This window comes from Pinus tabuliformis, chromosome X (assembly GCF_031772625.1).
Source record: "Pinus tabuliformis cultivar Carrire ecotype Pingquan chromosome X, CPIR1, whole genome shotgun sequence".
Lineage (NCBI taxonomy): Eukaryota > Viridiplantae > Streptophyta > Pinopsida > Pinales > Pinaceae > Pinus > Pinus tabuliformis.
In genome coordinates, this window is record NC_142308.1 from 897,934,814 (window position 1) to 898,078,992 (window position 144,179).

Below are 144,179 nucleotides of genomic sequence, written 5' to 3' on the forward strand. Positions count from 1 at the left end.
TCAAACCCTCTAATGATTGTCTCCGTCGGTACAGCATTCGTAGCTGCCACAAAACACAACGTAACCCGGATGAGTAAACAGATTGTAGATTTGCAAAACAGGTTATATGCATCCGAGTAAAGGGCCAGTGTTGCAGAACAAGGGAAGAGGAACTTGGAGGAGGAAATCACGACACTCCGCTTGTTACATACAGGATCAGCTGATTTCCAAACGGTGGTCACATCAGAAACAGAGATCCTGGGGGAGACTATGGCAATAGTTTATGAAGAAATGGCAAAACTACACCACGCTATAGCTCCCATAGTGGCTATTCAAACTCACTCAAAGGAAAGGGCTTCCATGCTCAAGGAGGCCATGACTGCCTTAGATAAAATACATGAGTGGTCTGAAAAGTACCCCGAAGCCCCGGAAGTAGTCCCCAGGAAAGATTGGATTGCTATGCAGAATACCAGGGTCCAGCTTCGTATCAAAGTGTAGTCCAGAGAAAAATTGGCTAAAGATGCAGAGAGGGTGTTGGCTTCCTACAAGAAATTGTTCAGCAGTCTAGAATCAGTGATCCAACTGCATGGGTCCCCTTCTATAGGAGAAATTGGACAGGTCAGAAATCAGGAGGAGATCAACAATGAGGTGCAAGAATTCGTGGAAACATATAGACAAGTTGCCCACACAGGAGGTATGCCGGTCTCAACAGAAAATATCAAGCGTTACATCGTAGAACCAGTGAGGCTCTACACCAAGTTGGGTACCTTGAACAATCATATACGTGCCAAGCGAAATACCCTTATCCCAGACGCACTGGAATGCTTACACCGACATGATGAAAGCCATCCACCAATCTCTCCCGTCGCAGCAGAATACAACATATGGCACACTTACCTGACGGAAATGCTCGGGCTCAACATTCTGGAACTCACCATCTGCAGCTTGTTCAACTAGGATAATAGTCATTTCTCTTTTGTATACGATGATAGCACGGAATACTCTATGAACATGAAAGGTCACATAGAATTCCAAGAGTCATTTGGTTGGTGAAATGTCACTATGAATTCCAAGAGTCAAGAGTAGACCAAAGGCCTCTCCCATCCTATAAATGTAACCTCATGTCTCATTTGTAAGGGCTTTTTGTTGAGGACGTTTTAAAGAGTTATAGACATATTTCTTAAGAGAATTGTGGTTCTTCTAGTCAACACAAGAGTTAATTGTACGTTTTCACTATTGAATGCTTAAAATATCTATGTGTTGGTGCCATGAGTATTTCTTCACTTGACGAATCAAATGTTCCCGAAAGCTTTTTGATGTGTGGTCTCTCCACATGTTGTTTTGTACCCCAAATCTGGTTTTGCTACGTATGAATGGTATTTGGTTTACTCACTCTATACACATGCCAATGAACTATTTCTTTAGGTATTAGTATAATCTTTCTTTCGACTGCACGGTTATGTACGCTGATAAATGATTGATTATTGTAAACTGATTTTGCAATCATTAAGCAATATTTATTTAGTTTGCACAAGTCCTATCTAAAGTCCTGCTAACAGTAACTTTATGTGAGACTGTGTGGTTTATCTTTTGCTATTCATGGTATATATATGGTACAAGATATTTGTCAATTATTCTCTTGTGTTTCTTAAAGCTCATACATTCTACTAATTTTATATCACACCTCCGTCCAAAGCTAGCTCCACAAAACTGAACGGCAGCCAAGCCTACATACCGGAAGGGATCTCCAACACACTCGGTGCAGGCTCTCGTTGGGAACCTACACCGGAGAGATCCCCTTTACTGTGGTGATAAATTCCAGCCCATCAACAGGACCTTACACTATCATCAAGTTTGTGGGTGATAACACCTTTGAGCTCAGTATCCCCCCATTCCTTAGCCTTCACCCATTGTTCAATGTGAACCGCCTTCAACCATACTTTCCACCATTGTTGGACACATCATAAATTGGAGATCAGATGAAACCAACAAAGCTCAACCCATACTTCATTGAAAAATACAAAACAAATCATATCATGGACGCATAGATTGAGAACACACACCAAAAGATGATCCGACTATATAGGGTTGTCAAAGCAATCTAGCTCCTGCACCAAGGCAGGTGGCTCAACAGGGACCAAGTTAAGCATAAGTTTCCTCATCTCATGTAGACACTTAATGAAATGGACACCATTGCTTCTTAAGAGGGGAGGACTAATCTAGGTGGATATTGGTGGCCATCCACTTGTTCCTCTAGCTCACAACATGATTTTCCTATTTTTTCAATTTTCAGGTCCTAAACTTCTGAAGTTGTTTTGGGGCCCTAAATGACAATTTTTGGTGAAACATGCAAACTAGCATGTTTGTGTTCGCAGTCAAAAAAATTCTCTTCGGATATACCTTTCTAATGGGATATCGTGTGGGAAAAATTGAGATTGCATGCCAAAGTTATGACCCTAGGAAGTTGACATTCCAACTTACCCCATTGGGGCCTATAAGCCTTTGGTGCTTCATCTCCTTGGGTTAGGGCTTTAGATGTTTATGGTTTCTCATTGTTTATTCATGATAAAAATGCATGTTTGAGCCTCATTTTAACATAGTTCAGGAAGGTGAGTAGCCATCCATAAAAAGCAAAACACCTTCTAGCGAAGGTTGTAACAAAGGTTTTTAGTGTTATAAAATTGGCAAAAATTGTCAAAAAAACCTCCACTGCAACATTCATTTGTGGTAGTAGATGTTTTAGTGGAGTTGATAACGGAACTTCATCACAACTAAAAAAATCTAGGTGACATGATCTAAAAGCCCCAACCAAGCCAACGACCATCACTTGTCCATATAGATATGTCCTCAAGAGAGTGTTTGTCATGGGTTGCTAGCTAGTCCTAAAGAGAGAGAAGAGACTCGTTGTTATCCAAAGGAGGGAATCCCATGGTTACACAGGTCCAAAGATCAATATGCCTGCCATTACATGGGATCTAAGTAAGATGTTCCTTAATGAGGGAAGAAGTTGTTTTCAATAGCTCCAATATAGGAGAACCACCACTCACACAAGTTGGGAAATCCAGGCAACTTAGTCATTCTCCTATGATGTATTTGAGCCTAATTAAATTTTTCCACCAATCATCTTATTGAGAGATCAAATGCCACACCAAATGCGCACCAATGGAAAGATTCATTAAAGATGGATATCTTATTCCCAATCTGCCATGAATTTCTAGGGTGCAAATAATAGCCCACTCGACTAGATGCAATTTTTTAGTTACCTTTTCATCCTTGCCACAAAAATTTCGAATTTATTTTTCCATCTACACATGAATCCATGAAGGAGCTAGTAATGATGAGAATTGTTATATAGGAAGAGAAGATAAGACAACTTTTATAAGGATGACTCTACTAGCTAGGTTCAGCCAATGCACACCCCATTGGTCAAATTTCAATTTCAATTTATATAGTTGATTGGAATTCCCGACTATTTAAATTCCTTCTAGAATTTTGTAGAAGAGAATCCCAAAGTACTCATCAATTATCCCTGAATTATTTTTTTGGCATTCCAAGTGTAAATATGGCATTTTCTTTATTTATAACTAGTCAAGAGGCCTAAAAAATTATTTCTAGTACAATTTGGAATATCACTGCAATAATTTAACTAGAACCTCCCAAGAGCAGAGTATCATCATCAAATTGCGAGTTATTTTTATATTTGGTTCCTCTCACAAATCTTATTCCTCGAAGCAAGTATCTTCTTCATTCGAATTTTAATCTTCTACTAAGATAATTTTCCTTTAAAATGTAAAGAATGGGAGATAACAGGAAGCCATGTCTTAAATATATAGAATATTTGAAGAACCTAGTTGATCTCCCATTAACCAATGGAGAAATCCATGGGTTGGAGATACAAGAGGAGATCCAATGAATCATTTTTCCTCAAACTCATAATTTCGCATCACCTCAAATAAAAACATGTGGTAGACTTTGTCAAAGGCATTTTCCATGTCTAATTCAATGAGTATTCATCTCTCCCCTCTTTCTTTACTAGAGTGAATCGATTCTTGGACAAGAATGATGTTATCTGCAATCTACCTCTAACTCACCAACCCACCTTTGTTTTCATGAATTAATTTAGGGAGCAATATTTTTATTCTAAGGGAAATAATTTTGGATAACAATTTGTAAGACATATTATAGAGAGAGATTGGTCTGAATCTAGCCAAGGATGAAGGATTCACTTCTTTTGGCACTAATTCTAAAACATAGGAATTAATCCCACCGCCAGTATTATTGTGTTTAAAAGTGTAATTAATGATTTTGCATAGATAAAATTTGATGACATCCTAGCATTGTTGATAGAAATGTTCCAAAAAACCATCCAAATCAAGGCTTTGTCTCGATTGAAGGAATTTAACACCTTCCAAATTTCATCCTCTAAGATGGGGTGAAGAATAGAATCATTATATTCCAAAGTTACCAAATGAGGGATGTTCTTCAACATGTATTGTGTTGCTTTGTCATCATAATTACTCGGGTCTTTGTAAAGATCATTGAAATGTTGGAGTGCCTTATCTTTGATTTGAGATAATTTTGAAATGGTTTCCCCATTATCTAATATAGTTTGATGTTATTTTCCCATGGCCACATTTTGGCTTAGATATGAAAAACTTGGTGCCACCTAGAGCCACAAGCTACGTGACTTTATCCTCCATACTTCCTCTTCCTCTCACAAAGCCTATAGATCAAATTCTTGTTTTTCTTCCTTTATAATCTATGTTAAAAATTTCTTTTGTTCCATCTTATTTTGTATTGCCTCCAAATGGTTTTTGTGTTAAATAATGGATTGTTTCACATCATGTTGATTTTCTTTGGCCCATTTCTCTAATGCCATCTTTAACTCTCTCTTTTTTTCTCCCAAAAAAATTTGGGGATCAAAAGACCCATTTCCCCAATGCTTGATACACTACTTCCATAAAGCCGTAATTTTGCAACCATTGTGGATTAAAGAATAAAGGTAATAGGCCATAATCCACTTTAGGGTGAATATCTGGCAATTGGATGATGATCTGATCCATTCCGGGGCAAGATCTGAGATGAGATGAGAAAATGTTGAGCTAAGAAGGAGTTGACTACTAAGAATTTGTTTGACCTGGCTACAATATTCCTAGGATCCACTCACTTATTACTCCCATTATATTTACTAGAAACCAAGTTGATGTCAAGAAAATCCAAGTTGGAAATAAGATCTTTCAAATTATCCTAAAATGGATCTTTGATGGGGGGTGCTCCTTTTTTTCCCAATGATATAGAGTGGCACTGAAGTCTCCACCAAAAATACAATGAGTCCCCTAAAGAAAGAAGGGTTGACCAACAAAGTTTGTCCTAATAAATAACTAGCATATAGAAATTTATAATATAACATACATGTTGCTTCAAAATGTGGAGCATAGTGATCCAATGAAGATAGCTTTGATGAGGAAGAAGTTGAAAACTGAAGAGGACCACACAATACATAAACCTCCTGAGGTGTCATGAAAGTTGAATGATTTTTCTTCACCACAAATTCACACACTTTTAGATCTTGATCCCCTAATTTCATCTGTTGGAGAATAACGATTAGGGGATTTTCTTTTTTTATTATAATTTTAACTTCAAACATTCTTATTTCTTATTCTAATACTTTGTAATTCTAGGAGAGAATTTCCATCATTTATTAATTGATTTGGATCCCCCTTGCATAGTGCTCAGAGCACATCCTTTCCTTGTTATTCTTAGGACTTTCTGAAAACGACCTCAATGGATCATGGAGTGCCCATTTTTTCATCCTTATCTATCTATTCATTCCTCACATCCCTATCAGTCTTTCTTACTGCCCTTCTATGAGATTTTTCTTGATCCTTTTCTTTTTCTCCTTCATATTTTTCATTTGAAAACCCAAAGGACATGATCTCTTGGTGATTTCACAAAATTTTGGGTGAGATAAATACCTCATAATCATCCAAATTTGATTCTTCATCAATCTTTTCCACCATTCAGACATCTTCAAGTTGTAGCAAGTCCACATTTCGACCTTCCATGCTGGTGAGTGAAGGATCCTCAAGAGGGTTCTCTTGGGTTTGTTACACATCAAATTTTCCCTTTTGATCTAATTGTTACAACACTTCAAATTTATTTCCTTGAATATTAGATCCTTTATTTTTGTTGGAAGAGGTTTGAACCCTCCATGGCACTGTAGCTAGGCTTTTTTATGGGAGGAATGAGCATTGGACCAAATCCATTGGCTTCCAAATTTTTGGTTACTACATTTTTAAAAGGAGGACCCATTCTGTGCTTTGGATACTTCCATTAATCTCCATTTTTAGCCTGCTTTTACACTTCTTTCAATTTCTTACAATTCCTAAAAAAGTGCCCATACTCATGACATGATTTGCACTTAAAATGAAGTTAATCATAATCAACTTATTGAATAAAGTTCTAGTTGTCCAAGGTTAGATTTATTTATGCAAGTAGAGTCCCCTTGTTCATATACAACTCTACATAAATTCAAGCACAAACTAACATCCCTTCTCATGACTCGACACAATCGTTATAGCATCCCAAAGCAGTGTCGATATTTCAAAATGTCTCTTTGTTCCAACAATGAAGGGGAACAAAAACAGGGACTATAGAGGGGACATCATTATTTGGATTAAAATTTTGGCTCCATTGATCCAAATAGATGCCTTAATCCCCCATGAAGTATAAACCACTTCACAAAATAAGATCTTAATCAACCTTATATTCAAACAAGAAAGTAAAAAATCCTTGTCTACAAAAGGAAATAGAAAGTTGTCCCTTGATGAGGGATTTCCAATCCTTTTCTATCTAGAGACTTAGAAACCCATGGGAGGGCCAAATTCTTGTAAATTTCACTATTAAACTATGATTTGCTACTCATAGGAACCTTTCCCAAGGCTAATTGGAAAGCATTGCAATCTTAGGGATTTCATCAATCAATTTAAAAAAACAAGTAGGCTTGGCTCACTAAATGCAAGAGCCACTTGTAACCAAAGGATTGAAGGCACAGACGGTGGAGGCATAGGCCCTCCAAAGCCTGAATCCATTAGAACGTAGGGGCATGACAAAGGTGTGGGTAGTTTTTTTTAGCATAGCTACTACTCTCTCCAAACAATTCTCTCATGGATATTTCATTATGTGTTTTTTATTATGAAAAATGGGTTATGTTTTCATTTTTGGGGTTGTTTTCCAGTTTATTTATTTTTAATGAAATTTATTGAAAAATTATTTGATTAATAAATAAATTTTTGAGCAACATCACTTTTAAATTTAGGAGTCATTTTTAAATTATTTATTCGCAATGTTATCATACATCAAGGCCATGGTTTCAATCAAGTCACAATTTTAACCCCAAAAATAGAATTGATGCTACTTGTAGCATGACTTTTTGAATTAAGGATCGATTTTAAGGTCTTGTCCATAATGGTATTGGTTGTCAAGGTCATGAATCCAAACAAGTTGCAATTTTCACCACCCCTAAAAAAGGGCTCTACCGGTAGCACCATGTTTTTTATTTTGTGGTTTATTTTGGTGTTTTTTACCCAAAAATATGCGTTTTTTCAGAGTTCTTATTTTGAGGTCACAATTCTCATTAAGTTTCTAAATACGTTTGAATTGAAAGTTTTTGGTTTGAGAACATGGAATGGTCACCCCTACTCAAATTGAGTGCCAAATTTTGAAGATGCATTTTGCTTCCAAGACTGCCAACTATTACTTCATTTTCACTAAAAAGCCCATGATTTATGCTACCTTGGTTGTAATTTGATGTTATACTTCATGACTCTTTTAAGTAACAATGAAAAATGAAGACCCATTTCAATGAATGTGTTCATATTGGATCCTGAGAACTCTACAAATATTTTTAATTCTTGAAATCCCATCTATTACTCACTATAACCAATAATTATTGTTAGTGTAGAATGATTTACATTGTATGCACTACCTTTCTCACACCACATCTCCTACTTTCTAAGTATATTCCTCTATCCCAAATTTAAAAACTAGAAAAACTTTCATCTGCTCAGATTAATGTATTGTAGAATCACAAGAGGCATGAATTGAAAGGGAAATTTGAATCTAAAACCAATGTCAACTTAAAACCACTTATTGCCTTGTTACTAATAAATCACCAAGAAGGAGATTCTTGTTATAGCTTCCAATCAAACAACAAAATCCCAAATAACAACCAAAGGGTGGGGAAATTTTTTACTTGGAAAGAAAGATTGTCATGTCCCCTACACCTTTCTAATGGCAATGTCATTATTTCATAGCGAGTTGGAGACATAAGGAACCAATAGAGATAACCATGCAAATTCAAGGCATGGAGCATGCACAGGAGGGACTCTCATTTCTTCTTGCCACCGTTCAAATGCTTGTTAAAAATACCAAAGTTGTGAACCATTTGATAGTGTAAGTGCCCATTATAACTTGTCATGTAACTATTTAATAGGTCTAAATGTGTCTTTGTACTAAGCATTTATTAGAGTATGGTTTATTGATTTAATATGCCATTAGCCATTAACTCCCATTCTCTTAGAGTTGATCCAAAATTTTCCCACTTATTTGCTTCACAATTATTCTCTCACGGGACATGATAGCATTTTATGTTAGTAAAGGAGCTTGCCTCTTACTGCTTCATTCAAGAATTAACACTAAGGGGTTGCCTCACAACTCTAAATGATAAACTAAGTAGTTTATGATAGTGACCTTGGAGTCTCCTATCACAGTGAACAATTACACACCAATGCCTTTTGTTATTTGGGCTCTTTCCATAACATGTATGCTTTGGTTATATTATTGGATATAATACAAAGTCCCCGAGCAAAGTAGGCTTCCATTGTCCCACTAGGGTCCAAGACGAACCCCTATCCCCCCTCATAACACATGCCAACCCTAACTATCCTATTATAAGTCACTTATATGAACATGAATTTATTACATTAGATTAACCTCGTATACTAACACTAAAACAACCAAAGACTACTTGAAATTGCATGATGACATCAAGGAAGGAGAAAGATAAAAGGAAACCCACAAAAACCCAAAACACCACTAAATCTAAACCAACTAGCACAAAATCCATGGCTATGCTCAAACATAACATCGCCCACCACTAGAGAAGCCCCAAGAAACAACAAAGCCCTAAAATTGTCATATTTCCAGCAAAGAAATGCCCAAGTTGGCCTCCAATGGGCCACAAGTTGACTACAAACTTTGTTCATTGAAAATGTAGCAAGAGAAGCTCGAGATATCAACAACAAATAAACATTGATAGGAAAGCAAAAGTATTAGAATGAATGGACACATAAAGGGACACATAGACCCGAGGAGCATAGCAACTAAGAAATCCTAGCCACCTGCCCTCTCCATCCTTCTCAAAACGGTTATGCATAATCTCATGTATCTTTTTCATATTGTTGTTGATTTCTTTTTCGATATTATATGGGCTAATCTATGGTGACATCATGTTACTCACGTTACACATCTACCTTATATTGGCTTCTAGAATGCATATATTAACACAATAAATAATTGATGTCCATAATCTAATCCCCAAAATTCCCCTTTGTGTTTTGTCCTTCATGCTTTATACGCAAAGTAGGATATCATAGTTTTCGATATGATTATGTAAAAAAGTTTGAAATATGAAAAATTGGCATCCTCTTGCAATTATAAGATTATAACACATACCAATTATAAAATTGTGATACATACAAAGTGGATTATGGAAATATAAAGTGAATTAAGAAAATAAGTATCTATAAATAATGCATGAAAACAAACATATTAGAAAACTAAACCAAATATTAGGATATGTGATCATTTCTTTATCATGACCCTTTAAATGATATAACCTTAATTTCTTTAACATTTTAAATTAATATTAATTAATAGAAACATTTGGTATATAGCTAATATAGGATTAGGAAATGGGGATTATTGCTATTGATTTTTGTATGAATTTGTTAAACAATATGAATATCAATTTATTTTTTTGTAAGCTTGGTAAGACCTTTTCATTCATTTTCTTTCAAAAAAAAGGCAAGTTGCAACCAAAAATCAGATGGTTATGTTGCCTCTACATTCCCATAGGGAAACTAGATATGTTGGCCACCTAACTGCATGATATGCCAAAAAAAAAAAAATTAAGCTTGTCAAGCAATGCTAAATATGTCACAGTATCTGTATACTTCCTATACTCTAAATAACTTAAAATAGAAAATAAAGTAGGTAGCTTCTTCATATATCAAAAGTCAAAAACAGAGATGAAACCATCATGCAATGTGAATATCATTTTAAATTTAATCATTCAAAATTATTTTTGTAAGACATTTTAGACATACTTTAATTTTAAATCACAACATTATTTAGTTTTCTTTTCCAAATTTATTAATAAAATACTTTTACAATAATTACTTATTATCAAATCTCTTTCTTCTTTAAGTTACATAGTCAATCAATCAAATGCATTATCAAATGTAAAGGTGACATGTTTTTTATCCACGTCATCTTTCATAACATGCTATGGCAAACATAATTTTAGTTTTTATAATTATAATTTTATTAAAATATCTTTCTTTCTTTCTGTTTTTTGTAAGCTTGGCAGTACATTTCTATTCCATTTTCATAAAAAACAATAGGTGAGTTTTACATCCATATCCATCAGGATCAAATGACCTCAACTAGCCCATTGGGAAACCAGGTTTGTTAGCCATCTAACTGCATTATAAGTTGTCCAACACATAAAAAGTCTGAGACTATCTAGCATCACTATATACGTTTGATTGTCTTTATTTTTCCTATTAGCTATGTAACTAAACATCAAAATTTGTAAAGCCATCACATTAACATCTCAAAATTAAAAAAATAACCATGTTGATTATCAAATTACTCATCAAATGAGTCTATGGGCGTCGGATCTTTAGCACTCGATCCCGGCAATTCGATCTGAGGGAGGTAGGGGATATACTTCTATATGTGAATGAGGCGAGCATTTTGTTGTTGGATCTGATGTTGGATGGGTAGAAATTCCCTATGTATTTCTTGCAAGTCTATTTCAGCCTTAGATGAGCCGTCATAGGAAGCCATCATTTCTTTTGCCACAATATTTTTCATTATCCAATACAAATATATTATCTATTGAAACTGGGTATACCGACCTTTAGAATGGCATGGGTCCTTGACTAGGGTCTGCTAATCATCCATGTCCAAATCAATATTCTCTACTTGTTGTTTTAAGTTTGACTCCCACCCAAAGATCAATTGTCAGACCTGTGGAGGAATGTTGCCCTGTTAAGCCTAAGCGACCTCTCGGATCAAGCCTGAAATATTGTGATGCCCTCTACCCCTAGTATGTCGTGGTTGGGACTGTCGACCCTATTGTCTTGCTCCATTGTTCTAGCTCCAGCCTTGGCCCCCCGGCCTGTGTTCCCACTGTGTGAGGAGGTTCATGCCATGGTACTAAACAACAATCCACACAAGTGCCCTTGAACCCGATACCTAAGTATCACCAACACTGTCGCCCAGGATTCCATCTGAACTAGAGACCAGCTCGCAAAGAGACGACTTGGCGTGGTAGGCTTATGAAACAGGGAGGAGAGCAACCCTGTAACAGTAAGATAACATAATATAAAAGGGTAATAAGCAAAAAAAACCCATGCAACCAAGTTTTTCTCACTGAGTTGACCTAATCTCGACGTAGCAAGCCACCAACAGTCGCCCTTTGTTCACAGAGTCTCCTTGAGACAGGGGTTATGATCAAACCGAGGGAATTCCTCTTCAAATTACCCCATGATAGCCTAGGCATATTGTTTAATACAGAGAGAACAACTTGAGGAAAAACCTTTCCATGAGAAACGCAAACCAAAACCCCATGTACATTTTGAGTATGCATAGACATTAACGACAGCATAATGCCATAAGAAACAGACAAACTATAGAGCTAGACCATCCAATTGCCAAAACAATACATACTTACCCCCCAAATTTCCAGGTAGTCTTCATGACTATCTCGTATCTCCATCTTAGAAACAACTATTTGAAGAATTAAGAAGCAGTTGAACACAATGATAAGGGAGTGTTTAGGATGAACGAAAAGAACATACCCGCAACCATCGCTTGCAAACCGAGGAGCGTAGGCGGACTAGAGCAAACCGTTCGCGAACGTCCTTGAGATTTCAGAGAGGTGGCTTCCAACAACACCAAACCCGACTGGATTCTTTGAACCATACCTGGGAGGCGTTCCTTCTATTCGAAACCTACGCCATATCTCAATTCCATTCTTATTCCTCGCCACCTTGTGCATGCACTGGGGTAAATGAGGGTCACCATATGGCCACCCTCCATTATGATTTACAATACCCCACGAATCCCACCACTGCCAGTTCACTAACACTCACCCCAATCAGGGGTAGAATATCTATTTTTTATCATTATAGTTTTTCTACATTATTGTTCATTTTATTTATATATATATATATTGAAATGAATAATATTAATTATAATAATATGATTTATTAATTAATTTTTTTATATAAGTCAAAGATCTTAGCTTCTATACAATTTGTTTCCCCAACTATGTTGGTTCAAGTCTTAGGAGACATGTTTTAGTGTAATAGTGGCACCCAATCTTGGAATTGCAAGTTTAAGTTGTGTAGTGTACACAAGCTCAAGGAGATTCTAGTGGCACTAAATCAATTTATGCACCCAATTTAAATCTATTAAGTTTCATCTTGACCCTCAATCTATTAAACCTCTAGAAGATTCAAATCTTTTAAGGTGCAAACTTTTTTTTCTAATTTTGCACTCTAAATGGGGTTGCCTTGAAGAGATTCGATTTTCACACTTATAAATCTGGAATTAAAATGGATCTATAATAATTATAATTGCCAAATTTTTAACTTAATAAAATTATGGAGATTTTGAAATATTTTTTTTAATTTTCTGCAATACAAAAATAAATAATGATAATTAATCTCTTATCTTTTTAAAATTAAATATATCATATTAATTTTAATATAATTATCATTATAATAAAAAAAATTAATTCATTATTATAAAGGTTCAGTGTTGCCTTTGACTGGGTATTAGTTTGTCTTTGACCAAAAATTTATGACGCTTATCCATAGTATAACATTAAAATTCAATTTTTATTATTTTTATTATTATTTAAATTTATTTATTTGTAAAGTGATTGGTTGAAATCTTCTTATGGACTTAACTTTCATTTCTAGTAGTCATTATTTTTTTGTTTTTTGTTTTATTTCTTTTTTATTGAACTTTTTTATTTTTGATATTATTTCTATTTTCATGAATCGTTTAGGTCCGATAGACCAATGTTTGGTCTCAGTGGACGTTAACCACCATCATCATCATCATCATCATTATATTAAAAATATATTTTAATGAATTTAACTATAAACAATTATATATATTAATAAAAATAAAAAATAAACATATATGTATTAATATTAACAATATTAGTTAATTATATTTCTTAATTATTGGTGATAACATTCAATAATATATTAATTTTTTTATTTTTACGATGAAATTTTTGTTTTTATGATTTTTTTATTTAATTAAATTATATTTAAACGAAGTACTAATTATTATATCACCTTTATTTTTATTAAATTTAAATATAAATACACAATTTAAATATGTTAATTATTATTTATTATTTAATAATCATAGTTTTCATAACCGATATAGGTTTGGAAGATAATTTTATTTTTAAAAATTCTTGAATGATAAAGTTTCTCATAAATAGGAAAAATTAGGAGACACGTTTTGTTTCCCCAATAATTTAACGTTAATTTGTTTCCCCAATAATTTTGGTATTATTCATTTTACATATTTAAAATATCAATGGTATAGAAAAGATAATAATAATTTATCCGCTTGAATAATCTTAAATTTAATGTTAATTTGTTTCTTGATGATTTTTGATATCACTCATTTTATATTTTTAAAATAGCGAGGTATAAAAAGAATAATAATAAAAATTTTAAAATTAATAAATTGATTATATATATAATTTGATAATATTTGTTATATAAAAAAATTATATTTTTTATTTTTATTTTAATTAATTTTATTTATATTAAAAATATTATAATTTTTTATTTTTATTTTAATTAATTTTATTTATATTAAAAATATTATAATATTTAATAGTTATAGTTAATGGAATTAATTCTAAAATTATTTTATTATTGATTTCAATATTTATGTAGATGAGTGCGTTTATTTTAAAATAAATTTTTAAAATTTTAATTTAGTTATCAATATTAAGAAGTGGATGATTGTGATTTAACATATATAAAATGATAATAATTATTAGGTAGATGATAACAATTTATTGAGATATTTAAAAATTAAAGATTAAGATTTATCTCGAAGTTAATTATATATTTTTTCTTAATTTATATCATACTAATTAATTAAACAAAATGTCATAACGCACGTAATATTAAGCATGTGGTATTGATAAGCTATAGTATTGATCCATAGTATTATAAAAAGAACTATTTACAAATTAAGAATTTCAATAATAAAATAAAGTGAATATCAATATTGTTATATGTTTTTTAAAATGTATGTGTAACTATTATATTAATTCTTTTAATAATACTAATAATAATTTAAAATAAAAATATTTAATTAATTATTATTATTTTATTAAGAAATGTGAAATATATAATAAAGTGTTTTAATACTTATCTTATTTTGAACTCTTGTCTACACTACTATTAATTTGATATATTTATATAAATATATTTATGTAATAGTGATAAAATAAATACCATTATGTAAGAGTGATAAAATAAATACCATTTAACTTCTAAAATTGTCTCCAAAATTCTTTTTTTTTCTCATTTGGTTATTTTAAATTTTTAACCTTTTTTTTCACAAATTATCACAAATTTTTGGGGTGTAATTTTTTTTAATCTAAGAAATTATTGGGGTGTAATTTTTTTGATCTAAGAAATTATTAGGGTGTTATTTTTCTTAATCTAAGAAATATAAAATGTATAATAAAATTAGTGTTTTGATATGAATTGATTTTTATACTGTCAACATTTAATTTATATAACTATAAATTATTGGGGTGCAAATTTTTTTAATCTAAGAAATTATTGAGGTGTAATTTTTTTTAATCTAAGAAATTATTGGGGTGCTATTTTTCTTAATGTAGGAAATATAAAATGTATAATAAAATTAGTGTTTTGATATGAATTGATTTTTATACTGTCAACATTTAATTTATATAACTATACTGGTTATATTTATATATTTATAGAATCCTAAAAACTTCTCGGTTTACATAGTTATATTTTTCTCCCTCCAGTTATTCTAACTCCTCGCTTCACAAATTAGCGCGGTGTTGTCACCGAGCTGCGCAATTTGAACGGGAACGCAACGAATACAAGCAGTGGCATGAATGACAGCAACTGTTAAGGAAAGCAAAAGACAATGAGAAGTTCTCAATCTTGAGAAAAATGGTATGATTTTATATCTTACATTTTCTCTGGAAAATTTCCCCAATTAAATAATGTTTGTGTTGTTATTCATATAATCTTTCTTCAATTGCAAGGCATATCATTTTCATCACGTACAGAGTTCATCAAAAATCACTTTGATATAATGGTCATCTGTATCGCAATTAGTATCACCATCTCAAACTGATTTCTCCAGGATTTTACCCGTATTCATCATCATTAATTAATAAAAAAGAAATGAGCTTCCTGCCTCGATAGGAGATCTATGCATGTATCAAGTACACGAATGTCATTTCTTGTAGACAATCAATATTTAACTAGACGAGTATTAACAAAATTTTATCTTTTACCACATGGAAAATGCAGTACAACTGACAAGACTCCAAGTTAGTTTTACAATCTGATGTTCAATAAGGAAGTCATACCAGGCTGTCTCATGATTACAGAAGGTAAGCACAAATGCATGACACCACCTTGTAATATACATAATCATGATGCATTTTGAAAGATCTAGTTCATTCAGCCATTTTTGCTCAAAGAGTTCTACGAATTGCTTGAACATACCCTTACAGGACACCCGAGTGAGAAAATTTGTCAACATACCTTACAGGACAATTGAGTGAGAAAATTTGCCCGTACTTCAAAACTCTAATATGTAAAATCAGTGGTGTGGAGGTGCATTGTTCACCCCACAATTCCACAATAGAAGACATCTCAGTCATCATACTATTATCCCTTGAATGAGAAACTGTAAAACTTACAAACTACCGACCATCAATAATGCAAGCCTAGTGAGAGGCTTGTAGAGATGAGCAAGACAGCTAATGTTTCAATGGTGTCGTTCAATTTGTGCACAAAAAAATTCTGTGTAGAAGTTACAATACCGTCCCCATGAGGAGGCTGGAAGAGATAGCCTTCACCGCCTTTTCTTTGTCATCGTCGAAAAAGGAAACACAATTCAACATCAAGAATTGAGCAAATTACATGTTCCATCTGAACTTCAAGCACTTGGTACATTTTGTTTGTTGGCACCTTAGCTCACCGTTTTCTGTGTTGTTTCCTACCTCTAGATTTTCCATCGCTTTGATAAATCTGCGCATATGTTGGATATACTCGGGATAGAGCTCCAAATTGCAGTGGCCACCCCCTTTAATCCATAGAGGCTCATATTTTTCTTTGCTTAGCTCCCATAATCTTTTTCCATGGGACCAATCAACAACATCATCAGCTGTTCCCTGTGACAGAACTACAACGCTGTTAAAAGCTTCAATAATCAAGAAAAATCTGATATGTTGTCACTAAGCAATCTTCTCTCCCTCTCCACAAACAATGGAAATACCACAGTAAAAGTTGCTAAAAAATGCATTAAAACAAAATTTATTGGTTGCAAATAAGTCTAACACAAATAACAGAGGGCAGCAAGTCCATTACTCGTCTGAGAATAAGCTTTATTTTAGACATGAATTCAGTTCAGAATACACATTACAAGCATGCAATCATTGATCATTCTTAAACAGGCAAAACAAAACACCATAATCAAGCCATCATGGTAAACAAAGGCATTTCGATAAGGTCTCTATGAGCAACAGGGTCTTGAATGTATTATATTTGTCAATCCATAAGTAATTAAAATGATTCATACATCATCAAACCTTGACTAGTCATCTCACTGAACTTAAAGCAAGATTCAAAAAACCATTTAGCCATGAGCATTCAAGTTTTATTTACATAAACGAGTTGGGCCAGCAACACCAATCAAGGAAATTGAAATCATTCAGCAACACCAATCGCATCAAAATTTTCAATCACAAAGAATAGTAAAATACAATCTATTAGACTTAAACTTGGAGAGCCTTAAGACCTTGAGTCCGGGGTCCATTAAGGGCATCAACAAGACCTTTGTAAACCTTTGTGAGTCTGAGATTCTTCATAAATCACTCACCCCAAAAGAGCAATTCATTATTAGAGTAACCACACTAATGGATATGGGGTTAAAATCTACACAACAGTTTTCCATGTTCAAGTGGAAGGAAGCTTACTCCATTTACATTTATAATGAACTCCATTCTATGCCCTTAGAGCAAACCATAATCTATTCTAGAAATTCCATCATATATCAAAGCTAAAGCATACCATATTCTAAATATTTCATCAGCTAAAACATACATAAAATTTGTAAAAATATTTCATCGCATGTTAAAAGAAAACATATGATATCCTAAAAAAATCATCCCATTTTGGCAAATACTAAATTAAGCAAACTACCCTTAACGTTACCAATGGAGAACAAAATGAATAAATATCTATGTACTCTAAGGATGGTATAATGATTGCGTATTTTATAGTGTTGGTTGGAAACTTGGATTATTTTATTAAGCTTTATCACTTGGCTGAATAGAAATAAGACTATAACAGAAAGGGTTAGATAAAGGCAAAACTATTTTTTGGAAAAAATGCAATATAACAATTACAGAAGACATCAAAGCCAAAATTTGACAATCAACATTGAAAATTAGGATAATTAAAAGAAAATGAATTGTAAATATGAATCTTACAAAGTAGGTTACTGAATATCATATGGAATTCTGAACTATAACTTAAAAACCCTCAATATTAGCAATGTGCATATTGTATAAACAAGATATGCACTCATATATTTGATGAAGTGGCAAGGGAAACCCAAGCCAAGCTCAACCAAGAGGAGTATTGTACCAAAAAAGGATAAATATATAAGTATAAAAAAACCAGAATAGGAATTATAAAAGTTTAAATAAAAATCAAAACTAGAGAATCACTAACCAAGCACATAACATTGCAATGGCGTTGCGGCTCCAAAGTCCCTACAATTCAAATTTTGTTGGAATTATTGGCATTGTTGGGAATCTGCAGGGATTTTGAAAAGTTGTATATAAGGAAATGAACAAAGATGTAGATCTCATCGCCAATGAAGGAGCCCACCTCAAGATGACAAATTGAATACTAAAAAACCCCTTTCCTATCTGCATCCTTTATTCTTTCCAATCATTTATTAATCCGTCATTTGGTGGGTTTGGATATCATTTCACATCACAAAACAAGATAATCCTCCTAGCATGTATTTTAGCATGCAAATCCTATAATAACCAATGCATAAGACAACAAAGAGACCAAAAAGAAATTTTTAAATCCACACCTCTAACTAGATATTCTAATCCAAATTATATATGAAAAAATAAAAGTGTTTACTCGTAGAAATTCCACAATGGCTTCTCTTATCTAGTCAAAAGGGAAAAGGGCATACATTCCTTCAAGGAAGTAAAAAGAAATGAGGAGTAATCAAAGTTCAGACCAAGATTGCCAATTAGAGATTGAAACTTTGGCAGCCTCACTATTTTGATGGACAGGATGGCATTTGAAACTAGTATTATCAAACTTGTTCAAGTCTAGGCAACTTTCAAACAAGACCAATCAAAACAACACTAAATTAACCTGACTTAGTCAATGTTGAAAATGACAACAAGAAAATCCTGATTTAATTTTCCCTTCAATTAAATTAGGAGAAAATTGTAATTCCACATTAGACAACAAGAATGAGTTAACTAAGTTAATTTCACTTAGTTGGCCCAATTAATCAAGTTGAGGGCCTAACTTGAGTCATGTAGAGTGGTTCCTAAATTTTAGGAGCATAGGTTGAACTTAATTTGAGTTGTAATAATGTAATTCAGTTAAACTGAGTTAATGTCAGTTAAACTAGTTCCAACTATTGGAGGAATTAGTAGGAGGTCTAGCAGTGGGGTGCAGTTTCAGTGTTCAACCAATTAACTAATAAATCAGCCATAATTAACTCATGCATGCATGAAATTAGAGTTACCCAGTTGAGATTGGAGTTCAAGGGCAGTGTACTATCAGTTGTATAATTTTCCGACTTGTACAGGTGGTGCATGCAGTCAGAGAAGGACATGTAGGGATTGTGCAATACTAATTGGGAATTTCCCTAATTAATAGAGAGCTAATTCTCAAGGAAACAGTGCAAGGAAATACGAGCTTGGCAGGCAGCATAATTGGTTAAGTATTGGTCAGCGTCAACTTGTGAGGCAGTGAGATAGATTATACTAGTGTAGAGGTTCCTAAGAGCTTGAGCAAGCATTGCATTTCTTCTCTATTATTTTACTAATGTAATACAGATAGGAAGGGGTTTTGAGCAGCAAGCTTTCCCCTTAGATAAATCTTTGAGCATGTGTGATTGAATCTTGTTTCATGCTTATGTTGTGATTTCTCGATCGTTTAATTGTTTCCACTGATGAGTAGAGTAGATTCAAGTCTTTTGTTTTAGCAAATTACATAAGCAGTTTGAATCTACAAGGAATTTCTACATGGTATCAGAGCTAGAATCACAGTAGAGAAGAGAATTTGAAGTTTGTGCAGGAGGTTCGAATTTCAAGATCAATGTTGCAAGCTTTCTCCAAGACTGAGAAGATGACTTCCACTAGACTCAGGCTCGAGTATGCTCTGGAAGGAACCACAAATTTTGTGGCATGGAAGATCCGTATGGAGGCGGTATTAGATGATAACAGGCTACTAGATTACATCAAGACAGATGTAGTAAAACCCCCAACATCTGATGCCTAGGATCTCGCTCAATGGAAGAAGGATGTGGCTAAAGCGAGGAGAATCATATTGGAGGGAGTTCGAGATCATATTGTCTCGAATCTCCACGGGAAAGAAACTCCATTCGTTATGTGGAAAACACTGACCAACTTGTTTGAGAACAACAGTGACCACAGGAAGCTAGCACTGAAGGACAAGCTTCGTAGCATCAAGATGCAAAAGAATGACACAATTTCGTAGTACTTGAGCAAGTTTACACAGTGTCGTGATGAACTTGGCAGGGTCGGTGTGACTGTCCCTGAAGAAGATTTGGTAGCTCTAGCTTTGTTGGGTCTTCCCAAGAGCTGGCATAGTTATCAGGATTCCATGAATGGTAGAGACAAACTATCGAGTTGGGAGTGGTTATGGTCCGATCTAGTGCAAGAAGAAATAAGGCGGGACAATCGAGATGGGACCTCATCCAAAGAAGAGGAAGAGGACCTTGCATTAGTCAGCAAAGGAAAGAAAGCCAAGGGAAAGAAGTCCCAAGGCGAGGAGGGCAAGAAGAAAGACTTGTCCAACATCAAGTGCTTTCACTGTCATGAATTCGGGCACTATGCCACGAAATGTCCACAGAAGAAGGCAAGCAAGAAGGAGCCTGCAGTAGCAACAGCAGGTGAAGCTCTAGCTTCACAATTCAAGCTTGATTTTACTCTCATTGCATGCATGGCAAGCACTGTAATGGGAAGCATGTGGTATCTCGACAATAGTGCCTCGTTCCATATGACAAGGAATAGAGATCTCTTCAGTGACTTGGAGGAGAAAGACCTCAAGCAGAACATTGAGTTTGGAGACAACAGGAGGTATAACACGACCGGTATCGGTACAGTTACTTTTTAGAGGGAGTCTGGCTCCCCTCTCAGACTCAAGGATGTGATGTTTGTTCCAAGTCTAAAGAAGAATCTTGTTTTCATCACAGTATTGGAAGACCATGGCTACATTGTGATATTTAGCAAAGGAAAAGTTTTCCTTAGACACATCGCCATGGGACAGGTGAAGCAAATTGATGCATGCACTTGAGGTAGAAGATGCATGCAAAGCCTTGAGGAACAAGGCAAAGGTTAGAGACTTGGTGGTTGAGAGGGAGCATAATTTACCTCTCAAAATGGAGCCTTAGAAGCAGCCTCAGCAAGTTGTGGAGTAGCCACAATTGGAGAAGTAGAGAGGAGACAGAGTGGAAACATCCACTCAAACAGAGACCTCCAGTAGGGGGAATTTTGAGCTAAGTGAGCAGAGAGAGCACATGCAACCATACCTCTAGATGTGAGGTGGAGCGATGTGAAGCAATAATCCCAAGAGTTGCAGAAATTTGGGCAAGGTCCATTGAGGTGTTTTTGTCTCATGGATCATTACTTAGCTACAAGGGGCCACAATATTTAGTAGCAGGAAGATCAATGTTAGTCAAATACTAAGGAGTGCAAAGTAGTGTTGACAGCAGAGCAGGAGGCTTAGTAACAGAGTTAGCAGCAACATTTTTTTCCCAATAGACAGTTGCAGATTGATTCAATGATAATTTTTATTTATTTTTTATTTTATTCTCAGTTGCAGATGTTGCAATAGCAACAGCAATAGTGAGAGGTGTTGCATACAATACATTCAAAAGGTGTTGGATCAGGGTAGATGTGAATCCCTTTCTTGTTGAGAGGGAGTGTTGAAAATGGCAATAAGAAAATCCTGATTTAATTTTCCCTTGAATTAAATTAAAAAATTGTAATTCCACATCACAAGACAACAAGAATGAGTTAACTAAGTTAATTTCACTTAGTTGGCTCAGTTAATTCGAGTTGAGGGCCTAACTTGAGTCATGTAGAGTGGTTCCTAAATTTTAGGAGCCTAGGTTGAGTTTAATTTGAGTTGTAATAATTTAATTCAGTTAAACTGAGTTAATGTCAGTTAAACTAGTTCCAACTGTTGGAGGAACTAGTAGGAGGTCTAGCAGTGGGGTGCAGCTTCAATGTTCAACCAGTTAACTGATAAATCAGCGATAACTAACTCATGCATGCATGAAGTTCGATTTATCTAGTTGAAATTGGACTTCAAGGGCAGTGTACTATCAATTGTATAATTTTTCAAGTTGTACAAGTGGTGCATGGAGTTAGAGAAGGGCCTACAAGAATTGCGCAATTCTAATTGGGAATTTCCCTCATTAATAGGGGGCTAATTCCCAAGGAAAAAGTGCAAGGAAATAAGAGCTTAGAAGGTATCAAAATTGGTTAAGTACTGGCCAGAGTCAGCTTGTGAGGCAGTGAGATAGATTATACTAGTGCAAAGGTTGCGAGGAGCTTGAGCAAGCATTACATTTCTTCTCTATTTTCTAACTAATGCAATACAGAAGGGGTTTTGAGCAACAAGCTTTCCCCTTAGATAAATCTCTAAGCATATGTAATTGAATCTTGTCTCATGTTTATGTTGTGATTTTTTGATCATTTAACTATTTCCATTGATGAGCAGAGTAGATTCAAGTCTTTTGTTTTAGCAAATAACATAAGTAATTTGAATCTACAAGGAATTTCTACAGTCAAGCCAACCTTTGTCTCTGTTGAGTAAAACCAAAACTAGCCATTTAATGGAGTAAAGGATGATTTGACCAAGCTTTGGCACTGTTGACTAAGCCAGCTACTTGCAAGCCTAGTGAAACTAAAAATGATCATCTCATGTTGGTTGAAGTCTTGGGAATTAAAAAAATTTGGCACTTATTTAGAAGTATGCCTTGTCAAATTCAAGTATTTGTTGTTCAAAAAAAGGCCTTTTGGAAACTTGGGAACAACTCGAGTCAATTTTCCAAAATCAGGCTTTCCAAACACTAACTTCTTGAACTCCCACCTTTTTTGAACCGTGTATAGATGCCATTGGAAGCAAATTAGTTCAAAATCCAAAGCAGACATTGTTTTTTCTTTTCTGAACCTAAGCCTCTCAAAGAAATCAATAGAATCCATCAAAGAGTATTTGGAAATCTTTCTAGCACAGTCAAAATTAGCCAGTTGGCAAACAACATGGAAACCCTTGGCTTTCCACCTTCATAACCACTCCTTTGTAATTGCATTCATTGTAATTAATTCATGTAACTGAATCTTGTGCATGGCATGTATATACTATAAATACTTTGATTTAATAGAAGGGCAAGGATTTTTTGTTGGCTAAGATTTTGGATTCCATTATTGTTAGAATACTTTGTTGGTTTTGCTTTCTTGCTTTTCAACATATACATAGAAAGATATGTTGTTAGCACATTTTTATTGATATACAGTACTTCTAGCATAACAATTGGAATCATAGTATTTGTGCTATAGTCCATGTATCCTCCTAGGCATACAGTTCAAAGAAATAGAAAAAAAAAAAGAACTAGCCACCCCGACCAACCCACCAAGCAAAAACTGTAATCTCATCCTCATAAACACACCTCCTCCCTTTCTTGGCTCCCACACTTCTCATTGTGATCAATTGGATCTAAAGCAGTCATTATTTGTTCAAGCAGACTTTGACTTGATTCAAAATTGAGTCGGGATAGATTTTAATAGGGAATTGATATGCACTTTTTGTCTACCTATTTGCAACAATATTGAAGGAGAACCTATGGTTTGAAGAGGAAGAAGCCTTGCATAGAATATCCATAGGGAAAAACGCAAGAAACTACTGTATATGGATAACAATTTAAGATACATAATCTGAGTTGTCACTTAGGGCATATTTCTAGGAATGTTATAGGCTATTGAAAGGTGTCAACGGATTTAAACCATCATGATCAAACGACAACGTTTCTTGAATACATTCAACAAAAGAAAGCTAACTTCAAATTCTTGGACTTGGCCAAATTGATCTGGTGACTCAGACTTCAGATTTAATTATAGTACACTGATTTTTGGTCTCTAAAGACCATTTAGTGACTCAAGGCTTAAGTATTTTGTCTCGGAACATTAATTTTATGTATCCCACAACTTATAGTTTACCACCTTCTTGAAGTTTTACCTATTTGCACCCTTGCATGCAACAAATTCTAGATATTTGGTGTCTAATCATTTGGATTTACATTGATGTACATGAATTACATTTTTTTCCTAAAATTTGAAAATTCTATGTATTGTTTTTATTTGGTCGAGTCGTTTACCAAGTCAATGACCAAGTTTGATCCGAGCCTAGACTGAGTTTTAATTTGGGCCAACAAAATTACAGTTTGAGTCCTAGTCCAGTAACTTAGTTTGAGAAAGAGAAAGCTAGAAAGCTAGACAGGAGTAATCCCATGTACTAATGAGTGCACTGGAATAGTTAACAAAAGGGGCAAGTAATAATAAGATAATAGAGGACACTTTGCACATGGATGAAGCTACGAAATTGATGGTTAATCAAGTTTGAGATGCATGAAGAGTAACCTAGACCAAATAAAGAACATGTTGAAAATATTGTTCGAAGATACAAGACAATTAGAAGCACGTCACGTCAAAGATCAACACATGTATTTGGGGTTAACCCTATACCTAAATGATCATGAATCACATAGTTACTTGAGTGATTACTCCATATCATTGGGCCAAATTGATTATGATCTCAGTCCAAGTCTGATAAATTTGTTTGAAAAAGAGAAGACTAAAGATGAGTAATCCCATGTACCAATCAATATCATGGAATAGCTAACAAGCGGGGCAAGTAATAAAAGATAATAGAACACTTTACACATGGATGAAACTATGAAGTTGATGGTTACTCAAGATTGGGCAATGACCCAAGATAATAAAAACATCACATCAAAGATTGACACATGTACTTAGTGGATAGTGTTTTACCTAGATAATCATGAATGGCATATTCACTTGCGTGATTATAATAATGGTGAGAACCACATTTTATAGTTTCTGAAGCTAGATTATCTAACCCTAAGCCTAACAATGTAAGCTAATTAATGACCCACTAATGGTGTACAATAAATGACATTAATGACCATTATGTCAAGACTCAAGAGTAACCACTAAGGGTGAGTCATACATGATTTTAAAGACCACTAAAAGACCGCAAAGTCAAGCTTATTCACCATAACACCAACATCCCCCCCATGATTGACATGGGATAAATAAGGGAAATGTGGAAGAATCATGTATTTGACCATGTAAATATAACATCCTAGCATCCCAAAAGAGTAGATCAAAATCTTGCTTCACGTCTTGATACTTGTCTAAAAGTTAAATTATCTTTTTGTATTCCAAAGGAACCCATCAGCCCACCTAACACATAACTACCAATAAACCTTTGGGGTCTACGGCTTGTACTCCTCTCCGTAAACTAGTTCACAACCGGGGGGATTTAAACCTTTGGATCCCACAATTTTCTCATGACTCACATTACTTTGATCACCAATTGAGTTACCCCCCCGGGACCAAAACGTCGAATATTATCACTTTGAATTGGGACAACTTCTTCACTAAGCTAAGAAGCAAATACCTACAAAGAATTAATCTCATCTTGAAGTCAAAACTTATCATTTGCGATAAATCAACTAAATCCCTACAAAGAATTAATCTCATCTTGAAGTCGAAACTTATCATTTGCGATAAATCAACTAACTCCTTTAGCGCTATATTAGCATTCTGGAAAGAAGTGACTTCATTACGAAGTTGAGCAATGGTATCCTTCTAATAGGCATGAATATCCTTCAAGAAAGCAAATTCACTACGAAGTTTATCAGTAGCAATCTACAAAGAACTGTCTTTTTACGACATTTTAAATAAATAAAAAGTCACATTCTTCAAAGTCAACCATCATGAAACAAAATATATGTATTCTGTAATCATCATATGTTGGGCAACAAGTGCAAAATGTCTGGGTAGGGAGCACAGGGTGAGAAATCTCCACAAATCAGGTTCCAAAAGTATCCTTCCCCCCGGCCCCCCTGGTCAAGGACTTTAGTAAAATATATATTCCCCCCTTAAAATTATTCCATGTTAAAATAAAACTGGAAATCACATAGCAAGACAAGCTAGCATTTTCTTGGCTATGCATTTTGTGGAGAACAACCCAAGCTTGAAGGCACAATAGAGGGCAACAAAATTGCTACAAAGAGGCCGCAAGTTACAAGAAAATTTGTTAGAGGGAAGTGCAACCTAAAAAAGGGAGTGCAATATATTTTTTGTTTCAGGGTTGTTGGAGTACAATCGTTGGATATTTGCCTAATATTAAGTGTTGATCGACAGAAGTATGCTCTAAATTTCATAAGAAAGTGAGCAAAAACATGATTTGATGTAACACCAACCAAAAAGAAGCTAACAAAGTCAAAAAATTTCTTAAAAAGTCATCCTGGGCTTGCTCAATAAAACATCTGAGAGCACAACTCTATCTCAATGGAAAGAAAAAACATTAAACCAATAGACATCATCAAATGTCAAAGGCAGGCTCAGACCAAGCAAAGTGAGGCCAACCCAAACAACACATGATACAGAAGATGAGCTTGTTAAAAACAGTTACTATTGCAATCTGATCAAAATTATTTCTGGAAATTAAACTATAATAATATAGGAACCTTTCAACTGTTAATACTATGAACTTAGTGCCACTGGATGGCTGGTACAACTTATTTGACCAAGTTGAAATTGTGAATTAAATTCGTAGCAGCACCATCAACACGCTTTAATGCAAGCAATCCTAGATTAGAATGACAACAATATGACAAATGTTTATTGGAGTCATATTGGACCCACTCGGTAGCTCACAGATTTGTACCTTGCAACTTTCTTCTTCATCACTGTTAGGGCTGAAGAGAGCCACACCTAAAAAGAAACATTCTCTAAAAGAGAACTAAATGCTAATGGTTACAGACAAATCGCATGCTTGCGCTCAATGAGTTCAGATCCACACACATCACATAGACTTGTACAATACCTCAAATCTGCAATTTTTTTTTTAATTATGTGGATTTGAAACCAAGAACCATGTGAAATTCAACTGATCTCAATAAAAAGTCACGCATTGGCCCACATACGGTCTTCCATGCACAACTAAAGAGTCACCTTAATAGTTTCGAACACAGGCTCCATGCACCCTACAAAATCACAGGGCAGTAAAGCCTGCTTGGATGTCGTGTTGAAGATATGTGTTAGTTATTTGGGTACACAGATACCTGCTAAACACATTTTGTCAATATTTGATGTGACGTTATATGATGACCCAAGACAATTAGAAGCACATTCACATCACATCAAAAATTGACAAAAAGTGTTTAGCAGGTATCTGTGTACCCAAATAACTATGAATAGCACATACACTTGAGTGGTTACAAATATGGTGAGAACTACATTGTATAGGTGCTAGGGCTAGATTACCTAACCCTAACAATGATTGTGGATTATATAATGACCTGCTGATGAGTACAATAAATGGCATTATTGACCACTAAGACACAATTGACCACCACACTAACCACCAATGTGTGCAATTACCATCCACGGAGGATGAGCTATAAATGACTTTAATAACCACTAAGAGCCAAACATAACCACCATAACACCAAACTGAATCAAATTAAAAATAAAAAGAAAACAAGCAATCAAACACATTGAATGCCAGCAAAGTGAATTAGTGATCTCCCCTCCCTCTAAATGTTCATTTTTTTGTTAATAAACTCAGGAGAGCTTGATGCTCATTATGTTATATCTATAAACCAATTCCTAGCTCAACGATCAACCTTTGAAATCAATTAGGTTACCAATTACATAGCCACCATTTACAGTTTGAGTATAGATAGTTGAAATCTTCCTGAGGCGATAAAGTAATTTACTACAGCTACAAGAGTAACAATAATATACAAATTTTAAATTTTTATGAAATAAATTTTTAATTAGAAAAATATCAAATATATGTTGGTGTAACGCAGGATAATCAATAGATGTTAGCTTTACCTGTGGCTTGGAATCAGTTCTCGTTCACCTTGGTGCACTTCCACAAAGACAGAACTGCCTTGTACTCTGCAGCAGTGTCAATAAGGGGTAGCAATGTTGTCATTAAGGCACATGTATGCTTTTACATGCATGAGCCATCTTTAGCAGTTTATTTTTTGAGGTGTTTTTTTTCAGTTGAAAAAAGTACACGCTTTCTGTATTTTAAAAGTGTTTTTTCATTTTCAGTTTAAACGCAAATTTATTTTTAACAAAAGTATATTGCCTAGAGGCAACTCCAGATTTAGCCTACACTCTTCCTTATAGAAAACTTGGGCACATTATTCTAGGCAAGGATTGAATTAGGCTTTATCTCTAATTTAGGTGCACCACTGGGATTGGTTAGTTTTGTAAACCTTAGTCGTTTCTTTGTCTATAACGGAAAGGCAAGGTAGGAGTGTGAGACAATTCAGTTTTGGATTCTTGCCTTATGATACATCTTTTGAATGATAGAGATTGATGTGTGAATAAGTGAGGTGTATATGCTCGTCATATTTTCCAATTTACTATTTTTATGCAAATTTAAGTAAATGCAGTTTGTTGTTTTGAGTTTTTCAAAAGCATTTAAAGTCTACACTTGTGAATACACAATTCCAGTTTAGAGCAAGCTGGTGTACTATTTTCTTTTTTTAGTTAATAAGAAAATAGAGATGTGTTTTTGAGTGCTGCAGATTCTACTGTTTGTTGTTCATATTTTTAGTGTGTTTGTAGATCTAGCATATAAACCAGCAATTTTGGGAGTTTTCTAGTTTACTGCTTCCTTGGGTTTTAGGTTGCAGGTTTGCTTACCATGAATTGAAAATTTTAACTTGGAATCAGAGCTGTTCTAAGATCATGTATGGATAGACTACTTGTTTGTGACAGGGAGTTGTCAGAGGATTCCAGCATATGTGCATGTGAGAGGCATAGAAACAGTTTACGAAATGGAAACATCCTAGAAACATGAACCCTCAAAAATATGAAAATGGGGAATCTCTCTCTCTCTGTATATATATATAATGTGCTATTTTAGAAATAGCACATTATATTGAAACTTTTAAAGAAAGCATTATGAATAAATGAGCAAGAGCATTTAAATGACAAACAATGTTTCGCCATCGCTTATCTTGGGATCCTCATCATTAGTATCACCCTTTGCCTCTCTTCTAGACTTTGCCTCTACATCAACCAACACCATCCAAATTTGACAAAACTGCCTAATCCAAGCTTTAAAATATGATAGAAAAATCATAACATGCCTAATCAATGATTCTAGCTCAAGTGAAGGGTACATTTTTGTTAAGGCCATGAGAGAGAAGTTCACCAATCAACACAACCAACATTGGGGTACATAAAACGTTTGCTGCTCTTGATTAAATGCCAATCATATACCCTCATACATGATAGAATCCAATAAAAATGCCACAATCCTGCTGATCTTGAAATCCTGAAAACTTTGAATTTTGAATGGGATATGAAATTGTACTTTCTCCTTATAAGTCCAATGAGGGTGGAACCACTCTCAAACATCCTAAAACAATTAATGGCAATGTTTGAAATTCAACCTAAATGACAAAAAGGAAAGATAAAAGAAATGTAAAAGGATAACAAGGAAAGATAAAGGAGATGTCAAATTTTACTTGCCAATTTAATATTACCATTAATTACCAACTTTTTTGGTAAGTCAAAATAATCAGGATTTGGTGTTGGAAAATTGTACAGATGTTTGTATGACCCAAGAAAGCATTTCAAGGCTGTACCACATGCATTGCTGTGTTTCCTATGAAAGGGAACCTAGTACAGCCCAATACTAAATTTTTCAAGCAGCATAGCATTGAGACTTAAGATGGGTTTTGGGGTGAGATAACTAGGATATTCTAATGACTGGAAGCTCATTTTTGCCCTGCGATACATGACAAACAACTAGGATAAGTTGCATATCTGATTTTTTTTTGCGACTGATTTATCTGGTTTTAGCGTGTCCCAGGATCTACAGTAAGGACTTGTCTCAGTCTCCAAGAGTGTCAGATCTTGGAGGGCACGTCCAATTTTGTATCATGGAATAGCAAGTTGCAGAATCTATGGGAGAACCTTGACCTTTGAAGTTTCATGGAAGGAAAGGTGATTGCCCCTACCAATCCCACTCTATTGGCTGAGCATGATAAGAATACAGCTAAGGTGAAGAGAATTGTTCTTGATTCAGTGAAAGACCATTTGACCCCTCATGTTTGATGCCTTAATGACTCTGTACTAGAGTAGAAATGTTAGCTGGAAGATGCTACTGAAGAACAAGCCAACCGATACTCACATGAGTGACACAAAGATGGTGACCAACTATCTAATGAAGATTATTGAGTTGAGAGATCAGTGGGTTATTATCAAAATGAAGGTGGAGGATGAGGAGTTAGTACCTATAGCACTAAATAAGTTCCATGCGTCCTGGGACATGTTTGTTCTAGGTGTTTGTGCTTGGGAGAAGCTTCCTACCTTTCAAAAGCATTGGGATAATTTTGTCCGGATGAATACCAAACTAGATTCTATCTCAACCAGAGTTGAAGAAATCAATAACTTACCACTTATCAGGAAAATGAGGATCGGAGGCAAGAAAGGAAGATCTGAGAGAGGTTAGAACTTAGAAGAGCAAGAAGGAAGAATCAAAATCTTTGGACCAGGGGAAGAAAGACTTGGGTCACATGTTAAGTGTTTCGAGTGCCACAATGGGCCACCATGCATATCAGTGCACTGTGAGGAAGAAAGCCAGCCAACAACAGAAGTAGTTTTCTGGGAGTGCATAAGCTTCCACTAGAGAGGATGAGTTAGCATCCATACTTGAGACAACTTTCTCCATGGTATAGTGAATTGACTAACACCATTGGTGTAGGGTGAGATGTGGACAATGAAGCATCCAGAGACATGACCTCCAACAAGAAGGCTTTCAACAGACTTCAAGAGCAAGTGGCAAACATTTTGATTGCTCCCAAGGGTAAGTTTCAAATGTTTAGAGAGAAGCTTGGTTATAGGTGGAAAACACCTTCCTCTCAAATAGGAAGTGTTAGCTTTACCTATTCTCAGGAGCAATTCTCCCTCAGCTTGGTGCACTTCAGCAGTTCCAGATTTGCCTTGTATTACTCTGCAGTAATTGTTAGTTTTTGTAGCATCGGATGTGTTCTAGCCACAAAATTAGTGGAGAGGCTAGAATGCATGAAATCTCCAAAACCCATAAATCTCTTCTTGAAATTCCACCTAGAGATGACTTAATTAGATTATTAACCTATTTTTTAATGTTTCCTAAGTCTAAACTTAGGAAAACTGATTAATTAATCAGAATTAATTAAGTCAAGGTGAGAATAGTCTAGAAACTCACACGAATCAACTTCAAGATGATCCTAGCCCTTGATTAAATTTTAATCTTGGTCGTTGGTGCTCCAACAAAAGATTATAAGAAGTCGATGGGTAGATGGAGAATACACCAGTGCATATACTTAGTGATCAAGGCAGTTCGATTTCCTAGTGGCAGGTAATTCAACAGCGAGATCGAGCCAGTGATCAAGTCGCAGGTGGCAGAGGGGCAGCACAGTAGATTTCTAGAGGAGTTTCCAGTTCCATAGGAATTAGAAGAGAAGGTCGAAATTATTTTCCAGGAGGTTGAGCAGGGACTACACAAAGCCTCAATTTGAGCAGTTCGATTTAGCTGAGGGAAAGCTCGATCCGGCATCCAGAAGCCAAGAAAAGTTTCCAGACTACTGGAGAGTCACTTTCACCAACAGAGGCAGGCAGGATGGCTTGTTGTGAGGGTTTGTCAGCCATACATCTGGGATATGTGCAGAGGCAGAGCAGAAGGGTCTACGCTGAAGTTGGACAGCTCGCCTTTCAAAGGGAGTCAATTGTCAGAATTGCTTGGAGAGAGGGACATCAATCTTTGCTGACATAAGTATAACTCTGAGCTAACATCAATCTTTTCCCTTTCAAGAGTAGTCTAACGATCTCCCTTTTCTTCTTATTATAATAAAATACTTCTAAGTTGGTTACTAGCTCCACACATTCCCCTGAATATCCTAGCTACATAGTTGTTGGCAAATGTCCAATTGTTATTGATGGGTAAGGAGATGCCTTTGTAATATGAACAGGGATCATAACGAGATGGTCATAATCTCCTTCTCCTTGAGGATTTGCATTTGTTTACTCTCCTCTTCCTTTTTCTTTAATTCCTCTTCCTTTCTAAGCCTTTTAGCCTCAACTTCTTCATTTTTCCTACTTTTTTTAACTAATCTCCTTTGTTCTTCCATCTCAAACTCCATTTTAACTTTGGCTTCTTCCTCTAACCTTCGCATTTCTTGTTCAACTACCTCATCTACTTTTCTTTCTCTACTTCTGCTTTGGCATCTACATCAAATTTTCTCCTTCGCCCTTCTTCTTGTTTCTTTCTTTGTTCTTCCCATCTTTTGTGTTGTTGTATCCTATCTAAAGTCTCTTCATATGAAGTTTCCCTTCTCTTTACTTGTTTTTCTTCTCATTCCTCGAGAGCATAAGACCATGGATACCTAATCTCGTTAAAACGATCAAACACTACTTTCTCTAAATTATGTCTATGAAATGTTTATTCCCCAAAATTAAGCCTCTAATATAGCCTTCACCTCCATTCTAGTACACATGAAATTACTTAGATGATAGATTATGATCTCCAATGGGTAAGAAGGGCAAAGTTTCTTCTGATCCTCATTAAATAAAGCATTGAACCCATGCAGAATAGTTTTACAGGCTATTTCTCTAACAACTCGTCTATTAGGCACATACTTTGGCAAAAGATGTGGAGGCTTAATGTGCCCATAGATTCTCATGCATGTCTATTCAGCATTGATATCCCAATCTCCGATTGAACCTATTACTTTCATGGTTTCCTCCAATAGTTCAAGGACTATCATATAGAATAACAATGAAAATACTGGAACAATGAAGTAATCTCATATCCTAGCATATTGTCATTTGTATTTGGGGTCCCATAAGTCCTAACAATAAACATGCACAAGGCTTTCAACTAGAGTCTAATTCTGCCTGAGTCCTGCAAAAGGATTGGGTGCACAAATGGTATATACGGAATACGAAGCATATAGAATCCTTGAGGATCATCTTGAGAAGTATCTTTAACTTTGGTTATTGCATCTAACATTTTAATCAAAAAAGATGGATCCCAAACTAAAATTGATCCTTTATTGACTATCTCATGCATTAATGGGACACAAGCCTCCTTGAAGTGAGAAGCATCTTTCCTCCATATAATCTACTAATCATGGTAGTGGCTGATTTGAAGGGTTCCTAAAGAATCTAAGTTGGGTAAAGTCCAGTATATCGGGTTCTCAAACCTCCATTGGCCTTACTAACTTCCTCCACCTATTTAGTCATCAATGCTACCTCAAGGCTTACAAACTTGTAGCACTCTTCCAAAGTTTTTGCCTGAAAAGAAGCAATACAACTTCCCACTTATTAATTATGGTTATATTTTCCGAGTTGACATGGTCGATGATCCATTTGATCATCTTGGTACAGGGTAAAGTAGAGGGTCTAGCTACTACATTATGAAGATGAAACCTTTGAATTTTCTCATATGCATACAAGTTTGGGTCTTCTTCATCTTTTGTAATGGTTATGGATATAATAGTCTTTTGCGAGTATGATGTTATAGTTGAGAATACAATGGATAAATCCCCTCAGCCTCTTGGCCAACCAAGATGGTTGTTTGGTTGTGAAAGACTCTTAGTGAGTCACAACCTTCAAAGCTTGGTTTGCTCTAGATAGGCTAGAGAAGCCTTGAATTTGTTGTCTATGAGCAAAGGGTCTTATTGATGATATGGACCTAGATGTAAGAGTAATAGCCTTAATTTTAAAGTGGAGACTCAAAGGAAATAGTCTTCATAGAACATTTGATGTAGAGTATTAAAGTGTTCAGTTTCACTAACGAACTAGTAAACTAGTGGAAAATCTATTGAAGTGCTTAATGAGCTTGTATGACCTATTTAAGTGAATGGCCTTTACTGGGCTAGTTGTGGGAATGAGTAGTTGCCTTGTATCCCTATATGGGACAAGTTATGCAGTTAAACAATTGAAAGGTATCCCTGCTTTGGGATAAGAAGGTTCAAAGGTCCTCTTCTGTATGCCTTAGAAGGACTATGCTTCTTGTAGAAGTAGGCCATGATGTTGGCTTTTAGTTGCTTGGTATTGGCTATAAGCCTGTGTTTAGCTAGTTTGAAGAGAGTGAGGAGTTCCACTCAGATGGGGCAAACTATGAAGATTCTCATTGTGTTTTATTTGATAAGTTCCTTGGTTTCAGCAGTATTTTGGATGCTTTTATAGGCTAGTGAAAACTTTTGTATCTTCAAAAGTCTTCTGGGAAAGTTTTTGCTCTGTCAGATTCAAGCTTGAAAATGCCTTTCAAAAGCCTAAATTTTTGGAAATTTGGGGATTGATGTTCTAAACTATAGCCCCTGGACACATGGTCTGGATAGGGGAATGTGACCGTGGGTTAATGGGAGAGGAGCTTAAGTATAAAAGCCCAAAAGGGATTGGATGTTCCAGATATTCAGATATCTGGAAGCATCAAGGAATTCAACTAAATGCAAAGATCTCCAATTTGAAATTTATTATAAAGGGAATTAATGGGAAACCCTGAATCCTAATGCCAACTAGACGAGCCGCGGGTAGATGACATAATCATTGATGTGTGACTATTGATGGGGCGGCGTACACAGGTCATGGTGACATGGCTATTGGTGTGGGGACTAAGATGTCATTATTGATGTGGCCATATGGACAATTATTGGTGTGGCATGTTGACATGGTGTGTTGACGTAGCACAAAGGTCATGTCACTGCAAAATCTAGCAGGGCTTGTAGAGGGGTACCCTACAAGGCAAGCACTAAACCAAGTAACAATAATAAGGTAGTGGCCCACTGTCACCATAGCCCCTACCCCTGTTATTTATGGATTTTCACCAATGGGAGGAGTCTCGGTATATAGGTCACCTACAATAGATATTCTAGGCTTAAAGGTTTAAGGCGACGCAACAAGCTTCCAAAGGATGGCTTAACTTAAGCACAAGGCTCAAACAACAATGAAGAGGCAATTTGCATCCCTTAGAGAAGCCAATCTAGGGTACGCTAGACCAAGGGCTTGATTGATAGCATGCAAAATGGGATATGCTAAGGTCAAGGTGCCAAGGAAAAGGTTTCCAACAATGAGTATCAACAATCAAATGGAATTCGAAACCTTCAGGAAGCCCTCAAATTGAAGCTTAGCCAAGCTAGGGTTTAATCTAGGGAAAAAGAAATTTTGGAGACAAATGGAGATATTAGCCACCAAAAAGAATGATTTTGAGGCAACCACTTCTACTCTTGATGTTGAATCCTTCCAATGCCAAAACCTCCCCTCCTAGGCAATTTCACTCTAAGCCCTAATTGGGTCGCTTGTCCTTAAGAAGGCCGAATTTAGAGAGAAAGGAAGAGTGAAATTCAATTTATGGATAAGATAAAAGTTGATTGCCTATTAGACAAGGCCAATTCCTAGCCCTTGGGTTAATGGAGTCTGGACTCTGAGGAATTAATAAATTAGCCAAGTCATGCAAAAGAGTAAGGATATTTTGATGCCCTAGCAATAAAAACTTAACTATTACCTTTGTGAGGGATCAATATTCACTTGGGAGAGCTAATTCAAAGATTCACCAAGAGGATTGGCATTCACATATTATGCATGAGTAATGCATGCAATGATGATATCTATCTTCAATAACAATGGTGCAATAGAAAAACCCTAGATCATCAATACATTACATATATTAGACATAAAATCATAAATTTATCAATGACAAAGCTCATTTACAAGATAAAATGCATGAACAATCCATTCATTGATCCAAGATAACTTCTCCAAAGCCAAAACAAGAGTTCCAATAGACAAAATACTCCATAGATCACATCTCTCCAAAGATACCAGAAGGTTGAAATTCTCCAAAAGAGGCCGAATTAGTCCACTGTCCAAGTGATGATGAATAGAAACAATGATCCTCTCCTCTATTTATATGAGGAGGATGAGTCCAAATATTAGCCTAAAAGCCCCTAATAACAAGTTAAATCACAAGAAACCCTTGGGTTACAAGCCAACCCACTAGCTTTTGATCATAAGTGCAAAATAAGCCCACACATGTGAGCCGCTAGCCTTCTAGGGCTGATGTCATGCATGAAATAGGCTCCAAGTGGCATCTCCAAGTGTTATGAGGTGTCCAATGTGGCATAGTAGCATGTAATAATCATGATGTGATGGTTGGCTCTAAAATTCACATCAATGGCTCTCTGTGGTCCCAACATCCAAAGGGGGCACAACCAAGTGATCTCCATGGGTCTCCAATTGTGAAAAGTGTCCATCTCTGCTCCAGTGTTGAGGGATTTCCAAGTGTTACTAGCCCTCCCAAGACTTTGAAGGTGAGACCATCCTCATCTAGGCCCTGAATCAGTTGCCATCCCTCATAAGGTTCTAAGGCTGACCTGGTGCCATGTTGGGTCTAGGTGTGTCATCCTAAAGGATCATCAAACCTAGTGCAAAGAGGCACAACGTCCTAGGTGCAAGGAGTACTCTGGTACATGCTTGATGTGCTAGTGTTGCTAGGAGGCCCAAGAGTCTCAACGATTCACTTGATAGTGCCAATATACTCTCCTATAATTGCCTAGGTACTTGTGGAAAGGCGCCTTAGACATGGGTTTTGAAACATCTAACAATCACAACATAGATTCTAGTAAAAGCAGTCAGTAATTAGGGACAAAAATCATTATTGCATCTAAGTCAACCAAGCTTGAATGTAATGCGCTATTTTATACTTCAAATAAGGAGCCCCTTCCAAAATCAGGGCCTTGAGCTCGCAATGGTGTTTCCTCCCTAGGTAGTGGTTGAAAATGCAATATGGCAACTATTAATTTAGATTTTCCTTAACCTTAATAATTGTTTGTGAACTTTATTTATCTTCTTATGTTTCTTTATTATATCTTCTTCATCAAACAATTATCAAGAACAAAATAGTAAAGATAGTGGACACAAAAATTAGGCTCCAAGCCAAGGCAAAACCCCTCCAAGGGGAAAACCCAGAAAATCTCTTCTCTTCTTATAGAATCTACTTCAAATGAGACAATCAAGACCCAAACCCTAGACCAAGTCCTCCTCCAAGTACCAAGTCAGCCCTTCAAGAAGTCCTTCCAAATAGATCAAATCAACAAGGCTCAATCTTGCTTCAACTTCGTCCCCAGCTTCGGCCCTACAACTTCGGCCCTGTAGCTGTTGCAAAAACCCTAATCCAACTCTTCAAGAGATCCTCCTTTGAGCAAGACAGATCCTTCCAAGGTCAACAAAGTTAAAACAAAGTATTTTCTCTTCCAGCATCTTGATACTGCAATTTGATCTCCTACAATTTCGGCCTTCCTGGACACGGAAAAAACCCTAGATTTCACGCATGTGAGAGAGATAGAGCCCAAAGACAAACTTTCTTCCTTCTTCTTAGATTCTCCTTTGCTTCTAGACCTTCACTCTTCCTTTCTTACCTCTTTTAGCTTCAAATCAAACTTCTTAAGAGATCGAACTTGTGAGTGAGTGAATGTCAAATGAGGTCGAAATTACTTCTATTTATAGCCTTTCCAAGGGGTTGAATTCCTTTTTTTAGGTCGATTTGTACTTTGGAGGTTTCCAAGACCTTTTAGACTCAAAATAAATTCTTTCACAAGTTACAACTTGCCTAGAAGAGTCTTATAAACATGATGTTGACTCCTTTAACTCATGATAATAAATCCTATGACCTAACAAACCCTAGAAGCATGAAGAACATGCTTTTACCTAGAAGGCCGTCAATAAAGAGTATGAAACCCATGCTTTAAAATAATAACTTCTTCTTTTTTTCTTTTGTTTGTTACATAAGATATACATATTAAATTAGTACAACAACAATTATGAAGACCAAAACTAGTTACATTTCCAACAAGTAGGAGTGGCTAAAAGACAACCTTATTAGGTGTTTCCAACCCCTAAAGGGAAGTATCATTTCCTCAGTCTACCCTTCAATTGATAGGTGTTAGTGAATAATAATGATGGTACAGAGGGGAGAAGACTTCATGGCCAAGTGCCATGGTCCAAAGGGACTAGTTGATGGGGATCCACTCTTGAGTGTATAGATGTAAGGAAGGAGCAATTGTGGATGCATGAGCTACCAACTCAGCCTTTGTTTTTCCACCCCTCTTGTGCACCTTTTACTTTTGCTTGATTTTTCTTTACATTACTGCTCATAGCTCAAAGGTTAGAGCTTGCTTTGAATGATATACCAATTGTATTACCCCTTAATGATAAGTCAATTTATCACTCATTGGGGTCGGGATATGCAAGGGTTCCTTTTTATGATGTAATGGAGCAACATGTGCTACCAGGTGATGGCCATAATCAGTGAGGTAGAGCTCATGTTAGGTTTGCCTACATACTAATGTGCATGTCTCTAGCCATCTTTTGCATTTTAACATTCTTTGTTTTGATTTTGTTTTGTGGCTACGATATGCTTTTCTATTTCTTTTACATGTATCAACCTCCTAGGGCAAAGTTCCAGGCCCTACCTAGGTATGTGGATGTGTGGGTGCCAAATCCCAAATAACCAATGGTTAGTTGAACCCGAAGAATGGAAAGTATTAAGTATGACGTAGGGATCGACGGAACTACGCAATCTCAATCAAGGCTTCCCAAGTAGTGCCCTCTTATACCCATTGGGCCATTAGGGTAGGTCCCACTAGACAAGGATCAAAGATGAACCCCCCATTTAAGGTGAGCGAACAAGATCACGATCAAAACCCATCCTTCTTCCCAAATGCCCAAATACAAACAAACATAAGCACCCGATTGCAAATTGATTAAAGTACCTTTTGATCGAAAGCCCACCTTCATCCATGTGCTCATGTCGGGTGGGTGAGAAGCATATCGCTGATGCAAGTGGCGAAGATATAGTGGCATATCATCAGCTAGTGGTGGCTATCAAGGGTCGTTGGCTACATGGCTAGCTGGTTGGATGTCATGCATAGGAGAAAAGTTTCCTCCTATAAGTTTACCCATTTGGGTGGGTAACAGATCCCAAGAAATTGACATGGTCGTTAATGTGGTGTGCTTGTGTGGGGGAGGTGATGTGGAAACCAAGAGTCCAAAATCTGAAACTTCAGGAAAATGGCATTTTTAATATTTTTCCAAATATCCAAAAGCATGGATATCTAGACATCCAAGTGTTTGGCATACGCTAACCCAGGCTAATGTGTCAAGGTGTTAATGTGGATCGAAGGCACAATAATGCTAAGGTGGAGAGCCAAGTGGCAACCAACATGGAGCTAATGTGGGTTTATTCTAAATGAGCAGATTCTTGATATCCAAATTCGACTCTTTTAATGAAAGGGATTTTTAAGGGTTCCAAATATTTGCAAGGGTTGACCACGCGCTAGGCCCAGATTCATATGTATTCGAAGGTTCACAATTCATGGATGGATCCAAATAGTTCAAAAATCAGAAAAAACCTAAGATTAAAGAATTATTATAAAGTGAATGAATGAAAATCCTTGATCCTTATGTGAGATGGGCAGGCTAACGTGGTTTGCCTGCAAACATGGAAAACATGACCCGATAAGGTGGTGACACATGGATGGTATGGATGCTGACGTGGCACAAAAGAACAAATCTTCCAGTGGCCATAACTTTGGATTCAAAGCTTGGAATTGAATGAAATTTACATTGTTGGAAAGTTCTCAACAAGTAGAAGATGATGGCGACCTCAAAAAAACATTTTAAGGTGATTGGAGAAAGAAGAATTTTGATAACCCCATCTCCATAAAATAATCTTGAAGGTTGCGTCTATACACTACGTACCCTCAAAAAGGCCTAAAGGGGACTGGGCAACTTTCAAAGTGGTGTTTGAGTTGTGGTTCAAACATTAGGCCTAGAGGATCAAAGATATACCACAGAGATGAATTTGGAGCAAGGCAGATAGCTTGCTAGTTAGGTTTGGCAGTAGAAGTACTACATGTAGTTAACCTTGCATAGAGTGTTATGTTGCTTGAATTGGAGCAGTTTTGTAAAAGGAAGAGAGCTCTCTAAGAAAAGGGAGTCATGCTTGGAAAAGGTGCCATGAATAAGCTTGTTTTAAGAAATTTATATCATGTGGATGATGCTAATAAGGGAATCAGCAAGGTATAATTACAAATGAAAAGTGCAGTAAATGCACTTGTATGCATGTTAGGTGCATTATGTGTATGTTAAACACTTGTCCTGGATGGCAAGGCATTGTTTCTTGAAGTGAATGAATTTGTTTAATGAAAAAATTATTGTTGTAATGCATTGTTAATTTTAGGTTAATTTGGTCTTCAAAATTTATGCATATTGGTTGAAATACTAACCATGATCTGAATGTGAATTGTAGCTAAAGAAGAACTTCAATTTCAAGCTATTGGAGGCCGACTATGTTGCAGGAAACGGCCCCCAAGGTGGCGTCCCCGTACCTGAAACTCCCCGAAATTTCGTTGAAACATGACCGAAACGTGACCGAAACGTCTGGGTGGTGTTTACTGATTCGGAAACGCCGCTGAAATGTTTCTATGGCATTTCAACCCAATTCTGCCCCGTTTCCAGCCAATTTTGCCCCATTTCCGTGACTTTTTTCTTTTTGTGGGCTCACTCAAGCACCCAAGAAGGTTGTGGGGGTCCTTTCTATGGCAAAAATAAATTTACTATAACACTAAATTTTATGTCTAATCACTCTGCAAACTACTCTATCTCTAATCAATCCACGCTCTAGTCTGTTAAAAAAGCAACATGTTTAATTTTTGTTAATGAAGATGAGGTTTGGGATTATAAGAAATGTAATTGTACTTGTCATTAGCGTATGTTATGTTTCATTTTCAGCACATATTGCCACGTATAAAGACAGGTTTTGGATGTAAAGCCTCATGTATAAAGGTTGATTTTTGAATCTTGGATGTACAACCTCATTTATAAATGATAATTTTGGATTTGGAATCATTTAGTCATCTATGAGAGTTAACATACACTGGGTTTTCCTTCTAAAATGTCATTTATGTGTCTCATTATTTTTTTTCTTGCAAGATGTGTTATTAACTTATTTATAATAAGTTAATAACGGCCCCCAAGGTGGCGTCCCCGTACCCAAAACCCCTTAAACTCCCCGAAATTTCGTTGAAACGTGACCAAAACGCGACCGAAATGTCTGGGTGGTGTTTACTGATTCAGAAACGCCGCTGAAATGTTTCTATGGCATTTCAACCCAATTCTGCCCCGTTTCCGGCCAATTTTGCCCCATTTCCGTGACTTTTTTTCTTTTTGTGGGCTCACTCAAGCACCCAAGAAGGTTGTGGGGGCCCATTCTATGGCAAAAATAAATTTAATATAACACTAAATTTTATGTCTAATCACTCCACAAACTACTCTATCTCTAATCAATCCACGCTCTAGTCTGCTAAAAAAGCAATTTGTTTAATTTTGTTAATAAAGATGAGGTTTAGGATTATAAGAAATGTAATTGTACTTGTCATTAGCATATGTTATGTTTCATTTTCAGCACATATTTCCACGTATAAAGACAGATTTTGGATGTAAAGCCTCATGTATAAAGGTCGATTTTTGAATCTTGGATGTACAACCTCATTTATAAATGATAATTTTGGATTTGGAATCATTTAGTCATCTATGAGAGTTAACATACATTGGGTTTTCCTTCTAAAATGTCATTTATGTGTCTCATTATTTTTTTTCTTGCAAGATGTGTTATTAACTTACTTATAATAAAAAAATTGTGTACATACACACATATACATATACTTATACATATACAGCGTTTCGCCTGACGTTTTCAGTTTTGGGGGGTCGTGTTTCTAGTCATACCCATTTCAGAAACTTCCAGAGGTTTCAGTGTTTCATGCAACTTAACAGGCCGATGTGTATATTGCCAAGGCAACCAATTATGTTTGAATCAATTCTTTTTAACAAACTAACAATGATATGTTGTTTCAGCACATAAGAAGACATACAACAGTAAAGAAGGAAGGAATGTTCAACAAAATGGCACTGAACAACATGGAGGAATGATAAATCAGATAGGAGGAAAGTTGTTGAAATCCCTCCAAATTTGGTAGAAACATTGCAAAGCCTGAAGGCTGGACTTGAGAGTTGCAAAGCTAATCATGAGAGGTTCATCAGAGACCAAGAGGAGCAACCTAAAATCAATGAAATGTTGTTGCAAAAGTACATCGAATACATAGAAATAGCTGCAACATGGACCAATTGCCAACAATATGGACAGACATCATCAAAAAGGGTGTTAAGCCTATTAAAAATTCAGAAATATGAGCCAGCTACACAATTGAAAGCTCTTCAAGGAAGAGGCACAAGAGTGTCAAGAAAAACAAATATAGTGATGGTACCTCAGCAGATACCTTTGGTGAGGAGACAAACAGTTCAAACATATTGTCTAGCTATGCAACCAAGTTAGGTTTGCATAAGGAAAGGAAGAAAAAGTCTTCAAAGAGTTTTGTGCCTGAGGAATTGGAAAAGACAGTCACATACCTTTGGGGTGAGATTAAGAAAATGAGGGGACAATGACAAAGTTTTCTAAGATGATTAGAGGTTTAAAAGAAAATTTGTGATAGGGCTATAAACTTGATAATATATAAAGGTATTTAAATAATGTATGATGAGACAACTTGTATGCACAAGAGTGCAAGAGGGAGGGTTGCCCCAGACTGAAAAGATATTTCAGGCTGGTAAGCCATTTAAGTACTAAAAGATTTAATGAAAATTTCTACATATTCTCAATACATAAGTTATGGATGAACTAGAAGGTGCAATAACTAAGTGAATGTAGAGTTGCATCAAGAGGGAAGATTTTAATATTCAAGAATAAGTCAAGGTAGACTTGGTTGGGCTATCAAACCAAATTGTGAACTTAGCTTGAGCTTGAGAATACTTGATTAATTGCTAATGCATGAAAGATTTTGAAAAGGAATGAGTGCATGTAAATAGAATGAATTGATTGTTGAATAGGAATAATTGTAACACATGTTTTATTAATTGTGGTTGACGAATAGCTAATGTGTGATGAAGTTGTGCACAAAAAAAAACGCAGATCATTCTCTGTAATTTGATATTAAAGACCACTTAATGGGAGTGGAAATTGATGCAAAGAAGTGCCTTCAGTCATCAAAAGAACCTTGAGGGCAATGACGAGAGAATATTTGTCAAGGAAAGCTAAAGGAGGAGCCAGGTGGACTCCTTGAGATATCATCAGCTGAGCATAAATGGTATGGCATGCCTGCTAGTATGAAAACACAGCTAGGGTACAACAACTGGTAAATTGAAAGAATCGGGTTCTATTATGTTTTCACTTGAATGCATATATTGCATAAATGTTAAATTTCGATGAAACTCTGCAACTACTTAGATGAATAACTGAACACTAAAAGCTAGTTTACTTTCACCAAGATACAGAGTTTTTTAACAATTCATAAGCAGCGGAATAGAAAACACAGAGATAAAAACACATGCACAAATTGACACACTTTTCTCAGGAAACCCAACAGGGAAAACATGCTTGTTGTTTGATTTGGCTATTTTATTGATTGTTCTTGGAGCAATTGAATCTATTACAAAGCAATCTGTCTCTCTAAGAAAGTGTTTTGCTTCTCACACAAATCTCAGTTGATACAATTGATCTTGGCCTGCCTTGATCACTGCTTGATCTTGGTTCCTGCACACAATTGTTCTTCTACTGCCTCCTTGACTTGCTCTGCAAACCCCATTGTCTTGATTCAATTTTGCTCCTCCTTCCTTGCACACTTGGGAACCTTATTCCTTGCATTGATCTCTTAATTCCTAGCGCACTCCAGGCCCTATTTTCTAGCGCACTTGTGCCCTATTTTTTAGCACACTTCAGCCTCCTATTCTTTAGGAGGCCAGCTCCTCTTTCGTACACGCAACCAACTCCTAAATCCTAGCGCACTTGTGCCTCCTATTTCTTAGAACACAATTCCTGCGCTCCACAATCAAGGCTCTCTCACAAACTCATGAGCTTTGTCTTGTCACAAAACTTTGTGCACAAAACAATTGTAATTTATGTGTGCATTCGTCCTCTCTGTATAGTTGAACTTTGATCCATGCAAGGAGGCCCAACTTAATTTAGAACTTGAGCTCTAATCGCGAGTTAACTGAGAGTGTTACTCGCTCTCCTTCCAATCATCATCGAGTTGTTAAATTCATGCTCTCTCCAATCAACACTAGAGATCTAACTCACTCTTCCTTCAATCAAGACTGAAGACTAACTCACTCTAACTGAACTGCTAACTGCCACCTCATTCTGTAGTCAAACTGATGAAGACTTCCACTTAACTGAAGCTCCAACTCTATGCATGCTAACTTGATGATTATTCTAGTAGACTGGAAATAACTCATCCTACCTGAAGTCTAACTCATGAGGAAAACTCGAGGTCTTCACTGGCTAAGGCACAAGCCAAAAGACCTTGATCGTTATTTTCAACCTTGCCTGAGCTTGAGAATCCTTGAGTAATTGCTAATGCATGAAAGAGTTTGAAAAGGAATGAATGAGTGCATGTAAATAGAATGAATTGATTGTTGAATTGGAAGTGATATAACACATGTTTTATTTATTGTAGTTGACTAATAGCTAATGTGTGATGAAGTTATGCATAAGAAAAAACGCAGATCATTCTCAAGAATTTGATATTAAAGACCACTTAATGGGAGTGGAAATTGAAGCAAAGAAAGTGCCTTCAGTCATCAAAGGAACCTCGAGGACAATGACGAGAATATTTGTCAAGGAAAGCTAAAGGAGGAGCCAGGTGGACTCTTTGAGAAATCATCTCAGCTAAGTATAAATGGGATGGCATCCCTGCACGTATGAAAAAAAACAGCTACACTGCAACAGCTGGTAAGTTGAAAGAATTGGGTAAGAATTCATTTGTATTTGAATTTATATCTTTCTATTATGCTTTCACCTGAATGCAGATATTGCATAAATACCCAAGAGGGGTATAGGGTATAGTCAAGGCAAGAAGTTGCCATCACATAAGCTTTGTTAAAAAAATCCTAGAACTCTATGCATGTGTGAGCTATCATGATAGATAGTCGTTGGATAAGTGAATAATACACTCACAGCTCAGAAAATTTGCATTTGGTAATTCATTGAGGGAATACGTGGATATGTGTGATGTAGCTTTAAAGGACATGAACAACCATGGAATGGCTAAGATGTGAACAAAACACTCAGTAAAGGATGACATAAGCATAAAACTCTCAACACTAGAGTTGTTACATTTGGTGTGTGTGTGTGTGTGATGCACTAAAAGCATGCATGGTTGTGTGAGACAAGCATTAAGATGATTGAGTGTCAAGGAAACCAATGATTGTTAATATTTTTGAAAAAGTGTTGATTGTTTGAGTGAGTGGTGTGAATCCCTCACTCCCACAAAAAGTAAAGTGGGAAAGTTGAAATACTAATAAATTATGGGATGGATGTCTCAATAGATTGAGTGAACATGAAACTCTTGACCTTGAGCTAATTTGAATTGATGGCATGAAAAGTCTCACTGCCATATGAATTCTATAAAATAATTATGATGATATGTATTTATATAATGAATTAAATGCTTCTCTTCAACCGTATGATATGCATCTACAAAGATTGAATGATTTACTATGTGATGGTTCTAAAGCCAACATAGTCGCTACTGTAAGGATATGTTAAAAGAATTTTTATGCATGAGAAATTAACAATGTCTAGCTAAGTGAAAATGTAGATTGCAAGTAGAATGCCCTGGGTATGGCATGAAATGCATGCCCTCAATAAGGCTAAGAATATTATCATATGTAAGGAGCCCAACTTTATAAAAAGAGTCATGTTTGTGAGACCTGGTTTCTACATTAAGCATGTTAGGAAAATAAAAAAATAAAAAATCTAATAAAAAAAAATTATGACATATCTAATAAGAACTATATGTTTGTGATACAGGTGAAACGAGGGATTTAACCAAGAAGGATAAATTAAGGCTGTGAAACAAAAAGGCAGATAACAAAGCCATTGTGATGTCATTGGAAAACTATGGCATGCCTTGATCACCATGAGTAATGACATGTAGCCTATGTTAGAGAACGCCAAAGGGATGCCTTGGCTATAAGACTCTATGAGTCTATTTGTTCTTCTATGTAACAAAGCCTTGGTCAGGTAGATTGCCCAAGGAACTTTGTAACAAAAAAAGAGATTGCCTAAAGTTGAAAGGGTGAGTGACTACAAGGAACAGGAGATTTGAATGAAACTGCTATGAAAATTTTCATGGCACGTGCTCATTGGGATCATGAGTGTGTATGGGTGTGTCTAATGTAAACAATACATTGAACTTGTTATCTAAGGAAGCCTTCTGAAGCAAAGGACAACCATACAGATAAGTATTAAATCGAAATTATATTTGTTAAAATGCATGTCGCTTTGTGGAAATTGAGATCTACTATGAAGAAACTTAACATTATAGTATATTTAATATTAAAATGGTAGTAACACATATGTTTTGTTGGTTTTTGATATAGGTATTGTTATTGCTCAAACTAGCAAGGGTCCTAGGAGAGGATCCTAAAGGGAAACTACTAAGGCAAGGGCAACAAAGAAGTGATAGCCCATTGTCACCTCAACTAATGCTCCCTGCTATTTACGAACATTCACCGATGGGAGGAGACCTGATATGATGGAATCACGAAAATTTATGGTCAATGATAAGATAAGGAGGTGATTCCTAGGCCTATTCACAAGAGAGACTCAATGAGATGGGTTGCTTGCTTTAGAAGCAAGGTGATAGGCTCTCTAGGAAGGGCTAAGAGGGTCTTTGAGGTTAGGGTTTGAGAATATATCTTATCAAGGAAGCCCCTAGACTCAAAAGGCCCTATGAATGCTTGGCTTCTAAGTGATCTTTGTGGAATTGGAGTCAAAAGGTTGCGGGACCATAAAGGGCCAAGTGGACCCAAAATTAGGTCAAGGGTATGGAGTTGGTCAACCAAGTATGTACTTGACCTAATTAGGGAAGGGAAGAGGATCAAAGAAAGAATCTTCTTTTGATGATTTAATGTTGTGATCCCAATGAGGTCACTAGCCAATGGGAAACCAAGGCAAGAATCGATCTCCGAGCTAGGGCTCAAAATATCTCAAGATCCCACCATTAAAATTTTGTGAAATTTGGAGGGCCCCTAAAGGATACACTAACGCTGTTGTGGGCAAGAGATCAAATTCTTTTGATGGCTAAATCATGAGAAAATTGATGCCCTAGGTAGCCTATGGAGGCTAGGCCTAGAAAAAAGGGGGAAGGTGAGAGAAATTCTCTTTGAAAATGATCACCTATGGAAGGATCAATGCCTTATCCTTTGGGGAAGATGGAGTCAAGATGAAATTTATGATTTAGAGAAACTACACCCAATCAAGGAGCCCTGGAGACAACTTTGCATGGCAATTAGGGCATGAGAGCAGCTGCTAGAAGAATTTATACTTCAATTTGCAATAATTAATGACTTATCAAGATGTGTTCAATAGAAACAATCTTTAGGAACATTCACCCTTTCAAACATAATACATCAGATGATGCAACGCTACAAAGATCAAATTTCCACAATTTCGCATAAGAAAAGCAGTAAATTTTAGACCTAGTATAGCGAAAATCCCAGCAACATTCATGTATTAAAGCAAATAACAAGAATAGACATGAAAAGATTACTTACATGTGTAAAAGAGTATATCCAATCACCAAATTATGCCAATAATGAAGCTCCAAGACAAGAGAGAGATATCCAAACATCAAAATTCATCCAAAATCCTCCTCCAAAAGGGAATGTGAAATTCTCAAGAAGCTACTAAGACCCAAATCCAAGTGATAATGATGAAAATGAATCACCTCACTTGTATTTATACAATCTCTAATGAATTCAAATGGCCTAATTTGGACTAATAATGCCCCTAAAATAAAATAATGTGCATAATAACAATACTTTTGGTGACAAGCCCACCAAATAGCTCAATAACATAAAGAGAAGCCTTTCAAGAGGGCAGAATGATCAACATAGTGAGTCGTTCGACCTTTGAAGAAGCCTACTGAAGTCCAAGGTGTGTCATGATGTGAAAATGGAATCCCAACATAGTACACAAAGGGTTGGCCCCTTGTTTTCCAAGCAAGAACCTGTGGTGCTCCCAAGTGGGTGTGGGGATACAAGGACATCCTCATGGATCTCCACATGGATCGAAAGTGCCTGTACACCATCTATAAGGGCTAGGATGATGATGTAAGCCCTCCTTTGGTAGTGGGAGACATCCTCTAGATCCGAGAACATCTTGCAAGTGTAAGGTGCAAGTATGGAGCTGACTAGGCATGGTGAACCAGGTACATCATCCTCATCCAAAAAGGTGGAACACGAGCAACCAATGAGTGGTATTGGGTATCCATGAAGTACTTTTTGCTATGGTTGAGGCCCATGGCTCTCAACGCTCACCCTACAAGTGCTAATGTGGCCCTCTGGAGGGCTAGGACCCTGTATAGGGAGACCAAGCCCTAAATGGAGACCCACCTGCAATCCTGCATAAGATCCAATGTGTCCCCTTGCCCTCTAATACAACAAATCATTAGAATAATCAAGTAAAAGAGCCTAAAATTCATGGAATCAAAGAGGCACTTCATGGTGGCGTGCCCTTCCATAGTGGACTATGGCATGTACAAGTGTCTCCAAGCTCAATAAGGAGGTTATCCAAGGACCCTATTAGGTGGTTTCAGCCTTTAAAGGGGGTGAGGTGTCCATGGTACATCCATCAAGTGGAAGGTGGCAAGTGACATAATAATGGAACAGAGTGGGGGTCAAGGGAATGATCCAGGACACCTATGATTGGACAAAAGGTAGCTATAATGAGGGAAGCCCACACTTGGGTATATGAGTGTAGGAAGAAGCAACCGTGGTACATAAGTTACCCCCACCTTTGTTTTTCCACCCTTTTCATATGCCTTTTGCCTTTTATTGATTTTTCTTCATAACTACTTGGCGCTCTAGGGTATGAGAGCATGATGTGTGGTATTATAGCAGTGGGTACCTCCTTTTGAGGTGGGGCATTTCATTGCCCACCAAGGGTTTGGACAATCATGGATTCCTTAATGTGGAGGGGACTCATCTAGGACACATCAGAATTGTTACCGCTCAAACTAGCAGGGGACCTTAGAGGAGATTCCTAAAGGATCAAATGCTAGACCAAGGGCAACAAATGGAGACTTAGCCCGCTGTCACCTCAACTAAGACTCCCTACTATTTACATACTTTCATCAATTGGAGGAGACTCTGTATATATGGAGTCACAAATGAAGGATAAATCAACAAGTGGATATAAAGTGACCCAAATAATCCCTTTCCAAAAGAGGGTCAAGAATGGAGCGTGCTTGCTTTCTAAGCAAGGTACAATGTCTTCTAGGAGAAGGATATGGGGATTTGAAGGTTAGGTTTATGGAATATGACTTGTGAAATTGTTTCCCAATCCCTAAAATCCTTATTGAAATTGGTATCCTAGATAGTTTTTGAAGAATTGTCTTTCCAAAGGAGTGGGATCACACAGAACCAAGTGGACCCAACCTAGGTCAAGAGGCAAGGATTTAGCAACCAATGATGTTCTTAACCCAGACAAGGAGGAAGAAGGGATCAAAGAAATAATTTTCACTTAAAAGTGTTGAATTGATCCTATGAGACACTAACTTTGGGGATACTAGGGCAAAGTTTGATCTCGAAGCTAGGGCTAGGCTTTTCTCACAACTCCACCATTGGAATGGCTTCAAAATTGGAAGACGCCTTAAGGACACACCAGCGCAGGAGAGGCTAGGAGATCAAACTTTTTGGAGGGCTACTTTGTCGGGAAAATGATGCCCTAGGTGACCCAACTTGGCTAGACCTAGAAAAAGGTGAAAAAGAGTTGAATTTTGAGTGACCACCTCTTGGTAGATTAATGCCTTAGTCTTGGGAGAATGGAGTCTATGATAAATATGAATGAGGACCTTGTTTCTTAGTCAAGGAGGCCTTAAGACTGCCTTGCTAGCCTTCTAGGGCAAAGGGAAGCAACCTTAAAGCTTTTATACTTCGACTTGCAAAAGGTGATGGCTTATCAAGATGAATTCATTGATAGAATTATCCCTAAGAAATTTCATTCAAAATTACATGGCCCATACATTGAGAGATGCTATATAGAGACAAAATTCCACAATTTAAGCAGTAAATGCATGCAGCAATTAGCCCTAAAAATAGCGAAATTCCCAATCCAATGTATATGACAAAGTAAAACAAGAATAGCATTAAAAGCATGTACTTACATGTAATAGAAAATATCCAACCATCCACAACGAGAAGCTCCAAGATAAGATAAACCAAATCCAAACATCAAAATTCATCCATAAAGCTCCAATTCATCCTCCAAGAAAAAGTGCAAAATTCTCAAGAGAGAGAAGAGATCCAATCCAAAGTGATGATGAGCAAATGAACTCATCTCACTTGTATTTATACACTAATGAGGAGTTCGAATTAGTCTCCTAGACCTACATAAGCCCCAAAAATAAAATAATGTGCTAATAACCTAACTTTTGGTGACAAGCCCACCAAACTAGCTCACAAATAAAATAATAAGCCTCTTAAGAGGTCAGATGACAAATAGTACATGTCGTAGGGCCCCCCAAGTGGCCTGATGAGGTCCATAGGTGCCATAATGAAGAATAGGGCCCTCAAAAGTGATGGGCAAGGGGGTGGCCCCTTGTTCTCCAAACAATAAACCTGTGGTGCTCCTAGTGGGAGCAGGGGCACAATAATAACCTCATGGGTCTCCAAATGAGTCGAGGATGCTTGTAGATCATCTACAAGGCTCTGATGATGGTGTAGGTGATGCCACATCATCCTACAAATCCTCGGCCAGCTGCCAAGTGCATGGTACATCTATAGGGACAGTTGGGCAAAGGTGAACCAGGTGCATCTTCCTTGTCCAAAAGGTGAACCTGAAGCAATCTTGGAACATCCTCGGGGATCCATGGAGTGTTGTCTACTGCTATGGAGGCCCATGGCTCTCAACACACACCCTACATGTGCCAATGTATCCCTTTGGAGGATTAAGACCCCGTATAGGGAGACCAAACCCAAGATGGAGACCATCTGCAATCCTGCATAAGATCCAATGCATCCCCTAGCCTTCCAGTACAACAAGTCATTAGAGAAATCGAGTAAATGAGCTTACCAACCATGGACCACAAGTGGGGACTTCATAATAGCTTGCCCTTCCATAATGGGCTTCGAGATGTGTCAATTTCTCCCAAACTCCAAATGGGGTTAACAAAGTATCCTATTAGGTGGTTTCTACTTCTAAAGGGGATAATATGTTCAAGGTACATCCTTCAAAAGGTGGTGGTATGTGATAGATAAGTGAATGAAGTAGGGAATGAGAAGGGGCAGCCCTGGGCCACATGCTGAGGTGCAAAGGTAGCTAATATAAAGGGAAGTCCACACTTGGGTTTATAATGTATAGGGGGAGAAATCATGGTACATGAGGTGCCCTGGCCTTGAATTTTCCACCCTTTTTTATATGCCTTTTTATGATTTTTGTTTGATTAACTACTCGGGGCTCAAGGTGTAAGAGCATGATGTATGAGATGTAGCAATGGATACCCCCTTTTTAGGGTAGGGTGGTTCATTACCCACCAGGGGTTGGGACAATCATGGGTTACTATATGATGAAGGAGGCTCATAGAACCTGTAGGAACTAGGGTGATGGCCATGATGATGGGGTAGAGCTCATGTATTGGCTTTTGCCCACGTGCTAAATGTGTTTGTCCCAGCCATCTTTTGCATTTTGTGGTACACTTTCCTGTTGAATGTGGCCAAATATGCTTTTACTTTTCTTTTTAGCTACATCAACCTCCAAGGCATCATTCCAGGCTTGACCCAAGGTGTGGGCAAGGGGAAGGGGTGAGCTAGCCCTATGTGGACCTAGTGGAGGGATGTGGACCCAAGTGGGAGAAATGATGAATGGGGAAGTAATGAGTGGAAAGGGGGGGGAATATATGTGGATAAAGGAACGAGACCACGCAACCAAAATTAAGGTTCCGCATGAAATACCATCCCTAGAGCCAAATGATCAGTAAAAGAGATCCCACGAGACTAGAATGCAAGGTTAATATCCAAAAGGGGTCTGGGGGACAAGAGCACGGACCTAGCCCATTCTTTCCGCCGAATCCCCCCATTAATCCATGCCCAGAAGTCTCCATGATAAGCAAACTACAATACTCAATTACCGAATGACAAGGCATACCTTTAAGTTCGAGAGGCTCACCTTCAAACATACGATCATGGCAGATGCCTGAGGGACCACATGGCTGGCTCAGGTGGTTGAAAAATGGCACAATGAGCTAGCAAGTGGTTGCAAGGGGTTGTTGGCTGCTGGCTGAGGACTATCTTAGAGAAAAAAATCCTCCTAAGAATATCACCCATAACATGGTGGGTAACAGGAACCAAGGTGATGGCCATATATGAGGAGTAGAGCGTATGTTTGGCTTTTTCACACGTGCTAAATTTGTATGTCCCGACCATAATTTGCATCTTGTGGTACATTTTCCTGTTGAAAGTGGCCAAATTATGCTTTTTCTTTTCTTTTTAGCTACATCAACCTCTAGGGCATCGTTCCAAGCCCGACCCAAGGTGTGGACAAGGGGAAGGGTAAGGCTAACCCTATGTGGACCAAGTGGACACACGTGACCCGGATGGGAAAAGAGATGAATGGGCTAAAATGAGTTGAAGGGAGTGATGTATATGGTGTCAGGAAGTAGGACCACGCAACCAAAATTTGGATTTCCCATGTAGTGCCAAACCTAAAGCTAATGGCCAGTGAAGGAGATCCCACTGGACTAGGATACAAAGCTAAACACCAAATCAAGCATAAGAGACAAGAGCGCGGACCTAGCCCACTCTTTCCATCGAATCCTCCCCACCAATCCATGCACAAAAGTGTCTATGAAAAGTAAACAAAATTACTCAACTAAACCAATGAAAAGTCATACCTTTGGGGTCGAGACGCCCACCTTCAAACATACATTCATAAAAGATGAGCGAGGGACCACATGGTTGGCTCAGGTAGCGGAGAAATGGCACGTCGAGCTATCTGGTGGCAGCAAGTGGTTGTTGGTTCCTGACTGAGGACCATCTAGGAGAAAAAAATTCTCCTATATACACTACCCATAGGTGGTTAGTAACAGTTGGCTCCAACTAGGACATGAACTTTTGGAACGATGAGCAAAGCTACTCAAACGAGAGGACATGAGAACACCAGCGATCTCTTGGTACCGCAGACCTGTTTCTTGCACATATCAAAGGCTAAGCACACAGGGCAGCGTGTTTTTGTGGTGTCTCATGATCACCCATGCTTAGTATTAGGCCATAAAAATCAACAAGAAAGAAAAAAATGCAGTTTTAAGTGCAACTAATCTATCATGAAAATATCACATGATGTTAGTTCTAATGAGAAAATCAGCATGCAATGCATCCTACCCTAACATGCATATAGTACAACGTCAAGTGTCAAGGAAAGGGATGATACGACTCAACTTGACTGGTTGTGACCAAAGTTCGTCGTTGAGTTTGGCAATGTAATAATAATCTTCCCCAACCTTCCCATGAATTATGACAGGTATTGGGTTTTTATCTACCAAGACCACATCCCTAATCTTGTATTCCTTTTTAGGCTTCCACTTTTTGTTTGCTTTGTGACTTGATCGCTTGAGAATACAAACTTCTTGTGAAGGGAGAATGGGAGAAAGCTTCTCAGTCTCATGTGTCTTGTAATAAGGGATTGGTCCTAGCTTGACCACATGAATTGGGTAGGCAAGTTCTCTGTTATGAAACCAGCTCAAGAAAAGATAGATCAACGCCTTAGAATTCAGCCTCTTCGAGGGGGCAACCTCCTTTACATTACATAAATGAACAATTCTTGGATGATACAAATGACAAAACCTCCTTTCTATATATAGGAGTCTAAGGAGTCACAATATAATCCAACCGACCTAACAATAATAATATAAAGCCACAAAAATAACAATAGAGGGATTCTATGGGCACATTAATAACAATATGGGGGCAATGGGGCACAACAATATAAATAAGGGGTATAACTACAATAGTAATGGGGTAATCACTAGTATTATAGGGACCCAACATGCCCCTCTCCTTCAAAAAAGTGTTGTCCTCAACGCTTGAGTAGTTCTGGATACTTCTGCATAAAATTCTCATCCTCCCATGTGGAATCTTCAGCGGATAAGTTCTTCCACTTGATAAGATACTCTGAAATTGATCGATTTCGTAGCTGTCGAGTTCTTGTTTCTGTGACTGCTTCCGGTTCCAATATAATTTTTCCTTCCTCGTCAAGTTCTGGCAATATTGTTTGAACTGGGAGCTTGTCGCCTATAACCTTCTTTAAACATGAAACATGGAAAACTGGGTGCAATCGAGAAGCTGCAGGAAGCTCCAATTTGTATGCCATAGTACCAATCTTTTGCAACACCTTGTACGGACCATAATACTTTGGTGATAATTTATTATCCTTCTTAGCTTGCTTGAGGGACATTTGCTTATATGGTTGTAGCCGTAGGAATACCCAATCACCTACATCAAAACTTCTTTCACTGCGATGTTGATCTGCCTGTTGTTTCATTCTATTCTGTGCCAACACGAGGTTATCCTTTAAGAGTTGGAGGACTTGTTGTTGATGTTCGATGTGATGTTCCACTGCCTGAACCTTAGAATTTTCTCTTAAATATGATGTGATGGATGGTGGTTGATACCCATAAAGTGCCATAAATGGGGTCATTTTTGTTGCTGTATGAAAGGAAGTGTTATACCACCATTCAGCCAGAGGCAACCATTTGACCCATTGTGTCTGTTTATCAGATACAAAGCAACGAAGATATCCTTCCAAACATTTGTTTACTATCTCAGTTTGCCCATCAGATTGAGGATGATAAGATGAGCTATGAGCTAACTGAGTACCAAGACAAGAAAATAATTCTGTCCAAAAATTTCCAGTGAAAATGGGATCTCTGTCACTTACAATAATCTTTGGGTTTCCATGTAGCTTTTGAATTGTTTCCATAAATGCAGTAGAAACTGTACTGGCTTTAAATGGATGTGATAATGCACAAAAGTGTGCATACTTGGTAAGTCTGTCAACTACCACCATGATGACACTCTTTCCCTCAGACTTGGGTAAACCTGTGATAAAATCCATTGAAACCTCCTCCCAACGTTGGCTTGGAATGGATAAAGGTTGTAATAGACCCGGTGTCTTAATTGTTTCAACTTTATTTTGTTGGCAAACCAAACATTCTGCCACAAACTTTTGAATATCTGATTTAAGGCCATCCCAAAAAAATTCCTTCTTAACCCTGTGGTAAGTTTTTAAAAATCCTGAGTGCCCTCCTAAGGGAGAAGTGTGCAATTCCATAAGAATCTTTTGTTTTAGCTGGGAATTCTTACAGAGGTATAAGCGATCTTTGTACCATAACGAATCATTTTTCCAGCTAAATGTATCAGACATACTGGAATCTTGTTGTAGCTTTCGAATAAGTGCCCACACTTCTTCGTCATTCTTCCATTCCTCCCTTGCTTCATTTATCCAATCTGGTTGGATAATAGAAATGGCGCACAACAATGCTTCCACATCCTCATCCTTTCTTGAGAGTGCATCTGCCACCACATTTTGCTTCCCTTTTTTGTAGATGATTTCAAAGTCATAACCCAACATCTTTGTGACCCACTTTTGTTGCTCTTCAGAGGATAATCTTTGTTCTAAAAAGTATTTAAGGCTATCATGATCCGTTTTTACCTTGAAGTGTCTTCCCATTAGGTAGGGTCGCCATTTCTTAAGTGCATGGAGTATTGCCAACATTTCCTTCTCATAAATAGCTTTGCTTAAAAACTTTCCCTTGATTGGACGACTTTCAAAAGCAATGGGTCTTTCATCTTGCATTAGAACAGCACCAATTCCATTTCCTGAAGCATCACATTCCACAATAAAGGTTTTTGTGAAGTCCGGTGTAGCTAAGACCGGTGCTTGGCACATTGCCTCTTTAAGATGTTCAAAGGCCTTTGTTGCTTCCGGAGTCCATGAAAATGCATCTTTCTTCAATAATGTTGTTAGAGGTGCTGCTATTCTCCCATAATTCTTAACAAACTTGCGATAATACCCTGTCAACCCAAGAAATCCTCGCAGATGCTTTATGGATGTGGGGATTTTCCATTCCTTAATGGCTTTAATTTTGCTAGGGTCTACCTTAACTCCTTCATGAGATACAATATGACCCAAATATTCCACCTCCTGGACTCCAAAGAAACATTTGGATCTTTTTGCATATAATTGTTTCTCCTCCAATAGTTGTAGCACCCTGTCAACATGTTCAACATGATCCTTCCAAGACTTGCTGTAGATTAGTATATCATCAAAAAATACTAACACAAATTTTCTAAGGAATGGTTTGAAAATTGAATTCATCAAACCTTGAAATGTTGAAGGTGCATTGGTAAGGCCAAAAGGCATGACCAAAAATTCATAATGACCCTCATGAGTTCTAAATGCCGTTTTCGGAATGTCTTCAATCTTCATTCTGATTTGATGATATCCTGAACGAAGATCCAACTTGGTGAAGTAAATTGATCCATGCAATTCATCCAGTAATTCATCAATGACAGGAATGGGGAACTTATCTTTAATAGTGAGCTTGTTGAGCTCCCTATAATCCGGACACATGCGCCATGATCCATCCTTCTTGTGCACCAATACTACTGGAGCAGAGAAAGAACTTTGACTCGGTTGAATTATACCAGCCTCTAGCATTTCTGCAACCATACGTTCAATTTCACTTTTTTGGACATAGGGATATCTGTACGGCCTGATGTTTGGAGGAACACTTCCTGGAATCAGATGAATAGCATGATCATGATCACGCATAGGTGGGAGACCTTTGGGAGTCTCAAATACCTTGGAATGATTGTCCAGGACTTTTTGGAGATCTGGAGAAATAGATGATTCCAATGTGGAAACATCTAGCGAACATAATTGTGCAATTACACCTCTTTGCTCCTTTTTTAGAAGCTTTGTCATACCATTAGAGCTGATTATCTTTCCTGGTTTCCCTGCAATACCCCTTAATTCAACTTCCTTTCCTTCCGTAGAAAATTTGATGAAAAGTTCTTGAAAATTAAAAGCTATTGTACCCAAGGATTGTAGCCATTGGACTCCTAGTACAACATCAGCACCTCCCATTGGAATGGAAAGCATTGGGCTAGTCAATACATATTCTCCCATGGATAGCTTGATATTATGGCACTTTCCAGAGCAATTTATTGTTCCTCCATTTGCAATCATCACTTGACACTCTGGTGCTGGATATAGGAAGCAATTCAATTCTTTTGCTACCCTACAATGAATAAAATTGTGGGTGCTTCCTGAATCAATCAACACTATTACCTTTTTCTTCTTGATTTGTCCTTCTATCTTGATGGTTTGAGGAGTGGTAATTCCCGCCAATGCATTACAAGATATGGTCGGATTTATTTGTTCTTCATCTAGGCTTTGTTCCTGGAGTATATCCTCTTCTTTTGACCTTTCTTGCTCCTTTTCTTCTTCCTCTTCACAATCTATGTAGAATAATTTCTTCTCAGCACACTTATGACCTTTAGTGTATTTGCTATCACAACTGTAACAAAGCCCTTTTGCTCTTTTTTCTTCCAATTGTTGTGGTGTCAACCTTATAGGTTGTGGAAGACTAGGGGCAACAACACTTCCATCTTTATAGTTGTGAGTTGTGAGTGGTATGCTTCCTGGTTGCCATAATTTTGCTTTCCATTTTTCTTGCTAACCTGAATGCCTTCTCTAATGAATCAGGTTCCCAAAGGCGAACATCATGTTGGATATTATCCTTTAAAGACCCTATGAACACATCAATCCTATGCTCCTCTGGAATATCTTTTACCCTTATGTTCAATTTTTGGAACTCCTCAATGTGCTCCATTATTGAACCCTTTTGTTTGAGACTTATCAATTGGCTAAAAAAAGTGTTGCTTTTTGTATCCTCATAATGTGCTATCAATTCTTCCGTAAAAATTGCCCAAGTGATAAATTGTTTACGAGAGCAAAGCCATTGATACCATACAAACTGATTTGGTTCCAAATATAAAGTTGCCATACGTACCTTTTGTGTGTTTTGCACATTATTGAGATCGAAGAATTGCTCCATCTGTAATATCCATGTGGCGGGATCCTTGCCATCAAACTTCCTCATATCGATTTTTGGAATATGGTGGGTCTTCGATCCAACATTAGAGTCTATGGAATCATGATTAACATTTCTTTTGTTCTCATCATGAGTTTCCTTTACTACCTTTTCACCATTAGTAAGTATTTCTTGTAGAAAATTTGTCAAATCTGTCTTCAAATCTGCCATGTCTGTCTTCAAATATGTCCTCAAATCTGTCTTCAGATCATCCATCTTAGCTTCCATGCCCTTTATCTTAGATTCCACGCCATTTATCTTAGCATCTGTTAGCTTTTGTGAGCGTGACATTTGTTGCACTTGTTCTTGTAATTTTGATATATCATGTAGCATTTCTTCCTCTTCTTCATGAGTCATGCTAGAGCTTTCAGGTTCCTTACTAGGTGTTTGCATTTTCTTTCCTCGGGGCATCAGTTACCGATAATAATGCTTTACTATGCCCTTTGAATTCCTTCAAACCAAGCTTATGCAAAAATAAAAAAAAAACTACACACCTTTTTTTACTTTGTAGAAGCCTGATATTGAATCTGATGTATCTCTGTAATTTCAAATCATCCAGTTCTGAAATTGTGACCTGTAGTAGCCTTCTATGTCCTCTTTCCAATGCCACTAGTCTGATCCAAATTGGATTCTCCAAGAAAGAGTTATGCACAATCTCCCGCAGTGACCTGATTATAGACTAGTTCAGTAGAGCGAACTTGTATGAAGTGCCACGTGTCACTGTTTCAACCTTTGACTCTGAAAAATATATAAAAGAAAACTACAGTCCGTCCTCTTTCTGTACCTTCTTACGAAATTTCAATCCGATGCTCAGAAAGAAAGTTATGACGATTTTCCCCAGGTCACCTGTTTTGAATGTAATTCAGGAGTCTGCAAAAAGACCAACTTCCTCAGATCATATCTCCGAAAATATCACGCAAAAAGCTCTGAAATTCGGACCCAAGGTTCAGCGCGATTTCTTCTCAAATGGGTTTTTTTTTGCGACTTCTGAAACGTCACAGAAAAAAAGTTATAGCGAAAATGCCACGATGACCTTTTTGGAGCAGCGAAACCCTAGAATCCAAAGCTCTGATACCAAATGTTATGAAACCAGCTCAAGAAAAGATAGAAAAGATAGATCAACGCCTTAGAATTCAGCCTCTTCGAGGGGGCAACCTCCTTTACATTACATAAATGAACAATTCTTGGATGAAACAAATGACAAAACCTCCTTTCTATATATAGGAGTCTAAGGAGTCACAATATAATCCAGCCGACCTAACAATAATAATATAAAGCCACAAAAATAACAATAGAGGGATTCTATGGGCACATTAATAACAATATGGGGGCAATGTGGGCACAACAATATAAATAAGGGGTATAACTACAATAGTAATGGGGTAATCACTAGTATTATAGGGACCCAACATTCTCTATAAAGAATGAAGGAGGTTCCATCAAATTGCAGAATAGTGGCATATGACAAGTCCATTTGAAGATCACCTCCGACAATGGCTCCCCACTTCCTTGATAATATCCTCTAAACATTAGGGATATCTATGACCACAACATCCATAAGTAATGATATATCGGGGTTCATAGCCAAAGAAACCTTAAGATCCTTTATGAGGCCCTCTACTTCCACGGGTTTGGAGTTAAAACCACACACACTTTTATACCTTCAAGTGATGCTAAGACCTAATTGCTCCATGACTTTTAATGGCATGATGTTTGTGGAAGCCCCTGAGTCTAACATGCAATTATGTAAGAGAAGGTCATTTATGGTTAAGGTAAGCATGAATGGATTATGTCCTGGGTTTAGATCGGGAAGGTGGATATTTTGCAATGCTTCAGGTAATTCTTCCTCTTCAAAACCCAAGGATTTCTTGACTTGCCATTGTTGTCAGGGAAGCTTTACAATCTCCTTTAATGGAACTTGTACCATCATCTTCCCTATGGCAACATCCATATCAATATCAAGTCCAACCTCTTTACCTTTATCCTTTTTGATGGTCTCTTTCTTATTGGGATTGACTTTCTTCGGAGGATCCTTTTTAGGGGGATCTTTAAGGAGAGGTTCTTTGTGAGGGACCTGCTTGGGAAGAGAGTCATTTTTGTTGGTTTCCTTGGAGGTTGTAGGGTCTTTGTTGTTGTCTTTTCGTGAATATTGGACCCCTTTGAATCTTCCACTATTATCAGTGTTAAGGATTGGCTCTTGCTTTTCTTCTTTAATAGTGACCTCACTAATGGGAGGATGACTATACGACCCTCCCAGCAAAATGTTGAAGGCTTCGGATTCTACAAGATTAGTCTGCTCGTTGACTTCTTCATCATCACTCTCATCCTCATCACTTTGCTCATCTTCGGAGGATGAATCTTGCTCCACAACATTTGTTGGAGCCAAAGTGTTGGGGACTTGAGATGAGCTTGGTTTATCCTCCTCATTTTGCTTCCTAGGGAAAGGCTTCCCTTTTGGGATATAACTTGATTTTTGGGCCCTTTCCAAGGCAATGAGCTTGTTCATGTAGAGCCTATCACATGAATTCATTTCTTCATTGAGCTTTTCCATTTTCTTGAGAAGCACCAGAAGGGTTTCTTCGTGTTGATCTTTGGATTTTCCCTTTTTTACTTCAACCTTAGCCCTGGGGTGTTCATCCACATCCATCTTGGAGATTCGTAGGTTTTGTTCAACTTCTATGGCTATCTCTTTAGCCTCGGCCAAAGTTTTGGGTTTCTTATCCCTCAATGCATAGGTTAGGTGGCCACCCACAACTTTGATAAATTTATCCAGTATGTTAGCATCAGGGGGGCTCAAATGGTCAAGGATGTCCCTAAATACCCTATCAAATTTTAGGATGAATTCTCTAATTTCTTCCCTTCCCATACTTATTTGATAGAACTTCTCAATGTTGAAGGTTCCTTGTGCATCACATGACCATCTTTTAATGAACATATCCTCAAGTTGGTCAGAACTATCAATGCATCCTGGGGGAAGACATAGGTACCATTCTCTTGCTTGTCCTTCAAGACACAAAGCAAAAAGCATCATGATCCTATCTTCATCGAATATCACGCTAGGAGAAATGTTCCAGTAGAATTATTCGATATGATCATGGACACTTATGGTAGCATCACCTTTAAACTTGGGCAACCAATTATTGTATTTCTCGAGTAAAGGTCTAGGGTCATTACTAAGGTTCAAGGGGGCAAAGACACTAACCAATCGCCTTTCACTCCTAGTCATTTTGGGTTGGTCTTGGTTTTGGTCAGTGCTAGAGTCATTTTCCATCTTTTGGGTGGGATCACTGACCTTTTCAAATTCAGGGAGAAGGGTAGTTCTAACAAGTGATGGAGTTCGTTCTCCCCTTCTTGCAGCAGCCCTAGTTATAGGAGGAATGTTGTCACCTTCGAGCAAACTAAGGGTCTTGACAATGAATGGAGTCGCCAGAGGAATTTTTGAAATGTCGTCTATGAATCAATTCCTCAATGATTCACTAGGGAGGCAGACCTGCTTCCTCCCCGACAACGGCGCCAAAATGTTACCGCTCAAACTAGCAGGGGTCCTAGGAGGGGATCCTAAAGGGAAACTACTAGGTCAAGGGAAACAATGGAGCGATAGCCCACTGTCACCTCAACTAAGGCTCCCTGCTCTTTATAGACTTTCACTGATGGGAGGAGACCCAATATGATGGAATCACGAGAATATATGGTCAATGATAAGATAAGGAGGTGATTCCTAGGCCTATTCACAAGAGAGACTCAATGAGACGGGTTGTTTGCTTAGGAAGCAAGGTTATAGGCTCTCTAGGAAGGGCTGAGAGGGTCTTCGAGGTAAGGGTTTGAGAATATATCTTATCAAGGAAGGCCCCAAACTCAAAAGGCCCTATGAATACTTGGCTCTAAGTGATCTTTGTGGAATTAGAGTCAAAAGGTTGCACGACCATAAAGGGCCAAGTGGACCCAAAATTAGGTCAAGGGTATGGAGTTGGTCAACCAAGTATGTACTTGACCTAATTAGGGAAGGGAGGATCAAAGAAAGAATCTTCTTTTGATGATTTAATGTTATGATCCCAATGAGGTCACTAGCCAATGGGAAACCAAGGGCAAGAATCGATCTTCAAGCTAGGGCTTGAAATATCTCAAGATCCCACCGTCAAAATTTCGTGAAATTTGGAGGGCCCCTAGAGGATACACCAACGCAGTTGTGGGCAAGAGATCAAATTCTTTTGATGGCTAAATCGTGAGAAAAGTGATGCCCTAGGTGACCTATGGAGGCTAGGCCTAGAAAATAAGGGGGAAGGTGAGAGAAATTCTCTTTGAAAATGATCACCTATGGAAGGATCAGTGCCTTATCCTTTGGGGAAGATGGAGTCAAGATGAAATTTATGATTTAGAGGAACTACACCCAATCAAGGAGCCTTCTAGACAACTTTGCATGGCAATTAGGGCATGAGAGCAGCTGCTAGAAGAATTTATACTTCAATTTGCAATAATTGATGACTTATCAAGATGTGTTCAATAGAAACAATCTCTAGGAACATTCACCCTTTCACACATGATACATGAGATGATGCAACACTACAAAGATTAAATTTCCACAATTTCACATAAGAAAAGCAGTAAATTTCAAACCTAGTATAGCGAAAATCCCAACAACATTCATGTAATAAAGCAAATAATAGGAATAGACATGAAAAGGTTATTTACATGTGTAAAAGAGTATATCCAATCACCAAATTATGCCAATAATGAAGCTCCAAGACAAGAGAGAGATATCCAAACATCAAAATTCATCCATAACATCCAAAATCCTCCTCCAAAAGGGAATGTGAAATTCTCAAGAAGCTACTAAGACCCAAATCCAAGTGATGATGATGAAAATGAATCACCTCACTTGTATTTATACAATCTCTAATGAATTCGAATGGCCTAATTTGGACTAACAGTGACCCTAAAATAAAATAATGTGCAAAATAAATAAATTTTTCATTTTTGGTGACAAGCCCACCAAATAGCTCAATAACATAAAGATAAGCCTCTCAAGAGGGCAGAATGATCAACATAGTGAGTCGTTGGGCCTTTGAAGAACCCTGATGAAGTCCAAGGGGTGCCATGATGTGAAAATGGACTCCCAACATAGTAGACAAGGGGTTGCCCCCTTGTTTTCCAAGCAAGAACTCATGGTGCTCCCAAGTGGGTGTGGGGGCACAAGGACATCCTCATGGGTCTCCAAGTGGATCGAAAGTGCTTGTAAACCATCTGTAATGGCTAGGATGACGATGTAATCCCTCCCTCTGCAGTGGAAGACATCCTCTAGATCCTAGAACATCTGCCAAGTGTAAGGTGCGAGTATGAAGTCTATTGGGCATGGTGAACTAGGTGCATCATCTTCATCCAAAAAGGTGGAATACGAGCAATCAATGAGTGCTACTGGGGATCCATGAAGTACTTTCTGCTATGGTGGAGGCCCATGGCTCTCAACGCTCACCCTACAACTGTCAATGTGGCCCTCTGGAGGACTAGGAACCCATATACGGAAACCAACCCCAAATTGAGACCCACCTGCAATCTTGCATAAGATCCAATGCGTCCCCTTGCCCTCTAATACAACAAATCATTAGAATAATAAAGTACAAGAGCTTACAAGTCATGGTATCAATGAAGCACTTCATGGTGGCATGCCCTTCCATAGTGGACTCCGGCATGTATGAGTGTCTCCAAGCTCAATAAGGAGGTTAGCCAAGGACCCTATTATGTGGTTTCAGCCTTTAAAGGGGTTGACATGTCCATGGTACATCCATCAAGTGGAAGGTGGCAAGTGACATAATAATGGAACGGAGTGGGGGGTCAAGGGCATGATCTAGGTCACATGTGATGGGACAAAAAGTAGCTATAATGAGGGAAGCCCACACTTGGGTATATGAGTGTAGGAGGGAGCAATCATGGCACATAAGTTACCCCGGTCTTTGATTTTCCAGCCTTCTTCATATGCCTTTTGCCTTTTATTGATTTTTCTTTGTAACTGCTCAGGGCTCCAGGGGATGAGAACATGATGTGTGGTATATAGCAATAGGTACCCCCTTTTGAGGTGGGGCATTTCATTGCCCACCAAGGGTTGGGACAATCATGGGTTTCTTAATGTGGAGGGGCCTCATCTAGGGCCCATAGGAACCAAGGTGATGACCATATATGAGGGGTATATTTTATGTTTGGCTTTTGTCCGCGTGCTAAATCTATATCCCGGCCATCTTTTCCATCTTGTGGTACATTTTCCTATTGAGAGTGGCCAAATTATGCTTTTTCTTTTCTTTTTAGCTGCATCAACCTCATGGGCATCGTTCCAAGCCTAACCCAAGGTGTGGACAAGGGGAGCAGGAAGGCTAACCCTATGTGGACCCAGTGGACACATGTGGACCAAAATGGGAAAAGAGGTGAATGAGGCTAAAATGAGTGTAAGGGAGTGATGTATATGGTGTCGAGAAGCAGGACCATGCAACCAATATTTGGATTTCCCATGTAGTGCCAACCCTAAAGCTAATGGCCAGTAAAGGAGATCCCACAGGACTACGATACAAGGCTAAACACCAAATCGAGCATAAGAGACGAGCACTGACCTAGCCCACTCTTTTCGTTGAATCCCCCCCACCAATCCATGCCCAAAAGTGTCCATGAAAAGTAATCAAAATTACTCAACTAAACCAATGAAAAGTCATACCTTTGGGGTCGGGAGACCTACCTTCAAACATACATTCATAATAGATGGGCGAGGGACCACATGTCTAGCTCAGGTGGCAAAGAAATGGCACATCAAGCTATCTAATGGCTGCAAGGGGTTGTTGGTTGTCGGCTGAGGACCATCTAGGAGAAAATTCTCCTATATACACTACCCATAGGTGGTGGGTAACAGGTACTAAATGGAATGCCATGTCTGAAAGTGACCAAATTGTGAAGACAAATGCCGTTGTTGAAGTAGTGGAAAGGAAAAGGTCATGAAAGATGATATTGAATTGCAAGAGCAGTGATGTCGGTGCAGCTAAAAGAAACCAATCCACATTCTATCGTAGTGAACAAAAGGCGCTTAGAGTATGTCGCTGAAAAAGACCCTGAAATAGCATAATAATGACCATGACACCTGAATTGATGTAAACATCGAGCACGGTGTTTCTAAAAGGGGAAGGGGATCGTAACACCCTAGCCTTTAACCCCCCATTGATATTGTAATTAATTATGTCAATAATGGATGTGTGGACATGTTTTGATTTTTCACAATTTTCCAAACTGATAATTACTTCCATTGTTTACTTCATTAATTTGTCTTGTGTCACGTTCATCATTAAGCAATTACACATAGAAAATCTCAACAAAATATATTATAAACAATCAAGCCAGTAGGATCATGAAGAGACAACCAAACAAAAAGAGACACAAAATTTACCCTGGGAAAAGCCCAACAACCTTTTCTTAGAGAAATTTGCCCAATTCGACAAGAGATACAATCTAAACTTTCTGGTCAAATAAATATCAAACTGACCATTAACCAAACCTAGGTCAAACTGCCTATGAATAGCTTCAAAAATTCGGTCAGTTGTGCTACAAAAATCAACATGTAAATGTAAAAGGGTTAAACAACCCGAAACAATTGTAAATATATTTTTAATAACAATTGATGAAGAGTTGGAGCCTTGATACATACCATGCGAAGCCATGAGAGGAGGTAAGCTAGCAAGGGGGATATGATAGCAAACCTAACCATGGAAATATCTCTACCAATAAATTATTTGGTTGGGCCAAATATTTAAAATATCCAATATTGTCAATTTCCTCAAGAAAAAAGTCAATGTGGGAGGAGTTGGAAGTTGAGCTACAACTCCTGTAATTATGGAAGTAGTTCGGCCTATACTCAACTGTCGCATCTAAGGGATGGGCGAATTACATCTAGAGACTTCTACGAGTCTGACAAAAAGCTTATGGTATGACCATGAAATGGATAGGTTTCACCCAAAATGAAAAGAAAAGAAACTCGTGAAGGAAAAAGTAATTGGGACAAGCAACTAGAGAACAAGAAGAATCAGAGGACGTACAAGTTGAGGAAAAACAAGCAATCAAAGAAGTATACATGTGTGAACCTGAGAAACCCGTGGAAAGACACGAAAATTCTAAGATACAATAACCTATATGTAATTGTGATTCACACGATTTGGTGAGAGAAGTCAATGTTGAAGCCTTTAACTTGAGCTAGAGGACTAGAAATCGCTGAGGAATTTGTCTAATTTAAGCACGAAAATCATCAAGAAAGAGGAAATACAAAGGAACTACTAAATTAGAAGGTTAGAAGATAGTACACCAATTTCTTTGTGGATGTTGGAGAATAGCCTTCATCCTTGCACCACTGATAGCTTGAGAGAGAAAGTTGTCATCTAGGTGTTTGCTATGTTGAACAATTGAGAAACCATCCATAACATTTGGGGAAAACTTTGAACTTAGTTTGATTCTAAGCGAACTGTTGAGTTTGAATTGATGGAGAGTGGCCTTCATGACTCCACCCTGTAATGGCTAAGTAAGAGACTTCCCTCATTGCTTCATGGTATAGCTCAAGGGTGGCCAGCTGCAAAGGATAGAACAAACATCTAAGCCTTTGATTGGATGGAAAGTGGTTCACCCTTCATTTATTGCAGGAAGTTATTGATCTTGATCAGATAAGTACTCTTGTGAACTTAAACCTGTAATGTAAATCATGTTAAATGAAAAAGAAATGATGATTGATGAAATCTGTAAATTTATGTGCTTATTTGCTAAATGGGCGTCTTGGTTTATGTGATACATGATCATGGCATGAATTGGTAAAATTGGTTGTGATGGCTGTGCAATATTCATGTCTACCTGCTGATCTTTAATGTGCTCTTATCATGTGTTTGTCATGATTATGAGCATGGAACTAATAGATTCTTAATCCTGGTTATCTTTAAATGGTTATGGTTGTAATAGTCTTTTGCAAGTAGGATGCTATGGCTGAGAAGGCAAGGGATGAAATCCCCTCAGCCGTCATGGTTGTAAAAGACTCTTAGTGAGTCACAACCTTGGGAGCTTGATCTGCTCTAGATAGGCTAGAGAAGCCTTGAATATGTTAACTATGAGTAGAGGATCATATTGATGATGTGGACCTAGATGTAAGAGTAACAGCCTTGATTTTAAAGTGGAGACTTGGCAGAAAGAGTCTTCACAAAACATCTTATGTAAAGCATTAAAGAGTTCACTAATGAACTAGTCAACTGGTGGAAATTCTATTGAAGGGCTTGAAGTGGGTTTGTATGGCCTTTTAGGTGAATGTGAATGGCCTTTTATTGAACAGTTGAAAGGTATCCCTACTGATGGGCCAAAAAATTGCAGCAAGAATTTTGAATTTCTCACTTTAAATGTCAACTCAAGGTTCATACAAACTTGTGAGGTGTTGTGCACTATATGTGCAAACTACATTAAAACAACTATCTTTCAAAAATGAAGCATGTTAATTATAACAATGTAGGAAGTAAACAAGGATATGAACATAAAGCAAATGCTAATTATATTGCAAGGAAAGCTATAAATTAACTAAAAGCAAACTACACTAAAGCAAATGACAATAAAGGAAATGAACAGAAAGCAAATTTACGGAAATCAAAATATTCTAATAGCAAGAAATAATAGACCATAAAGCAAACTATTATAATGACAAACCATAAAGCAAATTATTCCAATTGCAAATCATAGAGCAAAAGCAATAAAGGAAATTCAAGAAAGTAAATGCATGTTGGCAATTTAAGTACAAGAATTGTAAACCACAACTCTTGGAAGAAATTAAATCAACAGCCATCCAATCCATAGGTAGAGGGGATTCAACCTCCATTGCAGCTCCAAAGTAGGCCCAAACCCTGAAGCAAGCAATGGGGTGAATCCCTCAAGATAAAAACATTATTTTCAGCAAGAAACTTGAACCAAAAGTCTGTATTACTTCCAAATTCGAATTTACAAAAATGATGATGCAATCCTCTAGAGGAGACTTCATCTTATACTTGAAAAAAGAATCCTATCTAAGTTCAATCAATCCCTTGATTGATGAAATTTGTCCCAAAATATCCTAAAATCACGCAGCCTGTTTTGTGTGATTACTCCAGTCTTCTGAAGAAGGTGAAGGGACAGAATCCCTTAAAATTCTCAACAGCCTTCAAGTTTGTCTGGAGCAATGAATGAGAGAGATCAATCTTGTCTTATTGATTGATTTCCTACACCTAACACTTGGGGATCATATTATCCTTCATATATATAACACATGCAATAATAAAAAACATAAATCACTGTCACATTTCAAGTTAAATTAAGTTAATTATAGATAATTAGAGAAACACAAGTCATATCGGCCATCAAAAGAATGAATTTTCCATGAAATTGTGGTTTAGGGGCAAGAATGTATGGAATGTGGATTTAGAATGGACCATAAAATAGACAATTTCGAGGCCCCATCACCCACTTTGGGATAAGAAGGCTGGAAGGTCCTCTTGTGTTATGCCTTAGAAGGAATATGCTTCTTGTGGAAGTAGGCCATTATGTTGGCTTTTGATTGATTTGGTATTGGTTGTAAACATGTTTATCTGGTTTGAAGAGAGTGAGGAGTTTCACTTAAGTGAAGCAAAATATGAATAGTGGACTCGTTGCTTTTTATTAGAGAAGGTACCTGGTTTGGGCAATGTTTTGGATGCCTTTATAGGCTGGTAAAGATTTATGTATCTTCAGATGTCTTCTGGGCAAGTTTTTGCTCTATTAAAATCTATTTTTTAGTCCTCGGAGGCAAACTCGAAAATGCCATTCGAAAGCCTAAATTAGAATCTATTTTTCAGTCCTCAGAAGCAAACTCAAAAATGCCTTTCAAAAGCCTGAATTTTTGGAAATTTGGAGATTTGAAATTCTAAGCCCTAGCTCCTAGTTACATAGGCCAAATAAGGGGTTGTAACCAGTTGGAAAAGGAGATTAAGTGTGAAAGGACAGGATGTTTTGAATATCCAAAAATCTGAAGGCATCTGGGAGTTCGACTAAGTGCAAAGGTACAAGATCTGGAATTTCTTATAAAGGGTATTAATCTAGATGCCACCTAGGTGGTCCTCGTGGAGGAACCCCAACTCCTGCCATGAGCTAGGAGGGCATGTTGTGGCCATTGAAATTGCAGCGTACACATGTCAGGGTAACGTGGTCGTTGACATGCCACTACTGACATGGTAGCTGACATGTCACTATTGGCATGGCAATATGAAGTTTGAACAACTAATGGTGATGTGGCATGACAATGTGGCTTGTTGACGTGGCATAAAGGTGCCAAGAAGTTGACATGTCAACACATGTGGAGCCTGTGTGGCCAAGATGTCATGGAGACTAGGAGTCCAGAATCTGGAATTTTGTAAAAGGGACATTTTTATGTTTTTCTGGATCTGGATGTTCTGGATATCCTAAAGTTTGAATATTCAAAGGTTCAAATGTTTGACCTATATTGACCCACAATAATGTGGCAAGGTGCTGATGTGGATTAGAGGTGCAACAGTGCTGAGGTGGAGGACTAGGTGGCAACCACCATGGAGCTAATGTGGGTTGTATTTTTGGATGAGTGAATTTCAGATCTAAGCGAATCGGGATATCCAAATCCTGCTCTTTTAATTAAAGGGGTTTCTAAGAGTTTATGGATATCTGAAATGTTGATTGGTTTGATGAAGCACAAGGCCCAAATCCAGATGTATCCAAAGGTTTGGAATTTCCAAATGAATCCGAAGAGGTCAAAAATCTACAAGACCAGAGACCCAAGAATTCTTATAAAGCGAATTGATGAAAATCATGAGTCCGAATGTGAGTTGGGCAAGTTGATGTGCTCCAACTGCGAACGTGGCCCAATGAGGTGGTGGCACATGGACAATAGGGATGCCAATGTCAGCACCGTTGATTTTGGTCTTTTTGGACCAAGGAGGAGAATGTTGAGCATTGATGATCCGAAAGACATAGGAAAATAATTAGATAATGCAATTGTTATCTTCGAAGGAAATAAAAGTGTAATTCACTTAATTATAAACTGTGCTGTTATGTTTTGGTTAGATTATATGAGTTTCCTCCTATTAACTAATGATGGTGCATGCAGGGAAAGGCGCTTTCAAGTAAATGCAAAATATTAAGAAGACTGCCGAAAGGACCTATGCATTAAATTTGCATGGTATAGTGTGTGACAATGATTGTTCAGCCTTTTTGGGCTTTGTTCAACCTTGCATTATGAAGGTTTAAAGTTCAACAAAAGCTTTCAAATTAACTTGAGGGTTGACACATAGTAGGGATGCTGATGTCATTCAGGGGAGATTAAAAGTTAATCTTTTGCAACCCCTCAAAGTCTTTGGTAAATCCTAGAAGTTCAGAAATTCAATAATGTCCCAAAACCTTTTCGAAAGATTGGATAGCTTTTGCTTTTCAGGGGGGAACATTTCAAAAGCAGATTCATAAGCTTCGAAGACTTCAATATGAACTAGAAGTAGAAACTTTGAATTTCCATGAAAGCTAAATGTATGCACCTTCAAAACTTTAGACTTTCAAGTGTATTTTCAATAGTCAACTTTTGAAAGTTCCTAAAGACTTCCAAAATATTCAAAGGTTTGAAGCTATGAAATGCATCGAAAGGCTTTGACATGACATTCAAAAGTGAAAACCTAGACAGCTTCATAAACTTCGAAAACTTCCACAAGTTGAACTCTTGAAATGTCCTGAAATTTTGAAAAGGATCACTCAAAGGCCTTTTCAAGACTTTTTTGAAAAGGAATTTTCAAAAACCCCAAAAGCTCTTGACAAAAAACTAAAGTTGTTTTTTTCAAAGAGACCAAAATGAAAACTCTTAGAGAAAATCTAAAGAAAATAAAAGCAATCCTAGACCAATGGAATCAAATGCTAAAATTCCTTAGCATGAGCTTAAGAAATCATGAACGTTCAAAAAGCTTTAATGAACAAACAAATTTTTTCCTCGATACTCTTCAAAAGAATCAAAGGAATACATCATGCAAGAAGCAAAGTTCAAAACTCTTAAATCAAGCTTTGAAGGAATTACCAAAACTTGATCAGATTCAAACATAGTGCAAAGAGAAAATCTCACAATTTCAAAGGAGGGGTCCCCAAATCTTAAAAATTTAAGAAAGTTGTTGAGGGCTCAACACACTGGGACTCGTCAATTTCTATTGTCATTCTTGCCCTTGCACTGTATTTCATATATTCTCTTAATCAGGCATTTGGCTTTTAGCTGGACACTTAGTTCTTTGTCTTTTCTTGCTTTTTTTTCAATTTTGCCTTGCATTTTCTTTTGTTTTTGAAGTGGCTTTCGCACTCCTACTTTGCATTTATACTCTTCTAATCCAAGTGACCTAGCTTTATGGTTGTTTGTTGGACATGAACAAAATCCTCTTATCTTATTTAGCATTATATTTTTATAGGCATAAATATCTAGGCATGGTTTATTACATTTGTGTTGAGGTTGTTATATATAAAGAAGATCATGAGTCAAAGTTAACTTTATAATTATGAAAAATGTGTTAGATACACGTGACATGTAGAATCTATGAAAAAATACTAGGATTGCCCGAAAAATTTGGTGCATAAGGCTATAACTACTCTTTCGTAGCTTTAATTTGTAAAGATCTATAGCTATTCTTCCATAGAATCTTTGAAGGTTGCTTTGTGAAGATGCATGCATAAAAGACTTTTTAATGTTTTTTGTATTCCCTCTTTGTATTATGTTTTTCATTTACAATTATCATACTATATTGAACATTCTACTTTTTATTACTATATGGAACTACTTATTTTATATTTCTTCTTAGAGGTGATTATGTTAGATATTAATGACCCAAAAGACTTTGGAAAATAATTAAATAAAGGAATTGTCATCTTATGAGGAAATAAGGGTGTAAATCACCTAATTATGAACTAGGTTGTTAGATTTTGGTTAGAGTTTATGAGTTGCCTCCTATTATTTAATGAAGGCCTATTCATTGCATTTTGTGCAGAATTCCATGAAGACCATCCAAAGTTGAAGAATGTTTTGATATGAATAAATCTTTTATTTTATGCAATCCTATTTTTCGCTTGTGCACTTTGAAATTCTAACATTGGCGTCAGAGCAATCTTGATGTTTGGTCGAAGGAGAAGAGCACTTGATACCCACGTGCCTGTTCAAGCAAATATGGGCATGAACCAATGACAAGGAGAGTGTCGTAGATCAGAAAATGGTGTAAAATGCAAGGTGCAACCATGAACATTGAAGAAGAAATCCATCTCATTTTTGCAATTGGTTAAAATGAGTTCTTTCTTATCATTTATCTTTTTTCGGTGATTTCAGTTGCATCAGTAACTACATTCGGAGAAACACTGAAGTATATCCTTAGTTTCTCAAGGTTCATCTTATTAATCCCAAATGAACCAGATTGCCTATAAAAATTGGGATATGCAATCACTAGTTTGCTAATTGTAAGGAAGGTGATTGAATGTATGTGACCCACCTGAAATATGATTAAGGGGGTCAAGATTTATGAAATGCTTCTGTGCAGTCAGCCTCCTGAAAATTGGACAAGGAGGGGATGTTGGCATAATCTCTCGACTGAAGGAGGAAGTAACTGTTAGTTTTTCAGTCTTAGATTATCGTTACCTTGAGATTGAGCTTTAGGGCTCGAATTTGGAATTTTCCATTGATTTACCTAGAAATGTTATCTTTTGGGCTTCTAAATTGTTTGGTTGCACTTGAATTTGACCAAATGCTGACAAGGATGCACAATGAAGGATGCAAGTTACAAGGATGCACTATGAAGAATGCAAGTTTGTTAAAATTGGAAGCTAGGGCCAAACTCCATATGGGTCACCTTATTTATGGCAGTTGATATTTTTCTTGGATTCCTCTCTCCGAGAGGTGTAGGATTGATCTAAAGATCATCCGATTCCGACATGTATATATGGAGATATGAATTTATTTATATTATTGACAATTTGTCAAGGTCGGCCAGCAAGCAAAACAAGCATTTTTACCCCCAACTTAACCTCAACGTTGCATATAAAAGGAGGAGACCTCATGGCATTATTTCACCATCTCATCCTCACACATCTATCTCTTCTCTCTTGATTGGGTACGCAGATCTGGGGCAGCATCTCTCTCACACATGCGAAGGAGGAAGGAAGACTTTTCTGTTTAGGGCAGCGTTGACCAGGTTTGACCAAAGTGCAGAAGTGTTGTTTTGACAGCATTGACCAACGTTGACCTCTTCTTGTTTGCGGATTGGGTTAGGTTGCCTCTCCTTGGCAGGCCGCAGTTCTGGACAGCCACTTTGACCCTACTTTGACCCTGCGTTGACCAACGTTGACTGTCCTAGGGCTGGCCGCAGGCTTGACTGCAGTTGACCAATGTTTGACTGGGATTTTTGGACTGTTTTGGGCTGATACATCTTGCTGTTGGAGGCCGAGTTGACTGAGCTTTGACCGAGCTTGATTGGAGGTCAAATCTGACCTGTTTGACCAGCGTTGACTTTGCTGGTTAGGGTTTGCTGTTGCTGTCATAAAATATCAGATTTGTATATTTGTACTATCTCTCTCTCTGCTAAACTATTGAAGAATATAAGAAGAATTGATCAAGGGCTATGTTGCGGGGGAGCGCCCCCCCCCCTCGAACCCGCTCCCGAATCGCGGGCGGGAGCGGCTCGGGAGCGCGCTCCATTTTCGGGAGTGCGCTCCCTCAAAAAAATTTGCGCTCCCTAGTCTGTTAGGAATCGATTTGGGAAGCGATCGCTCCTGCGCTCCCGTAGCGATTTTTAACACCCGGGAGCTATTCGCGCGGGGCCAGGAGCGGGTCGACGGGAAAAAATTCCGCAGACACAAAAAAATATTAACAAAAAAAAAAAAAAAAAATTGATTTTAAAAGGCCAATGGGCCAAAAAAATATTCATTGTTACTTCATTGAGCTTGAGTTTGGAGCTGGAGCAAGAGCAAAGGAGCGAGGAGCAAGTGCCAAGGAGCGAGGAGCAAGCCTGCAGAGGTAAGTAACTTAGTAATTTAGTTAGTTTAGCTGGTTAGGTAGTAATTTAGTTAATTTAATTTAGCTTATTGAGTTTAAAAATCATGTATTTAAATTAAATTAATTAATCCCAATAAATTAAATTAATTTGCAGATTCAAGAATCAAAACCCTACAAACATCAAACACCATGGACCTGGCTATATTTCTTGGCATTTTCCTCTTCCTGGTCCCTTTTATGGTTATTATGGTGCTGGAGAGTAGGAAATGGAGGGGCCAGCCCCAAATTGAAGAGGGGGATGAAGAAGCCGAAGAAAGTCAAATGGGTGAAAACCCCGGTGAGGAGGAGCTGGAGGAGGGTGAACATGACTCTCAAAAAACTAAACAAGACCAAACTCCATTGTGGAAATATGTTAACAGTGCTGAAACAGGGAGAGGGGGTGGAACCACTAAATTTCATTGCCCCCATTGCAACACTGATTACACAAGTTCATACACCCGTGCTAGAAGACACCTCTGCGGGAAAAGGCCATGGGATGGAGAGAAACAAATAGGAATCAAAACTTGTACAGCGGTGTCAGCAGCGGAGAGAGCCAAATACATAAGGGAAGAGGAGGAAGCCCAATACAGAACAAAGAAATCAAGGGGTTTCTTTGAACCAAGCTCACAATCACAAAGAACTCCTTCAGCATCCTCCCAAGGCAGTGGATATGGACATGGAGGCACAGGGTCATCATCTTTAAGGCATAGAACCATATTAGATTTCCTTGATGAGGGGTGTAGGAATGATGTGGATTCAAAAGTTTACAGGTTTCTCTATGCATGTGGGATACCATTCAATGTTCTTCGCTCACCTTATTGGCACGAAATGGTTTCTGCCATAAATGATGCCCCTAAAGGATACAAGAGCCCTGGGTATGACAAGGCAAGAACCGTTGGCCTTGATCATGAAAAAGCAAAAATATCACATTCTTTGAATAAAATGACAAGTTCTTGGACTGACCATGGGGTGTCCATTGTATCTGATGGATGGACAAATGTAAAAGGCAAGCCATTGATAAGTGTTCTTGCTGTGTTTGTTAGTGGTCTCATCTTTCTAGCTGCACATGATTACTCAGACAAGTTCAAGACCGCCATCAACATTGCAGAAGCATTACTTGAAACAATTGAGCGTATTGGCCCATACAATGTCATCCCAGTCATCACTGATAATGCTCCTAATTGTAAGGCAGCGGGAGCAATTATTGAGGATAAATACCCCAACATATTTTGGTCTGGATGTTTGGTTCACACATTGAACCTTATGTTGCATGATATTGTCAAAAACAAAAATGAACAATACCAATGGATTGGTAATTTGTACAAGAAAGGCAAACAAATGATAAAATTTATTACAAATCATAGCAATACCCATGGCCTTTTCCGCAGTCACTCGAGATTGGAGTTGCTGAAGATTGCGAAGGCTAGATTTGGTAGCTATTACCTCACCTTCAGGCGCCTTTTGAAGGTAAGAGAGGCATTAGCTAGCATGGTATCAAGTCCACATTGGCAGGTGTTAAAGGAAAGGGCTACAAATGTAGCTGACATGGCAGGTTTTGAAATGGTGGAGGAGGCCGCTCTTGATGGGCAGTTTTGGACAAGTGTGAGGCAGGTATTGGATTTCACCAAGCCAATTTATCACATGATTCGGTTTGCAAATACAGACAAACCAGTGATTGGCGAGGTGTATGAGCAAATGGATACCATGTTGGGGGAAATAAAAGACATTGTTCATAATAGAGATCCCAACTTGTACAAACTGATTCATGATTGTGTGTGTGAACGGTGGAATAGGCTTAACCTTCCACTACATTGCTTGGCGTATATCCTTACGCCAAAATACTACTCTACATCTTGGTTGGGCCAACCTGCAGCAGGGGGTGGGGTTAGGACCAAACCCCATTTAGATCCAGAGGTAACTAAAGGATATTTGGAAGCATTAGAAAAGTTGGTACCTGACAGGGAGGAATGTGCAGTTGTGCGCCTTGAAATAGGCAGATACTTCAGTGGCACTGGTTTGTATGGTAACTTCCATGCAATGGATGACAAAGATAAATTTGAATCTCTCACATGGTGGGAAACATATGGCGGCCACGGACTTTTGCCAAAATTGGCAAAAAAAGTTCTTTCACAGGTTGTAAATTCTTCTTCTGCAGAGAGGTGTTGGAGCACCTACAGCTATATACATAATGTGAAAAGAAACAGACTCAATGAAAACCGAGCAGAAAGCTTGGTTTATGTGCACTACAACTTGAGGTTGTTGAGTCATTACTGTGATCGGGCTAATGAGGATCCCACATATAAAATTTGGGACAATCACCCAAAGGATGACAATTTGGAGGATGGCATTGTACATATTGAAGAACTAGAAGAGGAACTTGTAAGGGATGAAAATGAAGCAGCAGCCATGCCACCTCCACCTCCACCTCCACCATCCAGTAGCAGTGCTCGAGGTCCGAGTCTTGTTCCTTTGCTGTCGCCACCTCCATCTACACCCTCGCGTGGAGGTTCTAGTTCTGGTCGTCGGTCTGTGCGGGAGACTCCTAGAAGACCACCACGACCTGCTTATACTCCTGGAGACTCTCATGGCAAGGGCCACATGTAGACTTACAGTTTACTTGTCTTTTTTAGTTTCTATTAGACTTTAGTTTTCATAACTGTTGAGTTTTGAGTCCTTGACTCTTGACTCTTTCATATCATAATGATATTTTTTGTAAACATTATATCACTGTGACAATGAAAATTTGAAGGTTGAAGTTGGGCCTTGGCAATTATAACTCATTGGTAATGATTGTGAATTATGAATATGATGCTTTGTGAAAGACTACAGTTGTTTCATTTCATCTCATTATTCATGTTTCATTTTATAAATTTTTAACATTTCATATCATGTTAACAGTTAGAGGTTAGGACTTAGAAATATCTTCGATATTACTTCTTGTAATGGTTAAAATTAGCTTACAAGTACAACTTTGGTGATCAATGATGATAAATGTTATTGAATTTTCAATTCTGAAAGCTTGAAGTTGAAACTTTAAGATTGAATTTGATGAATCATGATTTATAAGACTCAATATGTTGCAGTTGTAATATGTATTTTACTAACTTGTGGACATGGTTGATGACGATTATAATTTCTAGATGATTGATGTGATATGGTTCAATGATCAATCTATGTTTTTTTATGTTTTTTATGTCTAATTCATCATTCTACATGTTTTTGTTGACATATATGTATCAAAAATTAAAAAATATAAAAAATATATATATTTTTAAAAAATCGCTCCCGGATTCGCTCCCAAACCGGGAGCTTCTGAAAATGGTCGCTCCCGCTCCCGTTTTCGCTCCCGCTCCCGCTCCCAAGTAACATTGATCAAGGGTTTCCCCACATTGGGGTTTGTTCCTGGCTAGTGCCACATCTTGTGTCCTCTTGTCTTGGCTTGTCTTCTACTGTTTATGTTTATGTTCTATCTGCATTTTACTATCATGTTGATGTGATTGTTAAATTGGATATTGATATTGGGCTAATAAGAAAATTGAAGTAAATTGCTCTTAAGCATAGAACATACCAAAAATTAACATGGTATCAAAGGTGAGGTGAAGACAAAGCCCAAGCAAGAGTGAAAGAGCAATCACCAAAGACAATTGGACAAGGACAAAAGGCTCAATGGGTTCCTCATCCACTTCCCGGCTAAAGACAAGCTCCGTGAAAAGTCGGACTGTCACGGATGGAAGATGTCTCTTGACTTGAAATTGGAAGAACAAGAAGTGTTGGGTTATGTGAAGGGTAAAATCCCTGAGCCTCCATCAAATGCACCAGCTGCTACAAAGAGCAAGTACAACAAGGCTGAAGTCAAAGCAAAGAAGATTATTAGAGATTCCATTGACAAGCGTCTGGTGGCCTACATCTCCAATTTGAACACCTCCAAGGAGATCTACGACAGATTGGTAAGCATGTTCAAGGTTAGTGATGCAAATCAAATTTTGTTTCTCAAAAATAAGTTGAAGGATATTAAGAAGGGCAAGGACGAGGATATTCAATCCTACTTCTTAAGGATCACTGAGATCAAGAATGATCTTCTATCAATTGGAGAAGTCATTCCTGACAGGGAACTTACTATCACTACACTTGGAGGGCTCCCACCCGAGTGGTATACATTTAGAACCACTATTCTCAATAATGATTGAATTCCAGGATTTGAAGAATTGATGTCAAGATGCATTCAAGAAAAAACAAGAATGGTGGAGAAAGAAATGCCTTCTAATAGAGGCAACCCCACTGCTTTCTCCACTCATGCCCAAAGGAGAAATAATGCAGGGTCTAAAGGTCATTTCAATGGAATGCCCAGATCTAAGAGTGGAAGAAAGGGCAGGTGCTTTGTTTGCAATAAGTTTGGCCACTATGCGAGGGAGTATCCAAATAGAAGGAACACATCACATGATGATGATCACAATAACTCTAGGGGCAACTTCAACAACAACAATCAAAGTGTTAAAATTGGCAACTAGGGCCAAACTCCATGTGGGTCAGCTTATTTATGGCAGCTGATATTTTTATTGGATCCCTCTCGTCGAGAGGTGTAGGATTGATCTAAAGATCATGCGATTTCGATAAGTATTTATGGAGATATGAATTTATTTTGATTATGGAATTATTATAAAGCCGACCAGCAACTTATAGCCCAAACATCGTGTCTATTCATCATCTACATGTTAGTATAAATAGAAGAGGATTTAAAGACATTTGTAACTCTCTTCAAGTGATCTCCTCTCCACATCTTGGGTTTTTGGAGAAAGATACGCTGGCCTAGTATAATGATACCCTAATGGAGAATGCAGTCATAAATCCGCAGGCAAGTTAGAAGTAGTTGCAGTCAAAGTATATGGAGACACAGCAAATCAATACGTTGTTCATGAAGAAATGTAATACGTTGTTCTTGGAAGACCTAGCCGCAGTCATAAAAGGGTATTGACTGCACCATGTTTAGGTGCAGTCATGTTGAGACACTCTCGGCATCCTGTAATGTTCTCAGCGTAGATCAGGCTCCGTCTATAGTGGATCTGGCAGTGTGGTTACACACACCACTTATACGAATACGTGGAAACATATATACGTTGTCCAGAAGTCATACCCAGGCACGCAGTGGATCTGGCAGCGTGGTTATACGTGGAAACATATATAGGCAGTCATGATATACGTTGTCCAGAAGACATACACAGGCACGCAGTGGATCTGGCAGCGTGGTTACACACAAGGCACGCAGTAGATCTGGCAGCATGGTTATACGTGGAAACATATATACGCAGCAATTCTATATACGCATATACATTCGCAGCAAATGCAAGTCATATGCAGATATGGAATACGTTGCAAGCCGCAATCACATAGAGAGGAGCCGCAGTAGGGTTTGACTGCACCTAGGGTTTCGGTGCAGTCACAACCTCGATGCCAGGAGCAATGAATAACGTCATCGCAGTGAAGAAGAGTCTCAACATACCTATGATCTGAAGGAGGTATCTCACATTCTTTCGTGTGAGTATTGGAGCAGATCCGCTCTACAGGATTTATCATATTGTTTGGTACAAATGATAAAGGAATGATGTAGTCTCAGCAGCATAACAATAAGGGTTACATAATAAAGCAGTAATGAGAATCACTGTCTCAACAAATATACAGTGATGACAAAGGTATATTGCAACAGTCCACATAATGATGACTTCAATGAAGAGCTCATTGACATAATGTAATGACTATCTTAGTGCATCAATGAAAGCATAGAGATCACAATGAGTGGATCACGTTGATATGAAGCAACAGTGAAGATCTCCGTAATGATGGTGCTGAAATGAGGAAGATCTCAGCAGCGATGGAAAAGAGGATTAGAGATATGGTATATGGATCTCGGTGACATGCAGTTGTGACTTGGAGTACAGCATGATGTATGAGATCATGTGCATGGGCAGCACAATGATACATGGATCATGGACATAAAGCGCAGCATGAGATCATGGACATAAAGGGCAGCATGGTGATGAATCGGATCATGGTCATGGGCAGCATGATGATAATCATGATTAGTGCAACATGGTGCAGTATGCAGTGGTGCAACAAGTGAACCAGATGCACCACTACGATAGGTGAAGCCGTCACCTTGGAGAATCAGTTGAAGCAGAATGTCTTCAACTGATCTCATCGTTATATAAAATGATCTATGTTAGATATAGATAAGTCAAAGTGTTGACTTCTGTTGTAAATGTACTATATCTCTCTCTTTCTCTGCTGAACTTTGAAGAACATAAAAGAAGAATTGATCAAGGGTTTCTCCACATTGTGGGGTTTGTCCCTGGCTAGCGCCACATCTTGTGTCCTCTTGTCTTGGCTTGTCTTCTGCGATTTATATTTATGTTCTATCTGCAGTTTACTTTAATGCTGATGTGATTGCTAACTATGAAAATTTAAATAAATTGCTCTTGCATAGAACATACCTAAACTTAACACAAAGGAATGGCAAGTTCAATGGCAAAGGAAAAAGGAATGCGGGACATCATCGAAATGGTCAACCCTCCAAGAAAGCAAGGAACTCCAGGTATGAAGAATCAAATGTTGTTAACAATAAGAAAAAGGAGTATTATCTTATATCGACCCTCTCCACTACCTCTCCTCCGGACACTTTGGGGAATTGATTTATTGATAGTAGTGCTTCAAGGCACTTCACCGGATAAAAGGAAGCTCTCTTTAATTTGATAGAGAAGGAGACAAACTTGGATATTATTCTTGGAGACAATGTCACCTATCCTGTAAAGGGTGTAGGGAATGTTACCCTTCAATTGAATCAAGGTAACACGATTCATTTACAAGAAGTTCTATATGTACCTGATCTCAAGAAGAACCTAGTGTCCATTTCGACAATGGAGGACAAAGGATACAAGGTGGCATTCATCAATGGAAAGGTACGAGTTTGGAAAAGAAATTTTAAAGATGCTTTTACTCTTGGGTTCCAGGTTGACACTTTGTATCAAGTTGGAGGAAGTCCATTGGGGGCCATGTTTTGCGACACATCTCTACAATCTGAACTATGGCACCGAAGGTTTGCCCATCTTCATTATGAGGCTCTTCTCGATGTGAGACAGATGGTGACAGGTATGCCCGAGTTCAAAGTAGAGCATGAAGGTATATGTCCAGGATGGACCGAGGGAAAACTTACAAAAGGGACCATTCCCCTCTAGTAATAGCAAGACCACCGATATATTGCAGTTGATCCACTCCGACATATCTTGTATGATGCCTGTAAACTCTTTGGGAGGATATTTATATTATCTCACTTTTACGGATGATTATTCTCGCAAGACTTGGATCTACTTCTTGAAAAAGAAGGATGAAGTGTTCACATGGTTCCGTCACTTCAAAGCCATAAACGAAAATCAATCCGAGAAGAGAATCAAGATATTGAGGACTGATAATGGGACCGAATATGAATCCAATGAATTCCATGACTATTGCAAAGAAGTTGGCATTAAAGAAGAGACCACAATACCATACACTCCTTAGCAAAATGGTGTGGCTGAAAGGAAGAACCGTACTATTATGGAAGTTGTTCGTGCCATGCTTCATGATCAAAGGCTTCTGAAGTTTCTATTGGTCGAAGCTGCGAATACCACCGTGTATGTTCAAAACCGATGCCCTCATCAAGCATTGGACTCCAAGACTCCCAAAGAAATGTTCACTAATAAGAAACCCGATGTCTCTCATTTTAGAATTTTTGGAAGTCCAGTATACTTTCATGTGTCGAAAGAGAAAAGCAGCAAATTAGGTGCATCTGGAAAAAAAAGGAATCTTTGTGGGCTATAGTGAAAATTCTAAGGGCTAGAAAATTTATGTGGCTGGTCAAAGGGAAGTTGAGATAAGTCATGATGTCACCTTTGACAAAGATATGGCTCTTAACAAGGTTGACAACCTTCTTATACCAAGGAACGATAAAGAAGTTGACACTGGGAAGCAGGGTGAAAAAGAAGATGAAACGATGCCTAATGTTGATGAACCTATGGATCCTATTGATCCTCCTCCTCCAAGAAGAGGCCCTCATGGCTTAGGGAGACTCTCGAAGATGCCGAGAGACATATTGCACCAAGGGGGACTTTCCGTGAAAGCAAGAAGTCGACCAGGTATCAGGGATACTTGACCATTATGAGCACTATCATTCAAAACGAGCCTACATCATTCGAAGAAGCCGTGAAGCATCAAGTATGGAAGGATGCTATGAATGAAGAATACGAGTCCATTATAAAGAATGATGTCTGAGATGTGGTCCCTAGACCCCATGACAAATCAGTTGTCACCTCTAAATCGATTTACAAAATCAAGCATGGAGCTGATGGGAGTGCAGAAAAGTACAAGGCTTGCTTTGTTGCTCGAGGCTTCTCTCAAAAGGAAGGTGTAGATTACGATGAGATATTTGCACCTGTTGCCCGATACACCACCATCCGCTCGATCATAGCCCTTGCTGCTTCGCAAGGATGGAACCTACATCAGATGGATGTCAAGACTGCTTTCTTGCATGGTTCGATTAAAGAGGAAGTCTATGTGGAACAACCCGAGGGGTTTGAGATTCATGATCGGGAATCTCATGTATGCAGGTTGAAGAAAGCTCTCTATGGGTTGAAGCAAGCACCCCGGGCTTGGTATGAGAGGATTGATAGCTATCTGATGAAGTTGGGATTCACTAGGAGTGAAGTCGATCCAAACCTTTACTTTAAGGTTGAAGATGATAGACCTCTCATACTGGTGCTTTATGTGGATGACCTCTTTCTGACTGGTGCAGACCCTCTCATTCACAAATGTAAGAGGGAGTTGGCTTCTGAATTTGAGATGAAGGACCTAGGACTGATGCACTACTTCCTAGGGTTTGAGATCTGGCAAAAGCCAAGAGAAATTTCCCTATCTCAAGGAAAATATGTTGTGAAGATATTGGAAAGATTTGGGATGGTGGACTGCAAACCCATGACTACCTCGATGGAGCTTAACTTTAAGAAGTTATGCGGTAGTGCTGCCAGACCTGAATTGGGAAATGCTTTTGAGTATCGTCAACTCATAGGAGCACTGATGTTCTTGGTGAACTCCCGTCCAAATATATGTTTTGCAATTAACAGGTTGAGCCAATATATGGTTGAGCCTCATCACACACATTGGATTGGTGCCAAGAATCTTCTGAGATATCTTCAGGGCACAATCACTCATGGACTGAGATACATTGTCGGAGATGTGAGGTTGCATGGTTATTCTGATGTTGATTGGGCAGGTAATGTGGTGGATCGCAAGAGCACTTTCGGGTGTTGTTTCTCTTTGGGTTCTGCTTCGATATCCAGGATGAGCAGGAAGGAGAAGTCGGTTGCTTTGAGCACTGCTGAGGCCGAATACATAGCTGCGAGTATGGCCTCCTGTGAAGCTATCTGGTTGAGGAAACTCTTCAATGCGTTGTTTGGACATGTGTTGGATACCACCGTGATCCTCTGTGACAACCAGAGTGGGATCCAATTATCAGAGAATCTCGTATTTCATGATCGCTCCAAGCACATAGACATCAAGGACCACTTTATCCAGCATATGGTACAACGTGGAGCAATAAGGCTCCAACACATTGGGGTTAATGAGCAGGTCGTCGATATTCTGACGAAGCCCCTGGGAAAAGTCAAATTCTTGACTTTCTGAGAACGACTAGGAGTCGTGGAGAGACCCTCTTATGAGGGTCTTGTATGATATGGACATTGAGCTCTGGGAGCTCCGAGGATCTTGGGGTACTTCTTGGAGTGATGAGCAACTATAGGGTGAGTGGTTCAGCCTTCCCCTAGTGGTTTGCTATGTACAGGGTGAGAGGTTCAACCTTCCCCTATGATACCCCGTGGCGACATGTAGGTAGGATAAGTGGTTCATCCTTCTCCTGCTGAGACATCCTACCCATGCAGTGTGGGACTCATGGGAAGTACCTCTCATCTGGCCAATGAGTAGGGAAATGAGGATAGGGGCCATAGTACTATCGATGGACGCATCATGTACTACTGTACTCCCTATGCTAGGATGATATTGATCTAGGATCAATTGGAACTGACTTCAAGTCAGTAAGAGTGGTATGAGACACTCTCTTTTATCTAGGACTGACTTCGAGTTGGTAGAGAATGGTATGATACATTCTCGATCACTTCTTCTTCTTCATAGTTCAACAGAGCAAAGCAGTGCATTGATCACAAAGATAGTACTGATTGACAAATGGATTAGCAGATGGAGTTCTCCCTCGTTGAGAGGGAGTGTTAAAATTGGAAACTAGGCCAAACTCCATATGGGTCACCTTATTTATGGCAGCAGATATTTTTCTTGGATTCCTCTCTCCAAGAGGTGTAGGATTGATCTAAAGATCATCCGATTCCGACATGTATATATGGAGATATAAATTTATTTATATTATTGACACTTTGTCAAGGTCGGCCAGCAAGCAAAACAGGTATTTTTACCCCCAACTTAACCACAATGTTGCATATAAAAGGATGAGACCTCATGGCATTATTTCACCATCTCATCCTCACACATCTATCTCTTCTCTCTTGATTGGGTATGCAGATCTGGGGCAGCATCTCTCTCACACGTGTGAAGGAGGAAGGAAGACTTTTTTTAGGGCAGCGTTGACCAGGTTTGACCAAAGTGCAGAAGTGTTGTTTTGACAGCGTTGACCAGCTTTGACCTCTTCTTGTTTGCAGATTGGGTTAGGCTGCCTCTCCTTGGCAAGCCACAGTCCTGGACAGCCACTTTGACCCTGCATTGACCAGCATCGACTGTCCTAGGGCTGGCCGCAAGCTTGACTGCAGTTGACCAATGTTTGACTGGGACTTTCAGACTGTTTTGGGCTGATACATCTTGCTGTTGGAGGCCAAGTTGATTGAGCTTTGACCGAGCTTGATTGGAGGTAAAATCTGACCTGTTTGACCAGAGTTGACTTTGCTGGTTAGGGTTTGCTGTTGCTGTCATAAAATATCAGATTTGTATATTTGTACTATCTCTCTCTCTCTGCTGAACTATTGAAGAATATAAGAAGAATTGATCAAGGGTTCCCCCCATTGGGTTTTGTACCTGGGCTTGGCTTGTCTTCTACTGTTTATGTTTATGTTCTATCTGCATTATACTATCATGTTGATGTGATTGCTAAGTTGGATATTGATATTGGGCTAATAAGAAAATTGAAGTAAATTGCTCTCAAGCATAGAACATACCAAAAATTAACAAAGTTACAAGGATGGCAATAAAGTTAGCTCATTGCTTAATCAGTTACAACATTACAGATGTAGGATTTTTGATGTGTTAGGTTGCACAAGGTAGTAAACACAAAGTTATTTGGATGTGTTAGGCTGTGCCAGGCTGTAAACATAGTTGGCACATTATTCAGATGGTCCAACATTACAAGATACTAGTTCACAAGCTTGGCAGATTGCTTTGGGCAATAGGCACAGTTAGCACATTGTTTAAGGTGTTCCAGTATTACAGGAACAGGATTTGGTATGAGTTACACTGTTTGAATGAATAAACACAAATGGGCAGTACATTATATGTTCCAACAATTACATAATTAAAGGTTTTGTGGCTACATGATTTTTGGATACATGGATGGGCAACAATTGCACAACTATCAGATCAGGGCACTTCATTGAAAACTTGAAATTTCACAGAGTCAAACCATGGAAATCAAAGCTTCGAGACATCAATATATGGGTAGGGTTTCTCAAGGATGAACCATGAAGCCCAATTCCAAGAGGACAAGCTAAAACATACTTCACCTGTGTCAGCACCATTGGATTTTGGTCTTTTTGGTTCAAGGAAGAGAATGTTGGACATTGATGATATAAAAGACTTAGGAAAATAATTAAATAATGCAATTGCTATGTTAGAAGGAAATAAAAGTGTAGCCCCGAGGGTTAGCTCAATTGGTCGAGTCTCCATTGTTAAAGCAACTTTGTTATTGAGAGGTCACAGGTTCAATTCTCTCAACACCCTTGGGGTCAGGCTCTGTGGTTGAGCCGGCAAGGAGTGATCCCTTCGGGTGGATCTGCCTTGTACAAATATTCCATGGACATAGCAATCACTATTCTCCGGGGTCCATGAACAACATAGAAAAAAAGGAAATAAAAGTGTAACTCACTTAATTATAAACTAGGATGTTAAACCTTGGTTAGATTTTATAAGTTTCCTCCCATAATTAATGATGCCTCTTCGTTGTATTTTGTGTGGAGTTAGTTCCATGAGGACCACCCAAAATTGACGAATGTTCTTGATATGAATAAATAGTTATTTTCTGCAACCTTGTTTTTCATTTGTATGTTCTGAAATACTAACAGATTAAAACAGTGCATGCTTTGTTAAGCATTGACAAATTCAGTGACATGGTATCACTATCAAGGGGCCTAGCACTTTTGTCATGGTAGAAGGCACAAATTAGCTCAGCTGATAGCAAAGACAACTCTAATCTTTAATATTTCAATGGAAGACTGAAGTCAATACATTGATTGGTCGAATGAGAAATCAGCATGCAACTATCAAAGGGTAGTGTCAAAAGCTTCCCTAGTCACTTTATGTCTAGCCTCACAGTTCATAAAGTCATCACCCCATTCCCTAATGATCAGTATGTGAGTAAAATATCTTGAATGGGGGCTTTTAGTAGCTCATGATGACAGGTACAATATGCCCCATACAATGTAAACAAAAAACCTCTTACGAAAATTAACTCATTACCAGAGATAGAGCACTGAAATGTACGACATAAAAGATAATAATAAAAACAAAAAACTGCATTCAGACGTAAACAACAGAGGGTACATCTTATTCTCCTTTGAGTACCCTTTGCATCACATCGCGTTCATAATGATTCCAATTAAATACATGACAAGCCTCTGAGTGATTACTAACCAGCTGGAATACTAGACCAGCTGCCCAAGTATCTTAAACAATCTTCAGAGGTGACTTAATGATATATTGGAAGACAAAATGGCACATTATAACGCATAATCACCTCCCTGACTTGCATAACATTCAATGATGCCCACATCAACAGAGTCTCCTAGTTGCAAATTGACTACCTGTAGCTTGCAACCAGATATGTAGACATTATACCCTGGGTTTCTAAGTGCAATTGAACTTTCTTTTAATTGCGGCTGAACATTCAATTGCAACCAACTCTGCCTTTTGCTTTTTGAGTCGACTTTGGTCTATAGGCAGTATACCGCAGGCATGTACTAGCACACCATTTACTATGTAAAGTACTAGATTTTGCAAACTTCAGATTTCTAGTTTCTTGACCAACCAAAGCTTGTACACAAGTGACCTTTATGTATATCGCAGACTATTTCTAGTTGAATGAAAGAAAAGACTTGCCATAATCTGCTGAGGGTATTTATCCCTGACCTAAAGAATAAGGACTATAATTCATTCATTAGGAGGATATCAATTATGCATAAACATAGATTCTATGATGACAATAAATAAATTTTACGACAAAAGGAGACAAGTACTTACATGTATCACCAGTGCAGGACATTTCACATGTCGGATCTTGTCAATATTCTGCAGAGCCAAATACCTCTACTTAACACTGCTGGCCATGTTTGGTGTGAAAAAATCTTCAAATAGGAACGTGAATAGAAATATATCGGATGCTTAACACAAATCGGCTTATTGTTTCCATCACTTACTTTATAGATATCAAACCAGAAAGTGATTTTGAGAGGATAAAGTACACGGAGGCCTGAAAGTATAGCACTGTGAAGAACAACTGCCCTCAACCTTGGTAAGCGAGCTGCCAAGTGTAATGTAGGGCCACTGCCAACAGACTGGCCATATAAAATCAATTCCTCCTGCTTCACTCCATATTCTGTTGTCAAACATTGGTACACTGCTTCAATGTCTGAGTATGTGTTGTATTCAGTTGCCTGTTCATTATAACCAGCATTATCTTACAAATGAGCTTCCAGTCTTTTTTACAGTATTCAATGTTTTCCCAGGGAAAAGGTTCCCCAGGATTGTCAAGCATATTGTGATAGTTCTGAATCATACCAATAATCTAGCACACTAACAGTGAAATCTACCTCGGGAGAATATTGAAAACTACTCTATTCATGCATGAACATTGAAAAACAATGGTAAATCATGCAGAACTAACGGCACTTGTCAAGCAGTTGCATCTCACCAGAACATTTCAATATAGTTGAAAAACTCTTGCCAAGACGGACACCTTATAACATTTAAAACAGCTGACACCGCAATAACATTATTTGATACAACATCTGTCGAGATCAGCATATTATGTTACCTGAAAATTTGGGACCATTATTAGGACTATTTGTAACTAGGTGGAAATAGGCACCAAGCATGTACATGTAGTGACTACACACAAATTATATGCCATCACAAACTGCTCCAAGTGACCAGTAAACCTGATTGACCTGGTCTGATTTAAAAGATATCAGAAAACACCCAGTTCTAGATGTCTACGTCAGTGTTGCAAAAGTCGGACTCAAGAAAACTCAGTTGGGGTCATCAACATAGAGAATAGGAAAACTTGGCAAAAACTCAGCAAGCATAAATTCATACTTGAATCGGAAAAAGTTGGAAAACTCAGGATAAATCTCAGAGTTTTACAACAATGGTGTGCATTCCAAAACTCGCTCGTATGAACTAATTCATTAAGCATCCTTCACTGTTCAAACTATTTTTCATGTACTCTTATCTTCCGGCCTTAAGTCTAATCATGTTCATGTTGCAGATTCTTTCTGGTTTTGTATCAAATTATAGCTACTAGCATTTAGTATCAATAAAATTAGCAACTTCCAAAAAAAACTGCTCCTTTGATATAAATCTCGGGGCATGCCGGTATGCTATATGAACACTTGACCTGTACCAGGGGTTTGGATCCCGCACTTTCTCTCTAAAAAAAAATGAATGTTTTTGGTAGCAAATGCTCAGCATTGTACAGGTTGGCTTTGGATAACAATCTCTAATTTTTTTTTTTAACCATGTGGTGAATCAGTAACTGTCAGTACTAATCTAGGGGAGACCCAGATCAATCCTGGTAGCTGCCACTATAACACTAAGAGTACATCCAACTACCGGCAATTCGATATACTAAGATCCTATGATTTTAGTAAAGCGAGACTCTCTTACTGCCAAAATTGGGGTGGGGAATTTGCTCTAGAGCCACCACCACAACAAGTCAGGTACTTTACTCAATGAGATTTGAACCATGATCTCTCGAACTTTTAAAAAAACATCTTTTTGAAGAGTTAAGGGCAGCGGAAAACACAGTTTTTGTCAAGGGCTTTAAATCTCTACGCACACACAACCTATCGTAACTAAAAATTCATGACGAATGAAGGCCTTCACCGAAACCTCAACTGTAGTTTGCCGCAGAAGATTAGACTGAAGGGGAAGGGGCGGCATGAAGCTCCAAACCCGCGCAAGGAGCGTATCTACATAAATCAACTCTTTAGGCGGTATTGGAAGAATGAGTGAGATGAAGTCATTGGTACACTTGTTAGAGCGCGGGAACTTGAAAGGATGATTATGCGGGAATCGAACCTTCGCCAATTGAATGAAAGTGGAGAAACTTTCAAAAACCAATCCCAAAGGCAGAGGAAAACAGTCACGAAAGGGTAAAAGAAGAGTTTCAACTCTATAAAAAGCTTACCTTGCCAGTAGAAGCTCCATATCCAGAATAATCGTAACTGCATAAAGCACCCCAACTTTAGGTTCCTTCCGAAATGTGGACCAAATTAATGGCAAGCACGTTTCATGTTTTAATAATAAAGATCGTCATATAAAGTTTTTAGTTGGCTCACATTAAATGTACAAGTGGAGTGCAGAAACATACGCCATTAAGTTGATGCGCAGATGTTTCCTGAGCTGAACGAATAAGTCATACATTTGCCCCAAATCGGCGGCGTTCCCGTGTGAATAGAGCACCGTAAACCTGGCATAAGGGTGACGCCAATACATAGCAACGATCCGGTTGCCCCGCTTGGTGTCCAGCAGGTGAACGTGTATATTCTTCTCGCTGCGGATCCTGGCAAACGTGATCTTGGCTCCCTCTCTCTGAATATTATACGTCGGAGGCTGCGGTGGGAAAAATGCAAACTTCGCAGCCACATTAGACACTAGGCTTCCCATAGGCCTTGAATGGGCCGCTTCAGCTGATCAAAGGTAAGCACGCATTAAGGCCATCATTGTTCAGATTTTCAGATCAGATCGTCTCCCCGGGACTCGAACCGAAGCTTTGGAGCAATGAAAGGGTTTAAACTTGCCACATTTTTTCCGAATCTTCCCTGCGATTCGAACCTCTGTCGACTGAGCTATTTTTCTCCGACGGCATTACATTTCTTTAATATCTGCGTCCAAGGACGGGCAGTGTCGAAGGTTGGTTGGTAGCTTAAAAAGGAGTCATCCAACTTCACCGGCAGGGCGCAGTGCAATTCTCCAGGCACTGGAAGTGGAATCCATTTCAACATCATATCAGTTGAGGAATCAATGAGGCAGCCAATTCTTTGGCCACTGGCTCCTTGCCTCCTCCATACCTCTCCTCTCGTTCAAACCCACGGGGTCCCAAACAGTTTTTACCACTTGCCATTGCCCGCGGGGCATGGACGGCTCAGATCTCGCTGTAAGACCTATGGACGGCGAGGATGTGAGGTGCTAGTCAAACAGCGACGGCAATTTTGACGTACGCTGCACATCGTCGGTTGACGAGAGATAAATAAGTTTTCACGTCAGTAATGGTGTGACTCACTGTCTGACTGACTACTTTAATTAGTTGTGGTTAGTTTTTTTATTGGCTCTTTATCTCATGATCCTTTTATTATGGTCGCGTCCCTCTTGGTAAAGGACACCCATGATTCTAACACATAACGCATGAGCCAGCGTGGGCGAGAAACTTTCCACATAGCAAGGTCCACCACCTCTGATAGAATTTGATGGACAAATCGGTATGACAATTTAGTAACAACGGTGGAAAGAGGTCCACCACGTTTGATAGAATTTGATGGACAAATCGGTATGACAATTTAGTAACAACGGTGATGGTTGGTGGTGGTTGGTTTTTTTACTATTAAAGATTGGGATAATATTTGATAGGTAAATTGTTCGGAACTTTCTATATAATAAGGTGGTGGCATCCTACCATGAATAGAATTTGATGGACAAATTGTTATGACAATTCAATGACAAAGGTGGTGGTCGGCCTTTTCACCACCAAAGATGGTATAGTATTTTAGAAGTACAGTGCTAAAAAGTTGTGGTTGGCCTTTTCACCACCAAAAATGGTATAGTATTTGAGAAGTAAATTGCTGGGAACTTTCCACATAGCAAGGTGGTGGCATCCTACCAAGGATAGAATTTGATGGACAAATTGATATTAAAATCCAATGAAGGTGGTGGTTGGTGAAAAAATTTGATGAACAAATTGGTATAACAATCCATAGCAAGGGTGGTGGTTGGTCTTTTCACTACCAAAGATGGTATGGTATAGTATTTGAGAGATAAATTGCTAGTCATGGTGATTTATTTAGTTGTGTTTTAAACTTAAAAATACTTTATATCCATTACTTTTGTTTAAATTGTCAAATAAAAATTGGAGTTGTCAAAATTATTACATTTAACGTAACAAAATGTTTAATTTTGAAATTTCAATTCTACTAGTCCACAATAATACCTTAAATCAAAGTATATGTAAAGTTATTTAAAAAATGCATGCAAAGTTCCTTTAGAAAATGTAGGAAATTTATATATATATTTTTTTTGGTTGGGTAGAAGGGGAGAAGATATATGTATATTTTTTTGTTAAGTTTTGATTTAGAATTATATATATTCAAAGTAACACCTTAAATCAAAGTATATATAAACTTTGGAAAAATGTAGGATTTATATATATAGTGGAGAAGAAGATATATGTACATCATTACTTTGTTATGTTATATTTTATAAGATGATGTTTGACTATTTGGTTCTGTGGTGGAGAAGAAGATATATGTATATTATTACCTTGTTACCTTATATTCCATAAAGTGATGGTTTACAATGTGATTGAGATTAAGATAGAAGTTCAATAAAATAAGAAGTTGTTTAATTCAAACTAAAAAACATTTGAGTGACTTGAATCTTGTTATATTATATTCCATAAGATAATAGTTGACCTAGGGAAGTGAGATTAATATGGAAGTTCAATGAAACAAGAAGTGAATTAATTCGAACATCACACTGATTTGAAATCATTGTAGTGCCATTATTGTTATGTGACATAATATTATCTCAATCCATATGCAATAACATGTTTAAGACTCTATCACAACATGATCATAATAATTAATAACTTCAAACACCTTATGAGATATAATATCATCCTTAACAATATATATTAACATATAATATCTTTATTAATAAAATATAAAAATATATAATTTAATTAATTGAAATGTTCCCTATATTAACTAGTACATTTCAACAAACTCTATAATATATAATATCATTATTAATATCATATATTTTATTCATGATTTAATTAATTAAAATAATCCATAAAATTGTTAAAATAGAGTATTTTAAATATGAGGAGGTTTGATATATTTTATTTTTATTTTTTATTTTTTTTATTAAAAAGTTATATTTACTATATTTTTAATTTTTTTATTAATATTAATTATTTATAGATATCTCATTTCAATTAGTTGTATATATAAATGTATTTTAAATTTTATAAAAATTTATATATATATATATAAATGAAAATAAAATGGTAGAATAAATTATATATATATATTAATATATATTAAATTTTATGGGAAAATTATAATAATAATACAGATATGAAAATGTATAGTAGATATGAGAATGAATATAAAAATTTATATTTAATTTATATAAAAAATTTATATATAACGATATATAAAATATGTGTAATCTTTATATAGTTTAATTTTTTATTTGAATTTTTTTAATATATTTTAAATAAAAATGGTAGAATCTTTATATAAAATATATATAATAAATAATCATAAAAATTATTTATAATTTTTTTTAATATTTTAAATAAAACTTGTAAAGCCTATAGATATATAATAAATAATCATATTTTTTAAATTTTTTATTATACAATATTTTGATTTGAATATTTTTTAATATATTAAATTATTTATATTTTTATATTTTATAATATTTGGATTTTATATTTTATTTATAATATTTTCTTTATTTTATATGTTTTGATTTTTTATTCGAGAAAAAAAAAAAAAAAAAAAAAAAATATATATATATATATATATATATATATATATATATATATATATATATATATATATATATATACATAATTGTAGAATATTTTTATATAAAAATATATAATAAATAAATAGTTTTAAAATGAATTATCTTTTCATTTTATAGTGTTTTGATTTGAGCTTTTAATTATATATTAAATAATAGGTATAAAAGAATTGTAAAACGGATAAATTGAAAAAAGAACGAATCTGAGAAATACAAGAGAAAATGAGGAAGTGCATAGTTTTATTTACAAAGGGAATAGTTTAAATTTTAAAAATATGAAAAGAGAAATATAAAAAATAATATTTTTTTAATAAATGATTTTGTGAAACTAAAATTTTTGAAAATAAAAATATTAACTTTAAATCCAAATTTTATTAGTAAATTAAAATTACTAATTTAATATTGAAGTATTTTATAATTTTTAATTTTTAAAACTTAAATAATAATACAACAAAATTATAGAAATTTGCTAAATCAAAATATGTTATTTTTAATTTATATATTGTTAAATTAAATATTAATAAAATAATTTATTAATAAATTTAAACATAAATTTTTATGTTAGAATAGTTATACACGTATGTTGTAAGGTTATATGTCAATTTTAACAAAATTTCATGTGATATATAGTTAATTAATAATATTATATTTTTCATGGAAAAATAAAATAAGATAAATAATAATAATAATAAAAATAAAGTATTAATTTACATGAATGCAAATTGATGGATATTAAAATGGTGAAAGGTCGCGATTCTTTTGTTTCATGGAAATGGGTGAAATTTATATTTTAATCCTTAATCGGGATTAAGATAAAGTATAAGGAAATGATCCACCTTTTTTTCAATATTAATGTTGTTGGTTTTGGAATTATGTGTTATCACATTGCGATAAGTAGATTGATGGGAAAGAGTTTATTAACCTCTTCACTAAAATTCAAATTTTGAAGTGACATGTTGGGAGTATAGTGACTTTACTAAAAAGATAGGTATTCTTTTTAATAGAGATATCTCAACCATCAATTAAATAACTTAATATAAATATAAATATATATCACTCTTAAGTTGTTAGATATATTTTAAAAGTAGAGTAATATTGAATCCATTTTATTTTAAAATTAATTGAAATTATTTTATCAAATTATCCATCAAACCCCTATAAACTAAAACAAAAAATAACATTACAAATAATATAATAATTTTTATAATTATAATTATTATTTATATAATATTGTAAAAAAATATTATAAAATTAATATTAAATTTTCATTTCAAATTTATATTTATAATTTTTATAATTATAATTATTATTTATATAATATTGTAAAAATATATATTATAAAATTAGTATTAAATTTTCATTTCAAATTTATATTTATTTCAAATTATGTATTCTAAATAATTTCACTCAATACCAATTATATAATTAATATTACTTACAAAACATTTATACTATTAAACAATTATTATTTTAAATTCTATCAAATATTTTAATATTTTTTTATAAATATTAAACATTTTATTAATTTAAAAATTATATAATTAACATAATTTTAAAAATATATATATTATTTCAAATTCTATAATATATTTTGATATTTTTTATAAATATTAAATATTTTATTAATATTAAAAATGAAATAGAAATATAACGACCTCTGCCACCCATATTAATTTGATTATCATTAATTCATCATTCAAATGTGGAACCTACCTTTCTTAGAGCACATCCCATGTGCAAGGTGGAGCAGGGCACCTTATGATGTAACGTCATTTCCATGATTGGTGTAATGTTTTCAACTGAAATTATTACAAGTACACAAGATGTTCCTTCACCATATTTTATATGCAGACTATCATGGGAAGTATGATACAAGCAATATATATAAAATCAAAATGATCGTCAGCCATGAAAATATGTGTGGTGTAATTGATAAGAATGTGGTCATTCATGAAAATATGTTGGTGAATTGATAAGAATGTGATCATTATTTAATTTTGTTAAATTTGAACTATATATTTGGAGCCCTTATGTAATGATTTAAATGCCCTCCCTCAAGGGACATTGAAGTCCTTCGCACAATTCCTCAACCATTGGTAAATATTTCAATGCCATCTAAGTACTTGAAGCATAGATTGTACTCACAAAGATTGTTATGTGATGATTAAATACTAAGGGTTACTTGTTATTGTGCATTATCTTAGTCCTTAGTCCTTTCAAATATAATTAGTTAGTAATGTAATTTATCATGCATTACAAGTACTTTATACATAAACGTTATAAGTATTTCACATTTTATATTAATATAAGTTAAAATATTATAAATCATAATTATAAATTATATATCATAATTAAATATGATTCATATTAAATAAAAATTGTTAATTTTTTTGTGTCTTTTAGCGATGACTATATTATTAATGTTTGGCTTTTTGGCTTGATAAAGGGTGATTTAGGGTATTTAAATTGTTAAAAGTGTTTGGCATGACCACACTAGCCTTAACATGATTGGATTTTTGTCCACGACATTTTGAATCAATGACTTTCACATCACAGAATGACTTAACTATACACTCCATTATCATCTATTATAAGCTAGAGGTATGATGTATATTATTTAATTTAATTAGTAAATTTACTAAATTTTAAAATATTATGAGATTTTTTCTACTTATTTTGAAATATAAATTTAAAATTTCAAAAATTATAAGTAAGAATTGAATATTATGTATCTTATGATATTTTTTTGATATAGTTTATAATTTTTTAGTATTTAATTTAAAAATGAAATATTATTTTAAATTAATCTTTGCTTTGAGAGGGGTTTGTTATTCCAAGAAGAGATGCTGTAATGTTAAATATGTCAAATATTTTGATTTGATGGAATGACATAAAAATAATAAATAATAAATAATTATTATTATTATTATAAAAATAAAATAAAATGATATTTATTTTATTTTTTATTTTTATAATTATGAATTTTATATTTGTTTTATTTTTTATGTAAAATAATTAAATTGGTTAAAGATCCATTTTAATTTGGGATCTACCAAGTGCTAAGAGGGATCAATTCTCTTGAGGTGAAAACCTATTTTAGAATGAAAAGAAATTTGATGTCTCCTAACACTTATAAATCTAGAATTAAGATAAACCTATATCAATATATAAATTTAAATTTAAATATTTTATATAAACTTTCAAAAAAATAAAAATAAATGAATTTTAATTCTATTATAAATATTGTATTCAAAATTATGAATTTTAATTAAAAAAAAATTTAAAAAAAAAATTGAAAGAAAAAATACAAATTTTAATTAACATACCTTAAATAATTTAAAGGAAATAGTTCACTTTAAAACCCGACATCTAAATAAAAAAAAATCTTCAACTTACAATGTAGTACCTAAATCCATATTTCAAACCCTTCCAAAAGAATATAAAATAAAAACTCAAATTTAATAAAATCTTCACTTTATAATGTATCACTTAAATGCATGTTTTGAAACCCTTTCCAAACAATAAAAATTAAAGACTCAAATTTAGATATTTATGGAAGGTAACTTGTGGAAAATAAAAATTAAAGATTCAAATTTAGATATTTATGGAAGGTAACTTGATAATTTGCCTTTGCGATTTAATAAAATTCACTTTACAATGTAGCACCTAAACGCAGTGTTCTAAACCCTTCCCAAATAAGTAAAAAGTAGAAGCTCAAATTTAGATATCTATGGAAAGTGACTTGATAATTCAGTTCTGGGTCTGTATTTTTCAAGTTAAACCCATGCACGTACACATGGGTGCACGTATATGAGATGTATGTGGTGATGCCTTTATTACGTCATTGTTTGTGAAGTGACATCTATGATCAAGTTGTAGCTACTAGTTTGTCTCTACTACGGAAATTTTCCAAACTTCTATAGTTAACATTAGGCTCTTGCTCGAAATTTTTGGGTGACACCAACTTGCCGCCGCATCCCCAGCTCTGGATTTCAAGGGTAGACGTCATCCTGCCACGCACGATTGACCGGGTTGATCAGATAGTACAGAGCAGAGCGATTCTACATACAACTGAGAGTTAAGTTCAACCTACTTTGAGATCTCGTGTAGTAAATTTGGTTTTAAGAGTGTTGGTGGACAATTTATTAAGGGATTATCGATAAATGTATTTCTAATTAGTCTGAGCCTGCGAATGGATCTTGTTTTCTACAATTTCGAGCTATTTTCCATGTTCAAAAGCTCTACTTTATTTTCTTGTCTTGGAAGAGTATATAGGGGCTAATGTGACAAAACTATGCTTTGTTTTGCAGCCAAAGCCATTACAGCATTTGAGTGGCCAAACATGGCAGATTTGTAGCGATGAGATTGATCTCACATTCAATGGAGAGATTTGTGTGCCCTACAATTAGTCTGCATTCCCAATCCGCTGGCCCTACTATAAGTGTGAACGCAGCGTCAAAAATCAAGTCTTCCCTCATTGTAAAACCATATTCAAGAGGCATAAAGGTTAGAGTTTGTTCTCTTATTTATTTTTTGGTCACTATTCATATTAGTTATCAATATACTGGTTTTTTGTTTGTACACAGTGTTCGATAATGCATACTTGTTGAGATCCAGGGACGTTGCCTTTATGTCTTGTATGCACAGTGTTGCACTTAACTGGTTTGAAAGCCTATATAGGTCTAGCTAGGAGAGCAATAAGGTGATAATTAACTTTTAATCTTGTAATGCAGATAGATAAATATATATTATGGAAACCATTATAAGCTCTGAAGGAAAAATGAAATAATTTATCTTAAAAGGGACATGTCTGCAATGTATCTCATATTGGAACACCCGAGCTTATTGCTCTTGGGTCTGTTTTTATATATCTCTAATGTTCACTTAAAAAGAAGAATTATCTACAAAATTTTAAGAATTCCATTAAATTTTTGGAAATGCATTATTATTACCTAGGGGCCTAACAACAACATTTTTAAATATCCAATTGTGTTTAGGATATATGTATAAGGCCATATTTTCCTTTTCAATTTTGGGTGGGCAAGTAAGCAAGCGAGCTTACACGAGGTGCTTCGGAAGTAGTTAAATTTAATGTGGACAGTGTACATGCCTTTGTTAGCTAATTCAGAGTAAAATTTATGAAATAGTGATTGAAGGTCGTCATTAATCTTGTAGTTGTTACCCATTCAAAAAAATATTTATCAAACAGTAAATGGACATGCACTTTTGAACTAAGTTACAACAATTTTAGTCCATAGATTAAGCCTTAGTTTTGTTATGTTTGTATGCCTTACAACTGAAAGAAGTAACTAACTCCAATTGTGGTTGTCTTGCCCTCTCCACATTTCCACTTACGTTACCTTCCATATGGAATCTCTCGACAAATTGGAAAACATGTCGGGAGTCAATGGTTTTAACATTTTTTTAAACAGAAATCATCCAAATTTTCATTGGAGCAGATTAAAAAATGTTGGGACATGTTATTTTGGAGATTACAAGATAGATGAGAGAGGTGAAAGCACCGAAATTCTAGAAACTAAATCTCAACCACTGGAGATACACTAGCATTAATTTACTGCTACACCACAACCAATGTTTTTAAACTTTTCCAACTCAGACTTGGACTCAACCAAGTTGACCAAGTTGATCCTTGAGGGTACCGACTCGGCCTTCAAAGCAAATCAGGGATCAATTTGGTACTAAATCAGTTGGTTTGGTACCAAACCGGTCCAACTTAGTCGAATCCATACCAACTAGATTGAATTGATGCCAATTCAATTCCCTACATGCCACATCACCCTTTTGTTAGAGAAAAAAAAAAATATATATATGTGTGTGTGTGTGTGTGTGTGTGTGTGTGTGTGTGTGTAGTTTTAATGCACGATGACACAGGGCAACCTAGAATGGTAATATAAAATTATTAAAGGAAAAGTTTTCATCTTTTTATATTTCCCTTTCTAGCCTTCTACTTTGATTTTTTATATCATAATCAATTGTTTCAGGATGTTTAAGAGTTCCAACCTCATCAAATCTCATATGACGAAAATAGAATTCCACATCACATCCAAAATTTTGGTTAACTGAAATACACTAGATTGAACACAAATTCACTAAAACATCAAAAGACGCTAAATTTCGCCATGTTCTGCTACTTTCCACCTGCAAAATATAGACCGGCTAAAGTCAGACAGGCCAAAAATAGGAGTTCCAAACTATGAAACAGAAGACCTAGTACATATCACAATATGTTGGATGGTATTGATCCAATCTCAAGGTTCACAATGGATATAGGAGATTCATATGGCAAAGTTTAATCCTAATATTGATGACTTGGAGTGGACTGGTTTGGATTTGAATCCACTAGTAGGAGTAGCGCCAAACAAGGCAGGTATTGGTTGTGCTTCTACTAGTACTACCATTGTAGTTGTAGATGTCATTGAAGAGTCTAACAAGTCCAAGTCAGGGGATCTCATTTTTATTAGTGGTGATGAATTTGACAATTGATCATGTTCATCAGTGATATGTAGTAGGCTAGTAGCTTGTAGCATGTTATTTTTTGGACTCTAAAATCCATTTAAAATCTTGTTGATTATATATTTTCATTTTTCTTCATATATATATTGCACTTGGTGCCATTTTACAGGGTATATACATGGCCAAACTTTGCATATTTTGTCTCTAATATTTTGGAATCTTCAAAATATATTTTTCCATTAAATATTTTGTGTAAGTTTTAGTAAACATAGTGATGAGTTATAAAATTCAAATCGTTCATATTCTAATATGAGTCAAGTCTGAGTGGATCCTCGCCCATTTCCAAGGTTGAGTCCAAGTTTTAAAAAATTATACTATATAGATTTCAACAATTTAAGATTGTTGTGCACTTCATTCTTTCAATACTGCCAACAGTATGTTTATACTTACTATATACAAGGATCATAAATGTGTTGCTTTCTTCCCTGTAAAAAAAAAAACTTCACAAGCAACACCCTTTTATGATATTCCTTCCAGATTCATCCATCTTGATCATCAAGCACTCATGTAAGTTTCCAATCATTATCTAATAACTTGAATTGCTAGCCCCTTCATCACATGATCCCCTCAAGGGGTAGTGCCTCATAGTCATGTTTAGCATAATCCCATCTACAACTTCAAGGCATGAACTTATCCATACCTTATTTACATCCACATAGGATGCTTTGGCCCTGGATGAAAATAGAGACATAAATTTAGGGTACAAGACAAGACTCCATCATATATCAAACTCAGGAAAAATGCTTAGAAAAAGGCATCGTTGACAAATCTTGAGGGGCTTTTTAACTATCGGTGAAAAACAATACCTTGGAAACTTGGTTAAGTTGTAGCACACCAATGCCAACTTCACCATATGATATATGCATATGTACTTTTGTTTGTTCATTTAACTATTAGGATTGTTGCCACTACATTTCAAGATAGGATAGAGATGCCTTCTCCGCTCCATTGTTGTAGTGAGTATGGATGTATCTCAGATTACTTTTGACATAGGACATAATTTGTTTCTTTCTACATTGTTAAACCATGAACAAGTGTTACACCAAGCATAAACGTTGTTGAGAGTGAAAAAAATGAGAAACATTGTTGCATAAAAAACACATGATAAAAAAATTTCAACATAGTTTGTTTCTCATAATAAGGATTGATTTATCTAAAACGTTTTTAGCCAACGAACAAAAAATCAAAATATGTGAAAATGTAATGTTTCCATATTTGTTGATCAAAAGGTTAACATTTTTCTAGCAGTCCTTATAATATAGGCACCTTGACCATTCTCTATTAATGTATATATTTGCATAGCATCCTCTTTCTAACTTTAGTGTTCCTTGTACTAGTGGCCAATAAATAAGAATTAAAAGTGCAATTATTGTGGTCAATTTAGTTCCGCTAACATCTTGAGCATAAAAATAGATATTAAACCAAAATGTTTCTTGTTTTGCAAAGAAAAGCGAGTCTTAGTTGTAATACTCAAGAATGTGTGGATGATACGAGGATAGAAACCTCCTGATCATTCAATAACTAGGTCTAGTAGGGCTAGATTTAGATTAATAAATAAAACTCAAAACTGCATCTTCATCTTAAGAGCTAAAGTCAAAACTTAATGATGTATAAATTTAAGCCATTTATGCTCATTTATTATAGACTTTCAAATTAATTCAATAGAACCAAAAAATGGTTTAAACAGTGTGACATTACCTAACAAAAATTGTAGATGCTACCCTTGTAGTGAGGTCCAGGGATTTGAAAAATTACCTCCATGCATCAACTACTAAATCCAATTGAGGAGCAAGAAATTATTTCCCTGATTGAAATAGCATTCCCTCAAGTCACTCTATTTGATGTCTTACTTTCCCTTGCCAATCATGGTTAGAAGCTCGAACACTACTTTAACCCAAAAAGACCCTATTGGCCCACAACTATGTTTAGTGCAATATATCCTTTCTGAATTTAACATGAAATGCTTTATAACACCAAACTATGTAAACAACAACTTGAGGTTTGATTCAAGTCAACAATGATGACCTTTGATTTTGATTTCGAGTTGTTGAGACTTGGGACTCAAATGTAACTTTGCACTTAATATGCTATATAAGCATTATGTATTTTGGCCATTGAAACTAGAGCCACTTGATTGGCCTGGTGAAGCATCGCCTTGGAAAAATGTGAGGACTTTAGTCTGTGGCAGAAATCCGATCTACATTAGTGCAAACATGTTTATTTCAAGGGCTCCAAATTTGTTTACGTTCGATAACATCCCTCGCCTACCTTGGAAAATAATCCCTTCTACCCATAAGCTCAAAGAACCGATCATAGAATGCCAGAAGTGGGCATTTGTCTATTAACTTATGCCCTTCATATGCTTCTTTAAGAAAAATGGTACTATGAGCACCCTTATTAGTCATATAAAAAAATGCCATTACATTTGATTATGCAAGCCAACAACCTGCAAGGGAACTTATACTCTGTATGAAAAACATCCAATTTGGTGACAATGAATCTCTTCTCCATTGTCAATGTTCACTTGAAAAGAAAAATTATCTGCAAAATTGTAAGAATTCCATTAAATTTTTGGAAATGCATTATAATTACCCGAGGGCCTAACAACAACGTTTTTAAATATCCAATTGTGTTTAGGGTTAAATATCCAATTGTGTTTAGGATATCTGTATAAGGTTGTATTTTCCTTTTCAATGTTGGCTAGGCAAATTTAACGTGGGCAAATTTAATGTGGGCAGTTTGCATGCCTTTGTTTAGTTTTACTATCATAATCCAGCGAATACATACTCTAGAGATTAGAGACTCTAAGTCGCCAGTGAGAATAATATCGGCTGGATCTCAATGTGTGACTTCTTTACTGGTTCTTTAGACTTGAGAAGTTGTGCCTTTGAGTCCAGTCCGCCTATATCTAGCAAAATTATTTCGGAAATTTAAATTTAAAAAATTTATTCTATTTGTCCTGAATTATTTACATGCAGAATATTCTTGGATATTATTAGTGAAAATTAGAATTAAAAATATCTTATATTTGCTCTCAATTCTTTGCAAGCAGAAGATTCTTGGCAGCAAAGTATTAAAACATCAGTGCATTTGACGACAGGGGTTTACTGGTTAGTTTAGTCGCGATTGAGTAGGAGGACTAATTTTATCAAGGCTAAAAGAAAGTGTCAACCCCGACTTCGCCTCTTGGTGATTTGCGTGTGTTAAAGGCAAGTAGCCCGACGAACTTAGACCCCGACCTGTCGTAGCGGGACCCATGGGATTGTCAAAGGTCGGCACTCGGGATTGTCAGAGGTCGGCACTCAGGATCATAGGGTTACACTAGACCGTTCGTAGGAAAAGATAAACTCCGACCCTAACCTGCCTTGGAGCAGTTTCGACGACATATTTTTGTTGACCGAGAATGTGATTGTATTTGCTTTTTGTCATGATGCTAATGTATGTTACTGTAATTAAACGAGTGTTGGAGCCATGATTTTTATTTAGCTTGAATGATCATCGATATGAATGTTAAAAGGCATAACCATTTGAAAGGAAATCCAATTGGAACAGAGAAGCATGACACATTCGAAGTTATTAGTGGTGTATATATATATATATATAAAAGACACTTCTTCACAATACTCACAACATATCGAGTAATTTGATAACGATACTCTCTATGAGGCATCTATTTAAATATCGATAATTAGACACATAATTTATCTATTTAATTATAAATATACATAAATGAACCAGTAATTAAAATTACTAAATTATAATTTAGCGTAAGCTTATTTGATATAATAAAAACTTGACTTCCTAATTTCACTTTATTTTAAACCGAACATCAAGTTATGGCCTTGGAATTGTGAATATAAAGCCGAAATGGAAATCAAAATGCTCTTGGATTCACAAATACGATAGATAGTGAATAGAAGCCACCTCAACGGGATCCAGTTATTTGAGAACCTACATCCCACTCTAATATACAATGGTGTATTGATAATATTAAATTGTCATGTATCAATTTTGAGTGTAAACTAGATAATAAAAAAATCAAACACATTTATGTGCCTAACTTTTGTACTTTCCCATTACAATTTAGAAGAAACATTTACTTTCCCATCTTTTGTACTTTCCCATTACAATTTAGAAGAAACATTTATAATGGTGAATAGTATATGTACATCATAATTAATTAAGATGAGAGTATTTGTGAGAGTGCTTGCAAGGTCCACCGATAGTCGGGGTCGGGTTTAGTCTCCACTCTTAATGTTGTCAAATGAACGCAGGGTCTGACCTCCGACTAGTCAAGGTCAACCAACGGTTAACAAAACCTTTTATTGAATTTGGTGGAATCCTAACTACTCCCTCTTGTGGCAGGCTCATTATGCTCATAATACTTTTCGTTCCTCGAGTTCTTGTTAACTCTCAACACCTTCCAAGAATGATCAACATCAAAGTCTACTTACCTGTAAATAATTTATCCTCGTTTGAACAATATTATTTTTCCTCTCGAAGTTACAATAGGTAAAAACATTTAAAAATGAAAAACAAACAAAACAAAGTATTACACTTCCCATACTTGCTAGAGGAAAAACAATTTTAAAATGAAAAACAAACAAAACTAAGTATTTCCTTTTGGCTCCTTCCCTTTGAAAATTCTAAAGAAGAAACAAATACATTAGACATTAGGACACTAATAGTTTTGTTTGATATGTATATATGTGAGAGAAGTTTGGAAATTTTTCTCTTTTAACATTTGAAGTTCAATTGTTAATTAATAGTTTGGGTATTTGATTAAAAAATAAAGCACAGTCGGGGTCGGTTTAGTCTCCACTCTTAATGTTGTCAAATGAACGCAGGGTCTGACCTCCGACTAGTCAGGGATCAGCCAACCGTTACCAAAACCTTTGTATAAGAGAGTCGTTATGAATCGCAGGAACCAATTTATTTTTCCTTGTATTTATATTTATACATAAACATAGATGCGTAGAGTGTGTGAATTTGGCTCTAATAAAAATTAGTTGTAATGTCAGCTTTTTAATATGCAAATGATAATGTCCCTGAATTTTTGTTTTGTTGTCACTAATAATAATGTGGAATTTTCAAAACTTTTCATTAAAATTGATTAAATAAAGATGGAAATTATCATCAAAGCTAAAAATGCCATCAAAAAATATATTAATCCTATCATTTGAAAGCTTCAAAATTTTCATATCAATTATATTTGGCGTGAAAATTGAAGATAAAATAAAGATAATAATGATCATCAAAACTAAAAATGTTATTTATTATTTAAAATTTTAAATAAATTTCAATTTTATGATTATTAAAAAAATGGATAAAGCTTTTATTTTAGATTTGGTAAAATAAAAAAATTAATAATAATTACAACTAAAATGCTCATCTTAATAAAAATTAAAAATATTATTTATAATAAAAATAAAATAACATATTATCTATCTATCTATATATATATATATAAAATGTGGGGATGAAAATAAAATGAAATTAAAATATATTCTTATAATACAAATTTTCAAATTAAAAAACAATATACCTAGTTCACTTAAAATTAAAGAGATAATGTCTCATTTTATAAAGAGATAATGTCCCATTTTACAGTTTTGTTCTGAAATGTAAAATTGTAATTAATTTCAAATAAAAAGCTATATACCCACTCTATAGTTAGTTTTTAAAAAACAATGTATTTATAGTTTCATTACAAAATATAACAATGTAAAAAAAAAACAATGTATTTATAATTTTATTATATAAAATAACAATGTGAAAATTATAATTAAATATTCATAAGGTAAGTATAAATTGTTTAAGACGAAGACATTTTTTTATAATAATATTAAGTACTTTTAAAAAATTAATTTATATAAAAATATCCATTTTATATTTTCACCATCAAAAATAAAATTGTAAAAAATTGTAATTAACTTCAAATAAGAGAGGATATACTCATTCTATAGTTCAATTAAAAAAGAAATATTAAATACAAAAGAGTGAAGGGAGCTCTACTTGAATGGTTCACGAGGCACAACACTTGCTATGGTTTTGCAAATTGGGGTAGCAAGCTAAGTGGGCTTGATTGTGGGGAAAACTTCATGGTTAAGTATGCTTGAGCCAGAGGCGATTTGGGATGGGTGACCTCCCGGGAAATTCTAGTTACCAGGTGCAACCCCTAGAAGTGATGATTGACGCTATGTGATTCATTTCACTAGTTTCAATCCCACTTCTTCACCCCTGTGAGCATCACCCGATGTAATCAGTGCTAAGTGGACTATTCAAAAATCATATGCGATTCATTTCACTAGTTTCGATCCCACCCCTGTGAGTGTCACCCGATGCAATGAGTGCTATGTGGACTATACTATTCAAAAATCGTATGTGATTCATTTCACTAGTTTCAATCCCACTGAGTGCTAAGTGGACTATTCAAAAATCATATGTGATTCATTTCACTGGTTTCAATCCCAGTGTTAAGTGGACTATTAAAAAATCGTATGTGATTCATGTCATTAGTTTCAAAAATCATATGTGATTCATTTCACTAGTTGCAATCCCAGTACTAAGTGGACGATTCAAAAATCATATGTGATTCATTTCACTAGTTTTAATCCCAGTGCTAAGTGGACTGTTCAAAAATCGTAAGTGATTCATGTCACTAGTTTCAATCCCACTGAGTGCTAAGTGGACTATTCAAAAATCATATGTGATTCATTTCACTAGTTTCAATCCCACTTCTTCACCTTGATGCAATGAGTGCTAAGTGGACTATTCAAAAATCATATGTGATTCATTTCACTAGTTTCAGTCCCACTAAGTGCTAAGTGGACTATTTAAAAATCATACGTGATTCATTTCACTAGTTTCAATCCCACTTCTTCACCCCCGATGCAATGAGTGCTAAGTGGGATATTCAAAAACCATATGTGATTCATTTCACTAGTTTTAATCTCATAGAGTGCTAAGTGGACTATTCAAAAATCATGAGAAATTAGTTTCACTAGTTTCAATCCCGCTTCTTCACCCCTGTGAGCATCACCCGATGCAATGAGTGATAGGTGGACTATTCAAAAATTATGTGTGATTCATTTCACTAGTTTCAATCCCACTTCTTCGCCCCTGTGAGCATCACCCATTGCAATGAGTGCTAAGTGGACTATTCAAAAAATCATATGTGATTCATTTCATCAGTTTCAATTCCACTGTGATTCATTTCACTAGTTTCAATCCCACTTCTTCACCCTGTGAGCATCACCTGATGCAGTGAGTGCTAAGTGGACTATTCAAAAATCATGATAAATTAGTCAATCACGACTACCTAACTACCTCTCATGGAAATGTTCATAGATGAATGACTTACTTAATCCAGTTGAATCCCAAAAAATGATATCTAAAGAAATATATTATTGCTTCCTATTTTATAGTTTTATATCATTATAAAAGAATAAATTGTAAAAACTATAATTAAATATTCATAATGTAAATATAATTTGTTTATGATGAGGGATTTTTTTTATAATAATATTAAATATTAAAAAAAAACAATTTATATTAAAAAAGGCAAAAAACCTATAATTAACTTCAAATAATATATATATATATATATATATACACGCATTATATAGTTCACTTGAAATTAAAAAAGAAATATCTTATTTTGTGGTTTCATTATAGAAAAAAAAATTGGTAAAGGCTGTAAGTAAATATTCATAATGTAAACCCCGGATGCGGGTGTTTAAGTCTGCCTTCAATGCGATGGGACTGGAGTGGGCTGAGAATGGTCGCCACCTGCCAGCCCTGTACAGCGAAGCCGTTTCCATGTGGCCGGATGATCACAAGCAGGTGGGTTTCGTTCGGCTTAAAGGAATGTGTGCAGGCTTTTTTGATTCACCTTTCACCTCTGCACGCTCTGTCATGTTTTGGCTCTCGGCTCCCATGAATGCCACAGTAATGGCGGGAGCGTCTCGAGGCAGGGGAATGGGCATTAAAACCAGACTCCGCCATGGGTTTCTTCAGTTGTCCCTTATGATATGTTGGTTGGGCTCTGGCTCAGCTAGCTCGGAGAAGCTGCCTCTGTCAATTTCCCTGACTCCCTTTGAAGCTTTGGGCTCCCGTCCGATTGTTTGTTTGTATGGTCTTAGTCTTACCTCCCCGGTGGTTCGTTCTGGTATCCATAAGGGCACTGTCACTACAGTCATGCCTCGGCCCCGCCAAAGAATGCTAAGCCGCAGAGGCACCTCTCGGGGTGCGCCTTCTCGCCCTTCTTCCAGTGAATTCACTTCTAGCCAGCACCCTCGCACTCGCAGCGGGAGAGGGCACTTTCTGTGGCCCAGTCAATTTCTTGAGCCCAGCTCTCCAGGTTCCTCGTCCTCGCCCTCCTTCGGTTCTGCAATCTTCACTTTCAACTATACCCTGAACCGTCCTCAGATTACAGCCCATGTCTCGATGCTCTTTCTCGAGGAAGCCCAAGAAGAGGGCGAGTCCAGTGTTCTTCAGGAGGATCAGGGCATAGTTTTGGTGCCGAATTCAGGCTCCCCGCGAGCCATGGAGACTCCGGCCAGCAATGTCAATGACACAGTGATGGAGCCAACGCCCCCGGGTTTGACTGCGAACGAGGATGCTCAAGCTCAGGATCTGGCTGATGGTGGTTGGTGCAGGATCGTGGAGGAGCCTCCTGACGCCTAATTCAAGCTCTGCAGCTTCGTTTCAGGTTATGCAGCCCAGTATCGAGGGCTTTTTGTCACTGTTGATAATTTTTGTAACTGCTGTTGCGTCGAGGTTAATTATGCATGTTTTTTGTAAAGCTGGTAAGCTCAGAAAGGCCAAGATGGGTAACTCTGGCTCCCCTGCGCGGGACTGCACAACATGGCCTAGTCCAAACTCTATGTTCTGGACAATTTTCTGTTTCATGCTGCCTTTCCTTCTGGGCAGCTGCTTCTTTTGCTAGTCATGTTGTAACTGTACACCTTTAATGTGAATAATAGAATAGTCTTATTTAGAATATATATATTTATATTCATAATGTAAATATAAATGGTTTAAGATTAACAACATTTTTTATAATATTAAATATTAAAAAAAATCAATTATAAAACATGAATAAAAAAATTATGGATAATCCCCGGATGCGGGTGTCACCGGGCATGGCGTGCCACATGCTCAACATGTGCCGCCACGTGAAGAGCGAAGGGAATTAATGTCCAGGGCCGCCGAAACGTTAAGAAGGGGGAGGCGCGGCAGAGATCTTTATGACGATGCTGGGAACGATGGAGAACCCGCAGCAGGAATTCAATGCCTGCAAATCCCAAGAGAATGAATGCAAGGTTAAATGGGAAAGAATGTTGCTGCTCAAGGCTCAGAGAGCCAAGCCAGCAACACAGAGTTCTGAGGGCAGAAGGAACGCATCTGAGGCAGGAGGTGAAGGCGTTCACCTGGGCGACGTTTGCTTCTTGCTGGCTCATCCTGTGCGTGGTACCTGGGCAATTGAACTCGGCTTTGTTTGGAGTTGGGGACGGCACTCAGGCAGCAGAAAGAGTTGGGATTTCAAACCCACAAGTTCGTTCTTGGAGCAATTTGAAGGAATCGTGGAAATCATGGCACGACTGCGGGAGAGACAGCCGAGCAGGAGGGGACCTGGACGCGGGACATCTTCTCGCACCCCTGCAGCAGATGAACACCATCACTGCTGCTGCTGCTACTGCTACAGGAGGGCGGGAGCCTTACCAGTTCCGGCCAATCAGTTCTTGGAGGTGGGCAGCTCCAGTGAAGGTGAGCCCGTGCTTCCAGCTTTCGGCTCAGTTGTTTTCACATTGGGCAGCTCGCAGGGAAACACAGGCATCAATGCGCATATATCAGTCCTCTTTACGAAGGTTCCGGAGGAGAACGACAAGGGAAAGCAACCGGTTTCGGCTGAGATGCCTCCTGAAGGCAATAGCGAGGATAGTCCAGTGCTGCAGCCTCCAATTGAAAAGGGCAATCCAGGGAAGGAGCCGCAGCAAGCCCCTCCTCAGCCTCCAGAGCAGATTCCGCCGGCCACTGAGAAGGATCCCTGGGCAATGTGGGCTGGTGTTCCTGAAGGCCAAGGATGGTGCTATATCATTGAGGAAGAGCCTGAAGACTAATCCTCAGAGGCACTCTCTGGTTTACTTCTCTCGCTATGTTTGTATGCTTTTAGTTCTTTTTCATACTCTATGTCCATCTGTTATGTGTCATGGCAAGGTCCACTATGAGTCTTTTTGCTGGACGCCCCTGCGCGGGCTGCTAAACTACTGTCTAAGTTCAAGTCTGTGTCAGATGTTTTGGTTTATCATGGAGGTGATGCCCCTGCGTGGGCAAATTCTGTGTCAAGCAAGGTCTTCCAAGGTGCCACAGTTGGCCCTGGACAAACTGTTTTTCTGCATGTAATGTTACCTGTATTTAATATAATCGATTAGCTAGTTTTACTGAGAAAAATAAAAAATAAAAAATTATGGATAATAAAAATAGTATAAAAAAATCCTTATTAATACTAAAAATATTAATTAAATTGTTGAAGTATTAAAAAGACTAAAAATATTAATTAAATTGTTGAAATATTAAAAAAATTATGATAATATAATAAGTAAAAAATATTCATTCACAACCTACAATATTATAATTTTTCTTTAATATTACAATAAAATTATAATTTTAAAGTCTAATAAAATTAATAAAAAGTAATAAATACAAATTATTATTATTTTAAATATATAAAGATAAAATATTTTTCGAGAATTTAAGATTCCTATTACAATTAACATCCAATAGTATATGTACATTTTAATTCATTAAGATGAGACTATTAGTGAGAGCAATATAAATGGTTTAAAATTAAAAATATTTTTTATAATATTAAATATTAAAAAAATTCAATTATAAAAGGTGAATAAAAAATTATGAATAATAAAAATAGTATAGAAAAAATCCTCACTAGTATTAAAAATATTAATTAAATTGTTGAAATATTAAAGATACTAAAAATATTAATTAAATTGCTGAAATATTAAAAAAAGTTATAATAATATAATAAGTAAAAAATATTCATTCATGGTATACACTATTATAACTTTTCTTTAATATTATAATAAAAATATAATTTTAAAGTCTAATAAAATTAATAGAAAATATTAAATAAAAATTATTATTATTTTAAATTTATAAAGATAAAATATTTTTCCAAAATTTAAGATTCCTATTACAATTAACATCTAATAGTATATGTACATTATAATTAATTAAGATCAGAGTATTAGTGAGAGCTTTTGTAGGGTTCCCTGATAGTGATAGTAGAGGTCAAGTTTAGTTTTCACTCTTAATGTTGTCAAATGAACTTTGACATTGGGTAGGCCAACGTTCACCAAAACATTTTATTGAATTTGGTGGAAGCCTTGCTACTCCCTCCGATGGCCTGCTCATTATGCTTAGGATACTTTCCCCAATACTTTTTGTTCACCTTCCAAGAATAATCCACATCAAAGTTTGCTTACATATAAATAGTTTATCCTTGTTTGAGTAATATCATTTTTCCTCTCAAAGTTACAATAGGTACAAAGAATTACACATAGAGGAAAAAAAATAAAATGAAAAACAAACAAAACTAAGTATTTCCTTTTGGCTCCTTCCCATTTCTAAAGAAACAAATATGTTAGACATTAGGGAGGTTATTGCACTAATAGTTTTGTTTGATATGTATATATGTGAGAGAAGTTTGGAATTTTTTCTCTTTTAACATTTGAAGTTCAATTGTTAATTAATAGTTTGAGTATTTGATTAAAAAACAAAGCATAGTAAGGGTCGGGTCGGGTCGGGTTTAGTTTCCACTCTTAATGCTCTCAAATGAAGGCAGGTCCGACCTAATTAATAGTTTGAGCATTTGATTAAAAAACAAAGCATAGTAAGGGTTGGGTCGGGTCGGGTTTAGTTTCCACTCTTAATGCTCTCAAATGAAGGCAGGTCTGACCTCCAACTAGTGAGGTCCGTCAACTGTTACCAAGGCTTTTGTATATGAAAGTCATACCAAAACCTTTGTATATGAAAGTCATTATGAATTGCAGTGTTGAATCATAATATATAGAGTTTAAAAAACCAATATATTTTTCCTTGTACTTATTTTTATACATAAGCATAGATGCTCGGAAAGAGCACGTATGTGAATTTGTCTCTAATAAAAATTAGTTGTAATGTCAGGTATGTGAATTTGTTTCTAATAAAAATTAGTTGTAATGTCAGTTTTTATAGGCACATGATAATGTCCCTCGATTTTTGTTTTGTTGTCACTAATAATAATAATGTGAAAATTTCAAAACTTCTCATTAAAATTGATTAAATAAAAATGTCAATTATCATCAAAGCTAAAAATACCATCATAAAATATGTACTAATCTTATCATTTGAAAGCTTCAAAATTTTCATACCAATTGTATTTGGTGTAAAAACTGAAGATAAAATAAAGATAGTAATGATCATCAAAACTAAAAATGTTATTTATTATTTAAAATTTAAAATAAATTTTGATTTTATAATTATTTATAAAAATAGATAAAGCTTTTATTTTAAAATTGGTAAAATAAAAATTTTAATAATCATTACAACTAAAATGGTCTTCTATCTTAATAAAAATTAAAAATATTATTTATAATAATAAAAATAAATAGCATTAAAACGAATTTTTTATCTGATGTTGAAAATTAAATGAAATTAAAATATATTCTTATAATATAAAAAAAATCAAATTAAAAAATAATATACCTTGTTCACTTAAAATTAAAGAGATAATGTCTCATTTAATAGTTTTGTTTTCAAATGTAAAATTGTAATTAATTTTAAATAAAAAGCTATATGCCAATTATATAGTTAATTTAAAAAAAGCAATATATTTATAAGTTCATTATAAAAAAGACAATGTAAAAGTTATAAAAAAGAAATATATTTATAGTTTTATTATAAAAAATAATATTGTAAAACTATATTTAAATATTCATAATATATGTATTAATTGTTTAAGATGAAGGATTTTTTTTAATAATATTAAATTTAAAAATAAATAAATCAATATATATAAAAAAGTGGCCATATCTCATTTTATATTTTATATTTCTGCTATCAAAGCTAAATTTGTAAAAAACTATAATTAAGAGGATATACGCATTCTATAGTTAAATTAAAAAAGAAATATCTTATTTCTTCTTATTTTATAGTTTTATTTTTTATAATAAAACTATAAAATAAGAAGAAAAATTATAATTAAATATTTATAATATAAATATAATTTATTTATGATGAAAGTTTTTTGTTTTTTAATATTAAAAAAAAATTATATTAAAAAAAGGTAATACATATTTTATAGTTCACTTAAAATTAAAAATATATATATCTTATTTTCCAATTTCATTAAAAAAATTAAAAAGTTAAATAGTGGAAGTAAATATTCCTAATGTAAATATAAATAGTTTAAGATTAACGATAATTTATAATATTAAATATTTGAAAAATCAATTATAAAGTGTGAATAAAAATTAGGCATAATTAGAATAGTATAAAAAAAAATCCTCGCTAATACTAAAAATATTAATTAGATGGTTGAAATAAAAATATTAATTAAATTGTTGAAATATTAAAAATAGATATAATATTATAATAAGTAAAAAGAATTTATTCATCATATAAAATAAATAGAAAATATTAATTAAAAAATTATTTTATTTTTTAAATTTATAAAGATAAAATAATATTTCAGAATTTAAGATTCCTATTACAATTAAGGATGAATAGTATATGTTCATTATAACTAGCAATTGTCCCAAAAGGTACAAAGAGAGGCCGATAGGATTATTAAATTGGAATTGTTGAATTTTTCTAGAAGAGTTAATTGGTTTGTGGAAAACCTTGTTTTCTTGGACTGGATCATTGTGCAATTACTTTTCTTTAGATGTTTTGTTTATATCTATATTACAAGGAACACATTGAATGTCTTATTTCATTTTAGAGTAAGTTAATTACCCAAAATCAAGAGGTTAAGTTAATTACCCAAAATCAAGAAACCTCTATAGATGGCCAAGCATATACGAAGCTTGCTAGTGACCAAGGCAATAACCACCATGACTATCCCCTACCAATATATTTCATTGAAAACCATAATTGTATATTGCATTTAGAAAGTCAAAACATAATATTAGAAAACATGTTGATATATTGCTATTAAAAAGTTAATTCCATTTTTTTTTCTTAATTGGTCTACTCCTATATTGATACAAAAATATTATTACAGAGAGGCAGACGCCTCGAGAGTTCTAGCCAAGGAGTTGGCATTCTTACAAAAGACACTTGAAGTACTTACTAGAGGACCTGCATATTGACTTACTTCAGGACTTGAAGTATCTGAAAACATTAGACTCAGTATCATGACAGTGACCAAAAACTGACCCATACATTGACCAAGACTGACCTATAAACAGCTAGCTCTTAGACAAATGCCAACATAAACAGACGCCAACATACAAGAGAATGCCACCCTCATAGTGGAAACCGACATATAGAGTTGATAGAGACCTGATTCTGGGAGCTTAAAAGCATGAAAAACTATGTATCCGGAGGGAATTGAGCTTCTTCCTTCAGCAACTGACCAAAACCCAAAGGCGCGGACTCGTTCAATCTTCATCCGAGGTTGTTGGCTGTTCTTCTACAATTCGGCACCCAAATTGGTCTGTGTCTTTGAATTCAGAAGGATGGGCCTCAGAACCTGAAGGGTCACCTCCTGCTGGTGCGCTTGGGCCGGCGTTTGCGTTTGAATTCAGAATTGGCGAGCCGCTTGAATCTCTGCGCTGGGAGACGTTCTGGTCTGCCATCCGAGGTTCCAGAGGAGCCCCAGGATTAACCTCCCCCGAACCCACAACATCCTCGCACATCTCGACGGTAACTGACACGATGAAGGATGAGTTTCCTAGAGAACAGGGGATGCGGAATCGGGCTGTATGCGAGTGAGAATGATGTGAACATACTTCTGTTATGACTTGCCCTCTTCCCCTGCCCCTGCCACTTCTTGTTGCAGGATATCTATTGCAACAAAACTCCGAAGCTTCAGACGAGGGGTCCGAAGTGGTAGAGGAAGGCTGGCGGGAGACTCGGCCTCGGGAGCTGCCCCGTTTGCACCCCATCCTGGTGCGTTCTCTTGGCATTTTAAGGAGAGCAGAAAAAACAAACGGAGAGGGAATGGCAAGAAGGCGAATGAGGAGTAAGCACACCGGATATAATGGGGCCTGAGCGCGCTGATAACTGTCAGCACCTTGACCCAGAGCCGAAGGGAAGCAGGGGATAAGGTTGACACTTGAGGAACAGCAAGGAGCTGCCACCTCGTTGAACCTGAAGGTGCGCGGAAGAGAAGCAGGAATGAGGTCCAGGCCAGGCGCCATCGCAGATAAATCATAATCGAGGGAGGGCAGCGTTAATGCTGCATTTAATAAGTATGTGTGAAACCATGTCTCCGTCCTCCTGCAAATCCATCTGGCGGTTGTGAGTGGCCACGCACCCACCCTCCACGCCACCTTCGTACCACTAACCTGACTATTCACCCGCATCCGGGAAAAAGTTAATTCCATTAGAAACCATGATATTATTATTATATTTTATAAAGAATAATATACATATATAGAATGATACTACATTGAAAACCATAATTGTATATTGCGATTAGAAAGTCAAAATATAATATTTGAAACCATGCTAAATATGACATTACAAACCTTAAATGTCAAAGGGAGAACTTAGAAGTTGGAAATTAAATGACCACAGCCATTCCGAAGACCATGTCTATAGAGACGTTAAAAAACCATGGTCAATGCCAAATTAGGAGGCCGGAAGGCAAAAACAAAAATAAGAAAATACCAAATCGTTGCTAACATTACATGTAGTCCAGTCAGAAGGGAAAAAATTAAGCTTTTGTTTTATTGAAATGTGAAAACAAAATTAATCTTTTATTCTATATCAATGTGAAAATAGTAGTAATTTATTGTGAATATTTTTTGGTAGATTTTTTGATTTTATTTTGGTTTCTTTTTATTGATTTTTTTGGAAGTTGTGAATTTATTTTGGTATCTTTCTAGTCATATAATTTTGTCTGAAATTTAGTCAGAAATGCTTAGTCTAATTAGATTGTTTTGTGCCCTGAAAATTATTGATATTCAGGTAAGATTTTGATAAACTCTGTAGGGTTTTTGTAAATCCAAGTTATAGCTGTCAAACTTCAAGGTTTTGGGCGTCCCAGAGGTTTTTGATGGCGCTGAATCCATTTCCACCATCAAAAACATGATTCAAACACTACTGGTGCAAGATATTTTGATTTTTTTTTTGCCCTGATTCCGCCACTTTTGGCCATCCGGGGAATTCCTCCGCCTCCGTAGACACTTCCCTTAGAAATTAGGAAAATTGTAATTTAAAGTTGAGTTGGGTAATCTATGTATTGTCTAAATTTTGAAAGCAATTGAATCTTTTATGCATTCAAAAACACAATTTAAAATAAGAAAACTGTAATTTAAAATTACAAGTTGTGCTATCTATAGGCAGTCTAAATTTTGTAAGCAATTGAATCGTTTATGTATTCAAAAAGACAATTTAAAATAATAGAATATTATGATCTGACAATAAATCATTTCACAAATTCCAACATAAAAAAAGTCCAATTTTAAAAGCAGTTGAATCCTTTATGCATTCAAAAACACAATTTAAAATAAGAAAATTGTAATTTGAAGTTACGAACTGTACAATCTATATACTCTCTAAATTTTAAAAATAGTTGAATTATTTATACATTCAAAAACATAATTTAAAATAATAAAACATTACACTATCACCATAAATCATAAACATAATTTAAAATGATAAAACATTAGGCTATCACCATAAATCATAAATCATGTCACAGATTCCAACATTAAAAAAGACCCACTGCTTTAACTACTCCCTGAATTAGAAATGGGATGGCAAGTCCTTCATAACGTCACCAACTCAAAAACAGAAGCGAAAAGGACAGATATCTCCATAGAAAATTACAAAATTAGTTATACAATCATCTCATAAATGCAGAGCATATCAGGTTCTGAGATTTGATTTTTAAATATGTATCATGTTTGTGCTTGAAAACTAACTGCATTCATGCATGAAACTCTCTCTCAGAACCAGAATTTTTATGAAAGAAGAAACACCCATATCTCTACATGAGCGAAGGAAAATCGGCCTGAGATCTGTGAATAGATGCCAACAGAATTATGCACAATGCACGGTATTGCTTGTCTGGTAAGAAACAAAAATAATAAAATAATAGTAATAATAATAAGAGTGATTTGATTCATGTTGGAAGGGCAATGACAATGGTGCAAACAAAGTCAAAGGGAAATGAATGGTAGGTGCAACTTGGCTCTCAGGCCACTGTGAGAATATCGAGGTCCGCTTATGACGATACGGCGCTTTAAAGCAAAATTAGCACCATGAGAGATATCCAAATACACTTTAGGTTGAAACCAGGGAGCAGGAAAGGGTAACCCTAAACCAGAGGTTGCGAATCCAAGATCATAATATTAATTTCAGAGAAGAGGGATTTGTGAGAAGAGTAATTTTGTTCTTCCATATACAGATTACTAGCATCGAATTTTTTAGTCAAATTGATCGCAAAAACTGAGATATGAGTAACCCTGAAAAATATTAAATTTATATATGAGAAAACATAAAATATACAGGTAGCCATGTCAGTGCCAGAATGTTGCTGAGCTATCTATTTTCTTTAACAAAAATACCAGATAATGAAGAAGCAACCAGATTGATCATGGAACTCATTATGAAATCGAAAAGTGTTCGGCCATCAGAGAACCGACCAGTGGATTTCTGGAAGAAAGATTGGCCATATGGAGAAAAGTCAGCCCATGAGTAACTGGATTTCATTTTCTGAATCCTATAGCCACGGCATTTCCTTACTTCTTCCATTCAGTTCTCCCAACACATGATTGTCTGCATCTAAAATATTTGCAATCAAAAGGTTATACACTAAATTTTAGATAAGCATGAAGAGATTAAAATTGCTGAACCATTTCCAAAGAAATCAAGGCAAAAAGAGAAGTGATCATCAACCATTGAACTTCTCCACCCAGCGATCTGGTTGATCATTAACCACCGGAAGTCCAGGGTACAGTAACAATTTGATCGAAATAGTTTGACAGTGTCGTTTGGCAGTCTTCAAGGACCTTGAGCAATAACCACCTATTGTATCGCTTGGCCAAATAAATACCGCTGCACGGAATGGACGAAGAACCAGTTGTCAACGCCATTACAATAGATTCATGAACATCTAAAGACACAGATGCATACGCGCTAAGGCCTTTAAGAATGCATTGAACCCATACAAGAAATTGTAGGGGTTGTATGAGCTGTGCACACGCAAGCTCATTAGCTTTTGCGTTTTTCTGTGTTTAAAATCTTTGTTTTTTTGAGTTTTTTTCTTTCAATCCTTGTTTTTTATGAGCTTTTTTGTGCTTTCTTGATTTTCTGCATAGAATCCTTTCTCATGAGCTTTTGTGCTTTTTTGACTTTCCGTGCTTTTTTGATTTTCTGTTGTTTTGTTTTCTGATTCAGATCAATCGTTGAAAGTGTCTCACCTGATCGAACAGATCAGGTTAAAAGTGTTGACGAAAAGTTGATGCATAGGAAATGCCTATCGACCTAATTAATTAAGATGTTTCTGAGAGCACTTGAAGGTCCGGGGTGAATAAAAAATTATTCATAATTAGAATAGTATAAAAAAAATCCTTACTGATACTAAAAATATTAATTAGATTGTTAAAATATTAAAAAGAAGTTATAATATTATAATAAATAAAAAAATACATTCTAAATATAAAATGAATAGAAAATATTAATTAAAAACCATTTTATTTTTTAAATTTACAAAGATAAAATATTTTTTTCTCGGTCGGGTTTAGTCTTTACTCTTAATGGTGTAAAATGAACTCTTACCTCCCAGGGTTGACGCTTACCAAAACATTTTATTGAATTTGGTAAAAGGTCAACTACTAGAGTGCTTACTCCTGCTCATTATGATCATGATACTTTCACCAATACTTTTAGTTCATGAGTTACTGTTAACTCCCTCGACACCTTTCAAGAATAATCCACATCAAAGTCTTCTTACCTGAAAATAGTTTATCTTCATTTGAAAAATATTATTTTCCTTCTAGAAGTTACGTGTAAATAGTTTATCCTTATTTGAAAAATATTATTTTTTCCTCTAGAAGTTACAATAGGTAAAAACATTTTAAAATATAAAGCAAACAAAACAAAGAATTACAGATCCCACATGTGCTAGAGGGAAGAAAAAAAAAAAAAATGAAAAACAAACAAAACTAAGTATTTCCTTTTGGCTTCGTCCCTTTGAAAATTCTAAAGAAGAAACAAATACTTTAGACATTAGGAAGACTATTGCACTAATAGTTTTGTTTGATATGTATATATGTGAGAAAAGTTTGGAAATTTTTCTCTCTTAACATTTGAAGTTCAATGGTTAATTAATAATTTGGGTATTTGATTAAAAAAAAAAACATACTTAGGTCAGGTTTAGTCTCCACTCTTAATGTTGTTAAATGAAAGCAAAGTCTATTCTATGACTAGCCAAACGTTATCAAAATATTTGTATAAGAAAGTCCTTGTGAATCGCAGTGTCTCCACTCTTAATGTTGCTAAATGAATGCAGGGTTCGATTCTACGACTAGCAAAATGTTATCAAAATCTTTGTATAAGAGAGTCCTTCTGAATGGCAGTGTCTCCACTCTTAATGTTGTTAAATGAGTGCAGGGTGGATTCTACGACTAGGCAAATGTTATCAAAATCTTTGTATAGGAGAGCCCTTCCGCAGTGTCACCACTCTTAATGTTGTTAAATGAATGCAAGGTGGATTCTACGACTAGCCAAATGTTATCAAAATCTTTGTATAGGAGAGTCCTTGTGAATCGTAGTGTTGAATAATATAGGGTTTAAAAAGCCAATTTATTTTTCCTTGTATTTATATTTATACATAAAAATAGATGTTTACTTCTCACTAATAAACCAATTTATTTTTCCTTGTATTTATATTTATACATAAACATAGATGTTTGCTTCTGACTAATAATGATATTTTATAAATATGTTTTATTAAGCGTTAAATGAATTATACTCCAATTTTTATATTTTCTAATTTAATCATATTATAAATGGTTTAAAATTATTATTACTATTTTATTTAATTAATATATAAAATTACATATATTTTAATAAATAAATAAAGAATAATATAATAATTATACTTTGATAGCCCATGGGGCTTTGGATTGACGGTGAATGGGTGCACTGTTAAGGCACTCCTAGGTGGGTGCTTAGGTAATATTAATTAAAAATAAATTAAAACAAAAATTATACTTTAATACAAATTATGGGAGAATATCATTATTTTTTAATAGCATAAGCTCCAAAATCCTTAACTATTGTTCATATGAGATATGTTTTTTTAATTAACCAATTTAATTAAAAATGAAGAAAGGGTAAAATGACTTTTAAAATAAATCTCTCTCTTTCATTTGTCATCTAGCACTATGAATATTCTAGAATATTTTGTGAAGGTTAAATCACTACCATCTACCTAATAATAATTATTGATAATTAAATTAAAATTTTGGAAGCTCTATATTACTATCGTAATCATATAAACAGATAAATGCCTATAGTTGTCAATTTATGATAAACATCAAAACATTTACTTTAACCATGAGGATTCATGACCATTTTACCATATTTACAAACAGGCTTTGTTAAAATACTATTGACCAATACTATGGCTTGTCAATACCACATGTTTAGGAAACCTATAACTCATTTTATATGACATTTGTTCAAATGACATTTCTTTAATTAACTAAATTAAAAGGGAAAAAAGGTCATAACTATTTGAAGATAAATCTTAAATATCTTAAATTTTTCATTTTACATGTTAAATATCTAAAACATTTAACTGTTAAATTTTTCTACATTATTTCTACAAAATATGTGGGGAATGATATCATAAAATGACCATTTCGTTTATTAGTTAAATTAGACTAAATTAATTTTCGCTGAGTGAATTTTCTTAGCATGTATTCTACAAAATCAATCGTCCATATATAACATATGCAGCGCTTGTTCATATGTGAGAGTTGATTCATACTTTTCAAAGTTCAATAATTAAACTAAGCATTAAACTAAGCCACAAGGAACACTAGCTATGCGTCTTTGTTTTGGTGTAGCAAACTTGAACCTAAATGATATTCATGCATATATTAAAACAAAAACCTAAGATCAAATCGTATGTCAATTTCATGATTTCGTACAAAGGAAGTACGACCTCACATGAATTTAAATTTATTATACTAACTCTTGGTTCAAGTGGTACTCAAAGAAAGTATAGACTTCAAAACTTTTATTTAACTGAAATAGAAAAAGTTTTTTTTTTTTAATAATTTAAATAATTAGAATAGAAAATGAAAAAAATTAAAATAATTTAAACAGAAATTTTGACATGGACAGGGAATTGATTTATTATATAATTTATTTTTATAAACAAGAATCCAGACTAATGAAATGAAATGAAATGATAAACTCATCATATTCACTCAAAATGAAAATTCAAAGATGTGAAATGTGTGGAGCAACAAAGTCCACTCAAAATGAAATTCTATAATTTATAAAAGATTATAGTAACATGAAACTCATAATGATAAAATGAAAGTGTTGAATGTTAAGTTCAATTTGAAAAAATAGAAACAAAATATAAAGATAATGAGTATGCTATATACAAGGGTAAATCTTAGAATTAAAATAGAAATTAGAAATATGTTGCAAAAATATGTAATTTATGTGAATTATTTTCATTATTTTTAATTTTAATTTTTTTTTGAATAATTTTAATAATGTTCAATAAATGAGTAATAATAAAAATAAGTACAATGATTCATACCAGTCCTATACGAACTAGACTGTAGGCTTAATTAATTTCTTTTTATTTCTTTGAAAAATTGATTTTTATTTTTTAGCGTTGTTATAAAATCTTTTTTGGTTTAATTTTTCTTTAAGAAATTAAAAAATATAAATAATTATTTAATATTCACTTTTAAGGAAAATTAAAATTAGTATGTTTTTTATAACAATTTGCACATGTATTATAAATAAATAATACATTTATTGATTCAACTTGAGTTTTTTACCAAAGTATTTCCAATTTATGTTTCTTAGTGTTTTTGCTTCTTCACCATAGCATATACACTATTGTTTTTTAAACATGTGTTGCAAAGTATAATGGAAATACGAACATCATGTGAACATGTATTTATAAAAATAGTTCATTTATGTATTTTTGAGTATTTTTAATAATCATATTTAAAAATAATAATTAAATTTAAGAAATAATTATTAGGAAAAAAAATTTAATATCCTATCTTATTTTATAAATCAACATATTATTTGAATTATTAACTGATGCAACTTTTAATTTATTTATATATTTTTATTTCAAAAATATTTAATTATTATATTTTTGAAAAACAACATAAATATTTTCAATATTATATATATATATATATATATATATATATATAAATTTATATTTTAAAATTCATATATAATTTAAAATAAATTAAATATATGAATTGAAAATTAAATTTTTTACTTATATAAAATAAATTATATCTTTGTTAATGTTTAGTCTACCCTTAAAAATAAAATAATTTACAATACTAAGATTCCCATTATATAAAATGTTTAATATCTATACCATAATAAAAATAATCAAACTTTCAAAGAATTCATTTTAGGTTAAATAAAAATTTAATTTAAATTTTAAATATATAAATATTTGAATACATTTATTTTATTTTTAAATAAAAATGTAATCTCAATTTTAAATATAAATATTTAGTTGATATATTTAACTAATCAAATTATATAAATTTAATTAATTAGATATTTAAAATTATTTTTAAATAATAATTTTTCTAATTTAGCTAAAAATTTATTTAAATATATCAATTCATTTTAATATAAAAATATAATTAAAATTTTAAATATGTAATTTTTTAATAATAAATAAATTCAAATAATTTTATTTTCACGCATATCATTTTAAGTAAATAAACTAAAAGCTATGTATACAAGTGCGCAGTAACATGTGGTGCATGGCTCTCGTTATCAATAAATTTGTAATAATTTTGTGACTTTGGCTCTAAAGATTATGAGTTGGTTAAGGGATATAAATAACATCCTAAACATATTATATATGAAACTTTGCTCAAACATCGATGCCATTCCTCATTAATCAACACGTGTAATGTGTAATCAAAGCCAAAAGTATAAAAGATATTGCTCTATTAAGCCATGTTTCCCCGTATTCAAATTTTGTAACTCTGCTTTAATATCTTTATTTTTAATTCTTATGGGATAATGAAGTGTGAGTTCTTTATTTTTAATTATTATTGGACAATGAAGTGTGAGTTGAACGTTGTATAAGGTTTTAAATTTTTATTTTTATTTTTGTCTATCGATAACAAAAAGATTACAAATATAAAATGTTAGGTCTATATTCATTAATAAATAAAAGATATTGCTCTATTAAGCCATGTTTCCCCGTATTCAAATTTTGTAACTCTGCTTTAATATCTTTATTTTTAATTCTTATGGGATAATGAAGTGTGAGTTCTTTATTTTTAATTATTATTGGACAATGAAGTGTGAGTTGAACGTTGTATAAGGTTTTTAATTTTAATTTTTATTTTTGTCTATCGATAACAAAAAGATTACAAATATAAAATGTTAGGTCTATATTCATTAATAAAAAAAATTGAGACAATTTTTGAGCTCATGAATATAAGTGTAAAATTTTTAGAGTTACATCTTAAAAAACAAAATTATAACAACCATGTTCAAAAGATTAACTTTAAACTTATAATATCATTAATAAGTGTGATAGAACAAAAGTACAAAAAGTAGTAGATAGCTACAAATATTTGAAAATAGACCATAAACATAGCATGCAAAAAAGTAGATGTAATGGACATATTAGTCCAAAATGATAACTAGAGAGAGAGGAGGAGAGTTTTCATTTGTAGTGTTCAGAGGTGGGACACTATTTAGAGGTGGAACATTGATCACTGCATCCTCATCCTGATGATCATTTGATTATGTCCCTGAGTCAGAAACCACGAATCTTTCCACTCAATTTAATCAGACCACTATATCATTGAGGTCATATCTAATATCCCTCATAATTCTCTTGATATCCTCTTGTCCAACAAAGAGCTTGTAATTGTCTACATGTTTGTCCCAAATTACCATACTAAGCAATGTTTCCATCTATCGATGTAGGGTGATGGAATGGAGAAAATGCAGTCTTCTCTTCCTGAATTTCCCAGGATCAGGAACCCATTTCAGAGAACTGCCACCAATTTCAGAATCAAAATGGTATATTTGATCCCCAAACTCCCTTGCTTCCAAATGCAGAATCTCCTTTCTGACTTCCAGGGGAGCCGCATCAAAAAAGTTAGCTATTGATTCCCAACCAAACAACTGACAGTGTTTAGATGAAGATGCCCCCGAAGCACCTCCCTAGTGACATGGAATTCATTGTCGTGGTGCCATTTCCACAGGTAACCTGCCAACAAAACACAAGACCAAGACTCGAAACAACTGAGAGAATAAGCAGTTGTTGACCTCCCTAAAAGGACCGAGCAGACAACAAGAGGGATATATGAAATGACTGAAAGAGTAAATGGATTTTGACCTCTGAATAAAAACACCTCTATAGAGACGAAGCAAACAAGTTGAGGATAACTGGCAAGAGGAAGAGCAACCCTAGAATAATGCTACTTCATCACTTGCAGACTAATTTGAGGAATGTGAACTGATTGTGACCACATAAGACTAATGGCTCTCTAATGGACAAAGACTCACAACAAAATAACTTCACTGAGACCCATAAAACTTGAAAACCAAAACATGACAGGGTTTGTGTGCTTTGATAGACTAGAGGGTGACAAGAGGTAGTATACCTATCAGAACTAGACCAAAAAAGTTCCTTGATACCATACACCACATACCAACACTGAGAAATTGAACGAAATGCCCATTGGGTCAGAACTCTGGGAGGTCACTGAAGGAAGTACCGCAACCGGTTCGCACAAGGAACACAACCAAGAATTATGTAAAAATAAGACAAAAAACATGGACACCATAGATAGTGCAAAAGCAAGTTTTGAAACCAATGTAGTTTCCCACGATAACAAGTTAAGGGGAGTATGAGTACCCAATGTTGCAAGACGGGAGAGTTCTGAACCATTAAGTGAGGTTGAAGAATTAAGAAAATACCCAACTTATCCAACCTATCATCCATTGCGGCCTCTTGAGGTTGAGACCACAAATAGTAGCATAATCTCTACAACTGAAGAACGTTGATCACATGATAACCATTTTTCCGCCACCCTGAGCCAACAAAGAAGTTCATATAAATAGCTATCTGCGTAAGGTCACGATTACCATAATTAAAACATGTTGTCTACAAATTCCTTGATAGTATCCAAGTGTACTGCAGACTCCAAGTTTTCGCCATCCCAAAACAATGACCCAAAATGAGGTCATAAATGAGCACTCCTATGTTGTCAGTACAAGGTTTTGTGATAACCAATCCACCATGGGAGAGTTCCTCCATATCTGCAAAATGAGAGAGGTTGTGTTAACCAAACAAAGGATTGAAATGAAAACCTTAACCCTTTGCATGCAACCTTTAATGCAATGAGATCCGAGTTGGTGGCTCCCATGGTGTGAGTCGAGGATGTGCCACGCATGACCCATGTGAAGCCATGTGGAGAGCCCAACTCTCTCTCCGAGTATTGCCACCTCCATCCCTATATAAATTCTCCACATGCGAATTATGATGCCCAACGAAAATGGTTGTTGGAATGAGACGACACGCCAGAGACTCTACCAAATCTGATGCTATTCCAATGACCTTGTAACACCCCCACTGGGGAAAAGGTTGCATAAGGTTATTTATGGGGATATTATGACTTTGTCTTACATCGGTTGTATTTTACAAGTTTCCATAACTATCACTCTTGAATAATAAGGGTTTGTGGTTTAATCACTACATAGGGAAGTCAAAGAATTTCCTATCATTGTCACTGCTTTTCTCCTATCTTTTGTCCATATTAAAAAGAAATATCATGTACAACTCTTAATATAAGATCTCATATGAACTAAATTGCATAATTATAGGAATCTTACATTGTTTTATTTTTAAGGGTGTGTTAAAATATGTTTTTGTCATTTTTTGAAAAATATTACTACTAGTGTCACCACGTTTAAAACAAAAAATTAAGTATCATTGTACTCATTGTTATTGTTGAGTGTTTTATAAGAGAAGTTTTTGTCATTTACTTAAAAATGGTGATTGTTATCATTTTTTATTCAAGGGACATTTATAATAAAAAAATATTGATGATCTATTAATGTTATTTTGTAATGTGGTTTTTGTCCACATGAATTATATCTTTTAAATTTATGAGCAACTCCACTTTTTCCATTAGCTATTTTTTTAATGTATGCTTTTGATATTACCTTTTTTCTCATGGTTATATTAGATTTATTTTTTAATTTCAAGTATGGAGGGAGGGGCTCATTTTCTAACATTGGTAGTTGGTATAAGACATTATCATGTCCTTTATTTATGGCTAGACAGATGATTAAATTATTGATACCTTTATAAAGCTTTTAACAGAAGTTAAGTATGTGACACTGATCCGAACTTAAACAGGAACACAACAAATTACAGATATAACCATAAATACAAAGATGCAGTAGAAATAACACTTCATTTCATTAATATCAAATACTAAAATAAGCTTACAAACAAAATGGAAATAAACTAGCTCGGGCGATGGTAGCTGATCTCAGAGAAGAGATGTGGAAGCTGCATGCCTCTAAAATGTGTTACAATGAGGCTCATAGGCCTATTTATTATTGATAAACAATGGAAAACCCTAAACATCCAAAAACCTAACCCTAGGAGATGAAGCGCCAAAACTATGGGCCTCATTTGGGTAAATTGGTACATCAACTTCTTGGGGTCGTAACTTTGGCATATGACCTCCGTTTGACACGCACAATACCTCGTTAGAAAGATATATCCGAGGAATACAACTTTTGAGTGGAAAAAATCATTCAATACATTTTGATTGCTCTGGTTTTCCCCCAAAAAACTTCATTTAGGGCCTCAAAACGGCTCCAAAAGTTTAGGACCCAAAAAATTGCCAAAAATAGTAGATTGTGTTGCAATTCAGGAAACTGAAAAAATGAAAGAGTGGGGGTCCAAGTGGAATAGGAGGGTGACCACCAACATCCACCTGGATCAGTCCTCTACCCTTAGGAAGTAATGGTCCCCATTGCATTGAGTGCCTCCATGAGATGGGGAAACTTCTGCTGAACCTGGTCCCTAGTGAGCAACTTGCCCTGGTGCAGGAGTTGGCCAACTTTGACAACTCGACATAGTTGGATCTTCTGTTGGTGAGTTTTCTTGATATGTGTGTCCATAATCCGATCAATTGTGGATTGTTCCATGCAGTCTGGGTTTAACTTTGCTGGTGTGAGTTGTTCTACAATGTCTGATGTGTCCAGTAATGGTGGGAAGTATGGTCGAAGGTGGTCCACATTGAACATTGGGTGCAACCAAGGAATGGAAGAATGCTGATCTTATAAGAATTGTCTCCCACAACCTTGGTAATGGTGTAAGGACAGTATTGGAGTGGTCTGAGCTTCCGATGGGCTCTGGTAAGGTGTTCTTTCTGCAAATGTAACCAAACTTTGTCGCCCACCTAAAACTTGTGTGGCACCCGATGTTGAACATGTCGTTGTTTCTACTTGGCATTTGACTTCTCAAAAATGTCGTGAACCTGTTGGAGGATGTGTTGGATGTGTTCAACAAATCTATTCGCTTTATCAGCCTCGAACAATACATGTGTGGATTCTATCTGTGTAAATGCACGAGGCATTACATCATCAATAAGACACAATGATTGAAATCCTAGACCCACTTGAAAAGACTGCGATCAGTTGAGCTATGGAGAGCTTTGTTATAATTGTGTTGCACGTAGGGAAGACTCTCATCCCAGGTTCGTGGAATTCTTGGAGTTGTACATGCAGAGTATGTGCACTATCATCCTATTGATGACCTTTGTCTTGTCATCAGTCTGGGGATGGAAGGCAATTGACTTAGTTAGCTTGGTATCTAATAGTGTCCAGAGGCTTGACCAAAATGTGCTCAGGAACCTATTATCCCGACCTGATATAATGGTCTGCGGGATCCCAAAAAGTACCCACACTCGTTCAAAGAAGAGTTTGGAAGTGCCCTCTACTATGTTACTCTTCTTGCATGCCACCAATATAGAAATCTTAGAAAATTTGTTCACGACCACAAATACACAGTCATTACCATGCTTGGTAGAAGGTAGGCTAGACATATAGTCCATGGAGATGGATTCCCACGGCTAGCTGGGAATAGGCAGAGTGTACAAGCCTTGCTTCTTAATAGTTGGCTTGGCAATGGCGCAGGCAGTGTAGGATTTGATATATCTCCCAACGTCCAATCGGAGTTTTGGCCAATAAAAGTACTTTTGTAGTATAACCACAGTTTTCTCCACACTGAAGTGTCATGCGACTTGACTGTAGTGCGCCTCCCAAATCAGCTTGGCACGCTTGCTTGAAGGAACACAAAGGTGGCCCAAGTAGCATAATAATGTGTCATAGAGGTGGAAATTAGGAACTTGCTTTCCATCTACTAGCATCTGGTATGTGGAGGCGAACTCTAGATCATTTTTGTATAGTTGTGACCATCTAGAGGTCTCGTGGCCACAAGAGTTGAGAACAATAGTCAGTGCTGCAACTGGGGGTCGGCTGAGGCAGTCTGCAACATGATTGGTGCTGCCCTTTTTGTATTTAATGTTCAAGTGGAATTGTTGTAGATATGTAGATAACTTCTGATGGTGATCATTCTGCAACTTCCCTTGTGTTTGTATAAACTGAAGAGGTTGGTGACCAGTGTGGATGATTGTCTCCTTCCCCAAAATGTAATGCTTCCTTTGTTGAAAAGCCTACGCGATGGAATGAATTTCTTTATCATAGGTGGGGTACTTGCGTATTGTATCTGAAAGCGTCTCACTATGATAGGCCACAGGATGCCCGTGTTGGGTGAGGACTGCACCAATAGCATTGTCGGAGGCGTCTGTCTCAATTTCAAATGGATGTTGCAAGTCTGGTAATGTGAGTACCGATGCAGAGAAAAGGGGGTGCTTCAACTTAACAAATGCCCTCTGTTGGGACTCGAACGAGGAAAACTTTGCTTTCGCCCCGCCCTTGGTAATCTGACTCAAAGGAAAAATGATATGGGAGAAACCCAACACAAACCTTAGATAAAAATTTGGAAGGCCCAAAAAGCTTGCGAAGATCTGTTAAAGTGATCGAGGCTGGCCAATACCGAATGACTTGGATATTAGTCAGATCAACATGCACGCCACGCTCATCTATGGTGTAACCTAGATATTGGACCTGGCTCATGCTAAAGGTGCATTTCTCCAAGTTGGCACACAATTTGTGTTGTTGAAGGGTTTGAAGGAATTGTCGAATATGTTGCAAGTGTTCTTCCCAACTCTTGCTGAAAATGAGGATGTTGTCCAAATAAACAACCACAAATTATTTGGTGAAGAGCCGTAAGATGTCACCCATTAGCCTCACAAAAGTAGCAGAGGCATTTGTAAACCCGAAGGGCATAACCAACGATTAAAAAAGGCCTTCCTTGGATTTAAAGGTGATCTTCCATACATTTGTGGGCTTTATTGGAACCTGGTGGTAGCCAGACTTTAGATCGATCTTGCTGAAATACTCGGCCCCCTTGATTTGGTCAACAGGGTCATCAATCTGTGGGGTTGGATACCTATTCCTGAAAGTGATTTTGGTTAGTGTCTGATAATCAATGCAGAGCCTCTAGGTCTCATCCTTCTTCCGTACAAGTACAATCGAGCTCCCACAAGGTAAGGAACTTGGTTATATGTGCCCTTTTTGTAGCAACTCCTAGATTTCCACTTGATCTCTTCATTTTCCATAATGGAGCGACAATATATCGGCCCATTGGGTAGAAGTTCTTCAGGAGTCAGATCGATCAAATTCTTAACCTAAAAGTGTAAGGGTACCCCTGTGGGTGAGGAGAAGATGTCTATATATTCTTCCATGAATATATTCACCTGCTTCTGCTGCATGGAGGAACCCTTCCCGAGGGCCATGGATGTGGCTATGATCTTCCTCTTACTTTGAGAGCGAATCAGAAAGAAAACAATTTTCCTAGACTAGGAGATGATCTTAATGCATTGCTTAGTAGAGATCAAAGAGATGGCGGTAGGCAGGGCTACCTCTGGTATCCGGTATAACTTATTACCCAAATAAATAATAACAAAGAGAGGTCTATACTCATATGTAACATGTTACCTCCACAAGTATGGTTGTCCTAATAATACATCACAAACTTCAAAAGGAGCAACATCACACAATACCTCATCCGTGAAGGGATTGATGTTGTAGGGAAGGCATCATTACTGACTGACATGGAGATCTCGTCCTTGGTGAAACCACCTGATGGTGTACGAATGTGAACATGTTGTAGTCAGCAGGCCCAACCGCTTCATGACCTCTGCTGAAATTAGGTTCTTTTTTCCCCCGTTGTTGATAATGAACTGTAGCGGAGAACCCTTCACCCACATCTGTGAGTGGAAGAGTCGTTCACCCTCCTCTGGATCTTCAGGCGCAATATTTTGGATCTTGGTGGTGGCTAAGGTGGTACTTGGTTCTGCGTCAATGATCTGCTTCCCTTTGTCATTCCCCTTGTTAGGTTTTGACTCAGGGTTGGAACATGCATCTTATTCAAAAACCTTCAGCTCGACCACCAATGACTGCTTGGCCCGACACTCACTCGTGTTGTGAGTGGAGGTCTTATGGAATTCACACACACTTGCCCGTGTTGTTCTTTGTCTTTGTGGTTTTGTTCTTTTCTTGTGGCTTCGACAGGTTATCCTATGTCTCCCCACCTTGGCTTTGTTCTTTGCTCTGCGATTTGGGGGTGCCTTTCCCTTGCTTCGAATTCATAGATACAAAGTCCCATTTTTTTTTAAACTTCTTCTCAATCTTGACATTGTATCAGTACGTCGTTCCGAGCGAGGAGATGTTCAGAAACTCCATCTCGTCCTAGATGTACCTATGTAGAAAACTGCGGTACTTAAGTACCAAATTCCGCTCAGAATCCTTGATACCCAACTTCATGTGAAGGGTATGAAAAACATTGGTAAAATCTCGCACATCTTGGTCCCTTCCTTTCCGCAGCATGGTCTACTTTATGTATTTATCCTTATAGCTCCTGATGGGGTAGTACTACTCCTTGATGGAATCCCAAAATGAATTGGAAGGGGGTGTACCTGAATATAGTGATGGTGTACTTTTGTCCTTCTTCTCATAGTAGGTTTCCCACCAATCCTTGACGTGGGGGGCGACTTTGAAGAGTGCAAAAGTAATATTTTTTCGGCTGGAAAAATCATGAACAAAAAAATATCCCTCTAGCAGATTTAACCATTTATTTACGACGTATGCATCTATCTGACCTTCAAATATGGGGATGTCAAAGTTAACTTGTACCTTGAAGGGTGCAACGCTTCCAGAGTTGCTGCTGGAAGGAGATGCGTCGCCTTTGGGTAGGTGCTATAGGATTTGGGCAAATTTGTCCATCATCGCATTCCTCTGTCACTTGAGGGCTTCTTTGAGCAATATTTTGAAAGGATCTCCTACCCTCTCGTCTTCCTTCTCTTCCGCCATGGGAGGTCGTCTAGGTTTGCAAGGTTGGTCTTGCAAAGGTTCGACCAATTCGAGCCCTAACTCCTTATATCCCGACCTCGTTTGGGACATGTAAGAAAAAAACCGAGAAAGAGCATATTGATCTAATACCACTAATCCAAACTTAAACAGGAATGCAACAAATAACATATATAACCATACATATAGAGATGCAGCGGAAATAACACTTCATTTCATTAATATCAAATATTGAAATACTCTTACAAACAAGATGGAAATAAACTAGCTCGGGCGAAGGTAGCTTATCTCTGAGAAGAGATGTCGCAGCTACATTTGTAATGTCCCTTAATAATAAATAATAAATAATAAAAATAATAAATAATAAATAACAAACAATAAATAAAAACTAGTAATAGTAAATAAATAATAAATAATAATAAATTAATAAATTAATTACATGCTTTGAATAAGCTGATAACTGCTAATAAACTGTCTGAAAAAAATGTTGTTATGATTGAAAGAGAGCCCTGTAACTGAAATCTATGCTGAAAATTGGAGAACTTACAGCTGAAACTAAACGCATGAGTTTTCTGGACCAGAATTGGACAACTAATGTTCTAAACTGAAATATGAAATATTGTCAGCCAAGAGTACAATGAAATAGACTCATACAGTTGCTTTTTGATATTTTGTCAAGTATCCTTCACTATAGAGGTATGAACACTAACTCAGGCCTAGACCCAAGGTAGTATTCATAGAGTGAAAGAGCACTCAGCCAATGTTCGACTGCGAGTTAAAGTGTGGCCTTCAGTGTACTTGAATATTAGATAGAAAACGATAGCCTCTATCGAGAAAACCGTGAGTTTGAGCAAGTCAAGGTCCAGTGGGACCAATATAGCCCAGGGTCAGCTACCTGGGAAGATGCAGATGTTATTTTTAAATGACTTTCCTTATTTACTTGATTAAAATGTGTGGTGAACTAATTAGGAGTGCTTACTTAGCTAAGACAGATACTTTTATGGAGCATCCAAATCATGTTTTATTGTTTAAACTTCATGATACATCTAAATCATACACTATGATTTCAGTTTAGTTTAATTAACTGTTATGATGTTGAGTATAATGTTACATGAGGTTTCGTGATATAATGGTAGGAGGATAATGATGCACATGTGGTTCTTATAGTGATGATGTATCCTTATGATGATGATGATGATATGCATAGGCATTATGATGTTATGTCGAGGTATATTGACATATTCATTTACTACGTGATGATAGGTATTTAATGTTGAATACTCATGATGGATATGATATGCATAACGTGGCATAGGAATTATGATGCTATAATATGAGGTTTATTGACATGTGGTTCATTTATTATGTGAAGTCATGATATGTATTTGATGCAAATATGTTGATGTTATAACTTATGATGGTATTTCTTGAGGTGAAGCATGTCATAGTTGCATACAAACTTATGACATGCATGAGCATGCAATTCGTTATTATTCATAATGTTGCGATTAACAATGAGGAATGTTCTCATGATGACATGCAAAACTTGGCATGTGGATTATTTTCTATGATACTATGATGGTATAGCTAATGCATTGGTTGCATGTTGAGGTGTGATGATTGACAAGACTCCACAAATGGGCCGAGAGGGCCAGTTTATTTGATGATCTCGTGCGAGCCCATACGCATGAGGGAGAATAAGTAACACCATATGGGCTGGGGACAAACTCAATCAACACTACATATGCCAGTGGTTCCTTTGTCTTGTATAGCTCTTGATGGATAGCTCTTGAAGGGCTATGGGACCATCTTGAGGAGGCCAAGTGCCTGATATTGAAGGCTAGGTGCCTAGTATTGTATTGGGATGCCAAAGTCTGGTAGGGGTGTAAGGACTTCGATGCCTGGGGTTGTGCGCCTTAGTGAGTTGTGGAGGGAGTGGGCCAACCTTGCGAGATGCTCGGAGACATTGAGCACTGTACCGGATGCCTGCCTTGGGGCCTTGGGGGCAGATGAGGTCTGAGTTAGGCGTGAGCCTTGGGGCCAGCCTTGGACTAGGATACAGACCAAGGAGGCTTATGCCTAATTCCGAAAGTGGGAAAAAGGACAAAGATTCCTTGGGATTTCCTGGGTGTTGTGAAACTTTCGATGCCTGCTGGTTATACTAGTTCAGCAGAGGGTGTCGGGACTATTACATGAAGTAATAAATAACAAAATAAATGTAATGTCCCTTAATAATAAATAATAAATAATAAACAATAAATAAAAAAATAGTAATAGTAAATAAATAATAAATAATAATAAATTAATAAATTAATTACATGCTCTAAATAAATATAAATAAGAATAAAACAAGAAAGCAGTAAAAATCAGTAAAGCTATCAAAAAAGTAAAAACAAAGGAATAAAACAAGAAAGCAGTAAAGTTGCATGTTGACACATGGAGTGTGTGCATGTGGTTCCCCTTCCAATGTTTGCTCTATTTAATAGATGAGGAGGAATATGAGAGGCATTCCATCATTCCATGATTCCACCATCCATTCTCTTGGGAGAATAGTGTTGTGAGACAAACGATTCCTTGGCAGTAGTATGTTGATTGAGGGCTTGGGGGTGGTGAGTTGTGGCAAGATTTTGTGCAATTGAGCCTATGGTTGGGTGGAGAGTCGTCCCCAAGACTTTGTTGCTGTTAGCAGAATTCAACTAGCGTTCAACTAGCGTTTCACAGGTAAGTTGTCTCTACTCACATTTTTTTTTGAAATTTAATGTTAACTAGTTGATAAATTGCGTGTTTATTATAAATCGCATGATTAATCTAATTAATTACATGTTTTTATTTCGGGGCTGTTACAACATTCCTTTGAACTATGTTTTTTTTTGTAAATCAGTTGGTATATATTTGATCACAAAATTACACAGAGTTACAAAATGGGTTTGCCCTTTCCAAAAGATTAGAGAAATGCAGGCTAGTCAGAACAGAAACTACATACAAGGCCTTAAGGAGCACAAGGCCTGCCACTTTGAACTGAAACTACCCAAACAGAGCCTGGGTCAAACAAGGATCGACACGAGTAATGGCCAACCACATAGGGCTGCCAGAAAAACCAAAGTCAAAATTGACATAGAGGGCTACTGAAAGGCCCGTCGGATTACATTAACAACAGACACTAGAATGAAAACAAAACAACTGAGGCAGACTGTAACCCTTTGTAGAAACCCGCCTCCTAGGTGCTCACTGGTCGATTTTTGCATCGTCATGAGGAACAACAGCACTTGGGCCAGCTTCCTCACCTTCCTTGGGAGCCAGCTAGGACTTGCAGCGTTTGACAGTTATAGTTTTGAAGTTGTCCTTTTGGATATCCGCAACCCCATTGGTCCCCTGGCTAATTGAGATGTTGAAGATCTTAATGAAGGCTCTGAGACATCATTCTCAGTTCCTCAGTGAGTGCTTTCATGTTGATTTCCAGTTTGTCTAACCTTGCAGAATTCTTGGCCGAGGCTAGAGAAGTTGCATAGTAGGCATCTTTCATGGCAGCTCCTTGCATGCTCAATGCTTTGGCGAGCATGGTATTCATTCGCCAGGCCTCACTCTGGGTTCTCAAGAATTGAGTAGCCCTGGTGGCAGGAGTGCCCGGGTCCTCGAGCCAATCCACTTCCTCACCGATAATATTGATGTTCAGACCTTCCTAGGCTTCGTCCACCTTAACTTGTAGATCATCAATATCCTTTTTGCCCTTTGTGGAGACCGAGGCTTCATACATCTCCTGGGCTTGGTTCAAATCCCTGGTCACTCTAGCACTTCTATTGACTCTGTTCACCATAATGCTAATGCAAATGCCTGCGATTGATAAACAGGTTCCTATATTCTCATAGTGCGCACCAGGCTTAGCTCTGAGAGATATCTAGGGCAGATGCAAATAATTCCGGAGGTCTGTGTATTTATAATTGAAGGTGCAATGTGAGGGTTCTCGACTCCAGGCGAAGCCTCCTTAATTCCTCTATTCCTGACAGCTATGATCCCCATCAGATTAGTGATTGCCTTTTTCATGATCACAGTTGATTAAAATCATATTGCCACACTTATTCTTGCCGAAACTAGGCCACGTGTCCTCTGATACGCGATGTGTGATCTGACCAACATTCTTGTGATGGATTTTCCCCTCCTCCCGATATGAGCCTTAGGCCTTCCATTTGCAGTTCCATATCTAGTCATTATGAATTCGGGTATGGACAATTGTGACTGGCTTCATAAATTAATGATGAGTCGTCCCATGGATGCCGTTCCACTCTCTTGTCATGCTAAGGTCTTGCCTGGAGAGTTATAAACATTTGCCTTGAAGATCCTCACATGCTACATCCTACCAACAGGTGTCCAATTTATCATTTCGAGGGTCGACTCCGTGGTTTGCAAGACAATCCACCATGGCATTTGCATTTCACCTGACGGCCTGCAGAACCACCCCATCGAGAACTAAAAGATGTTCGGCTATGAGTTCTGTTACTTTAGCTAGTCTCCAGTGCTTCATAACCTTTTTAGGCCGCGTACCAGTTTGTAATTTTCTTGCCGCATTGATAGCTAGGAGCGAATCTCCTTCCACCACTGTAGCCATTTTCCCCAAGCGAATAAGGATTTGTAGACCTTGCTTTAAAGCCGCGAATTCAGCCTCATTATTAGTAGCTTCCCCCATAGATTGACTGAAGATGTGAATAATTTCGCCATTATTGTTTCGTATTAAACCTCCTAGGCCTGCAGGTCCTGGGTTGCCCCGAGAGGCACCATCAAAATTTAACTTGTAAAATCCCGGTTGAGGAGGTTTCCAGGAGACTGGAGAGGAAACAGGAAGATGTCTCTGCACCTGAGAAATAGTAGCAGTGGCAGCAATTATCCCAAAAAACTACATAATTTTCCTGTCATTTGCGGATGGCTCGAGCTTCTGTTCTGCTTTACACCTGGTAAGGGTTGTCTCACGCATGTTTTGCATGATACTCGTTTTAATGATTTCTAGCGGCCTGGATTCTTTTTGAAAAAATCTTCTATTCCTTTCTTTCCAAGTGGACCAGACAGTGAAACCAGGGCTTAGTTTCCATAGAATGTTTGCTATGTCACAACTGGAAAAATTGGTTCTCCAATATCCTATGCTATCCTGTATAGATTCTTTGATTCTGTTTGTCTGTTTAAAGATTTCCTCCATCCAAATCCAGAGTTGATTAGTCCATTCATAGTTATTGAGGAGGTGGTTCATCGTTTCCTCTTCTCTTTCACAGAGGGGGCATCGAGAAGGACCCTTGAAACCTTTTTTGCATAGGTTTTCCCAAGTAAGGATCCTGTGGTGCATTAAGAGATATAGGAAGGTTTTAATCTTCGGCCAGATGGTTGAGTCCCATACATTATTATGCCAATTCACTTTCCTATCTTGATCCTTGTCTTCTAAATATAGTCTGGCTTCCTTCAGGGTGAAGGTGCCCCCATCTAGTTTGCCCCATCTCAGTTGATCTTTATCCTGAGAGTGACGGATCTTCCTTTTATCCAGACAAGATTGCAAGGTTAAGAGAATGTCATTCATTCCATCTTCCTGAGGGTTATTGTATATGTCCCAATGTCTCCAGTTCTAGTCCACATTATTGTCTTTCCAATACTGGTTCACTGTGAATTTACCTTGATCCTGGTACCTTTACTGTAGGGGGATATAGTTAGGACTCTCAAGTTTGGGGAGTTGCTGCCAAGCATCCTCCCAAAAGAGAGTAGTTGTACCATTACATATTTCCCAGAAATAGTGCTGCTGGATAATGTTTCGATTAGCCTTAGCAAGGTTCCAAATGGGAGGGCCTGCTGGGGGGTTGGTCAATCAAACTAGATCCTGAGGGTTCCAGTTTCCATCATACTTGGCTTTCCATAGCCTAGCCTATGGTGTGTGTGGTTCTTTAATCCACCTCCACCAGAGTTTGGCTCCACAGGCTTTGTTAACGGTATCTGGGTCTAGAAGTCCCAAACCACCCAAAATCCTTGGTTTATAGAGTTTCTCCCATGCTACTAGGGCCCATTTCTGTTTATCAGAGTTTCCTGACCATAGGAAGGTTCTTTGAATGTTTCTGATCTTCTGGAGAACTCCTTTGGGGGCCGGAAGAATGGAAAGCATATACTGAGGGATGGCTTGAAGGACCGCCTTAGTTAGGACAAGTTGGCCAACTAAGTTAAGGACTCTATTAGTCTAGTGTTTGCATCGGTTTTCGAGATTAGAAAGAAGCTTCTCCCAATGGATCTTTTGCCAAGGTTTATCGATTAGAGGGATTCCTAGATACTTAGAAGGAAGGTTTTGCCTTTTGAACCCAAGGATAGCGGTGAGATTTTTCTGGATTGCTAAGTGAGTATTGAAGAAGAAAATGGAGGATTTGTCCAGATTAAGGTCCATACCTGTAGCTTTACTGAAGAGATTGAGAATGGTTTTGAAACCTTGAGCTTCCCGAATTGTTGGGGACCCATGGAGCATGGTGTCATCCACAAACTGTTGGTGAGTAGTGGCTGGGCAAGATGGCTCAGGTTGGAGGCCCTGTATTATGTTTTCCTCCTTTGCATTTTTGATGATGCGACTCAGGCCTTCCATTAGGATGACAAAAAGGAAAGGAGAAATAGGATCTCCTTGACGAATACCTCTGGAGGGAGCAAAGGGGAAGGTGGGAGCTCCATTGACTAGGATAGAAAATCTTGGGGATTTGATTAGGGCTAGAATCCAGTTGATCCAGCGTTGAGAAAAACCGAAGGCTTCCAAAATGGCTTCCAGATACCTCCAACTGACTTTATCATAGGCTTTTGAGAGGTCCAACTGTATGATCATACCTGCTTTTTCCGGGATTGAAGAGTGTGAACCATTTCCTGAGCTAGCAGGACATTGTCCATGATTTGTCTTCCCTCCACATAGCCAGATTGCTCCTCTGAGATTATCCAAGGAAGAATAGGCTTCAGTCTATTGGCCATTACTTTGGAGATAATCTTATAGAGAACATTGCACAAAGCGATTGGTTGAAACTTTGAAGGTGTACTTGCTGCCTCCTCTTTGGGAATAAGGACTATGAAGGTAGAGTTGAGGAATTTGAGAATGGAAGAAGATTTCTGGGAATCTTGCACCACCTCCCACACTTCCTGACACACAATATCCCAACAGGCTTTGTAAAAATCAATAATGAAGCCATCCGGTCCTGGCGCCTTTCTACTGGGCATTTATTTCACTGCTTCTTCCACCTCTTCCATGGTTATAGGGCGGTCTAAAGATTTATTTTGATCTTCTGTTATTAACCTTGGAATGGAGGACATGACCTCCCTAATAGCTTCTTCCCTGTTTGTATCTGGTTCCGTTGCTATCTGGCTAAAGTGATCAGTGAGGAGGGAGGATATTTCCTGATGAGTTTGGAGGGGAGTACCTTGTTCATCCTTCAACCGGGTAATTTTGTTGGCACACCTGTAATCTATAGCTGAGCGATGGAAAAACTTGGTTTTTTTCCCCTTCTTTGAGCCATTGAATGCGAGATTTTTGTCTCCAGAGTATCTCTTCCTGCTGGCATCTATCATTCCACTTCTGCATAAGTGTTTGCTCTGTGTGAATGGCCTCCTGGGTGATGTCCCCTTGGAGCCAGTTTGTGTGGATTTGAGCCAACTGTTCCTCCAGGGCCTGCTTATCTTTGAAGATGTCACCGAAGACCTCTTGGTTCCAGGATCTTAGCCGAGCTTTGAGGTGTTTTAGTTTGGCTTGGAACCTATACATTTTGGTGCCTCTGATGTCCAGTGGCTCGTGCCACCAGTGTTTAATTTTAGAAGTGAAATCCGGATGACTTAACCAAAATTTCTCAAACCTGAAAGGTTTGTTTTTCGGGGTGTCGAGGATGGCTGCGTCCATGGTGATGGGCCAATGATCAGAGCCTCCACAAGGTATAATGTCCGATTCTACTATTACCCCTTCCAAGAGGATGGCTTCTGTAATAAGGAAGCGGTCAAGTCTGGAGGCAATCTGCTTGTCTCCTTCTCTTTTGTTATTCCAGGTGTATAGACCATTTTTGGGATAAATATCCACAAGATTTGCTGTTCTGATGAAGCTGTTGAAGGCCTCTGCATCTCGATTTAGCATTCTAACCCCTCCTTTCTTTTCTGTTAGCGAGGTTATCATGTTAAAATCTCCACCATAGATTGCTTTAGCTGTGGGATACCTGTGCTGCATTTTGGAGAGGCGATCTAGCATCACCAGTTTGTCTTCTAGTCTCTGGGGACTGTAAATGTTGGTACACAGGTATGTTTCAGAATCTCCTATGATTTGCATTTCCAGGGAGATGAATGATCTAGAAGCCTCTGCTGTGATGAGATGGAGGATATGAGGATTCCAGAGGGTAGCCAAGCCTCCCTCCATTCCATTCCCTTCCACTTCTATGTATTCCATTCTTTTGCCTAAATTTTTGCTTATCCCTTTCATTTTCTAATTGGAGCATTTTGTTTCTTGCAAAAAAATCATGTCAGGTTTTTCATTTGTGACTTTCTTTCTTAGAAGTCTTTGTTTTCTTTGGCTGTTTATCCCTCTAGCGTTCCATGAGAGTATCTTCATGATTAATAGAGTTTTTAAGAAAGAAGCGTGAAGCCCTCAAGGGCTTTCATCTTACCTGAGTTTAGGAGCATCTGACCTAGCTCTTGGAGTGCCTCATTGTTGGTGCGTCGACCCCTCTTTTTTCTGTGTTTAGGATTGATTTGATTTTGATGCAATCCTAGGGTTTTAACTCCCAGACCCTTAGATGCGCCAAAGCCTCGTTTTTGCATGTTCAGCTCTGCATCTTGCCTTGCTAGGAATAGACAGTTCACTCTGTCTACTTCCTCCTCTGGGATATGTTCCATTCCTTTTCTTTTCCACTGCTCTACCATGGTTAGGAGATCCATGCCTTCTCTTTCTAGAATATCACTTAGATCCATATCCTCTGTCCCTGTTTCACTGACTATCATTTCCGCGTCTTCCTCTATTTCTTCTGTTAGCGCTTGAAATAGTGGGGTGTCATTTGTATGGCTTGGAATAGGAGTTGGGGTTTTCTGTGCGGGATCATCCTTGTTATACTGTGATAGATTAGTTGCCTAGGGTGCTTCAGTTTCCTCCGTGTTTGATCCCAGAACTTCAAAGGCATTGACTGTGCTTTTGATGGAGGTGTTTGTTTTGGGTTGATATTTCCTATTGGCTTTATGCCTTCCCAAAGGACGAGTAAAACCTTCTTGAAACTTACCAGAGATTTCTTTGGATTGCTTGATTGGCTTATTCAATGGGCATTCCCTAAACAAGTGTCCGTGTTCATGACATTTCCGGCACCGAAATGGGATTTTCTCATAGTCTATAGCTTGAAAGAAAACTTCATCTCTGAATTCTAACCAAAGACCTTCATGAAGGGCACCTGAGACATCCATCTCAACACAAATTCTTGCACAAGAAGTGTACCTTTTTTGCAGGGTTGCTTTCGAGGCTTTGATGAAGGTACCCAGCTTGTTGCCTATTTGCTCCAGTGCTGCAGGTCTCCAGTAATCAATGGGGAGGGAGAATAGGTGAATCCAAACAGGTACATGCTTGAAAGTCTCTCGTTCTGGTGCAAAGTTGGGTTTCCATGGTCTCATATATAGGCCTGCTGAAGCATAAAAGTAAGGTCCTCCATTGAAGATGTGATCCCTGTCTTCCTGGTTCGCGAAAACTACAGTGAAGAAACCGTTGGCTCCCGGATGTAGCCTGACATCCCCTTTTGGCTTCCACTGTTGTTTGATCCACATGCAAAGGGATCTTTCTATAGGCTAGAAACCCATGAACTTACAGATCACTGCATGTACTGACATGTGGTCTCTGTAAGCCTGCATTTTCGGGTTGGTTATAATCACACGCAAGCTTTCCGTTGTTTTGGGCTTGCAGTGTCCCGGGGTCCTTTTGTTTTCTGGTTTTTACAGTCGATTCTTCCAGATCTGTTTCATGCTGGGGTTGAGCTTCCATGTCCACATATTGTTTGTTTCTTCCTCCTTCTGCTTGTTGTGCCAGCTTTGGATTGGGGTTTTATTTGTATTTTTCTTCTGACACCCTAATGTCATTAGTTCGTTTTTGGTTTTGGGTTTCCATGGTTTTCCCACCCATTTTTTCCTTCTTGCTTAGCTCATTCTTTCTTGCATTCTCAGAGATTGATATCTGCACCCCTTCCTGCTTGTATGATGGGGCTCCATTGGACCCTGCTCTCCTCATTTGTTGGGCCAAGGCCTACCCACGCCTCCAGAGCTCTGCTAACTAGACTCTTCCCTCCTCCAGAGTTTGTGACAGAGGTTCAAAAGCTCTGAACCCTAGCTCAGAAAATCACCATCCAGGTATTCTACATTCATTTATCAAACAAGTTTAATCCTCCTCTGAACTATGTTACAATGAGGCTCGAAGGAATATTTATTATTGAGAAATCCTCCTCTGAACTATGTTACAATGAGGCTCGAAGGAATATTTATTATTGAGAAACAATGGAAAACCCTAAACATCCAAAAACCTAACCCTATGAGATAAAGTGCCAAAACTATGGGCCTTGTTTGGATAAAGTGGTACATCAACTTTCGGGGGTTGTAATTTTGGCATACGATCTTTGTTTGACGTGCACAATACCTCGTTAGAAAGATCCATCTGAAGGATACAACATTCGAATGGAAAACAACAATCAATCCTCTTTTTTGCCCCGGTTTCCTGTAAAAACATCGTTAGGGATTCAAAACGACTCCGGAAGTTCAAGGCTCGAAAAACTGTCAAATAACAATAAACTATGCTACAATTAAGGAAAATGAAAAACTTAAAGAGACAGTGGTGGGGGTCCAATTGGAATAGGAAAGTGGCCACCAAAATCCACCTGGATCATTCCTCCCCCCTTAGGAAGTAATGGTACCCATTGTGTTGAGTGCCTCCATGAGATGGGGAAACTTTTGTTAAACTTGGTCCCTGGTGAGCCACTTTCCTTGGTGCAGGAGTTGCCTAGTTTTGACAACCCGATATAGTTGGATCTTCTGCTGGAGAGTGTTATTGAAATGTGTGTCCATAATCCGATCAGTTGTGGCATGTTCCATGTAGTCTGGGTTTAACTTTGTTGGTGTGAGTTGTTCTACAATGTCTGATGTGTCTAGTAATGGTGGGAAGTATGTTCGAAGGCGGTCCATATTAAACATTGGGTGCAAGCCAAGGAATGGGGGAATGTTGAGCTCAAAATAATTGTTTCCCATAGATTTGGTAATGGTTTAAGGACCATATCAGAGTGGCCTGAGCTTCCAATGGGCTCTGGTAAGGTGTTCTTTCTGCAAATGCAACAAAACTTTGTCTCCCACTTGAAACTTGTGTGCCACCCGATGTTGATCAGATCGCTGCTTGTACTTGGAATTTGAATTCTCCTAGATGTCATGAACCTATTGGAAGATGTGTTGGATGAATTCAATAAATCTTGTCACTTTATCAGCCTCAAACAATACATGTGTCCCATGAGGCACGGAGAGCTCTGTTATAACTATGTTGCATGTAGGGAAGATTCTTATCCCAGATTCGTGGATGCTTGGAGTTGTACATGCAAAGTATGTGCACTATCATCCTATTGACGACCTTCATCTAGTCATCAGTCTAGGGATGGAAGGCAATCGACTTGGTGAGCTTGGTGTCCAATAGTGTCCAGAGGCTTGACCAGAATGTGCTCAGGATCCTGCTATACTGATATGATATAATGGTCAACGGGATCCAAAAAGGTACCCACACTTGCTCAAAGAAGATTTTGGAAGTGTCCTCTACTGTGATACTCTTCTTGTAGGCTGC

General features: G+C 36.6%; 1 protein-coding gene across 1 annotated transcript; it reads right to left on the minus strand.

Annotated features, from left to right (window-relative positions):
• Positions 1-15,855: 15,855 nt before the first annotated feature.
• On the minus strand, positions 15,856-90,733 carry LOC149142580 (uncharacterized). Its single transcript, XM_089446803.1, has 5 exons — positions 90,438-90,733; positions 90,255-90,291; positions 88,264-88,500; positions 88,088-88,135; positions 15,856-16,762 (listed from the first exon to the last, which is right to left on the minus strand). The coding sequence occupies exons 1-5, from the start codon at positions 90,731-90,733 to the stop codon at positions 16,508-16,510; spliced, it is 873 nt and encodes a 290-aa protein (XP_089302929.1). The 3' UTR covers positions 15,856-16,507.
• Between the last annotated feature and the right edge of the window lie 53,446 nt (positions 90,734-144,179).

Bases quoted from the DNA above. Each gene is read 5' to 3' on its own strand.
- LOC149142580 (XM_089446803.1), bottom strand. From the start codon at position 90,733: ATGGGAAGCCTAGTGTCTAATGTGGCTGCGAAGTTTGCATTTTTCCCA. The intron at 90,292-90,437 runs GTATGTTTCTGC...TGCTTTATGCAG, and splicing joins CTGCGCATCAACTTAATGGC to TTACGATTATTCTGGATATG. The intron at 16,763-88,087 runs GTAAGTACTTGT...GTTCTGTCACAG, and splicing joins GTCCTGCACTGGTGATACAT to GGAACAGCTGATGATGTTGT.